At 27.4% G+C, this 114,310-nt stretch overlaps 1 protein-coding gene across 1 annotated transcript; it reads right to left on the reverse strand.

Annotated features, from left to right (window-relative positions):
* Positions 1-1,085: 1,085 nt before the first annotated feature.
* Positions 1,086-90,746, reverse strand: LOC129960455 (gamma-aminobutyric acid receptor subunit beta-like). The gene is made up of 9 exons (XM_056073902.1): positions 90,665-90,746; positions 90,447-90,550; positions 75,176-75,243; positions 69,717-69,937; positions 64,210-64,292; positions 59,423-59,554; positions 17,058-17,210; positions 14,278-14,498; positions 1,086-1,656 (listed from the first exon to the last, which is right to left on the reverse strand). The coding sequence occupies exons 1-9, from the start codon at positions 90,718-90,720 to the stop codon at positions 1,291-1,293; spliced, it is 1,404 nt and encodes a 467-aa protein (XP_055929877.1). The 5' UTR covers positions 90,721-90,746; the 3' UTR covers positions 1,086-1,290.
* Between the last annotated feature and the right edge of the window lie 23,564 nt (positions 90,747-114,310).

A 114,310-nucleotide genomic window follows, 5' to 3' on the forward strand; every position in this document is an offset into this window, starting at 1 on the left:
GGTTTTGTTTCAAATTAAAACTCTTCTAGAGAACCTGTTAAGTTTATAAAAGCAATTTGAACTTTTATAGCACTTACAACTTACACATTGAATATATTTATAGACGCTTTCCATTAAGAAATTGAAGTAAGAATAAATAAAGAAATGCCATCTATTTCACTTTCTTTTCTTTATACTGTCGCTTTATTCCACTTTTAAAGAGAACCTCATGAGAGCATTTACGGAATTCTTTTTCTGCTTATCTTTTCCGTCGCAAAAATATTTCATTCTTCATAATTCAGAAAGAAGTTTAAATAAGATATCCTTCTAAGCAGGTTCAGAGATTTGCGGAACTTCTTAGAACAAATTCCATTCCTCCATAGCACTAATGTTCCTTTTCTTAAAAAAAGATCAATCCGCTCTCGAACTTTTTTTTTCATTTTTAAGTTGAAATTAATTGGTTAGTTCAGATCAGCCTTAAGTGAAAGCAAGCATATTTTAAAGAACATTTCATAAAAACATTAATTAACTGTCTATTTCAAATCTTTATAAGATTTAGTTTATTAAAATTTAGGAAAATATTTTTTCTATATAAAATTTTTATAAGAGAAATGTTATAAACTATCCAGATATAAAAAACTAATGTATAGCCTATTCGATGCAACAAACTTTATCTAATGATGATGCATTTGTAGCTCCAAAAGATCAATTCATTTTTAAATTTAAAAGTGATATGATATTATCATAATGATTTGGAGTTAAATTCATAATGAAATATTACTTAGCTGTCTGAAAGAAATTATGGTATTATGAAATGGAAGAAGGTGAATCAACTTATAAATTAAAAAATGTATATATTTAAGATTTAAATATGTCTTGAAAAGCAACTAAAAGAAGCATTGCCACAAGTTTTAAAAATTGGGAAGCATTACAAAATAATTTATGATAAATGCAATGCCGTTACATTCATTAATTTAGATCTCCGAAAGAAGTAAAAAAACAGGCAAATCTACTTATAAATTAAAAAAATAAATTTTTTTAGGATTTAAATATGTCTTGAAAAGTGACTGAAAGAAGCATTGTCTTGAATTTTAAAACTTGGGAAACATTACAAAATAATTTATGAAAAATACAATGTTGTTACATTCATTAATTTAGGCCTCCAAAAAAAGTAAAAAACAGGGTAAAATAATAATTAAAAAAATCCGCATTTTAATACTCAAATTCACTCAATCTGTTCTGCGATCAAAAACCAAATTCCCACACTTTTTTTGGTCATAAATTAAATAATCTTCATTAAATGATTCAACTTTAGAACAAATAAAAGCACCAATAGATGGCGTTGAAGATTAAGTAGGAGACTGGGAATATAACCCGAGAATATTTGTCTATTTTATTGACATCTTTGATTCGAGGAACGGATGCCTTGAGTGCATTGGCTCTTTTCTTCAAGGCTTGGATAACCTTTGGCCTGCGGCTGTATTCCATCCTGGTACGCCGCACCATCCCGGTCGGAATTCTGGGGCTGTAGGGAGCTCGTAAAGACAAGTTACTCATGCGCAAAGATGGCGGAAATATGGCCTCCGTTTCACTGGTGGCGTTGCTCAGAGACTTCCTCTTCCGCAAACAAGGAATGGGGGACATCCTTACATCTTGTAGCTCGATGATTTCTTCATTCTGAAAAGAAAATGCACATTCCTATGAAAGCTAGACTTAGAGAGCATCCATAAATCCCCTTTTTTTTGGAATGCCATTATTTTTGTCATCGTAAAAATCCCAGCTATCAATTTGAAATGCATTTGAATAGCGAATATTTTACTATGCAAAGGGCTTATAAAATCGATGCGATTTTAAGTTACATAAATTAGACAAAAAAATTAATAAACAGTAGTCATGAGATAATAATGGATTAGGAGTGATAATCATAATACCCTTTCCCCCTATTTCCGACTCAATTTTTTAATAGGTTGCAGATAAGAAGAACTTATTCATATTAATTTTGGGAAAAGATAATGAAGTAATTAGTTTCTATCTAAGATAGACTGTATTTTAAGAATTTGTATTAAATAAAAATAATTCAATTTTTAGGGTTTATTAATTTTTTTTGTGAAAATCACATTAAATTTCACAAAAAAACATCATACATCACAGCCATTACATCATACCCATTTATTAGTGAACACTTTAGTGCTGATAATTAAATTAATTTCTGCCCTTGTATTAGCAATCAAAATTTTTATTGCATAAAAATCGTTGCAGACGATTGATTCATGAAGAAAATAAGTAAAGTCTTATGCCTGTTTCAGTTAATTAAGAGAATAAAAATGATAAACGGAAAGCATTCTTTGAAAGACATTAAAATTAGGTTCAATTGTTTATGCCTATTTTCTAAATATACACTGTTATATGTGATTTTATAAAACTGTTGTCGCGCAATCTTTTATAAACTAATTCGAAATTGATTTCATATTTTTTATGCTTCTAAGTAATTTTTATAATTAGTTACCTTTGAATTTCTTTAATTATTTTATGCAGTCTGCAAAACTAATTGTCCGCTATTCAAACAAAATTAGAAGTTTAGATTCAATTCAACTTTTTTCAGTCTTCCGAACAGAAATAAAATGTTTTTGTCAGTGAATGCTGAACTAAATAACACTATTCAGATTATTCCTATGTCTATTTAAATTAAAAGTTTTCCGCCTTTAAGAAAATGTTAAACTGTTCTCATGTTTTTTTAAACAATAAGATTCATTTTCTTACAAAATAATTTTTCTAATTCTTAGTTTATATCTTTCAATCCAAAATAAGTCGGTGATTTTTTTAAATCACTCTATAATTACTATATATATTTTAAAGGTATCTTTTAAATGCTGCTGTAACAAAAATTAATTTTTCCTGTAACAATATGTTCAAATGGAAAAAAAAATCATGATTTGGATATATTTCTCTTTCCAAAACTCCTTCTTCAAATTATTTAAAATTTAAAAGATTTTGAATTCTAAATGTCATCTTACAATTAACTATGGAAGTTGCATTAAATAACTCTTCAATTTAATTGAACAAATTGTAATTTTAAATGTTGGATTAAATGTAATTTTTTTCAAAATCGTCTTAAAATAATTATTCAAGGATATTCATTCCATTATTCGAGGATATTCTTTTTAAAACAAAAAATCGCGATTATTTCTGGAATGAATAGTACTTGAAATCTAAGATTAAATTCTTCATCTCGAGAGTAATTATTCTTTAAGATACATCATGAAACATTTTTTACGAATCCTTAATGCGAATGTGAAACATAAAACATAATATAGTTTCCGAATCGCTAGAAATCGTTTTATTTTTATCATTATTTTTATTTCATAGCTTTCTTACAAAACATGCATTACTTAATGAACAAACTCAGAAAAATCGTTTATTATTGTTTTCTTTATTTAAATTTTTTTACTATTTCGAATTTTAATAAATAGTTCTAGAATTGATTCCATGAGCTTTCTGATCTATTCACTGTAATTTCTTAAAGTAGTATGTCATAAACTGTTTATTTCAAGGATAATATATCTTTAAGTATAATATGAAAAATTCATTTGTATATTAATGAACGACGAGAAATTATTGGCACATTTAATTTTATTTAAAACTCTATTTTTAGACTGATTAAAAATGCAGCAAATTAATTGGAACAAAAATGATAAGAGCCGAGAGAGCAACATTCAAGCAACATTTTTCACATTATATTCCAAACAAACAATATGATAAATGTGACAAGGACCTGGTAGCCTTCTAAATATTTTCAATAGAGTGTGTAAAGAGGTCAATTGTATAATTTTTGTCTTTTTATTTTTGCTACCACAACAATTTTGCTATTGACACTTACAACATTTACAACTTTTAGTTCGTTTACTTGTCTGTTCTAAATTTTTTTAATTGAAAAATATCCAATTTTAATTCTGATGATACGTCAATTTAAAATTATCTTAAATTTAATTTGTTAGCTCTAAAATCAACACATCTTTATAGTTAGTTTAGCCCTTTTACTACTGACTCCACCCAACCGCTTGTGCAAATTCTATACAGGCGGACCAATTTCTTTTTCAAGGCAGGGATGCAAGATGTAAAGCGAGGATATCTCTGATGGTAACTCGTTTTACATCCTACGCCTCATGTTTGAAACCGAAACCATCCTTCCAGGAATAAATTATACAATTAGCACAGTATGATATAATTTGCACAGCCTGTTAGACCGGGTTAGTAGTAAAAAGTAACAAGGATAATAATAATTGGTAGAACAGATTGAAGTAATGATTAAGTTTAGTTTAGTTATATTAAAGTCCCACTTTAAAACATTATTTGGTCTTTTTCGGGGAAAATCTCCTAAATTTCGAACCATGGTCAGATGGCAAGGATGGCACCTGAGTTGGCAGCCCCTTACCAAAATTTCGCCCCACACCAGCGGGAGAACATGTGGGCCAGAAATATTTCAGATGCATTAGACAGATTTACATGGCGGTCCTTCGATGGAATCTGGTCTCGAACCTACAGCCCAACGGTCCCGAAGCCGAGACCACCAGGCCACTGAGGCCTATAATGGACACGAAGGTATTGAAAATAAAATTTTTCTGGAAAAATGTTTTACAAATATGCTACCTTAAAATGGTAGACATTTATTTTTGACGATGTTTCTTAGCTGAGAAAAGAATTTCATTACTTGAAAGTATTCAAATATGAAGAAACACGTCAGCATATATCATTAGCCAGATTCTTTTTTTTTTTAATCCACAATTTGTAACATTATAAATATGAGAAGAAGTACTTTTATTCTGATCAAATAATATGAACAATTGTGCTATCTTATTGCGATAAAATACGAATTTTAATTTCAAAATTAAAATCCCATTATAAAATATTCTTAAAACTCATAAAAAGAAAAATAACTATTATTTGGGTATTTACAACATATGTTTCCTCATAGCTAATAAGTAAAATTTTCTTGTATCAAGATATAACAAGGAAAATCTATTTTTATCAAACTACTACATATAGCTCTCGCATATATGTTTGGGCCGCTGTGGACTGGTGGTAAGGTCTCGGCTTCGGAACGGGAGGGTTTAGGCTCGTAACCCGATTCCACTGAAAATCCGTCATGTAAGGGGTCCTGGTGCACGTTAAATCCATGTGTAGAGGGGGATGCTCAGGTGTCGTCCTCGTTATCTCACTGTGGTTTAAAATAATGAGGTCCCTCCCAAAATAGCCCTAGTGTTGCTTTAAAAAGGGACGTTAATATAACGAAACTAAACTTAACTCGCATATATGTTATGCAAAGTTTGCTTCTTGAAATATACAGGTGGTCATCTTAGCCATCTCCTTTGATTTATTAGCAACGATTGATTGCTGTAAATCAAATTTTTTTTTTCTTATTTTAGCGTTTCAATCGGTCTTTTTCTTTTACTTTTGTGTGGAACGATCTGTGTAGATGCCAATTCCGTAGTGTCATCGTTATGACTAAATTACAAATTTGCACAAATATATACAAGGGTGTACATCAACAAACACTTTTTAAATTCAATAACAAAAAATGGCCACTATTTTCATATATTTAACAAAAAAAAGCTGCAATGAAATTGAAAAATATTTAGATTCCCTGGAATTCAGCTTTGAATTTTTGGCGTAGAAACGTAGATTTTCAATTTTAAAGAAACCAGAAATCAATTTTTTTCAAGTATAAAAATGAAAAGTTTATAATATTAACTAAAGGTATTCATAAAAATTATTGATTTTTTGTGGAATGAAAGTCAGGTGTTGAAGGTTTGATTTGCTTCTAGTTTACTTTTTAGTTAACAAATTTCTGATACTCCTGCAAATAAAAACTATCTAAGAATTGAAATATGTTCATTAGACCATCTTATTTTTTATATATATATATTTTATGGAATTATGCCTATTTCGGGTGTAAAAATTGAAAAGTATTTTATGCAAATGAAATTTTATAGCTGAATCATGTTTAATGAAAATTACATAATGAAAGAGAAATCGAAGTTTTTCTGCAGCACAAAAATGTAAATTTTATAATACTAATTTTTACTTAAAAAACTTAATCCGTTACATAAATTTAATAATTCTTTCAGAATCTGTAAGAAAACCTTAATTTTTTTTACCAATACGCCGGTTTTTAAGTTTTAAACACAATCTTTAATTTAATTTCGTATCTTTTATTTATTGCCTATATTGCAGTGCAGCATTTTGAAATAGAGAAAAATTTATTTTGTAAAATTTCGAATAAGTCACATCGATTCCACTCTATCCTGAAGGACGGTGCCAAAGATACCCACTTTTTCTTGAGAATGTGACCGTAGAGTCATTTCCAATATAGCAGAAATCCATCTAGAAAGTGCTTTTTTGCAGGATTTAAATTTTGTAACGCAAGAAAATCACTCAGCCGTAATTAAAAAACCATTTTTTGTAAATGAAGAAATTATTGCATTCTATTTTGATTGTCAAAAAGATGGAACAATAAATTAAGAAATCGTAAATGGAAATTCCTGGCTGAATGGCTATAGGGGGAGGGGGCGGTAACCTGATAGTAGAGTCCCGGCTTCGATACAAAAGATTTCCAGGTTCGAGACTTGATTTCCCCGAAGAACTAGCGTCTAAGCAGGCCTGATAGTCAACCCTATTAAAAAATCATTTGACAACTGATAGTTTAAAGTTAGTAAAAATGAAGCATTATACGATAGACCTGTCGGGACCATATGCCCTCCAGCTGTTGGGTTGGATGACGAAAATTTGAAGAGGGCATGCCAGCTCAGGTGCCATCTTCAACATCTGACCTCCTTTCAAAATTACGAGGTCTGTCGGAAATCTAATGTTGTGTTAACCCTCTGGCTGCGTAATTCTTTAAAATCACTATTTAGATGCTATGTTTGCAAAGAATTTCAATTATTTTTCAAAGAAAGTGAACTGATACTATATATCACACGATAATAATATAATATAATAAAGATCTGTAATCGTTAAAATAAACACTCTAAAATGTGAAAAACGTAGGACGCAACAGAAAATGGGCTGATTGCCAACCAGCGGAAATCGCGGGATACGCAGCTGGAGGGTAAAAACGAGATATTAATATAGCTAAACTAAACTAAACTGGATAACTATGAAAGAAGAACGTATAAATTTGATTGAAGAACAAGGTTCAACATATTTTGAACACGCAACTCGAGAAAGTTGCTCTTGAAAGAAGTAATATGATCAATACTAAAATTTATGAAAGAAAATTGCAATTTTGAGAAAAGTACTAAAGCTCTTGGTTTCATGGCATTGCAATAAATACTGGAGCCTCTAATGGTTCAATTTCATTACTCAAAGATGCTTAAGTCCCTACAATTCAAGCAGCATTATTTTTTTAATTTTATTTCTTTCTTTCTTTCTTTTTTTTTTTTTTTTTTTTTTTTTGTTTAAGTGAATTTCCTCTCGTGAAACTTATGATCACCTTCGGTAGTCCAACATCTGGACCTACTTCCTTTAGCGGTAAAATAAAATAATGTTTATGGAAACAAGATTTACCATTTGTTGAGTACGATGAAATAGATAGTACTTTTCAAGGGTGGGAGGGAAGCGCAGTGCCCTAGTCGAAATATTTCGTCTTCGGATCCCAAGGATTTCAGGTGCGAAACTAGATTCCATCGAAATACCGTCGTGTAACTGGGCCTGGTGCTCGTTAATTCCGTCGGGGCCAGATATCCTCCTGCTGGTGTGATGTGGAAGCTTGGAGAGGGGAGATGTTATTTCAGGTATTGTCCTCGACATCTAGCCGCCTATCAAAATTACGATGTTCACCCCATAATAGCCCTAGTGTTGCTTTTAAACGGGACATTAATGTAACTAAAAACAAAAACTTTTACAGACGTTGACTACAAGGAACTGAATGCAGATAATAAAATATCTTTAAGATATATTTCATGCTTTATTAACAAGCGAATGCCGCCAAGAATTAGCAAGCAGTAACTCAAAAACATCTACCTTGGATGATGGCTAGTCAAATTTTATGTTTATACATTGCAACACTTATTAAAATCTCACAGTTGAAAAAAACTATATAAATTTGACTGAAATTTTATGCTCCCTCATGTGTTGTTATGCAATTTTATTTAAGATTTATTTATATATCTCAACACGTTTTTAAGACAATTCAACTATTTTAAGTCAAATATTCAGTCAACTCTACAGAAAATGCTCTTTGGTACATCAAGAAAATTTTATTTGTGCATTTTATTTCATTCTCGAAAAACTCTCAAATGTCTAATAAGCAAAATGATACAAACTTTTCTGCAATCAGGCTTAACAGCCAAGAGGGCCATCAAACCCCCGTAAGTTAATTTTGAGGCAGAAAACTATGTGAATCTTACTAATTCTTAGTCTGCAATGGTAGCATAATCATCTCTAATAGCTAACTAAAGTAAAGAAATAGTTAGAGCTGATCGTTGTTATAGGGTCTAACAATATTAATAAGTTAAAAATTCTCCCGCTCTCACAAGAAAATAGTAGTAAATAGATTACAGAAACTTCAAGACACATTCAGGATTTCAAGCGGAGAGACGGGTTCTTCGATCAAAAATACCAGACCAAAATACCTTCCACGAAACGTTTGAAAAGAAACATTATTCAATTATGACAGTCTAAGAATAAAGGTGACAAAAAATGCTTTATTTTCTATATGAATAAAATATGCAATATTTTTAAATATTGATTAATGTTTGTAATCTTTCCTAATAAAGTTCGCTTTTATTTACAATTTTATTCAGTTTTATTTTTCTTACTCCAAAAATAAGCTTAATTTCATCAAATAAAATAGAGCCGATGAACATATTTGAAGTTTGAATAGTTTTTATTTGTTTGATTACAAGAAATTTGTCAATTAAAGAGTAGACTAGAAACAAATGAAACTGTCGACAATAGACCTTTATTTTGTGACAAATCGATAATGATACAACTAATAAGTGGTGTCTAAATTGTAAATAGCACACATATAATATCTTTAATGTTAATTGACATTTTAAATTTTGCATATTTATACTTTTAAAAAATGCTGTTTATTTATCATATAACTTTTAACGAGCAATACTTGTGTGTATATATAGATTTTTTTTTTATCTCGGAAACGGCTCTAACGATTTAGATAAAATTTTATATTTAGATAAGGTTTTGCTTTTTAAATTTATTTATATAGGTGTCTTTCATGAAAAAACGCGATTTTACACACATAAAAAAAACATTTTTTTTTCAATTCCTACTATTAATTCACACTCTCCTTATATATATTTACATATCTTGTTCAAATTTTCAATCGTTAATAAAAAACTTTTTATTCATCCACTCAACTCAAATACATTTTTTTAAAACTTGTAGTGGATGACACTTGATGTTAATACAGTTTTTCCAGATATTAATTCATTAATTAAATTTAATTAATTTTTAATACTTTAAATAGAGTTTTAGCAGTTTGTAATGAAAATTGAAATCAACAGGCAGTAGCTCAATCGGTAAAATGCAAGGATTTCAGTATTTTTCACGTGGAGGTGAAGAATGAGAGTTCAATTCTTTCGCAAAACAATATTTTTTTGATACTTAATAATTTTTTTGATGATTATTTAATAAAAAGTAACTAAAATAATTTTTTCTTTGTTGACCTAAGTAGGAATTGGATTTTTTTTTTATATTACTTGTTATAACTAACTATTAGAGCCTTTTTCTATCTGCTCTCATGTTAACAATGTCGTATAGCGCCATCTCGTAAATTTTTGTGGTATTTTCATTGTTGCTATAGGAAGATTGAAAAATATTCATATGTAATCAGTATGTGATTCGTATCTAAATATTTTCCCCGAAAAAAAACCCCGATTTTATAGGGAAAAAAAAACTGACGATCGAATCTTGATTTTCCAAACACTGTTCTTTTTAATTGAAAATTTGTTTTTGTATACAATATTCAAACGTTATGTCTATTTCAGGGGACTTTTATTGAATTCAAATTTTGAATTTAACATAAAAGGATTTTCATGATACACCTTACTGTATATACACTTGTTTGTTTTATCGTAAACTAAACATTAGCTTTTTATTGATCCAAATTATATATATATATATATATATATATATATATATATATATATATATATATATTCTGAAGATAATTTAAATGTGAAATTCACCTAAATAGTTTCTGATACAAAATCTGATCTGACTACAATACTTTTGTTTATTTGAAAAATTTAAATTATAATAAAAACGAAATTTGAAATGATATAAATCTAAATTCAATGTGACTTATATCATCATTTGGAGCATTTAGAGCAAGATTGTGATAAAAATAGATATAAAATTATGTGAACTTTTTCATATAATTGCAATATGCAATTATATGAAAAAATTTCTCATGCTTCGAAAGCCTTAAAATATTTGAAGTTGATCTTACGAATTTATAATATTGCTTCACTGCACAGTAAGTTCTTTGGCAAGGAAAATAGTTTTATTGATATTTCTAATGGATGCTGAATGGATGCAGGATTTTTGACTTTTGGTCATAGCGACCATTTAGCGAAGATTTTGAAGATTTCCGTGTTAAAATAAATGATCCCATAAATTTGAGAATATTAACGGTATCTTCATTAGGACTTCTGAGTTTGCGAGTTCTGAGTTTGTTGTCGAATATATGATTTCCTGTTATGGAAACAATAAAAAAGCGGAGGCGCCTAGACAAGAATGAATCAGTAGTAATAGTCAAGTAGTGAGAAATCTCCCTTTTTTTTTTCTAAGCACTCTGTGCTCTTGTTTTGTGTGTGTGCTTGTGTTTCGTTTTACTAGTGATTTACTACTTGTGCGGTGCTGATTTCTGAAAGCGCTTTTCATTTGTTACCTGTGTTTCGAATTTTCGTATAGCAACCGTTATTCAGCAAGTTGGACTTTTTTCATAGTACAGTCATTTCCAGTAATAGAACTTTGTAAAACGCATATTTTCATTTTTTTTCAGGGAGCTTCGAATAAATTGCTTAGGAGAGAACATGCTTAAGTTGATCCAAATAGGATTTGAATTCCTAACGCTTTGAAGGTCTTAAAGGTCAGGCCAAAGGTTATGAAATTTTTTTTATTCATTGGAATTCTTATTGCTCATGGAATGGATTAAAAATGCGCTATAAGTTTATGATTGCAACTTCCGAAATTATTTCTAAGCGTTTATCAATTAAAAAAAATATTTATAATTCTTTAAATTTCCTATGAAACAACGATAAGCTGATATGGAAAAGTAATACAATAAAGAAATGTATCAATATTTATTTATTTAAACTGGAAAAAATTCTGAAATATTTCTTAAGCTTGCAATAGGATTCCTGTATCGTTTTGAAGATTCCTTTGACTATTACTAGCTCGCAGAAAATCCATTCAATTAGAGGAAAGAAGATATAAGAGAAATCATGATAATAGATATGGGCGTCAAACAGAAGCTATAATTGAGCACGGAAATAGGCTTAACATGTTGAATATCGCATTACTCACTTATGGTAAACTACTATCGAATTGTATCGAATCATCTATCTAATTAGATTATCCCTTCTCAGAGAAGGGGTTATCTAATTAGATAGGTGGTTCGAATATCAGGCATGAGTCGTGGCAGTGAAGGTGTTTACAAGACAAGTGCCAGACAAGTAATCATTGCGGCAAACCTATGGAAATTGATTTTCTTATCTTCCAAAATTATAATATCACAAAAAGAATTTTTACATTTTCTTCAAACTCAAAAAAAAAAAAAGTCTTTTTTAACACTTTCAACGAAAATTTTTAAATGTGAGTAAAAGTAGCAATGTCATATTTTTGGCTTATGGATTATAGAGACTTTCTTTCGATATATTTTCAGAGTAATACGATAGTTGGTGTGGCAATTAAAATATTTTTTCATTTACAAGTATAGCAGCCATTTGTATTTATGATACAATTAAGCTTCCTAAATGCAAATTGCGGTTGTATCCGTACTGTTCATGAATGTGCTATTCATTTTGGTTTAATTTTCGGACGATTTCTCTCTTCATATTCATTAATTAATGTTTAATTTAATATGATACGCAATTTCTTACAAAGTTTTTGATGTTATGACAAAATTCCAACTCATCCATACAAACATTCAATCCCATACTTTTGTCAACGTTAAAATTAAGATAAAAGAAAGAATTACTTTCTTCGGACATTAACTCAACGCAAGCAAGATTGCAATTTTAGCATTTATTTTGTAATATATATACTTTTTAATTTGAACATACAGTGATTTGCAATAGATTGATTAAATTAAATTCACGTGCTTCAATCTTAATTTAATTATCTTTCATATTAAAACTTTATTCTGTAATACTTATTATTACTTATCCATCCCCCCTGCAGTGACATCTCAAACAGAATGATAAACAGATTTTCGGTGGCAAAATTTCAATGGTGTGGATAGTTAACCACCCAACGCTGATGACGCTATGTTTTCTTGTTAGAGCTCCATGAATGACATTCTGATTTTGTTATTTACTATGCATAGTTTTTAGACCGTATATGTCATTTTCTGGAGTTCAATCACATTTAACAACTCATGCCTAGACGGCTTTCTAAAATTTCAGTATTTTGATGTAACTTTTTATCATATCATCTTCCACCAGGAGGCACCACTAGTACTTGGTTGAGAGGCTGGCATACAATCAAGCAGCTCCTCGATCCCCCTTTGGGTAATGTAATGCAGAGGGGTCGAATTATTTACACTTTAATAACACGGCGTTTTCTTATGGAAGGGGTTCAGACGTCACAATAAGTACTGTTTCTGCTGTGGCCCTTAGGATTCTAGCCCGAGTATTCCACTTCCTGTTGCGACAGAGTTGGAATGCCGAGGTTGAGATCCGGATGGATCCCAGCCTCAGCAGGGCTAGGATAATTACTTTGTAACTGCGATTATAATTTGATCCTAAATCCATTCTTCCTTGATTAAAAAATCAGGATCATTTCATCGATATGCGAAAAAATTGTCACGTTTTTAATTATTAATAAGTAACACTAAAAAATGTACTTAGGATAAATCTACAAATATTTTTAACCTGTTTAAATAGATCTCTTAAATTTCAGCAGATACTTTCAGATAGTAAGTTTAAATTATCCAGCAAATTAGCATAGAATTCGGGTAAAAAGGAACTTTGAAAAGTTCACTTTGTTAATTAAAACTTATTCATGAATAAATTAGATAGAATTTTATAAAATAAATCAATACCTTCACGACTTTTCTTCACCGTATATAAGTATTTTTAAGGTCTCCAATAAAAATATCAGTATTACTGATAATCCCTAGACAAGATAAATAATATCCAAAGAAGATGAAGATTTGAATAAAGAAACAATTGTCTTGTTTCTGCGTAACTGGAAGAACTGTCTTCTCATTCGACAGTTTATAGGATTCTTCTTTTTTCTCATTAGCAATTTATTAAATAATCTTACTAAAGGTAATACGATAAAGTAAGAGGATAAAATTATTTGCATATTGAAATTTCATAGTTTAACTGCAGGATAGAAATGAAACGAATAGGGTGGTGACACAGCAATCAGAAGTGGGGGAGATAAAGTAAATAAGCGGTATGCGTGCATGTGGTGGTGTTTACAAACTTTAAATGTTGATTAGACATGCGGAAACAAGATATTTCTGTAACAGAATATGTGATGGAAACGCAAAGGCATGGGCTGATGAAATGAATTTGTCTTTAAAGAATTGAATAAAAGGAAAAGATGTACTAGATAAAATGTGCAATAGAGATTTAAGGGAATGTAAAATAACCCAATAATTAAGTTGTATGGATAATAAATGGGAAGCGTGTATCACTTCAGATGACAAATGCTTTGAACATTTACTTTAAAGACTCCAATATTTTGTTGTTGAAATTGAATCCTGCTTACTAGTGTTAAGATGTTGAATACGATTTATAACGTTGTTATTCACGCAACTATGTAATCGTGCTATTTTAATTTTACATTCCGTTAAACCTGTAGTATAAATTTCATTTAGTGTTTTTATTTCATTTTTATATTATTATTATTTCTTTTACTTTATTCACTGGCGAAGAACCCCTTGTAACGACTTTTCTTGCAGTACCGAACATACTCTGTTGTAAAAATAGCTTATCTATGTTACACTGTACCACTCGCATGTGAATGGCCTTTCAGAATAGCCTGCATAATGTTAGATACACTTGAAGAAAAGAATTAAAAAAAATTAACGCTTCTACGTACTGGGCATACTGTATCATTTGCTTTGTTTTCCTTCTTTGTCTTCTTCTTAGCTCTGGCTCCCCAGTAAGTGTAGTTGACGGCAGCATACTCCAGCAGGGCTGCGAATACGAACACGAAGCACATCACCAAGTAAATGTCGATAGCTTTGACATAAGAAATACGAGGCAGCGACGAACGGACTCCTGTGCTAATGGTGGTCATGGTCAACACCGTGGTAATACCTGGAAGAGAAAGAAGGTCTCCGTATTTTACGGCTTCACAAATTTCATGATTCTATTTTATGAGCTTATTTCGCTATAAAACCATGAACGTATTAAATTTAAGCTTTTTTTACGGCGTGATTAGAATAAGAACGGCTCTTTTGAAAAATACAGTGGATAAAGTGATGCGTTCTGTTTACTTTAGCTCAACTCAGATATGTCTCGGTTGGGTTTAGAGACGGTTATAAACTGAATATCCCGCATACACCTAAAATGATAATTCTGACTAGATGCTCTGTTTTATGCATTCTTTGCAGATTTTGAGTAATTTTTCGAGCTTTTATCCAGATGAGAAAACCATTTTATAAAAGAAATAAATCAATTGCTCTATAGTACTTTGGATGATCGAATCGATTATTTATGATGCATTTGCTAAGAAAGTATTAACTTATTACAATTGTGGTTGCGTTAAAAAAAATCTTTTTAACTTTCTTATTTTACTGGACTGTAGTTTTTGTTTCACAAAGGTTACTTCGAAAAGAGTGATATTAGAAGGCCTTTTCTTCGAAATCATAAATAATAACTGAATAATTCAGTAATGATAGAACTCAAATTTAACTCATTCCATGTTTTATTTTCGTACTTAACTTTTTGATAACGTTTACTAACTAAAAATAAATAAAATAGATTTTTACTTCTATTTAATTTAAATTAGGAAGAAAATTGGCTATAATTATAACGATGATCTAAAAAGTAAAGAAAGGATTGCATCTAAAAGTGAGGATTTTCCAAATTTCTTTCCAAAAAAATTATTTAAAATAATTTTAAAATGTCTTTTTTATTAATAAAGAAATCATATTGTTTTATTTTAGAATGTTGAGTTATCACATTATCAGATTATCACATTTTGAGATATCATTTTTTTTTATTCCTGAGATCTTTTGCTTTTCAAGTTTACAACTAGGTGACGCCAAAGTATAGAAATAAAATCTAATTACTGAATTAAAATAATTAAGTTATGAAACTATTTCCATTAAGAATACAAAAGGACGAAATTTCAAACTTTTAGCATACTGGGAGATGAGAGGAAAAATGAATACAAAATTCTAATTTTACTAATAGGAAACAACTGAAATTATACAAAAGTGTTCAATATTTTTTTATGCGTTCTTTTTCGATTAAACTGTAATGTTGTGAATATGCACTAAAAATCTAGATTTTGATAAAATACAGAAATTTTTAAGTTTATATTTAAAAAAAAAATTCTGAAAGCACTAGTTGTGTCTATCGCATGAAAGAGTTAACTATGTAAGACTAACAACAGTGATTTAGATACAGCATTTTATTTTAAATGTAATTAGATTCATATATTCAAATTGTGCGATGGACTGAAAAATCTCAGTTTCTATTTTGTAGTGAAGATTTCTTAGCATTAAAAATTACGATTAGATGAATCTGTCACATATTTGAGATGTTATCAGATAACATTTGACTCAAACTGCTTCACGAATTTGACTCAAACTGCTCATCTTCCTAACATTGTAGATGCAGGTACCGTAATATCCTGCGTATAATCCGAGGATTATCTGTTAACAAATGAAAATTATCACTTTAATCTTCTGTAATAATCTGCCACCGTGGATAATCCACCGCATAATTAGTTGTTTATACGGCGGGTCAAATTATCTGCTGAAATTTTTTTGGCAGGACTGAAAGTAGCACTTACGGAGTATACGCAACCTCGGTTAATACGCAGGAAATTACGGTAATAAAAATAAATATAGATTTTTTAAAAAAATGCATAGTTTTTAAACAGGAATTCTTTATCTATTCAATATGAGTTACAAGTACTATGTCTTAAAAATACCAATGTGGGAATGAAGAAAAATTGACATTTTTCTTTTGAAATATTTCGGTGAATATTGATGGCCTTCTGCGTTTTATTGAATGTACTTACTACCTGATATTCACTCAAATGCCTGGTGGCTGTTTTCCTCAAATTTTATTAAATAAATTAATTTTCCTCAAATTTTGTTAAATAAATTTCAAAACCTAATTCGCGAAATAAACCAACCGTTAATACATACCGATTTAGAGGAGTAGGATTTATAAAACATACTGGCGTTATAAACGTAAGTTCATTATAAAATATATTACTTCTTTTAAAGAAATAAAATCATTGGCAAAACCTTCTCTAAAAAGAAAATATTAAGAATATTTTTTTATGAAATCTTTAAATCATGGCATTTATGTCACAGCCGAAAAGAAAGATATATTTGAACAAATATATTTATGTACTTGTCCTCCTTTTCAAGTTTTAATTCGTTTTTTATCAGTTTCATTTTTCTTATAACGTTTCTATTTTCTTCAAAGGTTTAAAAGTTCATCTTTACATTTTTTACATAAAATATTTTTCTTCCATAATACGTTTTAGAAAATGAAATTTCAATATTGAAAACCTAAACTAAAATTTTTCAGTAGAATCCATTTAAGTTTAATTCTTCTTTATGGAGAAAATGATAATATTGTAAATCAAGACATTAGCTATTCATGCAGAGGATAATTCAGATATTTTCTTACCAAGTGCTACTCGAGCTGATGTCGCTTCGTGATTAATCCAGAACGATACCCATGACAGCATGACAATGAGTATGGACGGTAAATATGTTTGAAAGATGAAATATCCAATATTTCTCTTCAGTTCGAAGCTCAGTGATAATCTCTGGTATGTCCCTGAAAAGAAAAAAAAAAGAAAAAGTATTAGAAAACATTCTTTCAAACTGAATTAAATGCTGAAACTTGCCATATAAGAAAGTTCGGATACTTTCTTAACGAACTGTACCTAATAAGAAAGTTCGGATACTTTCTTAACGAACTGTACCTAATTTCGTAGTCAATGTTTGATTAAGGTTTTTAATAAACTTTAAAAAAATTCCAAAGAATAAAAATTAAACAATTATAATTTTTCTAGTGTGCAAAACGAGTCTAAAATATTAAAGGTAATTATAATAAATGCGCAAAGCCTTTAAAATATTTACTTAATCCGAAAGGAAATAAAAAGTGGACGATATCATCTGCATGTTCAACAATGACATTCTTATGTTCATATTTCCTTTTTGTCATTTATTATTGCTTTTTTCATTTTTTTTATATTTCTTTATCCGCACACTTTTTATATAGCATTTATATTTACTAGATAGCAATTTTCATTATATTTGTGATAGTACACTAACCAACTGTTTTAAAGGAAAATTTCAAACCACTGTTCAGGTCAATTTGTACAGGACATGAGATGAAGGACAATATAATAATTTCTATTCAGGAAAGTATGTTGGATACAGAACAGACACTGAGATAGAATACTTATTAAGGATAATATAACTTTTATGCATTTCCACATTTCTCCACTTATTAACATTATAAGCGCATATGGTAAATCTTTTTCTATCGTGCAGTGTTTCATAGATTAATTTAGATTAGATTTATAAGATTTAGATTAAATTAGTTTTATTTTCTTACTTTTTTGCCCAAGTGATTCTAAGTTCTTAGTCCCATGTATTTCTAATATATATATGATGAGTTTTTATGAACTAATAAAATAGCATGCATTGTGGATATTATTATCGGAAAATCCCCCCGTGGTCTTCTTAGTTATGGGGATGAGAAACTTCTGCCATAGTGGTTGGTTCTCGCTGATAGGTGCAGAAATAATGTGGAAACAACAACCTCTTATTGATGACGGCACGCACCTCCTAGATACGGGATTGTACCGTGGTCGATTATGGCTCTTAGGACTCAACCATAGTTCCCGCCTATGCTGTTGCAGAGTTATAATCATTCAAAATTTCCGTGTGCATTCGGGTGGGTTGAAGTAGTCATTTATTGAAAAAGTTTGCCTAAAATGCTTAAGAATGTTTAAGAATAATAATGTGTCGCAAACGTTTCAATGCATTCATATAAAACAGAAAGTTTAATTCATTTCTGAGTACTTCAATAAAATATAACAAAATGTAACTTCTTTTGTTACATAATGCATCCTCTTTTGAAATTTATGGGATTGTAGTTGTTTCCATAAAGCGCACTTTTGAGAAATTCTCATTATAAAGCAAATGCAATTAAAAACTAATTTTAGCATCTTTCAAAAAAACATTACATATTCAACACTTATTATTATTTTCTATTTAATAACCTCAATCGCAAGAATATAACCATGCAAAATTTAAAGCCTTCCGAATGAATTCCAACAAGGTCTTCAAAAATTAAACCTCGATCTCTGGCTGTCATTTCATATATCATCATTTAATAGCACCCTTTTATTCTTCAAATTCTGGAGAACGAAACGTTAGAAATAAATTCGAGTCAAGAATTAAAATATATCTTTTGCTATTTGAATGAAACGTTAAAGAACATGCATATTTGAAAAGAGAACAAGATTAATTTCGCTATGAGACACGGAAGAAATATAGAATAAAAGAAAGGAAAAAAGAATGAAAAAGTAGAATAAAAAAATCATGATTCCCTCCTTCAAATCACTCCGCCATAGATTTTTTTTTTCTTCCATTTTTCTCTTTCTTTACAAGTCGGAAGACATGACAACGCAAATTACTCTGAAAGAGCGAAGGTTCTTGTTTAATAAAGTTCAAAACCAGGGGCTTTGTGACGACTGTGGTAGAAAAAAAAAAGAAGGTCCAACACTAAACAAAATGAAAGAGCGAATAATAATAAAAGGGGAAGAAAAGAAAAGCAGTTTGGAGTGTCATAGGAAGGAGATAACATTCTCATCTTTTCTGGATCTTGGATACTTAGAGATGCCATTCTCTTTCCTTTTGTTTTCCCTCTTTCCTAACCAGTAAAGGAAGACGCGGAACTTATGGCGGCACATTATTGAGTTGGAGTGCCACCATGTGCCTTTCATATCTCTAACTATTGACTGATTGACAAAAATAGACGATTACATTTTATATTACAACGTCCCAGAGACCGTTTCTGATTAGAACCAATGGAAAAGGGACGAAATACTTCGAGGAAAATCACGTAATAGAAAGGGTATTAAAGAACCAATAGAAAATAAGGCCCTTTCGCAAAAGTCTGTCAATCAGTTTTCTTGTGAAATAATCGGCTCTTTCGATCGCTTATTGCTTCAGAATTGATTCCGGCTGCAGTTGCGAAAGAGTTCTCGGTAAAAGGAGATATTATAGCGAAAACGATGTAAACGTTTTCTTCGCAGATGACATTTTATTTGAAAAGGGAGACTTTAATTCTTTTTCGAGAAGTATGTGACGTCATTTATTAATTAAAATGCCAGTGTGAGAAATAAAGAAAATTCAAGAATTTGATTATTAAAGGAAGCCTGATTCTTCAGAGTTGGAAATCTAAAATGAAATTCCCTTTTCATGAAGAGAAATAAGACTGCTAATAATAAGACTAAGATAGGATAATAAGAAATATGATTGTAAAATTATTTGAAAATATATTCCCAATATTATACTTTCTTTATCTGCATTTTTCAGCAGTGCTTTGAATTGCTTAATTTTTCGTTCAATAAAATTGTATTGAAGAAAAAATATTGTCATAAAGGTGAAAATTATTCAGCAAAAATATTTTATTCCTGACAATAAATTAAAACGTTAATGATTAATTTATTTTAAAAAAATCCACATCCATTTTTCTTTTTTATTAATATGGAAGATGCATCATACAAAAATACTTTTGAAACTATTTCATATACATTGTTTTCTCAATGTCATCTGTCTTTTGAAATTCGAATTAGTCGATTTCAAACAATTTTTTTAGAAAAAAAAAGCAGTGAAACTACGTTGATTTATCCTATCTGATAAAGTATAATTCAACACATTACTTGAGCACTGAGAATTTTATTTCGAATTATAACATTCATTTGAACAAATTAAAGTCCCATTTCCAAACAACATGATGATTTGAGAAACGAACCATAATTTTAATCGCAGTCAGATAATTTGGATGGCATCTGAAGGTGAGCCAGCATACATTTTCACATCACCTGAATTCGAGTGAATTTAACCCGCTATGAGTTTGCTCAGATAAACCGAGGATGTTTCATGAAATCAAGAATTGAACCCGTGGTCTTCAGATCCTGAAGCTGGGACATTGCCATCATAAGCATTCCAAAATATAGGAGTAGAACCCGGTACAAAATCCGATTCAAACTCTCGGACCAGAGCAATAAAACATTTGTTACTCCATGAGTTTCAAAAGAAAAATAATTCATTTGGCATTGAATATTAAAAATGTAGCTGGCATTAAAAATAAATGCAAAGAACTGTGTATGCAGAACAGTTTTCGATCTAATCTATCTTTCAATAAAAGGAGAATATTGTTACGAGTGCTTTAAAATAATCATTTTAATTATTATCCATCTTAACGATCGACAATTTGGTATAAAAAATTATTATTTTACGATATCGATTATTTTAATAAAAATTATAAAACTTTGAGCATTACATACCTAATATAGGGTACATTTTTTTTTATGAATCTTACGGTTTTATAGTTTGAATACATTTTATGTTGTTAAAATTTTTCATTATTTAGTAGTAATTTTTGAATAACATTCCAAATGAAAACTGAGCCTTTATATTTGTGGAAACTGTTTTTATTAAAGAATTAGTAACTTGTCCAATAAAGATTATTCTCGGAATTATGAGAATTATTATTATTTGCAAAATTTCTTGGCTATTAGGTGTCTGAATTTTTGATCCAACTCGAAATCTCAGATATAATAAGGAAAAAAAAAGTTGAATTTTACTTCAAAGAAAAATTAAAAAAATTAAAGAAAATTACATTTTACATGAATAGATATCTTCAGCTTTTAAATATTATTTTAAGGTCATAATGAATACATAATTTTTGTAATAAAGAAACATAGCATCATTATCAATGAATTAGTGTATTATTTTATAATGTCTTATCAAAGAAAAGGATGAAAGTCCTATATTGAGATGCTTTGCATTTACTTAAAAGGAATTCTTTTCTGATAGAGTGAAACAAGAAAACATTTGTGGAGAATCATCAATTATTATTTGTAAAAAATCTCTTAAATTTGCCCCCAAAAAATTATTATGTTTTTAGTAACGGCAGAGGTAAAAGTTTCCATATAAATAACAAAAAATGAAATATTTATTTTAAGTAAAATTATTAGTATGCTTTTATAAATAGTTGAAATATTTCTGATAACATAACTAAGCGAAATATATTTCAGCTATAAAAAGGAGAAAAAATTAATATCTTATTTTATTTCAAAGAATTTACTGTAAAATATTAATGTTAATATTCGGATTTTTATAATGACTATCCACCTTACTTTCATCTAATTTTCTTTCCATTACTTCAGCACTTTTCAAAGATAAACAGAATGCATTTACAAGGAATTGCTATTTTTATCTTTCTTGTTAAAAAGTATATTTGGCAATAATTTACGAATAATATATATATTTCAATGTTTTAAATTCCTCTATTATAAATTAAAAGTATTTATAAAATTATGGAAGTTTTATATTTCTACTTAAATCTATTCATGAAATATTTTCTCGAACTTGTTTAGGTACTGACACTAACTAATTTATATCAGAATCAAGGAATTTTCAAATGATTGATTCTTTACTAAAATGCTAATGCTGAATTTTAAAAAAGATTCTGAGAGTATTCATTGAAGTGTAAATATATTCATTGAAGTAATTAATTAAATACTTGATAAGTAAAAAGGATTTGAATATTTGAATTGCAAATATTTTCTGTTACCTTTCAGGAAGCTAATTTTAATTAAAAAAGTTATTTGTTTGAAAGTTAGAATGAATAATTATGTTACAAGAATGCTTCAGTGATGTCTTGTATGTATGCTTCCTTAATAAAATAGAGCGTAATTTTTATCAACTCGCCTCTTTCGGATTTATATCACATAAGAAATGTTTTAATTATTCTTCATTATATTATAAAAACTCGATTTTTTTTAAATAGAAAGTGTTGGAAACAAATTTATTCTATAGCTTTTAAAAACATGTTTTAATAAGTGTTAGAATAAAATGTTACTTATATACACATTTAAATCAATCAGAAATTCATCGAACAAGGGAATCACATAAACAAAATAATTTCACATGATTTGAGATTTTTTTTTTCTGGATTGAAATGGTTTGCTAAGCATTATTTAATAGGATGCATCATTTGATAGGTCAGAAAAAAAGCCATAATTTTGTATGGTTCCAAGAACAGGGCAAATGATTGAAAATTGTAATTACAAATAAGTTTGGACTTTAAATATTCAACTCTAGGTTGGGTTTATAGTCCATGGTAATATTTTATATATACGAAATAATACGTTTTGCACAAACAAGATTTCTTTTCAAAAATAGACGAAAGGATTAATTTATAAAATTACTATATTTGCTGATAAGATAGTATAAAATGGCATTTCATCTAGAAAAATTATCTATATTTAATACCTATATAAAAAATTGCAGTGTAACACAAGGAAAAAAATAAATTGTATATACGAAATGTGGTTTTTAAAAATATATTTAATGATTCGTTTTATTTTTAAATAGTTATTTTGAAAAAAACGTCAAGGAGGATTAAATATCTATAGTTGAATAATCATTAGAAACAAACATATTTCTTTCGTATCATATTTATCGTAAATTTTAAATAGAAGAATGTGGTTTTTAAAAATATATTTACTGCTCCGTTTTATTTTAAAAAACTTTAAGGGGGATTAAATATCTACAGATGAAGAATTACAAGAAACATGCACATTTTTCCCGTATCATATTTATCCTAAATTTTAATAAGAAGAATTTTGTTTATAGTCACGAAAACCAACGAAAAAATCGACTTCGTCCTAGATCCTTATTCAAAGTAAAACTCTAAGAATTGTCTGGAGTCTATAAATGTCTATATCTAAAATAAAAGGCTAATGAATAGTTATGTGGAGCAGTTGCTTAAACTTGATAATCAAAAAACTCCACTATTTTATTAATCATAAATTTCCACCAATCAGCTTCTATGGAAAATTTATTTTACATATTCCCTTTTTTGCTCAGCTCAGCAGAAGAAGTGCTTCATAATGTAGCATTAATGATCGCCTCATTAGTCTTTACTGTCTGCCAATATAACTGATCATTATATTCATCTTCACTTATTTCCTTATTACAAAATTCAGCACCGTCTCAGGACCGTCTTCTTTATCTCAGAGTAGACTAAAAGTAATAAGGAGGGAGAATGAAACAAAATTATAGCTTATGAAATCTTATTAAAAGAAATCTGATAACAGAATATTGAGAAAATACTTTATAAAGATAGAATAGAATTATTCTTTACTGTCTTCAGATTTCTATTTCTCACTTTCAGCTTAGATTCCGAATATAAAATGAGGTTTGAACTATTTATTTTTATTGCAGTTAACATCTTTATAAAGCTTTATATGTGCATAAATTTTATTTACACTATTTTATTTAACCTAACCTGTTTCCTGTTTGAAATGAAAGAATTTTTTAATCGATATTTCATTGATTTATTGATGTTATAAAGTTCTGTATAACTGAATGCTTCCTACGGCAATGCAGCGTTTCAATCATCAAAGAACTGATAGCCGTGTAGTTTCAAAACATACTATTCAGTTCTCGAGTTATTTTTATAAAAAAATTAATTACGCAAAAGAGGCGTTGTCTGGCTGTGAATTTGAGCAAAATTTGATTACAAGATTACGGAATATTTATGATAATAGCTTATAAAGCACTTCATGACTAAAACGTAGTAAAAAAGAAAACTTTAAAAAAACGTCTTAAAATGAGTTTTTTATAAATAAATTGAATACTTGAAAATATTTCAGTATAAATATTTCAGTCAAAATAACATAAAAATAAGTAGTACTAAAAACACATTATGTAATCTAAGTTACATTTAGTATCAAATAAAGGAAAAATCCAACTCATTAATCAAAAGTTAAAAATATATTATCAGTATATAATTAAAGAATCATTTTCTTTGATTATTTATATCACCGCTTCATGCTTGTTTAATTTTCTTCTGATTTCTAAATATTTGATTAAAAATATTTGTAGGTTTTAGTACCGTCATAAAAGCTTATGTAAATAAAAACTGTTTCCATTTTTCTGTTTGAAAGTTTTATTTTATAATTTAATTCTAAATATTTGAAATAATGAAATAAATGTTTTTACTTAAATGTTGTAAAATAAAGCCTCAAGCTTGCTTTAAACCAATACAACAAATCATATAGTTTAAATTAAATTTCCAATATTATCAATATAAGGTATATTTAAGAAATATTATATCTATGTTAGAGGAAATTATTTTGTTTACCTCTTAAATCAGTAATGCATGATATTCTTTCAAACTTGTGTCGATATATTTAATAAAAACCCTGAAAAACTGAAAAAATTTCAAAAGGCTGTTTCCTTACTTTTGTAAAAGTATTATAAAAGCTATTGAAGATATGAAGTAGCTTTAAAAACATTTCTAATAATTATCCAAAGTAGAAATAATAATTTAAAAAAAACTTTAAAATTGAAATGAAATAAAAGACAAATGATGAATCCTGTTTGAAGAGTTTATCAAAAATCACTTTTAGGAAGGGATTCAAACCAGAGATTTTTTTTATCTGTGAGGGGCATGACTTTTGCCCAAAAATTTGCCTTATACCCAGAAAATTCTAAGATTTTGATGTTTTGGGAAGACAAGAATTAGTATAGATAGTGAAGAATGCCAAATTCAATAATTAAGAAAATTATATAGAATTAATAACAAAAGAAATGTTTCAAAAGTTAAATCAAATTCAGTTTAATCAAACATAGAAAAATCCTACCTGGGTATTAAAACAGAAAACTATTGGAAAACTATCGATCTTCAACCAAAAATTAAATGGCAATCTAGTCAAACAAGAAATGAACCCCTAATTGAATGTAAACTTAACTAGGCAAAAAATCAAAAATTTGAAATTTAATATTAATTACAAATTAAACATACATATTGCACTCAAAGAAGTATTAAAAAAACAAAAAGAAAAGACGTAACTCGACCCTGAACATAAGTGCTAATACTAGTTTAAAAAAACCCGCGTTTAACGCTAAAACTCCTACAAAGCTTCGTTAGAGCTCCTCATCATAACACAATTTAATTTGAACAGTCTTAGCGCCATCTATTGAGATAAAATAGAGTTTCAGGAGAAAAAACAAGAAAAATACACCTGGAAGGCTTATTTTCAGATGTAAAATCCTGTATAAATGAGAATAAACCTTCCATTATTAATTATTCTATATTATAATCGGTTTGTTTTGAAAAAATAAGTTTTTAAAAAGATTGCTTGTTGCATCGATATAAGATACTTTGTTACTGCAAATTTTTTAATCCTGTTAAATTAAGAGAAAATTAAATTTTTGAAAATTTTTGAATTTAAATTAGAATGGGAATTATTTAGTTTCGTGCCTTTGAAGAACTGGCATGATTTGCATTTTGAAAATGGTTTTCGGGAATTTTAGATGGAAATTTAATTTTTTTTTTTTTTTCCTTCATGCCACTTAAAATTTAACTACCGTAACTTTTATTCTTTGAAAATAATTCCCCATATTCCCTCAACTTCACATCTCTAAAAAAATCGAATTAAATCTTTCTAGGGCCAATAATTTTAAATACATTAAAACTAGACATGTCTGTGTCATTCTCTCGTTTTGCTTTTGGTCTCTCGACAGAGAGAACGTCACTTTGGATAATGATCAAATTTCGAAGAAATACTTCCAAATTCTTCACTAAATAGAAAATTCATGCTTACTTGTAAAAAAAAGATGTGACTCAACTGAAGATTATCCCCTATATTCACAATAATTTTTATTTGCATGTAAGCGACAAAGGTAAAATTTTAAGACCATATAACGGAGTAAAATAATACAAAATAATTCAAAAATCAAAGCTTAATACAATCTTAAAGTTTTAAGTTCATCTGAACCCTTATTTTATGAAAAAGAATTTCGTGCACTGCATTATTATCGTGAACATATAACTTAAATATGCTCTTTTTGTATGATTATTTAAAATTTAGATTAAATTCTTGAAATGATGAATTCTTGATTCATTTTAAGAAAGTCATGTATTTAAAAACATATCATAAAATTGAAGTTTTTATACAAAGAATTCGATCAAAGCTAAATAAATTACTATTCGAATAATTATCATCCGTCTAGAAATTAAGACTAGCTAAAAAAAATTGAATCAGTGCTGCCATCTATTTGTCGTTTGGTGAAATACTACACCTCTAGGGAAAATTAAAATAGTTCAGCTTAATACCTCTAGATGGCAGCATGTGCTTACACTATACTGTATCCGATTTTTAGTACTCTGCATCCGTTATCTGAAGAAATATTTCTCCTCTATTTAAAATTAAACTAGTTCCACTTAAAATCTATAGATGGTTGCTGTCCTTTCAATATTTGGCACCCGATTTTTGATACTTTTTGAATGCGATCTTAGTTCAATTTGGATAAATTTAAGGGTGATATATTTTAAACTATACGGAAAATCAGAACGAGGAATTTTCTACGATGTTAAAACAGAACTCTAATTCATTTTAACTCTGATAAATATTAAACATCCTTAAATGCAAAAACAATATATATGCTGAAAAATGCCATGAAATTTTTAAATAGTGTGTATATATTATATACTAGCCGCCTTTGGCGACCAGCCAGTTCGCCAATCTTAATGTTCGTTAAAATTTTAATAATTAAATATTTTATGCAATTTCTACTTTAATAGCTTCTTCATCAAAATATTTTAAAACTTCAAATTTTGATTATCATATAATTCATTCATAATATTATAAAGGCCTTCAGTCATAACGTAATATGTATCTCTCTCATTTTCTGTTAGCACCCGTAGAATTTATGCTTTAAATTAAAGTGTAAAGAATTTATCTTCAATTAATATAATAATATTTTTTACTGAAACAAAGCATTTTTTTATAATCTGATTACTGAAAATAGAGTCAATCAGCGTTTAAACTTTATGGGCACTAAAGAATATCTTTTTAAATTTATGTAATATCTCAAGAGTTGGTCAACAAAATTTTCTTAGATTCATTATGAGCAGATCGATTCATTAACAATGTTTAAATTTAAATGCATCAAACACTAAGAAAATAAAACGAATCGTTTAAAATAAACGGTTGAAAACAGGTTTTAAAAAAACTACTTAAAAAACGATGTACTTAAAACTATAAGCATATACAAAAAATATATAACTAACATAAATACAATTTACTTATAAAAGCATGCAACTAACCCAAAAATAATTTAAATCATCCATTGATAACGTTGTCATGGCAACAATCAGAACAGAATGCGCATGCGTGAATTTTCTTCGCCGGTTACGTAACGCAAATACGTGATTTTTTCTACGCCAGTTGGGGTAACGCTATGCGGATTAGAAATTTTTTATTTCCTTTATTCTGTTTTATTTTAATTCAAAAGTACTTCAGAATGAATCTGAAAGATTGATTCATTAACAATGTTTAATTTTAAATGCATCAAACATTAAGAAAATAAACAGAACCGATTGAAATAATCCGCCGAAAAATTTTAACCCTAGCCTCATTACTGTTGGGAGAAAAAAAAAACTGAAGCCTATCTCGTTTGGCGCTGGGGGTAATGGAAGATTTTTTTTGGCGGAAAAGTTGGCGGTGGGGAAAATGGAAGATTTTTTTGGCGGGAAAGTTAGTTTTTAATTAATAATTAAAATTCTAATTAAAAATTCGAAAAAAGAAACCCCAGGTGCACATTCCCAACCTCCAAGGTATACATATTAAATACGTATTAAAAACGTATAAAAAGAATAAGTTAGCATGTTGACAGACATTTGGAAATATATTTGCTGTAGTCTATTTTTGCTGTTAAGGCAGGAAAGAAAATATCTTTTCTTAAAGGAAATGCTTGGAAAATTTTCAAAAAATAACCTGTGAGAAGACAAACGAAACCCGTTATAACAAATAAGAAAAAAAAATATTTATAAAGTTATGACATTGACATATTCTGAATTTTCAGGAAACGATAATTCGTTTCTTCAACACAGAATTCAAGAATATATATAATCTTCTGAATCACTGGAGTGAATTAATTTCCTCAGTGGGAAAACAATGGAGTATTTTCTAAATCGATATCAACATTTGCTTGAGTTTTTTAAACTTCATACAAGAACATACGGAATTTGAAATTGAAATTTTTGGAATATTCTGCGAGATGGTTTGATGCCTGAAATTAATTTCTAAGGAATTTTGACTAATATCGTATTAGTCAAAATTGTTTCAAACAACTTGAATCCATACCTATGACAACCTCAATTCAGACAATTTCAGCAAACTTGAATTCACCTTAAAATTCCTGAAAATTCATTAAAGCTGTAAAAAATATGGTTTTACGGAAGAAATATTTAAAAGATATTTATGATTCCACAAACAGAATAACCATTGAGCATCGATATTTATTGAACTATATATTTTTAATGTCAAATTTGAAATCAATAAATTGACCCAATATTCCAAATATTATAAATATATACATGTTGAAGAAAAATAACAATGCAATTTCACAGTTTTAATGCTAATAATTTACCCTGCAATTTAGAAGATCATTTAATAATAACTCTTCCGAAGAAATTATAGATATTTTGATAAATAAAATAGTCTGAAAGTTTATCTTATGACTTTGTAAATAAAGCAAAAGTAGTGAATTATAACAAGGCAGGAATTAGAGTTTTAATTCACTCTGCAAACAAATTTATTGATGAATCGAATTTTTTAAATTCTGCTTTGTTTTATAAGGCAAAGAATGACTTAAAGATAGAATTATTTTTAGTATCATATGTATGCATTTCAATCATTCCTATAAAGCATTAAAATATATATTCAATTTACATAATAACCATTTATAGTAACTAATCACCGATCTACCAATAAGTATTACTACAAAGTAGATATAAAGGATAGATCTACCAAAAAATTTCTAGAGAATAATTGAAAGACAAATTATGGTATATTATGTAAAAATATAAATATTTCTTTAATTTTGTATTTGATATAAATATACGAAAGAGCATTTATCAATGGAATGCGAAAATGCAACTGACGAATCCTACAGTTTATAAAAAAATTTTAAATTCATTTACATTTCAATCAAACAGTTTCTGAAATTGCTTCTATAAATTTTTTAGTAATATTAGAAAGTATACTAATAATAATGCGTTGTAACAATATTTGAGAAATACATATTTGAGCTTGGGCTCTCAAGATCTCCGCTGTCTTTAGCAATAAAATTTAATAAATTAATATAAGTAGTAATACATTCAAAGTAGTAAATAAAAATATAGTTATTATTCCTTAACTAATCTCAAAAAATTGAAATGAGAAAACATGAAGAAGCTATCACTGACTTACGCATGTTCAGCTGTCGTCATTTTTCAAAAAAGGGTATTATTATTAATGGCAGAATATGGTAAAGGATGACTTAAAGATGATTTCATGTATATCTTAAAAATAATATTATTTTAAAAAAATAGATTAAGATCACTGTGCTGAAGAAAAGAGTCCCATTACGTAATGTAGTGGTTGAGTTAAGCTGCAAATTAAAATGATTGTTAAAAATGATTGCAATCACTTTCATTAATGAATGTGATTACTCTAATTTTTAGTTTAACGAATGTGTTTACTTGTGTGGGAATTATTTTTTAACAAATTTTTATTTCACTTGTAGTCTCATATTTTTAAAAAATTAATTTTGTAATCGTTTTATCCGCCTCCTTATATACTAAAATTTGAAACTTTGCACACTTGCTTGTTCTTGATAACAATATACTGTTTTAATATTTTTCAGAACTATGTTCTCAAATAACGCATTTATGAAATTAAATTTTCTGTTCATATGAGTAACGAAATCTGAAGGTGAATTTAAGAAAAAATAATCGTTTGAAAATTAAATGAAAACGATAGAAATAACTTAAAAATAACAATTAAATATAAAAAAATTAATTAAAAAAATTCTGCATTACGGGCCATTAATAGAAAAGTGTTTTAAATAACTGTGTGTATTAAATGTGTTATTTAATGTAGATTGATTGGTGTTTGAAATATTTCATCTTATTAATGCAATCCATTTAATAAGATTTAGTAAAACGTATTTCTTCCCTTCTAAAATACATCCTTATAATTTAAATTTAGGTTTATTACTAGTCACCAAATTTTCAAAGAAATTCCTTGCGCAATCCTTACAGAATATTATTTCTTAATAAATCCAGGTGATGTTTTAATTTTTTTTCAATTGGCCTTTCACCATAGTTGCCCAATTCATGAAAAATAGGCAATTTATTTTATTTTGAAAAGACACAAGGTCTGTACAAGGGTTAAATAAGAAGTTTATAATGCTTTGAATCATTTCCTAATATAGTGCTTTTTATCCATAATTTTTAAAATTCTCTAACGAGGGCACAATGTGGAAAATTGAGTTCGAAATAATATTTAGTATAATGGTAGTACACATTTAGAATGTTCATTCACTAAAATATTGAAGCGCATTAGCCAGCCAATTTCGAGAAAATGGCCCTCAAACTTCAAGCATAGCTTATATACTAATAATGTGTCGCCAGCGACAAGTACTTGAAAAGTATAGTGGATAAGGCACCGACACAGCATTTACAAGTTTGATCCTAGACTTATATATATATATATATATATATATATATATATATATATATATATATATATATATATTGCTTTTTTTTATTTGTTTTCTTTCTAAATTATTTCACATTAATGTGACAATTTCCAAACTGATTTAATTTATAGGTTTTTCCATTTTTATGCAACAATAATATTTATACTTTTAATTATTGGATTATAATTTAATTCATCGAAGAAAAATTATTATAAATATAAATGCTTTTTTTATTATTCAGAATTACTTAAATTAACAATTTAAAGATTGTTTCAATTAATATGATTTTCATTTTTTACAAAAAAAATGTCCTTTTAATATATAAATTATGACTTATTTTTTTAAAAGAAAAATAATTATGTTCATTTATATAGTTCTTGAATTATAATTATAATTTAATTCTTAAGTGTTAAAATAATTATAAATATAATTTTAATTATAAAACTATATAATTAACTATAGCTATTTTCATCTTAAAATCATCAAAAGTTTCAAATTTTTGGATTTTAACAATGCTAAATTATTTTTTATAACTCAAACAAACTGTATTTATATCGGTAATTAAAGATAACACATGACATTTATAAAATTATATCAGCAAACATTTTTAATATTAATAATCGAAAAAAACAGAAAACAGGTTTTAATTATGGAATAAATAAATAGATGGTTCAAATTTTTTAGTAATATTATGCGGTATGCTTTGTACGCTTAACGATTTTCTGAATAAAAACAAATATTTTTTCAAGGTAATTGAAATTTGTTTTTTAATCGATTCCTTTAAGGTTTCTCTTGTGGATAATCTTTATTTATCAATGCTGCAAGATGTCAAAATATGTCTGTATTGTTTCAAATGTTTTTACGATATTTACCATTTTGGTTTTTGTATGTAATAAAAGTAAATGAAAACTTTTTATGATGTCAGTAATTTAATTAACTTTTTTCATCATTTAAGTTATGCCTGTAATTATATTTCCTGCTTAAAAATAAAATTATGATTCAAATATTAAATGAATAAATATTTATTTTTGAGAGAGATTTATTTTCAGAGCATTTGTTTTTGATTAATGAAAGAGTTACATATTAATTAAAACAGACTGTAATTTTTTTTAAATATTTATTTTTAAAAAAAGACGCGGTTATATCTTTTAATTTTTTTAAATTTATGCTTCAGGTATTAAGAAAAAAAATACATTTATTTTTGCTTATAAAAATAATTAGCATATTTATTGAAACCTTAAAATTGTTAATTTAATTTAAGTAATTCTGAATATTCACAAAATGCATTTATATTTATAATTATTTTTCATCCAAAAATTTTAATCGAAGAATTAGGAGAATAAATATTTATATTTATATAAAAAATAAAAAACATATAAAATAAAGATGTTTTTAAATGTTTAAATTAATTTGAAATAATTTAAAGAGAAAATAAATTGAAAAAAGTTCAAAATATTTATCTTGAACTGAACTCATGAATGCTATGCCAGCGCCTTATCCACTACAATATTCGGTAATCGGTAACGGCGAGAAATTATTAGTGTATAAGTTATACTGAACGGAGACCATTGGATCATTGGAGGATTGGGACTATTCACTAAGAATTGACAGGTATATCTCTTTAATATTTTAAAGAATGAACATCCTAAAAGCAAACTACTATTATACTAAATCTCATCCCGAACTCAATTTTCCACCTCATGCCGCAAATAATATACTTTCAAAATAGATTGTCCTTGATAAGTGAATGATGATTTCGAGTACACTTTGATTTGTCTTCCAAGTAAAAGACACAAAAATGAAGAGTGTTTCCTGTGAGATATTTGTCCGATAATATTGAACTCAAATTGATGAATGCTGTGTTCAAACATAGAACAGAACGCCGTCTCATACCTCCATATCAGTAATACTCTGGTCACTGAACACGTGTTCAAATATATTCAAAGAACTTATTATTGTGCGGGAAAAAAGTAGAAATAATTTACCTAGAATTATTAGTTTTATATTAGATCTCAGATACAGTGTAAAGTATGGTATATTCAAAATTCCTAATAAAATGAAAAGATTCTAAATGAAGGAATAATTGCATACTAAGGTGGGTTAATAGATTAATAGACATCTTAAAATTCCATGTATTATTTTATATAACTCATTAACATTATAGTATTGCATATATATATATATATATATAAACAAGAAATACAAAAGACAAAAACAGGCACGTATGAAGAAATGTCAAATTTAAAAATAATAAACGGAATGTAATGCAACGAAAATATGCTTGGGTTTAATAAAGATACTGTGTTGAAATAAGTAAACATTTTAAAAGTACTATTTGTAAAAGCCGGTGTTCTTTTAAATTTTGTGCCAAACTGTTTCAGATCTTGAATTTCATTGTAGGCATTTTTTCTTTTCTTTTCTACTGTCGTTAAACTACAAACACTTTACAATATTAAACTTATCAAGGCGGCTTAATTGTCCTTTTTTTTGTTTAGAACCAAGATCGTTTCTCCCGTTAGTTTCCCTTCTGTTTAAAGCAACCTAAGAAGTTTACTATTTTGACTTATTCTATCGTTTCTGTCAGGTATGTCAAATTTTGCATATAACATTGTATATACTGCATTCTGCATTTCTTTATCTTAATTTTGGAGAGTTTAATTTCTGGAGATAATGCGTTTACAGAGTTAATAATATTTATTTTACGTTAATTCGTTAACAATGAAAATTTATTAAAACGGCTTATTTAACCCTGGTCCCCTTCTTTTTTTAACACTTTCCTCTCTTCAGTCTCTCTTCCGCTTAAAGCAATCCAAGCAGTTTTTTGCCTTATCACCATTCATCATATCTATCAAGCACGTTAAATTTTGTATTTGAATTTGTACACACTTCTGTACGCACTTCTTTATCTTAACCAAGAATAGTTTCATTTCTTGCGATTTTATTTTTAATTACCTTTATTTAAAGTTAACTCGTTGGAAAACAAGCATGATAAACACAAATTGTTTGAATTTCATTTGCTCACAAATGACATTCCATGATATTCTTCTCAAAAAATTTTCTTCACCTTTGTTTAAGTTTTATTACATTTCTTACTCCGTTCTTCTCAATTTGTAAGATTTTTTATGGGCTTTTCTTTAAATTCTTTTTTTTTTGTCTGTGTATTATTATTTCGCTTTTCCATGTTAGTGCAACTTCTGAGCAAAGCAGAAATGATCTTATCTGTTTGACTCTTTTATGTTTCCATATTATGTGATCGAATATTTGCGTCATAATCATCAGAGTGCAGCATATTTTGCCAAAATTATTTCTGTTTTGGGAACTAGAGAACATTTAAAGAAATGCGTTGGTAGAGTTATAAGTATTATTGCTAATTTGGAAGCAGACTACAGTGACATAGTAAGATTGTAATTTTTGAAGGACGATACCAGTTTTGAATCTCATTTATACAAAGGATTCAAAGTAAATATGTATTTTATGCCATCGATGAAATCGATTGCATAAACCATATCGACCATAGAACTCCTACAGAGCCCTTGTAAATGTTGAATGAAAGATTGAAGAAATAGTGATGGCTCAGGTATCGTATTTTCATCTAATTACGCCTCAAAATTACCAAGTATGTAAATAATTTTTGTATTCCATCTAAACGGGAGGATAACATAAGAAAACTAATACAAAACAGGCTACAAATCATTACAATAGATATACCGGTAAAATAAATATTTTTGGTGTCAACCTTTTGCCGAAAACAAATTTAACGTTATAACTAAACAAGATTGCCCATGAACCATCATTCTATTCTTTAGTAACAGAATAACAATTTAGTTCATTTAAATAAATGTTTTTGGTTTTGCATTTAAATAAACAGTTTTAATAAATATTTTTGGTTTTACATTTAAATAAATATTTTTAGTGATATATTTGGATAAAATAAATATTTTTAGTGATATATTTGGATAAAATAAATATTTTTAGTGATATATTTGGATAAAATAAATATTTTTAGTGATATATTTGGATAAAATAAATATTTTTGATGTCAATATTTTGCTGAAAAGGAAATTTAACGTTATAACTAAACAATACTGTCCATCAACCATGTTTCTACTTTTAGAAATAGAATAACAATCTAATCCATTAAAACTATAACTATAGTTTCAATTCTTTTTTCACTAATGTAAGTTTTCTTTGTTTTATTTTTAAGATTTTTATTCTTTACTAAATTGTGGAAAACTGTAAGAAAAAAAATCCAATAATATTATTTTATAAATTAGTGCCTGCTAAGAATCTATAGCTGTAAAGCCTTCTTTTCGCAAATTCATTCAAGGACATTTCTGATTTTCGACTTCTATCTTTTTTCCAAAAGTGAATCAAGCGTCGTAATTATTCCAATTTATTTCAAATAAAATTTCTGCATTTCTATTTATGATGAAAAGAAGCAATGTCACCAACTTTAAGGAAACTTTGTCGATAAACCATTGTCTTTTAATTTGTCTTCTTTCTGTCTTTCTAAAATATTAATTGTTTCTAATGAAAATTAATGATAAATTATTAGATCCTATTGGCAAAGAAGATTTCTTTGCCTTTTTTCACTACAATCTATTTATTTATGTAAAATTTTCAAAACTTTTGGGAAAAAAAAATACCCTATTGAATTACGTGACAATTCACTTATTTCTTCTCTAAGTAGTTCAATAATTTCTTACTTTTCTAAACTGTCTTCATTTCCCTGTTGTGAATTACGTCGAAATTAGAAAAAGTGAAAATAGTAGCCAACAATCCCTAAATTTGTTTTGGAGGGTTTTTTTTTTTTTTTTTTTTTAAGATTTTGTTAAAAAAGACTTATTTATGAAATATATCTAGATGCAAATCTCTTTCTAATTTCATTTAATTTTCATTGATGAATTGAAAGGCAAAAAGAAGGTAGATTAAATAAAGAGATTCGGAAAAAGTCTTTTAAAATAGTACAAAAAAAGTATATGCGTGAGATAAGTGCCATATTTTTTGTCTTATTTTTTACAAGTAATCTACCTCTTTCTAAAATAATTTTTTTAATTCATATAACTATTTAATGATCCTAGTTTTAAGCTGCTAATATTTTTTTTTCATATTTCTGAAATTTACATTGAAAGTACATTAATCATTCATTTCATGCTTTTAGACAAAGGACAAATATAAAAAAAAACTTTAAAATATCATCGTAAAATTCGATTTAAAGCAAATTGTGATAATTCAGAACAATTTTGAAGAAAAATGCGAGAAAAGTTACATAACTGTTTATTTATTGTTTGTTTAAAAAGCGTAAATCGGTCTGTAAATGTGTTCAATTTACATAATTACTCGCCAATGAGTCATAGGTTAGTTGAAAACATATTGGGAGTGAAGGTTAATCTTAAGTTAGTTGGAGGAGAATTATACGTGAAAACTGCGAATTTCGACACAAAGATAGGTCTAATCTTAGAGTTAAAAAAGTTTGTATATGTACATAGTAGATTCTTCATTTTTATAAACTAAAAATAATTCTAAAATCTTTTGAAACCGAAATTAATTTCTTCGAAATTTTTCATATCACAATGTTTATCTAAATGTATGCATACTTTTTATAATCAACCGTTGTGTGAACCATATTCCCAAATCTAAACGCATTCCTTGTGGCATCGAGAACTTTCACTTGGATATGTGGTGTCCCAAACTGAAAACGCTTAAGAATTTCTGTATTAAATAGAACATAATCATACCACAAGTAGTTTCAAAACAATATTTTACTGGCTTTGTTATAATCAATATCTCCGAGGAGTAGGCGATGACTGAGGATGGTTCATTTCGCTAATTCGATTAATTTAATCTATTCATTTTCATTTTCTTTTCGTTCGATTATTTACAAAATATGTGATGGTTAATTGAAGTAATTGCCTCGAATCTTAAGATATCTAATGAGGTATCATTCATTAAACACTTTAATTCCATGGATTGGCTTGGTTTGTCTTTTCCTAAGGATAATATCAGTTCTTACCGAATTTATCAAAATAGTTTCTAAATATTTTTGTTCCTAATTTTTACTATATCTGCATACCGAAATTTCCAATATAACAAACCCATTTGAGAATAGGATAAAAAAAAATATCACCTTTATTTATTTATTTGCTTTAACTCTTGATCAGAACTAAGCTTTTTCATTAAATTTTCTAGAAGCACAAGTGTATATATAGAGAATCAATAACTTAAAACGAACAATTCTTGTATATCTTTATAAATTTATTTCGGGTATCTCGGAAACGGCTCTAACGAATTGGATCAAATTTTATATTTATATAAGGTTTTTCTTATTATTTATATAAGTGTCTTTTCTGAAAAAATACGATTTTACACACTAAAAAAATTTTTTTTATAACTAACTATTAGAATAAGTACATTATTCAACTTCTGCTTCGAAGCGTAGGAAATGCAGTATAGTGGCTAGAACAACATGAATGACGTGTGTGTTGCGGATCTGTTCAGTCGCGCTTTATGTTTTATTTATTTATTTTTTTACGTATGCATTTATATTTAATATTTTAGCGTTTTAAATTTATATATGTAGGTGTCTTTCCTTAAAGAAAAAATGCAATTTTGCACAAGAAAACATTTTTTATAACTAACTCTTAAAGGTATTTTTCTATCTGCTTTCACGCTGATTATGTCAAATAGCGCCATCTCAGACCTGATTTCACCTTGGTAAAACTGAGTGTAAGCTCAAAAATATAAGTAATGATAAGTAAACTCTACAGTTAATATTGTAATATAGCAGATTGCATCGAATAGTATGTTAAACTAACTGCATTCATGATTTTTTTTTATTTATTTAAATAACCAGTGCATATATAGGCATGATTGAAAAATTGTCATATGTAATCAGTATGTGATTCGTATCTAAATATTTTCTCCAAAAAAAACACAATTTTAGAAAAAAACTACGAAGCAAAGCTCGGTCTTCCAAATATTAGAGCATAAATTGTGTCGATAATCTTAATTGCTTAAGAAAAATCGTGACCTAAAAAATCGTTTTAAGTCAATCATAACATTTGCTTTGATTTATTTTTTATGGTGCAACGTGAGGTGAAATGGATATACAAACTCTTTCAATGGAAATATCTCCTGTATATTGTTAAGCATTTCTTTGCTTTCGGAGATAAAGGATGTTGACAGCAATATCCATCATTTCTCCAACAAGTCCTAATACAAATACTACGGGGGGAATTCTGTATGATTGATGTTACTTCGATCAAAAATCAATATGCCATTCGATAGAATGCACGATGATTAATGATTCTCTGACTGCCCATGAATTCACTATAAAACCGGTACAAAAGTTATAAGATTTTTAATATGTTGGTTATTTAATTAATCTTTTAAATTGTGATTTCCATAGTTATTACGCAAGGAGTACATAATTGAAATGAACTAATTCAGATCTGTCAATAGCGACACTATTAATAAAAATGTAACGGCATTTTTAAGTTGAGATGTATATAATATATCTAAGGAAGGGATGTTTTAGGTATGGATCTCATGATATTGAGCCGCATTTGGATGACAAGAATGGTGCATGAGCCTGCTTCTTCAGCAACAAATTTCCAAACCATGCCGAAAAGAGAACATCAAAATTTCAGTTAGATTTAACCTGCAAGATTACAGATAAAGAAATCTTTAGAAGGATCAGATATTAAATTAGGTATACTCAGATATGGCAAACCCTCGAAAACAGGCAAAGTTCAATAAATTTTTCCCTAAGTAGGAGAAAGTTTAGGGACATTAAAAAGGTTATACATTGGTTACAAAATGAGCTTACAAAAAAGAAAGAGTTTCACGCAATCTATTTTCAATTTAATAACCAAAGCTGGTCTAGCGCATATTAATATGCAGTTGAGAATCAAATATTACCATCTTCTTCATCTGAGACCTGTTCAAACTTACATGATCCATCCAAAAATATCATTCTCGTATCTTCGAAAAGGGAGTACTATCTTTTTTTATAATCTAACTTAACCCTTGTATCCTTAATCTGACATTGTGGCATGTTGCAAATAAATGTAGCTTGTAAAACATATTGCTGATTTGTATACTTAATTTACAAATTTCAAATTTTTAGATTACCCTTGATTAAGATTTTCAAGGTTTTACCATGGATTGATACTGGGAATAACATTTAGCTAAATTTCATTGCTCAAGAATTTCAATTAAAAATTAAGTGCTAAAAAAACTAATAATTCCTTCGAAAAGCTTTATTTAGAGTGTAAAAGTTTTATGACTCTTATTCATTTTTTAGAAAAATTTTATATAAAAGATTTTAAATAATTCTTAAATAATATTTTAATTATGCGTGATTTCTAAGATTTTATTGTTGAAAAGATGCAAATCAACTGATACAAGATGCATTTATCAATTTAAAAAAGTACTGAGTAAATTTATAGGATACTGTTATTAAATTTCAAACTTATTGCCTTATTCATAAGAATTGTGTTAAAAATTTTCACATCACTAGCGGCCTAGTGGTTTTTGTCCGTGACCTCGGTATTATTTAGGTAGTGTATTCATTTACTTAAGGTCTCATGGAAAATGAGATGAGGGTTTTTAAAAACATCATCCAGAACTAAATAAATAAAAATGAATGTAATAAATTCACTAACTAATTGTAGAATCAATGAGTTAAATTAAATAAGACGATCAAAAAATCAAGAATACTTTTTAGAAATTTATACAGAGCCATTTCAAGTGTTTTTAATATCACAGGGCAAAAGTAACTAGATATGGCATCGTACTCTTATAGTAAAATGCTTTCCCTCTTCCAAGATACATAATGGTTATAAAAATAAAGCTGGATTCTTAAATGAGGCTTTAGAATAAATTAATTTCAGAAACAAACTACAATTTTTTGGAGAAAAAAATATTTGACTAAAAATACTTTTTCTTCTGATTAAAATCTTCTCGTCTTTAAATTTTAGGTTAAATATCCAATGTATGGGGAATTTTATATTGTAAGTAACTGGAAGTTAAGAAAATATTAAATCCAGATTCTTGAAATTTGTAGCATATGGTGTTGAATGTAAATTGATTAATATCTTGTCAAATGGCCGAAGCCATAAACTCAATTTTAAAATATGTAAAATTCATCTTAATAAATATACAAGTGTTTAGAGTTCAATTACGAAGAAGGTATTGTGCCAAACACAACATTATATCTTACACATTTTACTTACATCAATTGGGCCAATTTTTATAGCAAAAAAAATAATCTATATTTTTAACACCAAAGGCTAAAGTGACTCAGTGTGCTTAACGAGGAAAAGTAAATAGGCATAAAAATTAAATAAAAGAATATTTTATGACATTGGCTAAAATTTAATAGATATTTTAAGGCAGAAATAGATTTTGATCAGCTATAATTCAACATTTTAATTGATATTCAACACGTTTGATATTCAAATGTTACAATCAGTGTTTTTTTTTTTTTTTCATTTTCATTTAATACATTTTACAATTTAGTTTACAAAATATGTCATGATGTTTTTTGAACTTTTATAATGAGTATTCGGAAAACGAATGATAGATTGAAACTCTTCATGCTTCTATCAATTTATTTGATGCACAGTACGTTTGTCTAAACTAAGATAATCTATCTACATCTATAGAGTACAAAGACAGTTTTAAATGATTCCACAACAAAACCTCACAGAGATTGAGATAAGCATACAAAAACTTAATTAAAAATCACATAGCTTTTGATACAAAAGATAAATTATTGATGTTTCAAAAAGCAATAATAACTGGTAAAATATATTTGTGAGTCAAAATGTTTATTGATTATTAATTAATCTTGTAAAGAGTTCTCCATTTTTTTAAGAAGAATTTTTCCATTTCCCCATCTTCTTGCCTGTTTTACTTACTATATTTAGCCTAATTGATATTCAACACGTTTGATATTCAAATGTTACAATCAGTGTTTTTTTTTTTCATTTTCATTTAATACATTTTACAATTTAGTTTACAAAATATGCCATAATGTTTTTTGAACTTTTATAATGAGTATTCGGAAAACGAATGATAGATTGAAACTCTTCATGCTTCTATCAATTTATTTGATGCACAGTATTGTACGTTTGTCTAAACTAAGATAATCTATCTACATCTATAGAGTACAAAGACAGTTTTAAATGATTCCACAACAAAACCTCACAGAGATTGAGATAAGCATACAAAAACTTAATTAAAAATCACATAGCTTTTGATACAAAAGATAAATTATTGATGTTTCAAAAAGCAATAATAACTGGTAAAATATATTTGTGAGTCAAAATGTTTATTGATTATTAATTAATCTTGTAAAGAGTTCTCCATTTTTTTAAGAAGAATTTTTCCATTTCCCCATCTTCTTGCCTGTTTTACTTACTATATTTAGCCTAATTGATATTCAACACGTTTGATATTCAAATGTTACAATCAGTGTTTTTTTTTTCATTTTCATTTAATACATTTTACAATTTAGTTTACAAAATATGCCATAATGTTTTTTGAACTTTTATAATGAGTATTCGGAAAACGAATGATAGATTGAAACTCTTCATGCTTCTATCAATTTATTTGATGCACAGTATTGTACGTTTGTCTAAACTAAGATAATCTATCTACATCTATAGAGTACAAAGACAGTTTTAAATGATTCCACAACAAAACCTCACAGAGATTGAGATAAGCATACAAAAACTTAATTAAAAATCACATAGCTTTTGATACAAAAGATAAATTATTGATGTTTCAAAAAGCAATAATAACTGGTAAAATATATTTGTGAGTCAAAATGTTTATTGATTATTAATTAATCTTGTAAAGAGTTCTCCATTTTTTTAAGAAGAATTTTTCCATTTCCCCATCTTCTTGCCTGTTTTACTTACTATATTTAGCCTAATTGATATTCAACACGTTTGATATTCAAATGTTACAATCAGTGTTTTTTTTTTCATTTTCATTTAATACATTTTACAATTTAGTTTACAAAATATGCCATAATGTTTTTTGAACTTTTATAATGAGTATTCGGAAAACGAATGATAGATTGAAACTCTTCATGCTTCCATCAATTTATTTGATGCACAGTATTGTACGTTTGTCTAAACTAAGATAATCTATCTACATCTATAGAGTACAAAGACAGTTTTAAATGATTCCACAACAAAACCTCACAGAGATTGAGATAAGCATACAAAAACTTAATTAAAAATCACATAGCTTTTGATACAAAAGATAAATTATTGATGTTTCAAAAAGCAATAATAACTGGTAAAATATATTTGTGAGTCAAAATGTTTATTGATTATTAATTAACCCTGTAAAGAGTTCTCCATTTTTTTAAGAAGAATTTTTCCATTTCCCCATCTTCTTGCCTGTTTTACTTACTATATTTAGCCTATGCAGAATTCTTTTCCTTGGTGTAGAATATGTGAATTATTTTTTAGTAATAAAATGTTTTGCCATGGTCTAAACATTATGCATATGAAATGGAGTAATGTGCATAATTGAACTTGAAGCATCTACACTCTAATATTTGTTGCCATGGATACAAATACAAATACAACGTAATAATGGCATTAAATCTGTACAGTGTGGTTTCTCATTACCAAAAGATGAAAAAAGTCTAGAGAACCATATCTTCGCAATCTCTAGTTTTCGAGAAATTTATAATAAAAAAACAGGAACGTAACATCTGGCCGCAATGAAATTTTATCTGAAACATGAAAAACAACGGTACACGCATGAGCCATAATCCTTAGAGGCATATCTGCTCAAAAGGCCCATTTTGATTATCAAGGCATGATAGTACAGCCATGCAATTACCGAGCCTGGTACGATTTTCACAAATGTGCAAGTAGCGTGACGACGAGCAACTAACTTTTTTTTCGTTGTTATTTGGATTCTATACATGGATTGTTTCAACTAGACCCCCTAAAAATTGAAAATTACACCACATTTGATATACCATCATACGTCCATGATACAAGATTCATGAAGCCATTGTCGGCCAAATGTTTTGCTGAATGGAATGTGCATGCTATGAGGTAATCCTATGACGTATATACGTCCTATAGGATGAACCTTTCCTATATATTACAGTAAATCATACGATTTGCAAAGGATGCTGGTGGCTGGTTGGACAGGGAAGTGTACTCACTCGCCGTTATTAGCGTAACTACAATACATGCGTTAAACATCAGGTATATATAACAATAATTATTCACGAATTACACCATCAATACAGCTTAGCTCTTACATAACTGCTCTATAATGTCACCTTTTTCTATGTGCTAATCAGCTGCTGCATATTTGTATAAACAATATTTCTCAACATGTTCTTGATGTCTTGTAATACCATTCTGGAATATCGGAAATTTCCTTTAAGTAAGCAATTTGTATTTCGTTACTTGCCATGTTACTTTCCGCTTTTTAAATGATCTCTTCTTTTAAGTAATCATGTGACTTCATCGATTTCTGCCACTTATTTTCTAAGAAATTAGAGAGTGCCGTTACATGATACTTTGGACCTATATGATATTTCTGGAGGCGAGATTTCGCTTTTTGCGAAGTTTATGTGATTCTCACTGAGTATCCTTACATTAATTTTCAGCAACGATTTTGAAAAAAAAATTAAAACAGTTTGGAAAATTCAAGCGTACTTGGTGAAATAAAACATTTAAATTTGAGGGGGTTTTCAAATTTATAACTAAACCCGAGAAATTGCTATTTTTGAAGTATAATAGTTATTTTCAGAATAATTACATTCACTTGCCTTTTATTTAAGAATAATAATTCGACTTATAAATCTGAGTCGCATTTAAAAAATTACGAATTCATTTAATAGTAAATATTAAAATGAAAATTAAAAGCGGTAAAGAAATTAGGGCAAACAGTAGAAATGTTGGGAAATGCACACAAAATTACTCTATTAATTCATTAGAATGTCAAACTAGTGACCTTTTAATACTCTACATTAACCTACTTAGAAGATTACCAGACATGTTTCGCATCTACCATATTGTAATGGTTGCTCATTATAGGATTTAATGTGAAAATCTGTATTTGCAACTTATTTGCGTATACATCATTTACCTTTAAAATTCTTGAATTTTTCTCAATGTAAAATTAATGTAATTTAATGTAAAAAACAACACAACTCAATTAGAAATGACTGTTCAAACAATTTAAGCAAATCACATAATAATAGTTTCTATTAGTAACAGAAAATAGAATAAAAACGAAATACTTAAACTGCAGAATTTAATATGCTCAAAGGATCCCTTACAATTAGATGAATAGGATGAATATTATGAAAACAGGGAAAGAATACCATGAAATATATTCCGCCGATGCACAAAATTCTGCTTATTTCACAAAAGTAAGAAGTGTCAGACGGAGGAACAATTTTCCTTATGACGCATTAAATATGATGTAAACGACGCAAAATTCGTTCATTAATGATTCATTACAAACGACAAAATTTGCTCTCAAATAATATTTCGAATGAAAAGCTAGATTAATTGTCAAAACCTTTAACTGATGAAACATTTGATTAATGTTTAATTTTAACTTGTGTAAAGAATACCATTTTGTAAAACTTCCAGGAGCGTTTCAAAAATTTGAAATTACAAAAATAGTTATTTAGCTGTTAAATCAAGTATAAATTACAAATTAAATTCAAAACAATATACTTTAATATCGAAATTGCTAACTATCTACTACTTTTGAAAAGATTGAAAAGATTAAAATTTGTTTTTCTTCAAACGGAATAAAACAAAACAATTTTTGGTCTAAAATATAACGATTCCTTTCTTATTCTCATAGAGAATATCTACTTTGAATACTTTGTTCATTATTTACACAATAAAAGATTATACTATTTCATTCTAAAATTCATCTAAGAAAAGGAAAAACGTTCCTAATGTTTAACTATGCTGATTAAAAGCAATATTTGCATAAAATACAATTTTGTTGAATTTCATTTTTCCATCTTCTGAGATTTATTGGCATGAATAAATGTATATATCTCCACAGAGTTATATTTTTAAAAATGAATTAGTATTTTTCTTGAGGTCATGTTATTAAACTTTTAAATTTTAAACTCTTTTTAAGAAACTTCAATGCCTATAAATTACATTTTATCCAAAGCTAATGAAACTGTGGATGACATTATCCAAATATAAACGCTTCTGCATATTATAGTTTTTAAAGATGGATTAAAAGTGCAAATTTAATATTTCTGAAAGCAATAAGAACGGTTTGAAGTCCAATAAGTAAACATATTTTTGACAGTTATATTTTAAAATCTAGTTTTGATAATTATTAAAATTAGAAAATAAAATCACTGCAGTTTCTTAATTTTTTCTTGAACTGCAATAAATTTTTTTCCGTAAGAACTGTATCTGTTGCAACTAATCTTTCTGATCGAATGCAAATAACGATATTAGTGAATCAAGAACTTTGAAAGAAGACCATCACCAAAGTAATGCTCCTAAGCAGTCACCTTCTAAAATATAGTCTTTTTCTCATACTATTAAATGTGGTGATTTGAAGAAAACCGGCCGTTGGAACATTGCATCTAAAATAACAATTTATTCCTAAGCATGGCATCTGCAAACAACATTTTATCTGCAGTTACTCTAACCTGCAAACAACATTTTATCTGCAGTTACTCTAACCTGCAAATAATATTTCATCCTCATTTAATGTACCCGCAAATAACATTTTATCTACATTTACTGTACCTACAAGTACCATTATCCTATCAAAAATGGATTTCAAATCTAATATTCATCAAATTTAACTATCAGTATTTTATTAATTACTTTTATTTTATTCATTTTTATTCAATATTTTCTATTGTTTTATTGATATTTTCTTGCATTAATTTTAAGGATTTTCTAACTTATGCATACATGAGCATGCGCAATAAACATAAGCGTGATAATTATTTTAGCTTAGGGCTGATAATAAACCTAAAAATTAAATTTTTGTACGTATTATTTTTTAATGCAACACAAATTAATTAGTTTTAATATTCTAAATTCAAGAGATATACTAGATCTACAAAATGCATATTAATCACATAATTCGCTTAGTCTAACCTCTGAAATACAGCCTAAAATATAAATGTTGTATTGATTAAAATAGTGTGCTGATTTTTATTTTCTCGTATTCGAAATATAGAAAAAGTATTGTAATTGTAAAAATATTCAAATTCGAGATTTTGATGAAACTTGAAGTTTCAGATCTCTGTGAGCTCAAAAAACACATTTTTAGAATGTCTGTCTGTCTATGAATACAATAACTTCAAAACGCATTGAACATGAGATATGAAATTTAGCATGTCATAATACCAAATTTGCAGGTCTCTATAAAATTTTGGACTAAATGCATCGAAATGATGTCTGGATTGGAATGGAAATCGTTTGCGACAGACTGTTTGACTCTGCTTCAAATCGCGATAGCATACACAAATTACCATCTTTCTTATTTTCTGAATAAATGATCTTAGATAAGTTCCTTTGAAAAATTCCTTATTAAAATGATCCTTATTCCTCTAAATAAAGAGTATTGTGCAGTCGTCAACAACAACTATAGTAAAAAAAAATAAACATCTCTATAAATTTGTTATAGAGATGCTCCTTTATTTACTACCGTGTATTATGTTAACGTATATGATATCGTATGTTACTTTGTCTTTTGTTACTTTATCATCGTTTCTTCACAAAATCAGTGTTGATGGAAATGGCTTAAAGGAACAGGTTTGTTTAGATTGGCAAATTGATAAACCGAGTTAATTAAGATAGCTAATTAACAAGTATCTCAAAATTTTTCTAACACTGGTATTTAGATTTTTTTAATAATTTGATCCATCAGACATTTTTATTTATGTGTATCAAATTCCGTACCTAAATTCACAGTAATTGTAGAGATATAATTAATTTTATTTAATGAAAACTCCTGTCCAAAAAGCACCAGTCTACAGGGGACCATCTTAGCTTATTAATAACAAAAACAAGAAGACAATTTTTCGTTTTTAGTCGCAGGAATTTCAGAAAAATGAATAATAAGATTCAGATTTATCCAATATATATTTAATGATTTTTCAATTTATAAATAGCTTTTCTTTTTAGTTATTACTTTTACAATTAATTACTTACAAGTATTTCCATAAATTTAAAAAAAAAATCAACGTTCACACTTTTTAGCTGATACCGTCCTACACAATTAGCAGCCAGTTTAATTTTTATGGCGAAAGAAATAGATTGTTTAACCCATTTTTTTTAAATCGGTGATTGGTGAGTTGCTAATACCAAAAAGATACTTTAAACCAATGAGATTGTTGGTGTTTATAAAAGGGGGGAATTTTATTTTCAAGCGGAAATGAATTAAATACGGATGTATAAAGTTTCATAAGATTATTGCGTTATAATACCATTATCACATATTAGGTTTTTATATAGAGTTCAACAATATTTTAATTTTTTCAAAGCTCTAAGCAAATCTATACTTATAATAAAGCTCAATGTGTGTGTGTGTGTGTGTTGGCGCTCTACAGGCCAGGTCATTTGACATACAGCTATCAAATTTGGTACATGTATACCTTAGAGGTCGGGAATGTGCACCTGGGGTCCCTTTTTTTGAATTTTTAATTAGAATATTAATTATTAATTAAAAACTAACTTTCCCGCCAAAAAAATCTTCCATTTTCTCCATCGCCAAAGGAGTAAGGCTTCAGTTTTTTTTTCTCCCAACAGTAATGAGGCTAGGGTTAATATTTTTCGGCGGATTATTTCAAACGATTCTGTTTATTTTCTTAATGTTGGATGCATTTAAAATTAAACATTGTTAATTAATCCATGTTTCAGATTCATTCTGTAGTACTTTTGAATTAAAATAACACAGAATAAAGGAAATTAAAAATGTATAATCTGCATAGCGTTACCCCAACTGGCGTAGAAAAATTCACGCATTTGCGTTACCCAACTGGCGAAGAAAATTCACGCATGCGCATTGTTCTAATTGTTGTCATGACAACCATATCAACGGATGATTTAAATTATTTTTAGGTTAGTTGCATGCCTTTCTAAGTAAATCGTATTTATGTTAGTTATATATTTTTTGTATATGCTTATAGTTTTAAGTACATCGTTTTTTAAGTAGTTTTTTTTAACCTGTTTTCAGTGATTTAAATTATTTTTAGGTTAGTTGCATGCTTTTGTAATTAAATTGTATTTATGTTAGTTATATATCTTTTTGTATATGCTTATAGTTTTAACTACATCGTTTTTTAAGAAGTTTTTTTAAACCTGTTTTCGACCGATTATTTTAAACGATTCATTTTATTTTCTTAGTGTTTGATGCATTTAAAATGAAACATTGTTAATGAATCGATCTGTTCATGATGAATCTGAGAAAATTTTGTTGACAAATTCTTGAGATATTACATAAATTAAGAAAGATATTCTTTAGTGCCCATAAAGTTTAAACGCTCAGTGACTCTATTATCAGTAATCATATTATTAAAAAAATGCTTTGTTTCAGTAAAAAATATTATTATATTAATTGCAGATTAATCCTTTGCACTTTAATTTAAAGCATAAATTCTACGAGGGGTAACAGAAAATTAGACAGATACATATCACGTTATGAATGAAGACCTTTATAATATTATGAGTGAATTATATGACTATCAAAATTTGAAGTTTTAAAATATTTTGCTGAAGAATCTATTAAAGTTGGAATTGCATAAAATATTTAATTATTAAAATTTTAACGAACATTAAGATTAGCGAACCGGCTGGTCGCCAAAGGCGGCTAGTGTTAAATATTTAAAGGTTTTTCTAATAACACTTTAATAACAAAACTTTTAAATTCGGAAATACTTTGGAGATAAAAGTTGATTAGAGGGTTGAAATCCCACTTATCTGGTTAAAGAACTGCCTGAGAGGATTATTTAGAATAAACATTTTATACTTATTCATATACGAATAATACAGAGCAAAGAGCTGTAGTATTCAAATAAATTGATTTCTAGATTGCAGCAAATCTTCGCATTTCAGGCCATTCTGAGCCCGAAAAAAAAAGCATATTTGAAATTATATCCGTCTGTCTACGGGTACGCTAATTCAAAAATAGAGTGAGTTAAATAATAGAGGCTAATTAAACAATAAGATTCAGATTTATGCGTAAAGTGAATATAATTTTTAAATTAAATTAATTTCCTTATTTTAGCGTTTATTAACTTACTGAATTATAAGAAATGTTGCTTTTCATTAGATTTCTATTTCATTTACTTGCAAATGTTATGGTACAGAATACAAAATTCATTATATATCCCGACAGTCAATCGTACTGTAATCAGATTTTATTTCGTTTGGGTGGAAAAAAGATATTTTTTAAAAGAAAGCGAAATTTATGTTAAATTGAAATTGTCTGATAAGAAAATAAATTTAATATTCAGTAAGGTCAGATATTATAATGGCTTGTGTTTCATGGACAATAGATAAATGAATACAGATTAATTTAATATACCGCACCTCAAAATGTGGGCATTGCAATCACACTTTAGGAATTTTTCAATTTTTTGGCGGATATTTCAAATTCTATTAAAAGTATGCTCACAACCTCTTAGATTTGGACATTTTAGCATCGGTTTTGTTCCCATACAATTCACTTTTTTTCACGCTTTTGTTTTAAAATTCATAAAAAATATTAACTTTGCATTATTTATGGGTTTCTTTATTATTATATTAAATTTCATTATTATTTGTATTATTTATTTCACAATTTAATAAATATGACGATTTTCTTTTAGTGAGTAAAAAAATAGAGAAATATATAATAGTTTCCAGGATATCGCCGAAAGCTCATAAGACTCATTTAATATAGGAAGAGTCATTTTTCCAGTCCATAAAATTTTATTGAGATGTTAAGTTCATGGCGATATATCGATTCAGCAAATGAAAAGAAGATAAAGAATAATAGCCATAATGTCAAAATTTCGAGATAAAAATAAATCATTTTGTTGATTGGAAGAAACCTGTCCTCTCGAGTCATTTCCATCGACACAAGTTTTATGAAGATGTAGTAATAAATAAATAAATAAATAAAAAGTTAAAGAGCCGTATTTTTTTGTAGTTGTTGTCGAGTTTTATACATCTGACCGGGTCAAAAGAATAGCATATCATGGTGGTCCAAGGTACAACAGTTACAGTTTCTTATTTAAAATTCTAAAATTTATTTTTGGTTAAGAATAGTGAAAAATGAATTTGCACAAGATAAGATTTAACCTTAATTACCCATCTGTAGTATGTATGCACTAATATAATAATTTAGTGGTGTCGAGAAATGTAAGGAGGCAAAAGAAATTTTTGCTATACTTACTTTCCAGTGGCAAAATCATATAAATACTTGTAGAATACTAAATAGACTATATGCATCACTTTTTATATAAACTTTCGACGAGTGCTGGTTCGTTTTCTGAATGATCAAACTAATTTCTTGTCAACAATATTCAACTAACAATTCCATACTTTTCATTACAGAACGCTCACCATAAAACACCAATCACGAAACGAGACACGAACAAGAATAATAAGGAACAAAAATAAGAATTTATATACAATTCATATATTATCAGATTATCAGATGATAATTGCCACAATTGGTGAATTATCATCTGACATGACGATAACAACAACATTTTTGTTTGATATTTAACATTTCCCCCGCATTGAATAATTATACTATTCAATTAATCATCAAGTAAAATATATAACAAATTAAAATTCAATCAATTTGAAAAACTTAAGTAAACAACATATTTTTCGTATTATTAATCAATGTGAGTTCAAAATATAATTAACATTATTTATACAAGTAATTATAAGTTATATTAATATGTATAATCAAATTATTCAATATGCAGAAATCACAGATATTGGCCTGTAGCAGTGCGAATTATTGCTACACGTACGTTGTTGTCTTTACCTGGAATTACTTCTACAATGGGACATAAAGACCATTTATACAAGGGAGAGTTTTCTTTCAAAATAGCCATGCTGCCTAGGACAATATTGTTACGAACCTGTACTTTTGCTTTCCAGCATGAACAGTGTCATCAGAAGAAAGACCGTTTTAACGATCAGACCTGTGGGTGCTGATCGGGTGACGCGTCAGGGACCTCAGGGCTTGGCGACATTGGAGACAAAATGGATAATGCTGGAAACTTCGAGAATTTTCACGATCCATCCAATAGGAACCGAGATACATCCTGATTGGCCCAGAAGGTTCTCGGCTGGCCTCCCAGGAACTATAAAAGGAAGGCACTCTCAAGCTGCAGGGTGTCGTCGTGAATTGTAGTCGAAGTCGCCGACAAGTAACGAGTCTTCGAGAGAATAGCAAAGCAACAGTGGAGTGTCTGTGTTGTGTGGAGCTACTGATGAATTGCTGTGGCCCGAGTCTTGTTATCTACTGTAAAAGCAGCTTCGTATTTTGTGTCTAGCAGCCAGTTGTGAGAAGTAGCGAATCAGCAGCTAAAGCGAGGAGACAGTAAGAAGTTCAGCCGTTGCCGTTAGAGAGACCGTAGAGCAAAGCAACGAGGATCCCCTCTCCTGCTGGATTCTGTCTGGCCGCTTTGTGTGCTACGGTCGATTACTACTTATGAGCTACTGTCTGTTTTAGTGTGATATCCTGTATTCTTCTCGGCTGTAAATACTTGTCGTCTGTGTACTCGTGTTCTTCGTGTAAATAAACGTCGCTGTTTTGGACTGAGGTCTGCTGATTGTGTTCTCAAACCATACACCCACTACAAAAAGAACCCGGCGGTGGAAATCCATACCAACATTGTTTTTTTAAGTTCCATTTGTATCTCTGGTGGAGTTGATTTAAATAATCACGCTGCCAGTTTTTTCAAATTGTTTGTACACACTTGCTTACCAATTTCCACCTACTTAATCTATTTGAAGGTATGTTAATTTCAGGTTCTGCTATTGAAGTTATAGGGCGACCAATTAAAAAATGGCCTGGAATAAGAACATTAGAAAGTGAAGATCATTGGGGTCGGCCGATAAGGGAGTAATTGGTCTAGAGTTTAAGATGGATTCTATTTGATTGTTAAAGGTTAAGAATTCTTCATATGTTAATTTAGTGGTTCCTACTACTCTTTTATAGAATTTAAAGAACTTAACACCCGTCTCCCAGATACCTCCAAAATTAGGTGCTCTGGGGGGGGGCTAAACTTGCAAATAACATCTTCAGATGAAAAATAATCAGTTATCTTATCCTTATCCTTGATTTTTTTAAGTAAGTTACACAACTTTTTTAGTTCTAAATTAGCACCCACCATATTTGAAGCGTTATCGCTAATCAAAATACTCCTTTTTCTACGACGAGCAAAGAACCTTTTTAGACAAGCTATAAGCGCTTCTGAAGTTAGATCATCAGCCATCTCTAAGCGGACAGCCTTTGTGGCTAAGCAAACAAATATCCCGAGGCAAATTTTATGATAAATTCCTTTGCGTTGGTTTCTATATTTAATTAAAAACGGGCCAGTAAAATCGATACATGTTTTGCTAAACACTGAACCAGGGTTAACTCGATCTGGTGGTAGACTTCCCATTATTTGGTTAGCAATTACAGGTTTTTGTTTACAACAAAATTGTGGAAAATCTTTCTAGATAAGTTCCTAACTTGTAAAGGCCAAAACTTTTATCTTACAAAATTTAATATGGCTTGTGACCCTGCGTGCAAATATTTTACAAGTTAGTGTTGCACAATCAAATTGGTAAACTTATATTTTGCAGGTAAAACAATGGGGAATTTTGAATCATAATTTAAATTCGATTGTTCCAATCGAACATCTACACGAATAACATTTTTATCTAGAAAGGGATTTAAGAACCGTGACTTACTCTTTGGAGATACCGACTGTCTTTTATCAAGCGAATTCATTTCCTCGAAAAACTCACCTTTTTGAATGAAACTAACAATTATTAATTCTGATTCTTTGATTTCAGCAGACGTTAATACACCGATCACTCTCTTGTTAGGATTTCTGCAATTGAAAAGAAACCTGCGAATGAAACTAAAAATTCTAATTAGCTTAAAATACTTTGAACAATTTTCAATTAGATTAGCAATGAAGTTACAAGTATCAGTTATCGCCAATGAAAAAGTGTTCGACTGCAGTTTTAGTTCTGATAAATAGTTACTTGAGTTATTACATATTAATTCTTTGTCCAAAGTTAGTTTTAGTTTATGGTGCAAAAATGATGGATCATTCAACCATCTAACTTCTGATTGAAGCATTTCAGGTTCTAGAATATGTGATACCAGATTGGCTGGATTGTATTCTGAACGCACGTGAATCGACTGAAAGTCACTTGTCAGTTTTTGGACTTCACTAACTCTATTGGCAACGAACACCTTGAGTAGATGTAGTGATTGTTGTATCCAGGATAATACGATGCTCGAGTCTGACCACAAATGAATAGCTGATATATTTAGTTTTAAGAACTTGACGACCTTTGTTATAAATTTAGACAACAGTACAGCAGAAATCAGTTCAAGTTTAAGAATTGAGATTGTCTTTAAAGGGGAAACTCTGAATTTACTACAAAGAAGATTAGTAGTAATTTTCCCATTCGATGCGATACACTTTATATATATGACGGCTCCATATGCTTTTTCACTAGAATTTGAAAATCCATGAAGTTCTACAACTTTAAATTTTCCATAAGAACAAATCTGAAGATGTCCAAATCATTAACCTGTGGGCGGAGAGGAGTTGAGCTATTCTGTGGGCGGTATCACCTTGACAAGGAATGTAGTATGTGAAAACAGGCTCTTCACAGTCGACTACTTCTGACATGTGACCCAAGCTTTGATACTCGTCTATGAAATTTTAATATAGTTCCCACATAATTGTTTCTTTTTTTTCAACTCTTTATATAACCAATTTAATCTCCGAAGACCGATGTCTGTCTTTCGATTCGCCTAATTCAGAATTACTTTTTTCTCTCATTAGCATTTTAACCACATAACGACCGCTCTCCGTTCTATTATGATTGGTAGAGAACTATCACATCTTTAAAATAAAGAAAAAAATGTTTCTTTCGACTTTACTTTAATTTAATAGGCAACGTTTTCGTTAAATTGATGTAAGAGATACAAAAGAAACAAATTTTTAAAAAGGGGATATCACTAAAAGGCTTGCTTTTTTTCATTTGAAGCAAAATAACTGCCATTCGAAGCAAACGCATGAAGAAAAATGGAGTTGATTATGAAAATTGTTTTGTAAAGCTGATTTATTATTTGATGTAATGAAAAAAAATGAATAAAGCACAAATAAATTTACCTTTAAAATTTAACTGTTAAATATACTATAGTGAAAACATAAATAAATAAAATGTAGGTTTTAAGTTTTTTCAAAGTTTCATCTTTAAAAAGGAAATTCAATTCAATCATTTTTTATTTATTTTAATATTTTTTCAGCTAAAGTAATCTAACTATAAATCCATTATAGAAATTGCAACAAATAATTCTTAAGTTTTTTCGTTAGGTAGAATCTCTAGCATGATAATTAACAGTGCAATACTAATATTATTAGCAAAAGTGTTGTAAAAAATAAATACATTTTGGGATGTTATAAAAAATAAATATCTTTTAGTTTTCAGATCCACACGTTTTCTTCTAACTCAGACGTAATGAAACATTTCTTTGAACACTTTTAAAATGAACTGCACATTATTTTCATGTGTAGACATGTAATATCTACCGAAATATTGCTGTAAAATTTTTTTGATCACTTAAAACATATTTTATTTTTATGCAAAATTTTAGCCCTAGTTTCTCGATGTTGTCTTTTTTCATTTTCGACGCTTTTAAAAAGTATAAGTAAATTCTAAAGGTATAAATAAAAAAAGCATACAATAAAACTCATATTAAAATCATTACAATTTTATTTATCTATCTGATATTTTAGGATTTATGAAAATGTTCAAGTGCTTAACAAAATTAAAATTAGTGCTAAAATATTGTCAAATGGACAAATAATATATATCTACAGTATAAGGAAATGCCATTAATAAAAATGTTTTCTTTTTTTTTCAAATTAATATTAGTATAATTGCAAAAATTAATACACGGTGCATTGCATTTTCCCTTTTGTTACTTTCGAATAATAATTAATGCTTCACAATTTAGTGAATGATATAAACTTTCAGTGTTCGATTAGATTATGCGATTATACTCAAATAAATTTTAACCAAAAGATCCTCTTTAACTTGGATATTTCCAAAATGTCATTAAAAATAAATGTATGCTTCTTTATATTTATTATATAAATAAGAAAACCATAATATCACCTAATAAAATTTAGTATTAATATTTTTGATGCATTATTACATTCCTAACATCCATATGATTTCAATTATTCATGAGTTTAATTTTAATTGGTAAGTATTGATAACTCTAGTGATATGTGATAGCTTCACAATTAATAATTATTTAAATAAAATAAATTTTGATATACTAAGTTTTTAAAACAGACTGAAAAGTATAACACAATTTCTCCTGACCTCATTACAGATTGTTCTGAAATTTTATACTTATGAATGAGGAAGGTCTTGCAATCATAAATTTTCAGAGCAATGTACATGGGGTTAGGAATCTGTATAAGGCTAGGAGAAATTATTTTATACTTTTTAGTTCTCTTTAAAAAAGTGATATATTAAGAAAACTTTATTTATTGAACAAATTTCTGCTTTCTAGTCTTGTGTGTGTGAAATTTTGTAATATATATGTAACAGAGAACAAAGCGAGTTAATAAAAACATATTAAAAATTCAACAATTTTTCGTAAATCATTCTTTATCAGTGTTTGATCTTGTCCATTTTCTTAGTTCCTGAAGTTCATAATTAGAATTTTGATTATTTAATTTTTTTTAATATTATATATAAACTTTATCTTCCCCTTCTTTTTAATAAGTAAACTGTCAAGAAAGTAATTATATAATGTAAATAAAAGTATGAAATAAGTAAAATTAAAATATAATGCAAAACAGTCCGTGTGTATTAAAATATAGAAGCAATAAAAAGAATTACAAAGAATTTAAGAATAAGTTAATAATATTGCATTTTCTAATATACAAAAACAAAATATCAAATGATACAGTGATTACTAAAACAATTAACAAGTTACAATAATTCTTTATATATTACAATAAATCTTTAAATTAATAATCATTATCGAAAGCAATACTAACAGTGCTTTAAAGTCATTGCTTGACATTAAATAATAATCAATACAATGATAATGTTATTAAAATGTATAAAAATTTTCTTTATAAAAGAAAATGATTGTATGTTTATTTCTATTTGTAGCTTCATTTGTATATATCAGATATAAAAAATATGTATATAATAAAAGTACAAATTTAAAAAAAAAATAAATACAATCGTGTGCAGTAAAGTAATAACTTTTAAGTGTTGATCATGTAACGTTGATTATGTAATTTTTAACTTAAATATCATTCTGATTTCAGAAAAGTGCCAAGGGAGCTTATAGCGATGAATATTAAAAGAACACCATTTAAATAAATTAAAAAAAACATTGAAATCTCAAAAAATTATACAATCAAATTCTTGTTTTTAATCCATATTAATAAAATCTACTCCAATAAATTTTGGTATATAATTTATTTTTATCTGTTTATCAAGTAATATTTTATATTCATAGATTCAAAATATGATTTCAATCAACTTGACTTTAATTGACATTGACTTGATTAATTGTGTATTCTCAATATCATAATTATCTCTCTTTTTCTCTTATTGTAATATAGACTTTGGGATAAATGTATAAAGTATTTTAAAAGATTTTTTTTCAGTTATAAATACAGTCTTCCAGATTTTTTTGGCTAAAAATTTTTTTGATTTTTGTCATCTTTTAGAAATCGTTCTTCAGAATTAAAAAAACATGTAAAACAATGCTATTTCATATAATTAATTATATATAAATACTGAAATATTATGAACCAAATATTGTGAGCAGATGTATGTATAGACGGGCCAATTGAATAAATGCAAGTATTTCAGTATTTAATTTTTTTTAATGTAAATCAAATTTTCTGTGTTCATTTAATAATTTCTTTAACGTTGGACATATATTTATATTAGTAAATTGTAAATGCAAGAGTATACTTTATAATCCATTTGTACAATATGATATTTGAGCGAATGAATCACAGAAAATAACATAAGTATTATCTTTTATATGCATTACGAAGATAGATCTTAAACACTAATATTGTTTCTTTCTGTATTTTATCACTTCTTTTAAAAATGATAATATTTAAACACTAATAAAAATCAAGAGGATTAAAATCAATCTGCACATTACTTACATTAATGAAATATTGCCCCAAAGAATTCATAAGATTTTATAGTACGTAGGTGAGAAATTATTATGCATATACTTTTATATAAATAAAAGGTATTCTAATGTGTTCGGAGGTATGTTTTTGTAAAATAACATTTTTACTTTCTTTGCTGCTATTTTTTACTGCATGTTTTCAAAATTATGGAAATATTCTAAAATTAAGTTAATTCTATTACCTGTTTTAAAAACTTGAGAAAGTGTACGAAAAATAACTATACAATCAGCCTTACTGTAACAGCCATAGACAAAATTATGTTCTAAATATACATACATCCTTACAGGAGTACATTTTTATAGCAGTTATATGTGTTATGCTCTAAAATATTTCTTGTGATTCAATTTTTTTTTAGATATATCTGAACAAATTCACTAAATTGATAATTTTTCATAACAAATGTTTTTTATTTAAAATGAAACGCTTTAAAATGTTACTTATATTCAATTAAAACAAAACAACTTCAGAGAACAATCTCAAAATATTTCATATTCATTCGTGAATATCTTTTTCAGAAATCATTGTTATAGCTGACCGTTTACTTCAAAAATATATTTTCTCAGGAAAACGTTTTAAACTTTTAATATAACTTAAAATAATGATTTTGACTCTGTGATGAAAAAGCTGTAGTTTCATTTGTAATCCGCATACAAAAAATTAAAACAGCTTTAAGGAGCCCATAAACAGGCTATAAAATTAAATCATAAAAAGTATTAATAATTTCATCGAAAATGACGATTTTCCACCAATTCGATACTTTAAAATGATGGTCTCGATTACAAAAATACTATGACTTTTCATAATTATGCAAAGAATGACAACAATGATACAAAGGTGAAATTTTCACATTGTAAAAGAAGGAAGTTGAACATGAGCTTAACACTGATATTCATTGTGATATGCCTTAGTCACATAGATAAAAATTAATTAGCATTTCATTTTGAGTTTTCCATTTCAACGCATACCTGCAGTCATAGACACCAATTCATTCGTACCATTATTTGTGAAATTTGTTGACTTTGTAGCTCTATTTCCGAAGCTTTGACCTACTTATCAGACGAACAGTTATTTTCTGAACGTTTTTCGACGATACTCTTGAACGATTTTCATGTTTTCCTTTTGCCCATACATTTTCTTTTGCATGACATGCTACACAATGCAACTGCTTTTAAGGTCTCTAAGATTGCATGAAAAATGAAATCAGGTTGTTACAGAGAGACATCTCTCAAACTAACATGTAGAAATGCTTATGAGTAGGCAGTCGCCATTTTTATTTTTGACACTGAGCATGTGCCTGATTTCGATTCATTGCATTTGCTACACTTCTTTCTCCACTCTCTGTCATTTTTTATCTTTACATAATTGTTCATTAAATAATTAGAATTGTCTCTAAACGCGGAAGACATTTACGAAAATTCTGAATGAGTAGAATCTTTAAATGCAAAATAGTTCTTGAATAATATAATTCTTTCAAAGTAAAACTTTTAATGCATCTATTAGGCATTTGTCTAAAATGTGAAATCTTGTTTTTTTATACAGATATATTAAAAATTTTACTTATTAAAATCTAAACAAGGAATTAAGGAAATTCACTGATTTCGTCATGAAATTTGAAAAGAACATATTACCAATTTATAAAGCTTTGTTAATGCAATTTTCATGTTATATGTCGTGTTTTAAAGTGTATTTTGAGTAATTTTTAATAAAATAAAAGGTACCTGTTGCAAGTTTCTCCATTCTGTTTGTAGTTTCATACTTTATGATGGAAAATTGTGGTAGTTCGGCGTCATCCACTCCAACAACTGGAGTGCTAGTCCAATACATAACTACATCAGCAACAGTGTAACCATCTACAAAATGTATATACGTTTTATTAGAATAAGTGAAAGATTCTCAGCAAATGTAAAAAAGATAGATTAAAAATGCAGTTTTAGTTCCTTTTTACCATATATGTGATTAAATTATATATCTGGCTTCTATTCTATTAATTCGTTCTGTATTTTATTTAAAATTTCGAAACTTTTTATTTCCTTTTTTGCATTACTATTTCATCACATTTATTTGAATGGAAAATAACTTGTTCTAAAATATTCTTAATAGAAAAGTCATTAACTACCATTGTATTGCAATATCTCTATTTCTAATTTTTTTTATTGTGTTTTATCTTATTTATAAAACTACAATGTTTTCTGTAGAAGAAGAAACACTTTAAAAATATCATGTAAAAGTGTTCTTTTGTTCCTATTTTTATCGTTATTTTAATGTTATTATTCTGTAGTTAAAAGCTACAGTATTTCTAATTCAAGATTGGAAATGAAACACATAAAATACATTGATAAATAAATTGTATTTTAAGAGAAGTATGCATTTTGTTTTGATACTTTGAATGAACGATTTTTAATAGAGGTTAGAGTAAATGATACACCATGAGGGTTCGTCCTTCTTTTGTTGATTTAAGAATATAGAAATTTACAAAGTTTTCCCCGTGAATTTCTGATTTGTTTAGTAACCAGATATGAAATTTAATTGCACTTATATATAGATGTTGAATTTAAAAAAATACTTTAAAGTTTATTCGATTATGCTTGCCTAAGTTAATAAAGTGTATGCACATGTTTCTCGTATTGTGTAATGTTCGAAATATCTCTGAAAAGCACAATATATAAATTTTTTCTCATGCATTCAACAAAATTAATATTGTATGTGAAATTATCCTAAAATACGCTGAGCTAATATTATGAAAAAAATTATACTAAATTTTTAAATGAAAAGGGTTTATTTCATTTTAGCTAGCCCATGCAACAAAATGGTATAATGTGCTCTTATCTTATTGTAGTTTTATTAATGATAAGACATTTGTTTTCTATGCAAAAACTTTTTTTTAAAAAAAGGTATGAAATCTTGTTGTACCTTTCAATATTTTGATCAATACCATCTTTTATATAATATGTTCTAAGACAGCTGTAAACATATATGGAAATTACAACATGCTTATAAAACGAATTTGAAGTAGATAACTCCTTCTATATGTAAATGACATGAATTTCTTCTAGAAAATTCTAAGAGTATTTTTGAACTGTAGCCAGATTCTCATTCTTCGTTTGATATGCATAAAAATGGAAACATTTAACTCATTTAAAAATCAATGATTAAAATGTTTTATAAATAAGAGTAAGTTGAAATATTTTTGATGAATAAGATTTGATTTTATGCCGGGTAATGTAAATTAATTTTCGCTGGAGTAAATATGGAATAAGCAATAGAACTTTGCAAGAATTTAAGAATACCAAACTCAAGGTTTTACGAAGCCTAGAAATAATGATATTTTTAGTAATCTGCTGTTGGTTTAATTTATTATCATTATTTATATTCAAATGTATATTTCGTTTGAAATTCTGATCTTTTATTTCAAATTAAATTGACTAATATAAATATGTAAATTGACCATACAAACACTTATTTAAAGTGCTTAATTTTCTTTCATAATTAATTATTTCGAATCAGTATTTTGAGAATTCGTTAATGTTCTAATCTTCCACGTTATGGTATTTACATTTCAACTTAAAATTTGTAATATAGTTTCAAATGTCTGTCCTACTGAAATCAGACCAAGATTCTGCATTTGTTTGGTATGTATTATTGATATCAAGATACAATAGTTAAATGTTAAATATGGTACAATTTGTCTTAAATGTTAAATATGGTACAATTTGTCGTAAATGTTAAATGTGGAACACTATTGTTAACTTGCCATCAAAATGTCCACAAAGATGCCAGGATTATAAAATGACAATGGGATTCATTTTTAATAAATTAATTTATTCGAAAAAAATTTTGCTGGCTATTTTATTTCAAGATTCATAATTTGTATTAAGAATATATGTTGAATATAAACTATTTTAACATGAAGCAATTATATATAAAATAAAAAAGACCCCTTTTCTTTAGTTTGAATTTTATTTGGGGATTCTTTTACAAATTTTTATTACACTTAATATATTTCATGTTTACAAAGATGGAATTTTGAAATTTTGTTCCGACTTTTTTGTTAGTAGAAATGATTTAGTAGCCAATATCAGAAAAAACTGATTTAGACATTCCATAATATTTATAATAATGGATTACAAATTCAAGATTTAAAGGAAGAAAATAATTAAAAGAAAATAATTTTTACCTTTCTGTCTACCAATAAAAATACTTTTATTTTTAGGAAAAATTTTTAAATGATGGCTTCTGGAAGGGAATAATAAGTGGCAAAAATGATTGTTTTAAGAAACTGAAATTAAACGTTTACTTTTTCAATATCAAGTCATTTATATATATATTTATTTCCATTTAATAAAGTACTTTAAAAGAGTTGATAATAAAAAACGAATATTGGAATACAATTTAAACTATAATTTAAAAAATAACTCGTTGTTTGATTGTAATGAGGAAAGATTAGTGACATATAAAAATAAATGTATTCTTTAAAAATATGCGTGTTTTTATCAAAGCATTCAAATAAACTTTCTGTTTGTCTAAGAATACTGCTTAATTTTATATGACTGTTAAATGCTTAATTTTATATTCATGTTTGAATATATTTAGAATAAAATATCAAGTATTTCAGGTAAGTGCATAAAGAATCTAGGTTTTTAAAACCCTTTCATTTTTTTAGATTTAAGCTCCATTTAGTTAAAATGGGTTCTTAAAATAAGCAATATATTTACGCATTGAACAATAGATTAATACTGAAATTCAGAATGGGAAGAATTAAATTTTAGTGATGTTTTCAAATTTTATGTATTTTATTCACATTTATGATAAAATACATATATTACATATGAATTAGTAAATACCAATTAAAATTGAGGCTATCAACTGTCAGAAAGCTTTTGAAATTAATTTCCAGAATTCGCATACAGAAGAAATTAGAAAAATATGACTAATTGTACAAAATATTGCATCGACAGTGTTTTACATAATATGTAGAAATGCGAGTTTCTCCGAAATCTACATTTTCAGTTGTAAATATAAAATAGCCAGAAATCATTAAATCATATGAATGGGAGAAATTCACTCGTCAAATTATACGTGAAATATATCATACTGCTTCAAATTCGGAATTAATACCATATATTATATTTGTTTCTGACAGTATTAAATGCGATTATTTTACTATTATAAATACTTATTTTTCTGCATATTTTTGAAATATTATTTTAGTTCTTATATTAGAATTTTAATCAAGTTTTTAAAGAATTTTATTAGTTCTTTTGATTGTGTTATTTAAGTTCTCTGTTTAAGTCTGAGTAATTCATATTCAAAAATATTTTATGATAAATATAAAATGTATGTAACGTCTTAATGTGAATTGTCTTTGAGTTTAAAACTAATTTCATTTGGTTTATATAAATTATTCATTAAATTAATTTTAATTTTTATAACAGTCACAAGATACGTGTTTCAATTTATGTCCTTATTATTTATTTTTATAGTACAAATTTTCTTATTATTTATTTTTATAGTACAATATTTCGAATATATAAAAATATTGTTCGTCATGTTTATGTAACTAGAGTTAATATTTCAACTCCAATATTGAAATATTATTAGAAAGCCTTACTATATAAAAGAAAAAAGAAATATGAATGTAAACTTAACCTTTTAGAATTGTACGCCATTCTTTTGATCATTTGGGATTTTTGAGGGCAAAGTTGGTTGACCCTTTCTAATGGTAATCATTTTTCTCTTTTTGTAATATCAACTATAAACAACTCATTTCTCTGCTCTTCTATTAAAATTGTAGATACAGCGTTATGCAGCAATATAAGATATTCGACGATAGTTGCAAACACATTTTTCATACAGTGTGTTTAAATGCATAACTAGATGTTTGCGTAAATATGTGTATTTAGAGGTGTCATATGAATTGATTTGTACAACTTGGAGTAATTTTACGAATAACTGAAAAATAGTTGAGCAATTCTTACAAGGAAATAGAAAAATGATCTTTTATCCTAAATGAACAAATGTCAATTGTATACGCTTCACAATAGTTAATTTATTTAAAGCATATATTTTGGCAAAAATAAAGTACTCGAATGCTTTAGCTATTTTTAATTTTGTCTCGATTTAACGCTTTTGCAGCTTTATTAAATTATCTTGATAATCGGAAAACAAATATACCATAAAAAATATCCTATAGTAGATTCTAGATTTGGAGAGTTAGCATACAATACCATCTTATATATAGTAATGTTAATTAGTGAATCCTAAAACAACACTTTATGCGAGTTAACATTAATGTGTAAGTTATCAATGCCGCCAGTAATTTGTGAGTAAATATCTTCAGACATTTTGCCTTTATCAGAATTTTCTTTTCTGTGTGAATTACGCATTATAAGTGAATTTTGTATTATTTATGTATTATATGTAGTAACATAATAGATCTGTATGTATTAATATTTAAACAAAAATGTAATCAAGATATGTTCTATTTATATAGTTAAAGCATACTTACAACTTTCGATTTCAACTGTACAATTCTGTGTGTCCAAGGGATAGTAATGAAGATCCATCATGCATGCCAGTGTAGTCGTAAATCTAAAATTCGAAAGAAAATTATTAGCTCAATATATGCATATATATTCAAATCCTCTGTTATATGTAATAATTGCAATGTATAGAACAAAGTGCAATCAATTCATGATCAGTAGCTTAGATAGTTGGGCAACTAATATTTACTTTCAACAAATGTAATGTAACCAATAAACATCAAATTATTTCAATATTATTTTTCTGCTGTTGTACTATGTTTTGTGATAATCTGTTTCTTAAAGATAAAACTGTTTCTTAATTAATTTTCAAATATCTAAAGTCAAGTGAATTTCGAAACTAAGATAAACATTTTTATTCAGAACTTAATATCCATAGTATTATGGGAAGTATTTGTCTCTTGAAAGTAATATTATATATCATGTTACATTATTGGCAAGATATTAGCAAGTCGTAATATTCACAATATAGCAGAATATGATTAAAATATTGTGAAATATTTCGGCTTTACTGAGATATTTCTGATTGCTTTGAATTTTTTTCTTTCTACATTTTTAATTTTTTAATAAGAAATGTATTACAAAAATGTTTTTGTTTTCTACCCCAATTACTTTTGTCTTTAAAGCAAATTATCATTGCAATAATAATAGCAATTAGCCTAGCAAATTCATTTTTGTGGGTAGAATTGTATCGGCTAGCATCTATCTTGCCTTATCTAAATAGAAATATTTTGAAATAGGTGGCTGATGCAGATATTTAGAGAAGATTTCCAATAACGGAAATCTGAATCGTAACTGCATTAAAAATTGACTATCCATTTGGTAAGTAACAGTTTTTACATTATTTTACTATGTATATTGAAAATTTTTCGAATGGATTGAAGTTTAAGACTTTTCACTGATATCATTTGACATGTAAATTACCAAGTAAGAATCACAGTGAAAGTAGGTTAACTGCAATGTTTCAAACCGAGAAATTTAAATTATATAATCGACATTAGAAGGCATTATTAAGAATTGATAGAGAGGTTCTAGACAATTATTATCAGTCTGCAATGCAAACGTCCTGAACTCACATCAGTTGAAAAAGCTACAAAGCAATGGTTTAAAAATCATGAGCAACTCATTTTTTAATATTTTCTTCCTGCTATTCTGCCAGTTTAAAACACTAAAACAAGCTGTATCGAATTAATTATTAGACTTTATTCTTTTTCTTAAAAAATATGTTCGCTTACCCTTATTAATCCTTTCAGCGGTGGTGGTCGCAAAGGAGTACACCAGTTTTAAAATGTTCTGTTAAAAAAAAAACCTATTTGCTCTAAAATCCCAAATATTGCTGAAAAAATAGCATTTAAAAAATAGATGACAGCATGAGCAATTTCCGTTTCTTTTATGGCATTAATTTTATGTTAAAATTAAATTGATTTTTGCCTCAAATTTGAGATTTTTTGACCTCTTAAGAAATGAAATTTTATCAAAATCAATCACTCATATTTCAGCATGATGTTTTCAATCATAATTTTTTAACGACTTAAATTAATTTAAGAACGAAATAAAGGGGCTGATTCACAGGTGTCCTCATTTGAAGACACCCCCCATCTAGGATCACTTCGTATGAAAGGTGTAGTTTGATATTTTGCATAGAGGGATGAGATGCCGATTCTGTGTTCAGGGGGAATTTTATTTATTTATCTTCGGATTCGGGTAAAAGAAAACCCATGTTTGAAGCCAGAAAACATTTCACATTTAATATTTGCCTTTTTTTCTAAATTGTTACTTATATTTCACCATCATGTTCTGCTTTTTTTTATATCACTTTCTGTAAATATTCTGATATATATAACCATAATTTTTTATTTAAGTTTTTTCATAATTATTATTATTGCATTCAGTATGTAAATATTGTGCAGGGAAAGATAAAATGGAAAAAGCTCAACATATGTCCATCAAGTGTCCTCTGTGAAGATATTCGCTGTGTAGAATAAAAGAAAAAAGGTTCACAAAAGACGAACAATGTACAAAAAAGATTTCCTGTTATGTGTTAGACGAAAAGACACTTCCACATGCTCTCATACTGTAAAATAAGTAATTTTTAATTTAATTTTAATTTGATATTTTCACTTCATTAATTAATAAAATTAACACTTAATTAATAAAATTTAATTGTAAATGTTTACTTTTAGCAGTTATACTGAATATTTTTTATTCTTAGTTAAATTAAATTATAATTTGAGTTAAATTGCAATAATTCTTGCTTTTTAATTATTTATATTTAGCAGATTTAATTTAGGAATTTGTAGTAAATATATTATATTTTGCATATTTAATAATTTAGATATTTCAAATTACTTATAACAGGAATAAAAGTGTCTATAAACTTAAATATTTATAATTACTGCTGTTATCGTAAGGAATTTAAGCGATTATTTGAAAGATTTTCTTACAGAGAGATTTCTCTAGATGGGAGGTGTGTTCGTTTGAGGACACAAGCCCCTGCGAAAGGAGGCAGGTTAAAGGAAATTTCGACTGAAAAAATCCATGTGTATAGAACCTATTAATCACAATGATTATGTTTTTTCATTATATTAAAAAAATTCTAATGACCCGCGCCGCAAAGGTATAAGGGATAGTAACAGTTCAGAAAAAAAATCGATATGCATTCTTAAAAATACGAAATGAATATGCTAAAAATGCATTTAAGTTAAAAGTAATAAAGGATCAAAGTGGCAAATCTTTGAAGGGCGGTGGTCGCAAAAGAGGACCCCAATTTTAAAATTTTCTATAAAAAAATCCCATTGGCTTAAAATCAGAAAAACTGCAGGAAAAATAGCCGTTAGTCACCATTTAGAAAAACAGATGGCAGCAAGAACAATTTTCTTTTCTTTTATGGCATTAAATTTATGTTAAATATAACCCAATTTTATCCTCATATTTAGAATTTTTTTTTTTGGCCTCTTAAGAAATGAAATTTTACCAAAATAAATCGCCCATTTTCTTTACAATATCTATGAAGTTTTAAATATAATTTTGTTTAATCTTCAAATTAATTTAAGAACAAACCAAATTGGCTGATTTACAGGTGTCCTCATTTGATGACACCGCTCGTCTACGACGTCCGTTTCTTCATTTGTCTCTTTTCGTGTGAAAGATGATATTTGATATTTTTCAGATAATTATGTGATGCTGATTCTATGTCCACGGGAGAGGTTTATTTATTTATCTTCGGATTCGGGAAAAAGAAACCCAAGTTTGAAGCCAGAAAACATTTCACGTTTAAAATTAACCTTTTTTTTCTGGACTGTTACTTATATTTCCCCATCATGTTCTGCTTTATTTTTTGCTCTCTTTTTCTGTAAATATTTAGATATATATATAACTATAATTTTTTTATTTAAGTTTTTTTTCATAATTATCATTATTTCCTTCAGCATGTAAAGATTGCACAGCGAAAGATAAAAAGAAAAAAGCTCAACATATGCCCATCAAGTGTCCGCCACGAATATATTCGCTGTGCAGCATCAAAAAAAAAAAAGGTTCATAAAAGACGAACAATGTGCAAAAAAATAATTTCATGTTATGTGTTAGATAAAAATACACTTAACATGCTTTCATACCAAATAATAAGTTATTTTTAATTTTGTTTTTTATTTGATATTTTTTGCTTTATTAATTAATAAGATTAAAAATTAATAAAATTTAATTGTAAATATTTATTTTTGGCATTTCAATTGGATAATTTTTATTCTTATTTGAATTAACTTATTATTTGTTACTGTAATTTATATTAAATCGTAATAGTTCTTATTTTTTATTTATTTATATTAATAAGATTTAATTTAGAAGTTTTGTTGTAAATATATTATATTTTGTATATCTAATACTTTAAATGTTTCAAATTGCCTAGAATATGAATAAAAGTGTCTATAAACCGAAAATATTCACTATTACTGCTGTTGTCATAAGGAATTTATGCAATTATTTCGAAAATTTTCTTACACAGAGATTGCTCTAGACGGACGGTGTCACCTTTTGAAGGCACCACCTCCTTTGAAAGGAGGCAAGTTTTAAAAAAAAATTGACTGAAAATTATATGTGTATATAACTTATTAATCACATTGATTGTGTTTTTTCAATATATTTCAAAAAATTTAATGAGCCAAGCTGGAAAGGGTTAAATACCTATAATGAAAATGTTAGGAAATTGCAAAATAACTGCTCATACAAAACATATGATAGCTCATAATAATGACCAATTCACCGGCTCTTTATAACTACTTAGCTGGTACCAGCTTAAAAGCACATTTTAACGTTTACAACTTTTTAATACATGACTTATTTCATTTTTAACGGTAAAAAGAGTTTGGATTCTTTTCGGCATTTACATTGTTTATTCCTTTTATTCTTCCATTTATCCCTGTAATTGAAGAATCTCATTTATAAGAATAGAGTATAACTTTTCATAATCGCAATGATTTTATATGGCTATAGAAGTGATCCTACAGTCACAAACATAAATTTCAGCTGTATCACTTACAGAACGTTTACTATTTTGATAGTAACTTTTGTGTTATGAAAATAATTTCCAATATCTTTATAATTTATTCCATTTGCCATCTTTGTTTCTGGAAGAAATCGAATTTTTTTACCGAAATATTTTTAATTTTTGTCTTTTGGCAAATCACTGTACGATTTACACTAATAATATGAAGATGCTTGAAATATTTTTATGAAAAATTAATTACAATAATTCACCAGAAATTATCAGTGGAAAACTTTCAAAACCATGTAACTGTTGTCAAATTTTTAGGCTTTGTAATTTACCAGAATTCAAGAAGATTAACTCCTAACCATTAAGCTAATTTATTTCGGTGCGTTATTTTTACCATTTTTATGTGGAATCTCATTTTAGTTGCTTCTATGTAGAGCACTGATTTGATTGAAATCGCTCATGGCTGCAAAATGAGCGTCCCCAAAGCACTGATAATAATAGGAAATACAGAGGTGCTTTCCTTTCTTTTACCTGCGTTGCTTTGAAAAATGGATGATGATTATCTTCTGAAAATTTATCAAAAATTAATGTTTTCCGTGATAGATTTTCATCATCAACATTACTTCAATTTAAAAAGGTTTAATTTGATCAAGTAAATTTGCAAAAATTTTATATTCTTCTTAAATATTAAGTACTGTAAGTAGTGTATTTTTTACATATTTACATATTAGTATGCTTTATGCCAAAATTTTATATTAACACTTGAATTTAATTAGTGTGTTTCTAAGTGTTGAAGTGAGAAAACTTTTATAAATAAGTTTGCTCAGAATTTATAGTGCACAAAATTTAAGATGTCAAGCATAAATAAATTACAATTTAATCATTGGCTAGAAAAAATATTTTTAAATAATTGGTATTCTTTAGGTGATCTGATCATAATAACCAACTTGCATTTCATAATAACTAAATCCTACTATTTCTTACCTCATTCCATATGCAATATCTCCACTTGACTTCAGTCGGACCATTTTATTCTTTTCTGTAACTTCATGCAAAAATGAGTTCTTGTCATTTGCAAAAAATGTGTCTGGGACCCATATTTTCTCTGCAAAATCACCAGACAGGGTTAACTCATAGTTTTCCTTGCTGAAGATGAGACGTTCATCAGTCCAGAATTGGTTCAGATAAAGCGTCAACGTATAATCCTGAGTATACATAAAATCATTAGAAAATATAAAAAAATTACCAAATTTTTTGATGAATACTTAAATAAGATTTCACAATTAAACGTAACTAAGTTCAGTTTCCTAAAAGTAGATCCCTGCTGAATCATGAATATTTATTTATTCTTTACTTTCTTAATTGTTACATGACATCGATGATCAAAAATAAAAACCAGGTTATTTAGAACGAACATTTCAATTTAAAATTTATACGACGTTTTCAAATTGCTAAGATTGCGAATACTTCTGATTATGATTAAGAAGAATAAACGAAGACTAGAATGTTTCAATAACTTAGCGCAATTTTGCAATTTAAATTTTTTTAAATGTTTTAAAAATATTAAAACCAATTAATAGATATTGTCAGTTTTGTCATAGTTTAATGTTTATGAAGTAATATTTTGCATTTTCTGAAGACTGCAATTTACAATATTGTTGATAAGAGGGTGAAGCAAATTGGGAGCTGCATTATTTAAGTTGCTTTCATGCAACATAAATAATGCAGCTTAAATAAATTCATTATGAGACAATTACTGGCCACAATAGAAAATCTTGGGAGGATCGCATGATCTCTATATTTCCACTAATGAGGAAGTCGAAATATGAAGAAGACAAAACTCTCTATGTTTCTATTTTCCCCTTTTTTGCGCTTGTATTTACGCATATTCAGATTAGGAGGTGGTTACAAGATTTTGAATCAAATAATTTTAATTAGTTTATAAAATTATATTTTAGGAATAAAAATTTTTTTAATATGACATTGCAGTTCCTTTTTACTTATATGCGTTAAATAAATTTCATAAATGAATCTAATGGGATTTTTAAGCAAATTACAATTAAAAATTATTGAAATAATAGATTGATATAGATAATCTAATTCTTTTATGTTGCTTTCTTTCTTATTGCATTATTTATTTCTTACTTTACTAATTTATTAGCTATTACTTTATTTATGTCATTTCTCTATTTTTCTAAGAGTTTTGTGAGAAATCAAGAAAATATTACCTTTACTTTTTTACATGTGCTCTTTGAATGAAAGTTAATTTAAAGAAAAAAATAAATCTAAAAATAATAATAAGCTTGCTTTAAAAATTGAATTACAATCTTCGAATGAAAACATTTCTCTGGTTTCTTCCATAAATCAGAACACGTGAAGCAGAATGTTCTGATTTATGAAAGCGGAGGAACGTTTTGATTTATGAAAGAGCAGATCTGATAAATGCTTCTCTCCAAATTCCGAGTATTTTGAAAGGAAAAGAATCGATTCATCCTAAATTTTGTAAAATAAATTATTTATGATTCATTGGTTATTTAGTGGTAAAACTACTTATTTACAGTGAAGCAAGGGAAATTTCACTGCTTTAGAATTTAAAAAGTATTAGCCTTAAAAATAATTTATAATTAGTCATAATAATAAATTAGTCATAAAAATAATTTTTTTTTCTTTCATTTTTTCTGAAATAGCTTTCTTTCGCCTTTTTGAAATCTAAAGTACTTACTGTCTGCTCTGTTCCTCACCTCAGGCGTGAGATGCAACAATTTATAATATTTTGCAAATAATGCTAGACCTTAAGTTTATAACACTCTAGTTATGCATTTTTAAATATTTATTGAAAGATAAAATTTTCAGATCTATTACTATTACTAGTATTTGGCTATCTGTACAGTTAAAACATTGTGAACATTTCTAAATAATTAACCAGTGTTATTTCGCTTTATATTTCCTTAATTATGATTGAGAATAAAAACTTAATTATTTTTTGATTTTTAAAATTGGCAAACAAAATTGACAAACACGAGATTGAAAATAGATGCTTTTTTGTCTAATATGTATTACTCTTATACGGGAGCAGGTTGATTTACATTTCTATGGGTGCCTTTTGCATTAGATAATATATAATTATCTATTATTCGTTAATTGTTAATTCAATTTAGAAAAGAATAACATGTTTCTTATATAAATATATATTTCTTTTTCTTTCTTTCATATCTTATTTAATGTTTCCACTTTAATAATCCATTTAGCAATTTCATTAAACCGAGGTGACACCAGAACTGATGGATTTACAACAATACAATATCGCTTTTCAAATTAAAGAGTTTTTGGCATTTTTTTCTCTTTGATAGTGTTTCAAAGACTCATAATGTTGGTAGACAGGTATGCCGGAATCATTTTATGTATATATTTTCTTTTTGCCTGCTTAAGTTACACGTGATTCAAAGAGTTGTTTATTTATTTAATTTATGGCAAGCATTTCTGTTGGAATGGTTTATATATCTTGTGCCAGTTACATTTCAGCACGAGCATATTAGAGCAAAAAACTTTTTACATATAGTTCTATATGTAGAGATATTTTTTAAAATATTGACTTCCTTAATGGAAAAGAGTGATTTTTACTTCTGAATGAAACAATGTCTAGACAAAATTGTTAGTTTGGATATTCGTGACCAAGAATACGAATTGTGCTTCACGAAATAAAAGAATAAATTTCGGATGCGACAAGGCATGAAAGAGAGAACTCGTGACTCATTTTACTAAATAACTGTTACTGGTATATAGTTACCAATAATTGTAGATGGACTTCGTTTACTAAAGTAACAGAAGCCAGAATATATGTCATCTTCGAGATAAATAAACATGATTGATGTAAAATATTGTTTTATTTGAAAATATTCATTTTTTGACTTGATAATATTTATATTTTGATTTTAAATGTTCAATTGATTTTAAAAGTTCACTTTTGTAATTCTCAAATATTAGAAACAATTTTGTATAATAAATATTACAAGCAATTAATTTAGAAACAATTTTATATAATAAATATTAAAAACAATTTTGAAACTTGGGTATTTCCTACTTTATTTTTCTATTTTTCATTCTTCTATATTTTACTAATGGAGAATATAATTAAAGATTAAATATTATATTTTAGATTCATTGTGTTAATTAATAAATAAATCGATGGGCGGAAAAGGAAACAGGGAGGTTTTAGCATATAAAAAAATCTTGAAAATATCACGGTATTATAATTACTACAATTGGCGGAATAGCTTTAATGTAATTGAAATTATTTTCATTTCATCTTCCTTTGTATAACTGCAAAACTCATTTATAGAAATAAAAATATAATACGATAAATAAACATTTTTAATGAAATTTGAAAAAACTTATTGAAGAAAAAACCTTAGAACCGGTACTACAACTAATCGGTTCAATGAATTTAATTTTTTATTATTTGAATTTGACTACATCATTGCATTTGAAATTCACAAAAATAATTGAGCAAAGAAAGAAGAATTCATAGCTGAAGCATAATAATAGCATTTGTATTTTAAGAGTTAAACAATTTAACTTTCTAAATTGCAGCGTTTAATTAATTTGTATAAATGCTACGTTATATTACATTATCTTCGGTTCAAGAGCATTATCACTATAATCTGAATTTCTTTATCATAAACTTACCTAAATACTTTTTACTAAGAAATACTCCTATTGCTTTATTCAAGAATCATAGTGTGTGCTTTGATATTGTTATTATCTCAACAATTTTAAGAAGACTTAAATTATTTCGCTCACAAATGATAAATGAATTAACAAATATGAACAATGGACTAGGATAAGAATTATTTCATGTCGAAATTCTAAAAAAATATTAAGTGATAAAGATGATCAATGTTTACGTTTATTGAATAAAAAATGCATTCATTCTGTTTCAATTAAACATGAAGTTTTTCTTTTCTACTTAGTGAACTTCTTATTTTTAAAATGTTTTTAAAATTGCTAATTTACTTACAACCTTATAATTATCATGTAATTTTCTGATAATTGATATTTCTGTAATTATCCTCAAATCCTTTTTTGAAAATTTTTATGATTTAAAACTCTTTCCTTGAAAAATTTCCTTTTTTTAATGGAAATAAAAATGAACATGATAAGCTTGAATTAATATTGACACATAGATGAATAACTATTACTTTACATGTTAATCACTATTTATTTCAATTTTTAACTAATAAAAATCCTTGATTTTCTTCTTTTAAATATATATACATTGAGATTCATTCACCCATTGTAGGCAACTAAGCATATCTTCAAAATGAGGACTTTTGGGAAGCATTTCTTAATCTAAACTCAAGACTGAAACTATGAATAAATTCTAGAATGACTTCTAATTTGATATTCAACTCAATCCGTTTCCATAATAATTAAAGGGTTTTTGACCAATAATAATTCTTAACAAACGAAACTGATTGAATCTCTTTGAATGAAAAAAATTGTGAAATGTAACTATATTTTTTTCTAAAATAGACTATCTAAAGAACACAGTCAAATGAAAATTGATGTCTTGCCTTTGGCGAGCACTGTTAGAGCTAAATATTAAAAAATGTCACTGCCTCTTTAAAGAAACATGCTCTTCATCTGTTTGACAGTCTTTTTTAGTAGTAAATCTTTTTCCTATTCACACGATTGAGAATAGTTAATACTACATTTACAAAGTCATTGATAACGAGTTATTTATCAATCTATTAATTCTTGTTTCAAAATGATGTACATGCCAAAATGTTGAATATTAAAAAAAAGATTTAGTAAATTTCAAAAGCATTATTATTCTCCATGAGAAAAACTTTTATCCGATAAAAGTATACTATTGTTAGTATCTTAATTATCGTATTATTTCAAATATATTCATTGAAAATTTTCATGAAACAATTTCATGAGCGAGCATTTTACTAGAGTTTCTGTTAGAAACACTGCATAAGTTTATTAAAATATTTAACACTGCATTTAAATTCCCATTATTCCATTTAATATTTCACTTTATTAATTTCACTAGCATTACTAAATAAAAACAATGGACTCATCAGAAATGGATTTTTTTTTTTTTTTTTTTTTTTTGTAAATTGCATTTAAAAAATATAACCGTATTGTCAGAAATTCCTGAATTGCTTGAAATTTTCAGCTCTTTGAATCAAATTAAAAGGAAAATTAAAACTTTTCTAATGCAGCATATATTTACATCTTTACTCATAAAAAAAGTTTAACTAATAAAAATGCTTTGCAGTATTAAATAAAATTTTGGAAAATGCATCATTCCACATCTTACAAATCCTCCCTACGAATGTACTTCCGCATTAAAAATAGTTCAACATTCCAATTCTATTCAGGTAATTAAAAAATACTATTACTATTAAATCTGTAAAGTAATAAAGATAACTTACCATATTAACTTCCGATATACTATCGAAGCTGGCGATGACCATATCCATCCCAATGTAGAGGGGATCGCCTGTAAATACATGCACATGAAAACAATATTAATAAAATAGTTATAAAAATAAAATTATGAATAAAAATATGAGTAAAATTATCCCAGATTAGGTGGGATTCACATTGAGGAAATTTTTATAATCATATCTGTGCAGCTCAGACTAAGAGATAATTATTTAGATCTCTACGAAAAAATGAAAACAACCAAGCCTCGATTTATAAATATAGTTGTGTTCTAAAGATTCAATTCTGAAAATTATTCACACCATAAGAATTTATATTAGATGAACTAATCCATTTCTGAATCTCAAAAGATTGCTTATTTCAGCTTTTTCAACAATAATTTGCAGATTAATCTATTAAAACCATTGAAACTACTAAAAAAGATGGTAAAATTAATTTTTTGAAAAAATCCTTTTTATTTATACTTTCAGATGTATAAATTATTTATTGAAAAATGGAGCTTAGAATAAAATCGCAAAGTATGAGGCGGTGATACAAGTGAATTGGAATTTTAATTATACTTGCTATATGTTTAATTATACTTGTTATATGTTTAATTATACTTGTTATATACAAAAACATGAGAATTTCTTTTCTTATGCTATTAAATATGGATTAATTTCCATATTGCTGCCAGTGCCTCATGGTTTTGACTTTTATATTTTTGACAGCAAAAATAAATTTTAATTTTGTATAGCAGAGCTCTTTTCTAATACTCAGAGCTCTTCTTTACAGCTTTTTAGACTTATTTATGATTTATTGCTTTTTAGTCATTAACATAAATCTTCATTACAAAAATCATGAAATTTTAAACTCACTTTTTTACACTTTTACTGACAGAGAATGAAATCAGAATCAAATTAAGATTAATAGATCATATGATAACCATACTAAAAATTCTTGATATAATATATTTTCACCTTTAAAATCGGAAACTGTTCAAAATATCAGAATTCTAATACAACCTGAAGTTAATGGAAAATCAATTATAAAATTCTTGATGAAAGTAAAATTGAATCTTTACAAATATGAAACAAGGTTACATGAATAAAAGCGTGTAATAAATTTTTAAAAAGCTTTTTTAAAACAATTTTTAGTTTGTTAAAAAAAAGATTTATTTGAATTATTTTTTATCTTTTAGTTTTAAGTTTGTAATTCATGCCTGTAAAATTATGATATTTTAAAATTATTTTTTCCTTAAATTAACTAATAACTAGAGCTGGTAGTATGAAATTAAATTAATCGATTAACTCATATAAATTAACATCCAACCAATGCCAGAAGAAACATGCAAAACTTCAAAGCTCTAGCATATCAAGAAACGAATTTAAAATCTATTACAAAATTCTATATTAAGAAACATAAAACACAAGAAGTAAAATGAAAGGAAACAAAAATTGTATTAAACAAATCGAATATAGATGATGTTGCTATATAATTTTACAGTATCGATATGGAGAAGAATTAAGGAATGTGAAGGGTTTAAAAAATTAATTCATCATAATTTGAAATGTTATACATATAATAGAAAATTCTTAAAACTCAGTTTTGATCATACATAAAAATTATCTTTCATTATCTCTTTTCATTATCACAGCAATCATTTTCTTAGTGACAAGTTAATGAAAATGACTGTCAGCCGCTTGCGTGCTCACAATTTGAAACGCAGTGAATCAATCGAAACGCTTTGTTTGAAAAATCCTTTCGTGACTCGAAGGTGTTTGTAAACCGTGATTTGATAGTACTTTAAGACCGTAAAAGTCAATCTTTAGGATCAAGAACGTAACAAAATGTTTGCAGTTGACTCAATTCAAAAATTCAAAACGTACTTTCAATTACATAAAAATAACGTTTATAAAGTTTTTTTGTGACCAAAATAAATCATAAAAAAGTTTGGTTCTAATAATGAATTCGATAATTTTAAATACAAATGTAGATATTTTTTCACAAAAAATAGGTACTCATAAATTTTAAAATGGAAAATTAATTAATTTATTATAACGGATAATTAATTTGTTATAACGAATAAATATTAACTCGTTGATATTTGTTATAATTAACGAGATTTTAGAAAACGAGGATGGAAACTAGATAAAATGTCGTGCAGATATGCTTTTACGCCCTACTTTATTTACTATAAAAATAATATATTTTTTTCTCGAATATAAAGTATTTAATCTATTGCTTAGAAAATGAAACAACACATTACAAAGCCATAACAATTTCAAATTATGAAATCAAAATAATTTTCAATGAATATTTAATCATATAAACAATATAATCAATGCATATGCTGCATATTAGTAGTTTCTGGAACTGGATTTATTTATTAGGTTTTGTTTTTTGTTTTTTTGTAAACTCAATTTTTTTTATATTTTTATAACAAAAATTATATAACAGTAATTAAAATGATTTTGAATAATAAATGTTTCAAAATTTTTAGAGAATATTAACCCATTTATTGCGTTATGTTATTGGAGAACTGTTCGAACATAATTAGAATATTTCGGAATATCTCAGCAAAAATTATCATAACACAAATTTTCATATATTTAAAATTGCCGGGCAACAGAAACTTGTATATCTCTATGTTCTAATATTGCACATAAAGAGCACATGCATGTAACATAAATTAGACATCACAAACTTATATAGTTTTAAGCATATACGATAGTAAAGAGGATGAAATGCACATCTGTGTTTTTTTCAAATTAATCTCTTAACGAATAACTATGCTTACTGCAATGTAGAATACTGCAAATATCTGACTAAATAAAAACTTAACATTTTATAGGCATGCTTAACACTTATAAGATCATGATTAATAATCGTCTTCAATATTTAAAAAAAGATAAATATCAATAGACTTTCATTAATAGACTCCACATCAGCTTAATATAATCTATTTTTTTACAATGGACAACAAATAGAATCTAAAAATACTCGGGCACAGTCAGTTTTGGAGAATAGAAAATACAATAGCCCCGAGACTTACTGATGAATTTTTTATAGAAACTCGTCTAGGGAGAGAAAAATGTCAATTAAAATATCTCAGGCGTGTAACTAATCAACAAATTGATAAAAGACAAAATCGTTGGCAGAACGAAAGTACTTTATTTCGTCGGTTCATTTTCTAAGTGCAATGCAATATTTTGTTAATCGTGAATTAATGACTTACTGCCAGGAATGAATGCGATACATCAATCTTGCCAAAGCGAATCAACTCATAGTTTTTTTCCTTAATTTCCTAATAGTAGTTATTATCCGATATCATGAAGCTCTGCTAACAGTTACATAGGCTGCTTATGTAGGCTAACTCATGTGTAACGTATGCAAAAGATGATTTTGTTCGTTCAAACTGGGTTGAAGCTCAAAAACATTTAGAAGCTTTAAAATATTTTTTTAAAAAAATTGTATTATTAATGTATATTATGCATTATGTAAATCATAAGCGTAACGTACTAATAGAGTTACAAATTTTGTGGAATTTCTGCGTAAAAGCTACAATAATCCAATTTTTTTCAGACTCTAGGCGAAAATGGCTCGATATTTTTTTTTAAATACCTGCTATAAGATTCGTTGAAAAAAATTAAGAATAGGTACATTTTTTACATCTTCCTCCCATGAACTAATAAGCTATGAAATCGGGGATTTCAAAGACTAATATCATTGGAATGTAATTTCGTAGCTACAGTTTTCTTAAGTTATATGTTAACAAAAATGTCGTATATTCGTCCAATACGAATCACTATACATTAAACCAATTTTAAAAGTAAAAGTATTTGCAATAAAGTATTTGAATAAACTATTTTTAACAGCATATTTTATTAGTGTGTTCTTTACCCATCGATATTTATCCTCAACAAAGTTTATTTTAAAACATCTAGAATATGTCATAAATTTTAAAATCAGATTATAAAACACTTGGTTAAAATGTTTTTAAGTGAATCGTAAAAATGCTGACACTTTTATTAATATAAACACTGTACACCTTCTTTCATGTCGAATCTATGAGTCTATAAAGTAGCAAAAAATTTTAAAAATTAAAAAGAAATTATTAGTTGAAGTAAATTATTATTGATTTGAAAGAAAGTCGAATGCATTTCCAGTCCTTTCATATCTTAACGTCCAGAAAAAATAATCTGTTCTTGACACTTGCATAAGGAACATTATTTTATACTCATTATTGGATTATTTATAAATCAGATTCATATATTATTTTATTGTAAATGTTTACAGCCTTCGTTTGAAACATAGAGATAACTTTAATTTCTCAGCTGAAATTCAGTTCTTTTTACTATTCTTCGCTTTATTCAAAGCAAAATGTAAACATTTTCAGATTTAAAAAAATAAATAAATTATTGAATATTTTTCTCGTATTTCCTAATTTTTTTATATTTTTTCGCATTTTTTATATTCCTCGTTCTGCAGCAAAAGAAATTTAGTATCCGATATAAAAATTTATGAAAGAAATTCCGATCTGACTCACCCAACCCAAGTTCTTTAATATGAAAAAAACTTTGACAAATTTCAATGAAATTTTATGAAATATAACAGGCAACAGTGAAATAAGTAATATTCCTTTTTAATTCAACATTTTTTTCTATCTGGCTTGAACATGTTTTTTATGAAAACATTGTTTTAAAATTAATTAAAGAACAATTCATGTGAATTTCCTTTCGAACTGCGAAGCATTATAACAAATAATTTTGCATAACTCTAGTATTGAGATAGTTCAAATCTACAAATTTAAGTAAAATAGCATTGTTTGCACATAAAAATACATTTTTATGTCAGGAAGCAGAAGCAGCTTTTTTTAAGGAATTCCAAAATTTGTTCCAAAAATATTTTTTTTTCTTTTTTATATAAATTCCCAGGGTCAAAAATCAGTCTTGATTCTAAAGAAAATGACATTTCATTATTTGAATTAAGCTGTATATATTTTATTCATATATTATAAATTATACAAAATATTGATTTTTTATATGAATAATAATTGTAGGTGAACAAGGCACAAAAATATTGATTGAGAGATACGAAACACCCTATTAAGTGAATAGATATAATGTTCTATGAAATTACGAAATCAAATACACATTTTGCTTTTTACATTGTTCCTAGTATATTATATGTATTTATGGAATTCAATTTTTAATTCATAAACTCCATCTTATTTAAAAGGATTTAATGATAACTATATTTAAATCATTGCTTTATATTTCAGAATGTATATAAAATTGCATATTTTGGAATTGTGCTTATGTCTACCGAATCTTTGTACCGAAGGAATTTTATCTAGTTTCATTCTTTATGATTATATTTATTCTAATATGTCATAAATAACAGTTTTTTAATCAATTGATTAATTTTTGCATATTTATGAAAACCATCTCGAATTAGGTTCTTTATGAAAAATCATTCACTGAAATAGAGAATAACTTTATAGATTAATGTCTTTTTACAAAAACCTGTCATAGCAGATACAGTCATTCAGCAGCAACTTACAAATGAGTAAGATATGAACTGATTTTAAAAAAATGCTACGTAAGTTGCGGAATTTTTATCTATCTATCGTTTATTTTCATTTCTTGTTCAAATTTTTCTGTTCATTTATTTAAGCTGAGTTGACAAATCCTTTTGAATTGACAGAGTTAAAATTAATTGGTAGGAAATAAGAGTAAGCATTAATTTCTCTTTTAATTTAACACCTTCCGGCACACAGCTGAGACCAGAATTTCTTATGACAGTGCTTGAATATAAAAAAAGAGTACATCCATTATGTGTGGTTGTATTGATTGCGGCTCTTCCGTTTTTCATCTCTCTTCCCCTTCATGTTTAGCTCCATGGAGACTCAATTTGGGTCTTTGGAGAGGGCGTAATAAAGGAGACTCAGGTTCGACGAGGAGATTTGTTTTGCAATTTTACAAGCAAGTTTGCTGTACTTTTTTGGCAACTTGCTTTGTCTCGCGAATTAATAATGAAAGCGTTGGAGTAAGAATTCCTTTAGTTTTTTTTTTTTTTTAAGGTTCTGTATTTGTTCTTCAGAAGTATTCCAATAAATAATAGAATTTGGATAAATAAATAATATTCTTTTGTTGGGCAGTATTTATTTTAAATTTAAAATTAAACATCAATAATGCAATATAATTTTGAAATGAAAATATTTATATCCACTAATTTTTTATTAGAAGAATAATTTAATAACGTGATAATTTTAGAAGAATTCTCTTTTTTCTTTCACTGAAGATCATACTCATCAGTATTAATAATAACTTTCATCTCTGAAGTAGGAAAAAAAATCAAAATATTTCGAAAGCAAATATGAGATTTAATATTACCTTTTTCACAGAGCAAAGGTTAGAGAAAAGAAGAGTTCTTAAAAAGATATTTTTTTAAACAAAATTGTACTTTTTCTTCTGAGATAATAATAGTTTTTTTTTCAGTTGCAATTTCGAACCAGTCAAGGTGTATTTCAATAAAGTATTTTCGACATTGCTATTACTTCAGAACAAAGCGTTTAAAGAAGTGAAATCACAGAAATTCTAATGCAGTATCGTTTGTTTTCAAAAACGATACATGATAAAATTAAGTATGGAAGCATATCAAATTCTATTTTCATGATAATGCTTTGAATTCACAGCCACGCTCATTTAAAGAATTTAATATCTAGCAACTGAACTTCACTTAAAAATTTTAATTACGTAATTATGAAAAGAGATCTAGTAATTCTTTAGGAATTTTAATTAAACAACATGTAATTAATTTAAAACATAAACAATTGCAGTAAATAGTTAACCATTAGTTAAATATTACATACACATTTATCAAAGTAAATTTTTAATCAACAAAAATATAAAAATTAAAATGAATTTACTTTTAGCATTTATATACGATGTAAGGAATATATTATTAGTGCTCAGAATCTTTTTCTGTATATTTCATTAACAATGAATTCTTTTATTGATTTAGATAGTTTATAATAGATTATTATTACCCAGAAATTAAAACTTCAATAGTAAAATTGGAATATTCTATCTCCTAATATACATACATTGCAAAATAAGGGCATGGATTCACATTATTAATATTTCGAATTAAAAATGTATAATCAGAAATGTGTGTTATAAAATAATTAAATTGGATTTAAAAAATGGTTAATTTAGTTTTCACTTAGCATTTTATTTCAGTTTTAAAAAGTGTTTGTATTGAGTTTGGAAAAAGAGGCAAAATTTTCTCACAGAATTATTTTCCTTGAAGAATGTGATAGTCCTTTAAGAATTTAATTTCTGATTTACATTTTGCAAAATATTTTATTGATTTTCACAACAATCATGGCTTTATATGCATTTAAAATATAGACAAAAGTGTACTTATTTCTCTAAATTAACTAAAAACATTTCAACTAAATTTTTTTATGATGCTTTAAATACGAATAAATCAAATTAAAAAAATGAAATGAATTTTTAAATATATTTAACTTGCATATTTGAATAAATTGCATATTTTCTCTATTTAATGCTGCATAGTAATTTTTTAATGCTTAATTACAAAACTCAACTTGGATGCCGAAAGGCAGTTAAATTTTTTTGTTATAGTTCGTTAAAGAACCAAAACAGAAATGCTTATTTGCTAAAAGATGATTTCAAAAAAATATTGTTAAGAACCGACTAGAACCGTTAAAGAACCAAAACAGAAATGCTTATTTGCTAAAAGATGATTTCAAAAAAATATATAAAAGATATCAATAATATATAAAAGATCTTCTTTTTTGACACTTCTTTATTCAAAATAAAGAAAAAGATTTCTTTCAATTTAGACATTTTTCAAATGGATTACTTACGGTCAGGCAATAACATACATAAATCAATGGGGGTACATCAATTTAAATACTTCTCAAAATTAAATAAGTAGATTTAAGATCTTATAATATTTTGATGGAAAAAAACAGAATACCGAAAATCTGTGTCTGCTCTGCATTTATCTACAAAATTCCTTTAGACATATACATTTTCATATTTAATCATCACTTCATTTTCATAATAATTATTATAGAGAATATAAAAGACATGTCACGCACATATCAGGAAGTGAACACGTCATGAAATTTCGAACTTTTTTATTGGTTTATTTCATATTCCAAGCTGAAATGTACTAAATTTTCAAAATAATGATTGTTGAATCAAACTGAAATTGCAAAATAATAAAACGTTTAGAAGCATTTCGTTGTTGGAAAATCCAAAAGGTGTGTTTGTTAATACATTGCTATTGATGATGAAAATTTTAAAAAGTAAATTAAATTTTTAATGACACTTAAAATTTTTCAAATATTTAAGAGACAATTTAATCAGAGGTTGAAATTTGTTCTCTATTTAAATAGTAAAATTGATTATCGGCATTTAAATTTAGATAATGCAAGAAAATTTTAAGTTTCCAGTTAAAAAATAACTACTTTAGATAACATAAAAGATAACCTCTGTTGTTAGTGAGCACTTAAAAGATAAAGATGTTTTAATAAATGTGTCACAAAAAAGTAAGAGGTTACGAATCAAATCTTTTTGTAAAGTAACACCAGTAATACTGAATTTTATTTTTCCGAATTATTTTTGCTTTAAATCATAATAACGACAATGGCAAAAAACAAAAATATAACGATCCATTTTATTTTAAAAAGTAACATTATTATAATAAAATGGAGCAGATGTAGAGTCAGTAAGCCCTTTATTCTGGTTTCATTTCTTCGAGATTTCATGCCCATGAAGTATTTTAAGAATAATGTATGTGTTTCTATTTAACTGTAAAATATTTTAAAATTACTTTCAACAAATTTAATTGTTTTTTTAGAGATAAATCTTTACTAAAATTCTAGATAATAGCTTTAATATCAAAAATAAAATTGTGATATTTTATATCATTTCAGAAAATAAGTATAGAAATTTTTTTCTGAATTAGGAGGAAAAAATCATATAATCATTAAAATATTTGATTCAATACTAATTGGACAATCCTTAAAGAAAATGTAAAATTTCTAAGCATGAGTAAAAGAAAAAAAATCGTGAGGAAAAGAAAATTTACCAAATTATGCTCTTCATGCTAAGTTTTTAAATTTAAATTGGCATTTAAAACATTTAAAAGAGAATAAGTTTAAAGAATCAGTTGCAAGATAGATCCGCAAGCTGAAAAATTTGTGCAGAAATAAAAATGATGAAAAAAATAAAATTTTGCGAAGATTTGTCTTAAATAAGAGGGTTAAGGAAACAAAAGTGACTCGTAGAACATTATATTTAAAATAAAATATAGGAAGAAATCAGACTATAAATATTAAATTTTGAAACAAACCCATTCATTCATGCAAAAATTGATCTTCAAAAGAAGAAATTATATATTTGCATGTAAAATTTAATGAATGTGGAAAATAGAACTGTCTAATATAAATTAATCCTATAATGCAATTTTAAATATTGATATGAAGAATTATTTCACCATACTTATATTTAGTACATTATCTACAATCAGTGTTCGTGCTAATATAGAACGGAAAAAAGGTATTAAGATTCAAAATAAATCTCGTGATTTCCATTTACCTAACATTTAAATCAATAATTTTGGTATACGGAAATATCAACCAAAAGTAATGATGAACGAATTATTATATATCTGCCAAGGAAATATCTTAAAATCACAAATGCTGTACCCATAGAATGAAATCTTTTATACAAATTATTTTTCCTTAATATCTGAATAATTTTGCACAGGAATAAATAAAAATGTGCATAATATTTAATATTTAAGGAAACTTAAAAAAATAATATTATTTCTTTCCTATTTTCTGAGTATAAATTTGTTTCTTACTAATGAACCAAAAAATGATGCAGGAATTCTTGCGCTTTATCCTCGTATTCCCGGATGGTGTCTAAGTAAATTTTATCACCTTTAATTCCAACTGTTATGACAAGATATAATTCAGAAATTTTTCTATTAATTGGCATAAATAGAAAATAACTACAATGGGCCACATTTACTACCATACAACTCATCAGTCTGGACATTCTTTTGGCACAAGAGCCAAGTTTTGTCATGAGGCGACAGACGTATTTATGAAGAATAAATAAAGTAAATGTATAACCTGCATAACATAATAAAGGGTTAAAAAATTTGAAAACTTAGGTGACATTGATATAAAAGTTGCAAAAAAGCCATAGATATTTAATTTGACATTATTTTTTATTTATTTTGTTTGGAATATGAATTCAGCAATTTTATTTTTCATGAAGCAATTTCAATTCACAATTTTCACAAATTTCTACCTTTTTATAACTTCAAAAATAATCTTGAATTAGGGTGACAATAATTTTTTTGTATTGAATACATAGAATCACAAAGATGTATAATATTTTTATGCTAATTATTCGTTACAACTATAAGTGAAATATCTTGTGTAACTTAATTAAAACTAAATTCAATGCAAAGTTGAAAGAAAAAATCATTGTGTAGATGTTTCAGCTCATATTTTTTGAAGAAACAAATAAAAAACTAATGTCTTAAAACGTGCAAAAAATTACGAAAAATGAATGATTTTATATTGCTTGTTTAGATAAATTTCATGGATTATTTTTTTTAATTCGTTTTCACTGCCATTCAAATTTCTCAACATAAAAAGGAATTTAGATAACATTTGAACTCGTGTAAAAATCATTGTTCCTTTACAGAAAATATGTAAAACTCTCACTTTCCTCCAGTTATTTCTGCTTTTAATTTTGTAACATAGAGAAAAATAAAGTAATTTTTAAGATAAATATCTAAAGATTTGCTTTCATATCATGAATGCGTTTTTAAGCGGCATAAAATCATAATATGCATAAAATCATAATATGGTATTTAACAATCTGAGATTTTAGATTAATTATGGACTAATTTAGATTAATATAAAATTTTTCCAAATATTTCTTGATATTTCATTATTGAAGTAGTTTAAAGTATTTGCATGTAAACAGCAAATTAATGAAATAGAAAATTAATTTTTATACTAAATTTTAAAGCATTTTTACTACAGAAGAAATTGATGCCATATCTACTTCATAAAACAATACCTGTATTTCTATATTATAGCTGAAATGCAAATAAAAATCGAATATATTATAAAGAAATAAAATATTTCTATACAAATCTTGAAAATCCTTGAAAAATCTGTCTTCTTAATCGGTTGTTTAGCAAACATTTAACTGAATTAAAAGCTTTCAGGAAAGAAATGATAAAATCTCTTAGTTTCTTTTTAAGAATTAAGAGAGGCATTGAAAGATAAAGCATCTTTTAGAATAAGCATGGTATTTGTAGCATATTAAAGAACAGATACTTTTCGTCTAGTAATCTGAGGACACAAAAAACATTCAAACATTCTTTTTTTATCTAAAGAGACATGGAATAAAGTATAAAAAAAGTATATTGCTATTTCTTTCGCGCACGACTGTTCATTATGTTCTATACACTCCTTAATTCTTTAAAAGGGTATATAATCTCTTAAGAGATTCTACTGTATGAATCAGAAATATTTGGTTTAAGGATTTAGTAGCTTTGAGATTCTTTCAAAGGAAAGATTGCTTAAGATGTTTATATAGATGGAGTTTTCATGTTCACACGATCAATTGCCCCATCTCAAGAGACAATTTCTATCCTTTTTTTTTTATTTTGCTTTTCTTCGCTTTCCATTTTAGAAGTTTTGTAAGCCTTTTTGAAGGGTTTTTTTTTTTTTTTTTTTTTTTTTTTTTTTTGCTTTTACAATGATTTTCGAAACAATGAAAAACAAAAATAAATAGATGCGTAATCTAAGCTACAATACATTATAAAATTTATAATTTGTTCTGAATTATGCATTAGTAATTAAAGATATATCATTCAATATATATTTGAAAAGATTACACGTGATAAAAGATTAAATATAATAACATGTTATAAAATAATTACAAATTCATTATCACTCGTTTGTCGAGTTGAAAGGTACTAAAGAATTTTCTATATTTTTTTCCTCTAAAACTGGCCAAGTAGTCACTGTGACACTAGAGAGAAAAAAATCTTTAGGTTATGTTTAGGACATTACCTCTTTCCAATGAAATCATCAATTTGACAAAGAAACAGTAGTCTTTCGATATCGTTAGTCTCTTTCCTGAAAACTTCGATCAATTTAATTAATTATAAAATTCGAGTAAAAAAATATTACTCATATAAGCTGGTTAAAGTGCATGCTTTTCATTCAGCCTCGCTAGTACTTTCACAAAACAGATAGGAATCATGATTTAAATAACGTTAAAAGAATCGAAATGGTGCATGAAGAATATAATAGGGCAGACTGGAGCAAGATGACGATGACAACAATTGATCCTTTTTAATAAATTCAATTCTTGAGATAACATCTCTTTCGTTGTATATATTATTATAATGGCTTTTTCTTGCATTAATTTTGCACAAATTTTATTTTAGTATATTGAATAGTACTTTTCTATTTTATTTTAATGTATTGAATAGTATTTTTCTATTTTTTATATAAAATTAACATCTTGCCCAGTACTGGGACAAAAAGACAATCCTGATAAAAGTTGAACAGATTTTTATTCTTAGAAAATGCAAAACAGTACTATAATTAATTAAATAACGTTAAGCACATTTGTGGAAGAATATGTAATGAAAGGGTTGTTGAGTTTAAAATTAATGTAATTCAGTTCTTTTTATATAAATAAAAACTTCACATAAATTCCCATCGTTCAGTTTGAGCATGAATTGTCCCCCTCCCATGTTGAGGTTACAACTTTCCATCCTAATTTTCTGATGGAGGGTCAAAATAGATCTTACAACACACAGTGACAGAACTATATGTTCCCATTAACTTGGCTTGAGTGTCAAGAAGAAAAAAATAAATTTCTTAGAAACAAACTTTTTGAATACCGAGCTTCTTGCTTTTGTTGATTAAAATGTTTTTTATGTGCCTGGATTTATTTTGGGACAATCTTGTCTTCCATACGTGAGATTATTAAAATATTAACTTTAGTACCATTCAACTTACAGAATGCTCTGAAACAGTCTGAGGATCATGCTGCTCTAGAAAAATGCAGAAAATAAATAATAATTGAAAATAAACACCATATATAAACAATAAAAAGCATTTGAGATAAGATGACGAACTCTTTAATTTACTGTGGACATCTTGTCCTGAATGAAAGAGTTATAAAACTTTAATATTTTTTTCGCAGAATAAGCTAGAATAAAACATAAATAGCCATTATAAAAAGCGTATTGTCTGAGATAGCCATATATAACAAATAATAATAAAATATATTTCCTGTTAGTCAGCGCTGTCTTACATTGTAGACCTTGAGAATTACTGTATATATGGGAAAATAAAGATCATCTGAAAAACAACGTTGGCCATAGACTTAAAAATTCGAATAAGTGTTTCACAATACGAATTTTTAAATGCACCGGCTTGGAAAGGTAGCAGTATCCATAAGGAAGTGAAGCAAGAGTAATATGGACATAAACTACGTCATTTTTTGGCTTGCCCCCTCATCAGCAAGCTCCGTTTTTTACTTCATTAAAAACTTTTAATAAATAAAAAATATATGAATAAAATCGAAAAAATTTCCGAACGTAAATTTTCAATTCACAAGCCCTTATTTCGAATATTTCCTATAGAATTTACCTGCGCATTCTTTTTGGTGGGGGGCGGTGTCTTTGTGGGAAAATAGTATAAAAATAAATAAAATATCTATTTCTTAATTGCTAAGAATCCTATATCGAGAATAATATACTGAAAATGAATTAGAATCCAAATCTGAAATAAAATTAATTCAAATTTATTTTAAAATAATAATTTTAAAAAATGAAATTTAAGATATTTAAATACATTATTTTAATAAAATTTAAATATATTTTTTACTTTCAAATAAGTGCAAGATAAAGTTTAAATCAAACAAGCAACCTCATATACATTTTTTAAATACTATGAACACAACACAATATTCATAACTTTTATGATTTTTCTTACATTTTCTGGTTGTTATTATTTCGAATATTAGAATTAAAATAAATATTGTTGTTTTTAATAATTCTAATATTATAAAGGATTGCAAGAAATAAAACCTTCTTTTAATATTTATAAATACATGTCCAAAATATTTTATGAATACACATGCGATATTATTGCAATCATAACTCGAATTCAAAACTTATACAATATATTATTTAAGAGTGATTTTTGAAACTGTTTCAAATTTTACATTATCATTCAAAACGATGAAATCTTTTAAACGCAAAAAAATTCCCTTGTTGAAATTTATTTAAAAAACTGAATTAAATATGAAAAAAGATGATCTGATTTTTTAGTACTATTTATTGATGTGTTGTTTACTTTTGCAGAAATTTGTTATTCTATTAGTTTACTCAAAAATATAATAATCTCTTAGACGTTAAGATATGTACGATTTATAATTATGTATCAGAGGTTTATATGCTTAATATAATGAAACGATTAATGAAATTTATATTTTGCATTCTATCTTTTCTTTGTATAATGCATTTGTAGAAATTTTGGTGAATTTTCTCTATTAACATGTTTATTTGAAAATCTGAAAAATCACTTTTCTTATTTAAAAATTCCAATGTTAGTTATCATATAAAAAGTTGTTACTCATTGCTTTAAATGTATTTAATTTTTGTTTAAATTTTATCAATAATTGTTAAGCAATACATATAATTAATTAAAAACTGTTAACTCCTTTTATTAAAATTTTAATCTATAATAATACAACACACGATGAATAATTTTCTTTTCACTCGGGTTTATTAATTTCCAGTTATCAAAAATTAACTTTAATTTATCTGTAATACAATTTGAAAATTAATAAAAGAGACCACATATTAAATTTCACACGATTTGTACAGAGATTCAATTGCATGATTGGCTGATTTTACCTACGCTTAATTAGAACATTTTACCATCTCTCAATTCCTTTTTAATTATAATTTATCTAGTACATATATACATATTTAACTTTATGCTTTTCTTTAATAGTGCAGTGACAAATATACATCACGAAATTATCTTTTTTTTATTTATACAATCAATGCTCTAAGGTTCAGAAAGAAAAATGAAATAAAAAATTTAAATAGAAAACGTTTGAAATATAATTATCTTATTTTTGCATTAAAATGAATAAAAAAACTACGTATTACCTCCAAAATTAGGTCTGAGACGTATGTCATATCCTTCCAAAATAGTTTTGAGTATATCGGTAACGTTGTCCAACTGTGCTGGGGTTTCAACTTGCCGACAACACCTGGCAAAACAAACAATGCGATGAATGAATTTGTGTACTTTCCGTTAACATGTCAGAATGATAAAATAACAGATTTTGCGATGAAATAAGAGTTAAAAGAAACAACATTCTTACCCTGAACTAAGAAACATTAACGTGACCAAAAGCGGAAGTACAGATCGACGACACATTGCAAGGTGCACGTGCGGAGGCTGCAAACAGCATCCTTTTGAGAAGCACTGCTTTCTCTGTGCCCGACTCCCTTTGGAGCCCGTTTGTTGGTTTCCCGGCGATGCGCCTGCGCGTTGCAGCCCAGACGACAGGGAGGACTTGCGGGTTGCTCTTCAGCTTCCTACAATCCCTTGGGAAGTGGGAGTGGAAGATGCTGTGGGAGAGGTCACCCCTAGTAAGGGTTCGCTGGATTTGCATATTGCGAGCAGACTGCAGGAAAGGTATTTAGAGAAACAAGCGCGCCGAGTCATTTCCTTTTCCCTTTCACCTATATATGTAAAGGCATTTTGGAAAGACCAATATGCATTGGTTTTAAAATGCAAAAGGGATTTTTTTTTTCAGCAAAAGGAGGGGGGGGGGGTATTTTCTTTTTCTCTCGTTTGCACTTAAATGCATATTTGCAAGAAAAATAAAAACATTAATCCTGGAATATAGGGCTATTATTCTTATTAAACTGAATGATGCCATGCATAGTTCTGCAGATATATAATTTTATATATAAAATAGTTTTGTTCTTTGTAACGAAACTTTGACAGGAAGGTGAAAAAAATCTATTTAAGCGGTTTTAAAAGTTTATGGAAGATTTTTTACATTGTAGAATGCCTGCCATTTATTTCGTCTTACATTTGCCCAATGTAAGACGAAATGTATGGTGATATATATGATTTGTTATTCAAAAGAAAAAAATACCCCAACAAACTTTCGTTTCTTATTGAAAGATGCATTTCTTCTTATTATAAATTTACATATTAATATTTAAAACAGTTTGGCACAATAATTTCATAAATGGCAAAGCAAATAATGAAAATCTTAGTCGAATCGAAATGATCATGTGAATTATGCATTCATCAACCCTAAATTAAGAAATGCATCTAAATTTTGAAATATTAGACATCACAAACCTAATTTGAAAAGTTAGCATTGTATACTACGATGTCTGTAAAATTCGCGATTTCTAACAAATAAAGGCCTATTAATATGCTTTAAAATTAAAAGACTGCTTGAATATTATCAAAGTTTGAAATGATTGGTATAAAATCACATGCTTACAATTTTTACTAAAATTTCAATTAATACTTATTATAATTTTAGTACTTTAATTGCATGTCTTCTAGGACATTATGCCTTCAATTCTCTTGACAGATTTGTACATAAATGTGCTTTCTTTTCCTGTGATCTCTATTTCCCGATTATTATTTTTCGCAAGAGATTTACAATAGCTTTGTAAAGGGAAAATTTTAAGCAAACTAGACTTTGAATTTCATATTCTCATTTTCATGCATTTTAGAAGTTCTCAATGGCGAAACAATCCATTTTATCTGACAAAGATTAGGCATGTTTCAAAATATAGATCATATATTTAAATGAAACTGCTTTTTCCCTTCGAACATAGGGAAGAGTATTTCATATTGCTTATGGACCCTGAATTTCAACGTTGATGTTTTTAGTTATACAGGGTGGTTACAATTAAACTTCCCCTATAAACAGCATCATACAACGCAAACGGGTGAACAGATTGCAACGAACTTTGGTATATAGACTATACACGAGATGCGCTCACTGAATTCGAAAAAAAAAGAAAAATAGTTCCAAAATGTCCAACAGAGGGCGTCTTTTCTGGAAAAACATTGTGTTAAAATTAAGCACAATGAACGACCAAAACGGAATGCAGAAACAAAATTAGTATTTATTGACTAGTTTTTGCTCACCTTGTCATCGAACCACATTAAATAACAATACGCTATTTGAGAGATTTCAATTTTGAATACATTTTTTTTGGATACAAAGAAAACTATAACATCATTGTATCAAAATCATGAGTTTCTTGGTTTTATATTTCTCAAAAAAAACCTCTTAAAAATTTCATTTTAATGCATATATTTGAATACGTTTCCACCTCATCTGGCAATGGTAAAAATTGCTTGAATGAAAGAATTTCTGCATCAAAAATACAAACATATGCAATTTTCTTTGCTTACAAAATTAAAGAATACTTTAAATCCTAAATATTTAAAAAATTAATTTTGCTTTTTTTAACTCATACCATAAATCATACATTTTTAAAACATTTACATTTAAAAAAATACATTTTTAAACTATAAATTATATTAATATATCAATGATCATTTGTTTTGAAATATTTCAAAAATTTACTTCAAGAAAGCAAACCCTTGTAAAAATGAATGTTCTGCCTTGTCGAACAAACAGCCCTGCATGAAGTTATTTGCATAGCAATTGGGAAGACGAAATAATATTTTCGAAAACACTATTCATGAGATTTTCCAACATTTCAGTATGCAATGCCCAATTGGCGTACATATCAAACTAAATCTAGTTATTTGTAAGTTTCATTATACTGAATCAAAATAGACCAAACTTAAATAACAGTAGGTAGAATGCATGAAAAATACCCTTTCTTCCAAAGAACTAAGATGTGAATAAAACAATGCAAATAAAGATTAAGTAAGAAAACAACATGTCAGCAGATGCAAAAATGGGAGTAGAATATGTGATTTCACAATTTACTTATCATGTCTGAAATTGTTTCACTGATTCGTATAATGTATCGCCCAAAATCCCATCCGACCTTCTCCTGAAGTGTTCAGAAATTGCATTTTTTTCTCAATCCGAATTTTTCATTCCAATAACTGTGAGGCTAAATTCGGAATTCGGGTTATTTTTCCTGACAGAAAGTCGTTTTATTGATTGGAAGTTTACGAGTGAAGCTTCTTTTTTTTAATGCGGTAAAATATCTTCATGTTATAAATTTTACGGATTTAAATCAGTAACGTAAGTGTTAACAAACGGAATATGCGAAGAAAACTGAAGTAAATACTTTATAAGTTCATTAGAAGATTCTTTATAATAGTAAGGAATATTAGAAATATATCATATTCTTCATAAGTCGATTTAATTCAATTTTCTCGTGTGTTTTTTTTTGATCGGTTTTTTATGTTCCATACATATTATTTACCAAAATTTACTACTTCTTAAATGTACTGTTATACTACTTATCATCAAGTGCGCGTTTGTCATAATATATTTCTTGACATTTGTTCTTGAATGATGTCAAGTAACAGATGCTATTGTCACAATTTCAATGATGTTTCACATATTTTTTTGTGTTAGACAAATAAACCCCGAATGTCTGACAGTTTATCACTTTATCTATACTTTTCATCATTACAATAATGTCAAATTTGATTTTGATGTAAAGACCAGCCAATTTATTTCTCAATTTAATCAAACTAGAAAATCAAGTATACCTTAAAAGAACGAAATATATGGAATTTACGAACAATATAAATAATTTCTTTAAAAATGCAAGAATCAGACTCTTAATGCTGATTTTCTGTTACTATCATATATATTCTGAATTTTAAAACAATACGTTTAAAAGTATGAAAATTTAATTTGTTATGTAATATATCATATATTTAAACAATTTACTTTCATGGAAAGTATGTATTTGAGACTCCATACATTTCCGAATGAGCCATAATTATTAAATATTAAAAAAAAACAAGCAATGAAGTAATATAGAAGCAATCTCTGTTATTAAAATTTTATTTTTAATTTAATTTTTAATAATAATAACATATATGGAATTCTTAAATTGGTTTAATATAGTAAAATGAGGAATCTTTTTGGCGATTTTTTTCTCGCTTAACGTAACATTTAGAAGCCATATAATGTATTTACAAAACGCTTATCTTAATAATATTTATAACAAGTAAACATTTGATTTATTTGTAAACCGAATTAATGAGCATCAATTGCTAAAATAAAAAAAAACGCCATTCAGGAAAAAAAATCCTATGAGCTGGATGCTATGACAAAAATAATGAAATTAATTATAATATTTACAATAAATTACACTTGTATTTATAATAAGCAAACTACATAGTCAAAAAATGTTTCTGATAATTTCCTTATAATAAATCAACTCTTAATTTAAGGAAATGCTCCAATTTCCTGTTTCCCTTGTAAATTCTCTCAAAGCACTATGATAAAACTATTTGCATAAAATACTATTTGTATAAAATGTAATTGCATAAAATACTATTTGCATCAAATGAAATTTGCATAAAATACGATTTGCCTAAAATGTAATTTGCATAAAATACTATTGCATAAAAAATAATTCGATATCAAATGATATATATTGAAACTGATCTGGAATAAACAATGATCCTTCCTACTCCCCCGCTAAAAAATTAGGGACCTTGGACAAGGCCATGAGCATCGCGAGTGCACGAATTTTTATTTTTCTAATTTCACGCATCAGCTTTTGTGCTTCGTAATATAGAAAAGAAAAGAGATTATGTGTTTTTAACTTCTATTTGCAGAATGATTAAAACGAAAATTTCACACAATATTAAAATTTTAATAACAATATTACAAAATAAATTTCATTTATCTACGTTGTTTCAATTTTGAGTTATCACGCTTACATGCATGTAAATGTACAAGTTGACATGTATTTGTAGGATATGGTTCAACATTTGAAGCAAATCTATATTTTGATTCTAACCCTCTTTACTAAATTTTACCGATCTCGTTCTTTTAGTTTTAAATCATCGATTCGATTTGCCACCGAGCCGACAAACTTCCTCTCAAAAGATTTCGTTCAAAAATTGATAGAAATCTACAAAGTAGGTGTCAAGACCACACACCAAATTTCATCAGTCAGTTTCTTATTATATTGACAAAAAGATAGACATAATTCCAAAAAATATCTTTTTGCGAATTTGAAAAAGTGGGAAATTTGTCAAATGCTCAAATGAATTTTGTGACGTTTAGGATGCTTTCTATTTGTATACATCGTACTACTCGAGAAAATAAAAGTAACTAAAAACTATGATTCGTTATCTATTCAGCGCCATGACATGAAGTTTATACAATTAAAAAAAATTGGGAAAAATTGATTGATTTCTATCTCCATTTAATGTTCAAAGAAAGAAGCAAAAAAGCGTAAGCATACTTAGACCATTTATTAAATAATAAGTATCAGATTGTAACTTCAATGCGAAGAGGCAAAATATGTGTTATGGTCAATTATTGCTGCAGCGTTGAGTATTAATTTAGCTAGCTAAACACTCTGCTTTGAAGCCTTCAACGGCTATTTTGAAATGAGTTCTATAATCCGATTAGTGATCAAATAATATGGGCGACAACAGATTGCCCAACTCCTATGCCACATTAACGTAGAAAGTGCATGACTCTCGATGAAAAGTCTGCATGCGAGGCTGATAGTTGCTGGAATCGACTTTTAAAACTTTCGATCTTAGTGGCTAATGCATTTCTGGAATCTCTCCCTGTAAATTGTACCTTTGACAAGGTAAGATTCGCTTTTAATCCTGTGAGTGCTATCGAGACGAAAAGTGAAGCCAGTCGAATCTAATAAACTGAAAATCATACTTTTGATCCCAAAATTTCAAGAATTTCTAAAATGTTGAGGAATATTTAATTTATTATTTAAAGTTTTAATATTTCACAACTCTTTATACCGTTTGTTGGATAATGTTAGATTTAAATGTCTCTTTACATGTTCTTTATTCCGGAGAAAATGCTCACTAAAATTCAAGATTTTAAGTTCAAAAATTCTAGAATTTTCATAATTCATATTTTCGCCTTTCCAACCTCGCGAAGATGTGGAATTGAAAAATTAAGATTCCCTTTGCTAATGAGTTGAAATGATGAATTTCGGCGTTAAATATCAAGATTTCAACCTCTGCTTCAAAGTTTCAACCTTTGTTTCCTGTTTCATTCCCTTTGAAAAGAGTTGTCAATTTTTAATTCATAGATAGTTCTTTGTCTTCTGAAACGTGCGTGTCATATTTGTTTTCAGGGGGTGAATAAGTTTAGGGAATTCAAACAGACTTTCAGTTATAGTTCAGTTCTCATGTCATCTTTTAATGCCAAATTGCACGCTAGGAATATTGGTACTTTATCTCAAATAAGTACCAATTTCTATTATAATGTGCAAGGTGCTTTTATGAACCCCTTAAATGACGTGTTCTTTGATTATAGGAGCATTGAAATATCACTTCTGAATCTTATGAAATATTATATTAATTTAATTGAATCAGTAGGATAGCAAATTTATGGTACTTAAGATAACATGAATTAAGGAAAAACACAAAACATTTACATACTATTATACATCTCTACTTTTTTATGCTTGTAAAGAGGGAATATGTATAGTAATTAATTTTTCACTCTCTTCTTAATGTGTTAAAATTCACAATTTTTCAGTTTATAACTTCTTGTTAATAAAAGAGTATTATGATATTATCAGAACTAGAATTTCAGCTAATTGCTTACTTTAACGTTGATATGATACGTATGACTTAACCAAGTTGTTATTTTATGACAAAAAATATCCAAAGTTCATAGTATTTGTATTAATGAATTAAACACTAAATCGCAGAAAGTTATTTAAAAATTTATAATTGTTTTCTAAATAAAATGTTAGCAAAATTCAGTTAAAAATGACAGGAATAAATGTGATTTTATTACATTTATTTCACTTCAAAATGCATTTGATATGTAACTCGCACTATATCAGGAATTTTATGTCTTTCTTTATGATTAACTGAAATTCCTGATATTTGATATTTACCTCTTAGTTATTAGTTTTTTGTTTGTTTAATTAAATGATGTTTTCTGTTATTAATGCAAAAGCGGATGTAATAAGAATTTTAACTTTTCCAACAACATGATAATCTAGTTGAAGCTTACTCATGATAGAAAATAAAATGGCAAATATAATTACCACGCATCGCAACTGTACATGTATTGACTGTTTTTATCACTATTGTCATAGATTAATTTCCCATTTGTGCACACAAAGATCAATGTTTTTGCAAAAAGAATGGTAGATATTAAATTGTAAGAATATCGATGTAATTTGTACTTCGCAATAATTTCGTCAAAATTATAAAATTGCTATAGTCAGTAAAAGCTCGTTTTTTAATTAATACAAAAATTGAATCAAACTCATTATAACGGACAACTTCTATATTGAAAGATTATTGGTAGCTGAAATTACATAGAGGTTAGGGGATGAAAATTGCCTTTCAATTCTTTTAGATCGTGAAACCTTGTTGGGAAGCTCTCATCAATTACATTTTCTTCCATGTTCTTTCATCTTCAAAACTCCAACGCTTATGAAATTGGCTTTGGAATTAGAGAACGGAATAAAAATTTCTTTTCTTTATAACCCCTTTCGATTTAGTTCAGAAAATTTAAGAATTTATTTTCATATGCAACAAAAAAATCTGCATTTCAACTTGCAGAGAGGAAATGTTTATAAATATAAAATTCCCTTTGAAAATATGTTTTCAAATATAAAATTTATGTTGAAAAAGATTATAAGTTTCATTTTTTTTTTTTATAAAAACTAAGAAGAAATAAATGGTTAAAACTTTAAAACTGGAATTATGACATGAACTATAAGGTAACTTTCAGTTTTAAAGTTGACATATTAATTTTATATATTAAAAACAAATGGTAGGTCAAGACCAAATTTCCAATAACAGACACAGGTGACGGAATACTTTCCAGGCCCTTGAGGAGTGCTTTCCTCAAAGAAAAAGGGGCAAAGAAGGAAATCAGCAGTAAAGCTACACGATATACTAATGAAATCGGAAAGCAGAGGCTTTTCATGCACAATGTTAGGATATGCATTACATCATATGAGAGAGTTTGGTATTCACTGCTCCTTCCAAAGTAAAATGCGTTTCAACCGATGACAAGATGTTCCAAGGCCATGCATTTTGTCAATAGCTATTCTGGCCTAAAATTGGTGAATAAAATCTTTCTAATGTTCCGGGCTTTGAGGGCATAGTATTGTATGAATGCCGCCTTAAAATGATCGCAGAACTTTTTGAACCGTAGACCACGGCAGAGACAAACCACATGGTATCTTTCGAGAACATTTAGGAGAACATTGAGAGTCGGATGCTCTTTCAATCACATCAATAGTGACTTCTTCCATACTTCAGTTAAAATATATGTCCGTTTTCTTCCTGGAAGTACACGCAATTTCTTCAAATTTAGTAATCATGTTTTTCAATCCATTCTTCAACATAAGCATTTTCGCAAGCCTATCAAGCAATCTTCACACTGCAGCTAAACCTATACTATAGTTCTGGTGAAACAATTTGAGCAGTAAAGCTCAATCTTTCTTCTGTAATCGCATGGTGAAGAATGATTTTATGGCATTGACTACTGGCATTTTTAACCATTTTTAATTTGCATAATGACCTTTCTACATTTAATGAAAAACATGATCTAGTGTTCAAAATTTGAATTATTATTATTATTTGCTTTATTAGTTTTTATTTATTAGTTTCTGTTTCAACATAATCTAGTCCCACGGGTCACTTCATAACTGAGGATGAAAAGCTTCCAGAATGGTGGTTGGTTCTCGCCACCCTTGTGGATACAAGAAAGGGTGGGAGTCTGGCTTCTTCCACTGATTACGAGACGTACTTCCTTAGGAAGGAGTAAACCTTGGCTAGTGATGGCGCTTAGGACTCAACCACCGGTCCCGCAAGTGTTATTGTTGCGGTGGTCAATTCATTCAAGTTTTTACGGGTGCATTCGGGCATGTCGGAGTAGTCATTTTGTGATTTCCCCATGATCTATATAAAGCATGAACCAAATTCCAATGATGTAAGTCAACCAAAACGGTTCTACAAAGATCTGAGTAGGGTCACGCCCTGAGTAGGTTAATTATAAACGCCCTAATTTTGCCATGAACCTTTCTTTTCAATAGAAACCATATCTCTTATGCGTCAGTAGGTTTTAATATTAGCTAAAACTATAAAAAAGAAAAAAGAAAATTAAGCTACTTAAACATTTTTTTCTATACTAAATTAGCTTAGTAAAATTCTGAAAATATGAATTAATTACTCTACTCAAGCATGAATTAATTTTACCCAAACATTTTTTAATCACCATAACCCTAAGTACATAATATTTTATCCCATTTTGTTCTTTTCCGGATTGAAAGACAGATCTAAAAAAGATCCTATTAAATATGTATACTCATTAGACTGGGGAAAGATTTTCGACATTCTAATCGGCGGTACTCTCCTCTTGATAAAGATAGATTATTCATGAAGATACTTTTTTCTCTTTGTTGAATCTCAGCACTAAAAAAGATTTCTCCTTTTTTTACATTTGAAGGCTAAATTTCTCCAAAAGATGGTTAATATTTCTCTTGTCAACACTCACTTTGATGAATTATGTGCTCTATTAGAAATGGGTCAGAAAATTATATTTTAATATTAAATTTTCATAAGAAAAGAGAAAGAATTTCATCATTTCAGCCATTAAATCGTCATTTTATTTAAGATTATCGAAATAAAGGTATGTAGATATTGTTGTTTGCCATATATTTTTTAAAAGTTTGGCGCTTGTGATGCATTCTATAAAAGAAATAAATCTATTTTTTTCAAGCATATGAACTGATTTTCAAAAGTAATTGGTATAAGGACAATATATATATATATATATATATATATATATATATATATATATATATATATATATTAGTTCTGCATAAATACATTGGCGTAAAAGCTTGTTTATGAGCTTAAGAGGAGTGAAAACTATTAGACGTATAATTGTAAAAAAGGATGAGAGAATATATAATATTTTTAATATTGTTTCGGTTAAAAAAAATTTTAGATAATAGAATTTTTTTAATATTGAAATTGGGATTCAGATATATTTTGTTTATGTATATAGTAATCTATAACTTACTTAAAATAAATTGTTTCAATTTGATCATAATAATTCCACTTTTTGCTATACGAAGATAAATTATTTTCATAGAAATTATTATAAAATTAATCTTAGTTACTAACATGTTTGTAATTATATTTCCTTTACTATGCAACAATAGTGATTCCCTGTTCTGATTACATAGAAAATTATGAATTTATAATATTTCTTGTGTGTGATTTTAAAACTAAGATACATTAATGCCCAGATTATGTTTCTATAAAAGATGGAAAAATATTAAAAAAAAAACTATTGAATATAACGGCAATGAAATCATTTCCTTTTCTCTCTATCTTTTTTAATGTAAACACAAAGTGCATCCTCATAATTTTTTAAATGCCTTATTACAACACGAAATTAAAATAATGTTGGAGTGAAAAGTGAAAAAAAAGGAAATTGAGTTGAGGAAAAGATAAATTGAATGATTTTTAATGCAATTTCAAAGTAACCAGATAGTAGAATTTTTTAGATTTTAATTTATAATTCCTTATTATAAATATTATGGAGCCTTAAAAACATTTGTTTTGCAAATTCATTACTAGATGATATCGCACTCATGGGTTCAAAATTTAATTTAATTAATTGAATAACTGATAATTAAATGTTGAAAACCATAATATAATGTATAGTCAATGATAATATAGAAAACTGTGTAAAAATTCAAAACTCTATCTCATATGAAAGTGAATACAAATTGATTAGAATCTTCCGTCTTTACAAACTAATTAATTAAAAGCATGAAATTTATAAACATTAAAATGCTTAAAAAGGATCGAAAAAGAAGAAAACGAGACGAGACAGGGTAAATACCAAAAGAAATAAGAAATAAAATATATGATAATAAGCAATGCGTTGAAACAAAACAAAACTTGAAAAAATAATAATGAAGGAATATCAAGAGATATCGTTGGTTAGGTCAGGAAAATAAATTATTCACAAAAATTACGGGATATTTTGAAATGATTATATAGCTATTAAAAAATATTATTTAACCTGTTTTATGCTTGTAAAGATGGAATTTTATTATATATTCTAGACTCGCTTCCTACAGCACTAGAATTTTGATATTTTGTACATTGACATAATTTTGATAGCAATGCACTGTTTTAATATTTTCAGATCTTAATTGTTAATTAAATCGATTAATTTAAGTGAATTTTGATTCCTTAATAATAGAGCCATCTTGCAATGAATTTAGAAAATATTGATTACAAGATTCCATTATAATTATAATAATGAATTATACGTTAAAATGTTTTAAAAATTAAATTAAAAAAATCTAATTTTTGGCATATTAAAAGAAATGTATTTTAACAAATTTTTATTCAATTTTTTTTATCTAACAAGATACCTGAATACTTAATAATTACCGTGAAATATTCATTTCAATACGATGGATTCGTGTATGCATATCTGTAATATAAAGGAAGTAGGAAATTGCCGCTCTTTCTTCTAGTAAGAAGGCTAACCTCAGTCATCTCTTGCTATTGCGGTATGACTCAGCTCTTTTCTGCGATGTATTCAGATGACGGTTTATATTATTCAAGCTGTTGTTAATGATTTTTATATTAGACCAACTTCAAAACATTCTATGAGTTGATGCTTGGCATTCGCGCTAATTAAATTACAGGACTTTCCCTGGTCTCGAAAGAGCAAAGCAATGTATACGGTCATTTTCACTTATTATTGAATTTTTTTAAAATAGTCGAATAACTTTCTTTGAACTACCGTTTGTTTTGTTAATGTTTTTGTTCATCAAAATAAAAGAGCTAAAAATATGGAAATCGCATCAATATATATATATATATATTATTTTCAAATTATAATAAGGTATCCACTAATGTTTGTGAGAGGTTTTTTAAATTACTTTTAACCCCCAAAGTTACGTTTTCTTTACACTAACATTTTAATATTAAACCGAAACAGAAACCTCCTAAATAACGTATAAAGATAACTCAAGCAATTTTTGTGTAAAATAAAAAACACAATAAAAACTTTAAAAAACGGGAACTAAAAGTTAATATATATTTGACAAGACAATGCATCATTTATATTAAAACACAAATATATCATTGAGACCGGATTCTTTTTAAGAGACCATTTTCCTGTGAGTTCGTATATATCCATTCGAACAGTCATCCTCAAGCGCAGCTCAACGAGAAGATTAAAATTGTATTGGATTTTCTGTTTTAAAAAGTGAAAAACTTATCGATAAAATGATGAGAAATATCTAATTTCAAACCAGTAAAATTCCATTCTCGAAGCCATGATCGTACCTCAAGATTACTATTTTAGGAGACAACTTTTTAGGCAAATGCGTGAAAGGTTATCATAGAAAATAAATATATTTTTTTAAAAAGTCTTTTTTTTTTAATATTTTTTTCAAGGAAAAAGTTTATTCTTTTATTTTTTATTGCAATATGTTATAAAATGACTGATCGAACTTAATTTATATACACTCGAAAATTCAAGCAAACGGGCTAGTTTACTGATTAGTTAAAATTTAATATAGTTAGGATTATGTGTAAAAATAAGTCAAAAGGCACTATTATTATGGTATTTCTACACATTTTATGAAAATGTTTAAAGATTAAAATGTTTACATTGTAAAAGGAATGAAAAAGCAACCGAGTTACCTATTTTTCACAGAGGGCGCTTTGGCAGGGAAAGAATGGAGTGCGTCCAATCGTAAAGTGAAGACAGACGAAAGAGGAGGGTGGACGATTTGTCAAAAAAGATTCTGTCTGTTTAAGGGCCTTGCGTGAAAATTCGGGCGAAGTCTATGGATTTTGAAAATCAATATTTTATGTAAGAAGGAATATCATAATAGAGATCGCTATTGCTTATAGGAATTTGTGGTCGTGAAATAAATGAAGTAATATTAACAGAATATTATAGTATGCATATTCTGTTCCAGCAAATAAAAATTACAACACTGTATTTAATTGTATCATTTTAAGTTGATTTGAATTTTTTCTCTGCCTCCAAGATTAATCCGCAAATAATTTTTGTATTTTGATTTTTTTTTTTTTTTTTTCAAATTCAGAAAGTTAACTACCTGTTGAATTTTTTTTATTTATTTATTTTAACGGAGCAAACTTCAGAGAAAGAAATGTGCAACTCTATTATTGAATACATATGTAATTATGATGTCAGAACTTCGCGTTATCTTATAGTGGCATTGAGAAATTAGTTACTTGGGCTAGAATTTTATGCTGTGCGCTCAATAATGAATGTTTGCATCATTTGTATTTTTAGGTTATATAAAATTAATTGAATAATTTAATAATCCATTAATAAAACTATTAAAATTCATTTGAAATTGACAAAATTTTATGAATGAATTGTAATTAACAACAAATAATTAAATTTAATCAATTTGGATCACAAAATGGGAATTTAGATAACAGCAATAATAAAGATTGTATTATTGTTCCCTCATTCATTGTACATATCTGAAAATGTTCATCAAATATATTGTAAGGCTGATAAAAGCCACTTTGTAAGTCATAGATGAATATGCGTTCGTATTTATTTGGGTGAACTATCAAACTAAGAATGAATTAGACTTTTATCTAGTATATTGAGTTTTTATATCAATGAGTCCAGCCAAAACTATGCATTGAGAAAACTGATATTAAAGAATCATTCGTTCAATTTAAAGACTTCACGAAATTTATTTTCGAATAGAAATATCTTTAATGTATTTCAAAATCATTTATTTCTTTATTGATTAATTCCTATTTTACTTATTGCATCATTTAATCGTTTAAGAATTATTCAACAAAGAAGAAACACTGAGCAGTTCATGAATTATTAAAAAAAGTAAAATCACTGAAAAATTAATATAAACAATTTTATATGCTTAATTCCTGTATATATGGATAAAAGAGCTCTGAAATAAATATAAAATTAATATTTTATATGCACTCCCTGGTTACGAAAAATCAGATCTTATGTAACTTTCCGAACGAAGAAATAAAATAAAGTAATTTTACTTTACTTTAATTAAATGTGCTAAAATTTCCTTATATTAATATAAAATGCATATATCTTTATTGAAAATATTGAGTAAAAGCAAGTGAACATACAAAAACGTTCAAATAGTTTAATTATTTTTATAAAGCATCTGTCCTTGAAAAGAATATCTGTTTTGATTTTCATTTCAGGCTTAGTTTCAATTATGTTATGGAATTTTAAATTATTTTTCTAGAATTCAAATTATTTCCTGTCTTTAGCTCATTAATATCATAGTTTATAGAATCCATTTTTAATATAAGGAATATAATAATTCCTTATATTAAAAATATATTTATTCCTTATAATGTTCCTTATAATTTTAATTGTAAGGAACAAATTATTATGAATTATTTTGTCTAATCAACAAACAAACAAAAAACGCATGATATTTATTCATAAGTAACACAAAACTTCGCGAATAATTGAACCAGCAGCTTTCAAGTAAAAATAAAATGACTACAGAAATTAATTTTACATAAGGAAAAGTATACAATTTAATTGATCATGAAAATGATGTTTGTCAGCTTCAAGGGAATTAATTGGTAATACTGATTACTAATTTTTATCATTATTTGCGCTTTCCCGTTTGGACCATTTGGAACTGATGTGTTACAGATTATACATACGACGCTAAAAGTTTTGCCATTTGATGTGAATGCTACAATGCAGATCAGAATATTCGACAACGAAAATCTCACAAATATAAATATCAGTGAGTCATCCGATTTCTTTTTAGCCATTTATTCAACGAATTCCTAATTAGATGGCACATCCTATTTTGAACATTTCTTATTGATTTAATTTCTATAGTATTATAAAGAGGATTGAGATGTTAAAACGTTTTTTTTATCTAAGATAATTTTGCATTTTAATTTATTTAATTCTTTCGCTTAGTTGCAGATTTCAAATTAAAAATTTAGTAATTCTATGTGCGAGTCAGACTCGTCATTGTATGTGAAGGGGTTAAACATTGCTATTAATTTTATTCAAAAAATTTACACGTTTTCAGTTTATTTTAATATTTTCAGTTATGTTCATAAATGGCAACCGAATATACTGGAAAGCTCGATCGTCTAAAGATAAAACAGTGACGATTCAAACATTAAAAATTCCCTTCACAAACATAAACAAAAAAAATTATCAATCATATAACAGTTCCAAGAAATGCGTTTTGAATAATTATATACATTCTTAATTCAGCTAACTAATAAAATTGCTATAAACATAACTCAACAAATAACAATATACTAATCTATAATATAAAAAATGTTTTTTTTTCGATCTTGCGAGTGCTGTGCTGTAAGGTTTTTTAAAAAAGCTAACAATTGCAAGATCGAAGCTTTTTATTCGGGCACGTTATCTAGAAAAAAAGAAAACCAAGCAAATTTTCCGTATCACCTACAGAGAGCAATAAAACTTTTCTTGGTAAATATTAAAATGTAGGGACCTTTGTAAGTGGCTAGAAGACTACAAGAAACTGAACGTGGATCCACTCGCATTTCCCTTCTTGGCCTATTACCCGGTATCTTAACTACGTTACCCGTTGAATAAAATCTCTTTTTACGGCTAACCCCACATTTGCTATTCTACAACAAAAGCCGAGACCTAGTAATCGATTTGCATACCGAGAAACCTGAATGCTAGCATCACAATTCACCTGCGCTATTTTAGATGGACTGCTGTAATTACTAGGATAGTGCGTGCCAGACTCCATAAGCATTTTAGTGTGACTAGTCGTTTCACGTCAATGGCTGCCTACACTTATGTGTCACTTCCCTGTTCTCGTATGTATTTTTCTTCCTATTGCCAAAGTGACGTTTATAGTATTCCAAGCTTTAACGAATAGCCATGACCTAAAGAAACAGTCCGATTCCTCTCAGTCACAAAAAGACCACTCGCTAATTTTAATGCGGATACAGTAGTCATTCTTGATTGCCTTCTTTATTAATAAAAATATGGAAACCTAGTTATGTGTTTTATTATTTATGTGGGGTAATTTATGTCAGTAACAGCTGGGTTCCAGAACTTATTTGTATGGATTTCATGTGTAAAAGGATAAAAGCTTATTGATGACTTCCTTTTTATGGGCTTAGGTATTTTAAGGTAATTTTAAGAGCTTTGATGACTTTATTTTTGTTTTAAAATGATTTATCAAAGGTAAAAAATAAGCATTCATCTGATTGAAAAGTTTTCCATTCATTTCTAAAGAATACTGCAGCAAAAGTAATTATGGGAAATATGATTGATTGGGAAACTATTGATCTACTACTGTAGTAATTTTATCATTTATGTTTTGTTTTCAATAGTAATGCTTTCATAACATTACAAGGCTAAGTATAATTATAAGGCTTATAAAAGAAAATTTAGTGAAATAAAATGTAAAATAGCTAATTTCTGTAAACTTTCACGAATAATATACTTTCATTGACATTTTTTTTTGTCTCTGAACGTTAATTAGTTACATACTTAGAATTTTTGATGAACATATATTTCTTTCCCTACGAGGCAGAAGGTAGGATTGAATATTATTACAGTATTTATTATTAAAATTAGGAGTAGAAAGTTAAATAAAAAAAATAGAATTATTTCAATTGCCTTTTCTTTTGAAAAAATATATAACAATTTATTAATTTGTTTCGGAATAATCAGACGATTAAAATTTGAGCAAATATGAAAACTTCAAAATATTTTCTATAAATGACTCATCCATCGAAGTTTATCCATATTTTTAACTTTATTTTGGATTTCATGCAAAGAGAATGTAAAAAAAAAAATGCATTTCATTTATTATTTTGGATTTGAAGCAAATAAAGAATTTAAAAAAAATGTATTTCATTCATTTTTTACAAATTTGAAATCTATTCAAACATCAATAGCACTGGGATTGCATTCTTTGCATACTGTCAGCCATAATTTTACAGACATTTCTTATAAGACGTTTATGGTTTGTTTTGTAAGAAGCATTGAAAGCTGAAATTTTTTGCTTTCCATCAGCTCACCGGGAGACATTCTGAAACTTCATAAGAAATTATACACATTTACTATTAGATCACAGCGATTACATTTTGAACTAGGCAACAGAAAGGAATAAATAATAATGTTTGTCGTAGGTTTACAAAAAATTCAAATATAAAGAAATTTCTGGGTGATATTTCCTGTAGTGCTAAAACAAAGAATGATCTCATTTTTCCTCCATCATGTACAGTTTTCACAAATTATTGCTCGAATTTTATTAAATAATACCATGATAAATTAAAATATCAATTTTATTTCGATAAAAAATTAACAAACACAAATATTTTAACATTACACTTTATATTATAAGTTCAACTGGTTAGTAACATTCTCTATATTTGGTTATGGAAACTGTTTTATTTTTTAAATGTTTCTTCTAGTATGCTTTCTTGTCTGTATATTTTTACTGATGTTTTAAGCATCTAGCAGTAATCTGTCATTACAGTTTCATCCCATCTTCTTCGGAAACGCCTTTCAGTATCCTTTACATTATAAATGAACCTCTCTCCTGCTTCTTCGTTAAAAATTCTTAAATTATCAGAAGAATATTTGTCATAAGAATGGTAAATGCGAACTTTTATGATGCTCCTCTTGGATCATGAGTGCTGTCAACATCCATTTATTAGGCTTCTTAATTCAAATCTTTCGTATTGTGTTTATAATCTACGTTATATGTTTCTTTTCAGTTTCATTAGTAGTGTTTAAAGGAAGCATAAAGTAAGATTTTTGATTTTTTAAAATATTTCTCAACTTAATTTGGTGTTAGGTAATTTTAGGTACTTAGAACAGAGGTATTTGAAGCATTCTGCATCGTTTGGCAGAACTTTTCCCAACTTTTTTAAGCACTAGCATTTTGTGAGAGAAAACTTCCCTGGTGAAAGAAAACTTTAATAAAAGTAAATAAAAAATAAAAAGTGTTTAGTGTATTATGAGGTTGCAATCAGTTTTCCAGAAAGGAATTATGTTTGAACGCCAATAAGCAAATAAAGCATGGATATTTCATACAGCCTGAATACTGACCATATACAATGAATAAAATTTTGACAAAATCACAAATAATCCAACTTAGTTGATCAAACTTTTTGCAGAATTACTACAAAACCTTTTTAGATTTTTTTTTACGATGTAGTGAACATCTACAGAAATTGAAGCTAAATTAATGCTTTTGAGCAGCTTTAAAGCTATTTTTTGAGAAATTTATAGCAAAATAGTTTAAATAAAAGAAATTTTATTCATTTCTTAAACATCCCATTAGTCCCAAAACATCAATACAACAAATAAGATTAATCGCTTATAGACAAATTGAATAAAATATATCTCTCTATGAGCATACGATTAAATGACTCTTAAAATATTATGAAAACAATAATTAGAAAATGATCAAAATGTTTAAGAAATTTCTGAAATTACAATTTTGCTATAATTTTTGACATAATCTTTCAATTTGCAAAAAAAAAAAAAAAGTTAGACGTGATGGAATTCATTAAATATTTTTTTTCCGCTTCTTGCATGCAAAAATTTTGTAGAATTCAGGCAAATCAATTGGTTGTAGGCCTGTGTAATCAATACTGCATATAAATTAAATTTGAATTAAAAAAAGCTAAGAATACGCATATGAGTTAACTCGTTTTTTCATAATTCACTTTTATGTTCAATACCGAAAACATAGCCTATGCCATGAAATTTCTGCGTCAAACTTCCGATCAACAATCTGCTATTAGCCGTGTGTAAATGTTTGTACATCTGATGGTATCAGTGAATAGTGGGATATTGGATCTGGTGAGACCTATCAGCTGACTGCGATCAGTGGGGTAACTATATAACTAGTTGCAGCAATGTTCGAACTCCTGCTACTGTTAGTCGTCCTAAAGCATGATAAGGCATTCTACTTAACGTAATCTATTCACCGAGGACAACTAGTGACACCACTGAACGTCGAATGCAGTTGCTCTAGCATAACAAACATCGATTGTGCACCTGCTCACAATACGGTATTTCTGTTTTGCTGTTTAGTAATTTTTTTAATGAAAATTTAATTTCAGCAGAAAGTGAAAGGTATAATACGACTATTTGAAAGTAGGATCAAATATGGAGATTTAATTTTTGTTAAAAAAAATGTTGATATTTGGTAGTCGAAGATTGAAACCTATTCGGACATAACTAAAAAACAAAATTCTTGGAACAACGAAATTTATTCTGAAGGTATTTTATTCTAAATTATAAAAAAGTTACTTTTCCAGCTTCCATTTATCTTTAATTACATACAAGAGGGAGAATTATAATTTATATAAAAATATTAGAAACAAAAAAATAACATCTTACCATCTAATAATAGGTAACAGTGTATGTTCAAGAGAGTGATGCCACTTTATGAAAAATATTGGGTAAATAACTTCACATTCAGGAACAATATTTTTCAACTTCTGGTTGACAAGATATGTCATTCTAAGCATTTCTATAAAATTTTGAATTGAAATTTTGTAACTGTTTTAATCCAATAATTTAAAAATTCATACTTTTCAACGATAATAGTTATTACATTTATTATTTATCACTTTTATAATTATTCAACTGTTTAAAAATTAAATTTCCAGTATATTCATTTATCATATCAATTAAAAGTTATTTTATGAATAAAAATGATTAATATTGTAATAAAACTATCTGTAAAAGATTTTAATTGAAAATCATTTAAAAATAAAACATATATAGTATGGAACACTGATCACCTGGTTGATAGACTACTAAAATACCATATATGCGAATGAATCAGTCATTAATATTGAAGAATTGCTAGTATATAAGCTATTTTGAAAAATTGACGGTTGTGTATTCAGAATTGTTTAGATATTAAACTTTAATATTTTATTGAATGACGTTTTAAAAATATGCAATTAATATACCAAGCCTTCTTCAAGAAATGTATTTCCCAACCCATAATTTTCGCCTGTCAATCAAAATTGGGGAAATGAAAAATGAGAACTTTAATTCAGTAAGGTAAAAACGTTATGAGCATTGTGCTGACGGATAACTTTTATTTATTTCAGTCATTTCTCATCCAGTATAATTTAAAACTCAAAAATGTAACTTTATGAAATTCATATTTTGAAAGATGGCATTTGGGTTAGAAAAAGAAGTGATGATATTGTTTATCTGAATACTTTCTGAAATTTGGTTTCAGATCCTAAAAATTCTATTTGCCTCCATTTACCTCTTCCATAATTCCATTAGTCAAGAAAATATGCTACCACGAAAAGCCACTAACTCTATTTATTCTAATACGGTGCTGTACAGCAATAACAAATTCGATCAAACATAATTAAACATGATTCAATGCCGATAAGACTTAGAAATTTAAAAATTTATAAGTAATTCAAATTCATAATAAAATTTTAATGCCTTAACATGCAAGAATTATTCTCTATGTTCTATTATTATTGTTATTATTCTCTGTTATTAAAAAATTAAACTTACTATATAATAGCATTTAGATAAGAAAAAAAATTCAATTTCTAGAAGTTTTCCTATAAAAATGAAAAGAAGTTTAGAAGTTATTGTAATTCACGTTTTTACAAATTCGGATGACTTGAATTATGAGTTTAATATGTTTAAATTCGAAAAAGCTCTTCTCTAAAATTTCCTTTTAACATGATGTCATGATGTTAACGTGATGTACATTTACCTTTATATCTAGTTGCCTCAAGCGACCAGATGATTCACCGGGAATATTGGTTATATTTGATTTCAAATAAATCGTTTAGATATAACTTCATGTTAATGATTCCGACTAATTGTTTAACATTAAAGACGTGTTATTTTAATTGTCTTACTTGAGTTTCTCTTTATTGTGTACATGAGCCTTTCTAACCTAGACAGTCCCATAACATCTTAGCGCTATTAAAAAACATAACAATATGTCCCATCTATCTTCTAAATTTTGCGATATAATAACTTAACTTTTTCATTTGTCTTATAAGCTTTTTAGATATTTAAGATAATCTTTCTTACTTATCTTTAAACAATGGAAGAAGTCAAGTGGTTGATGTGATGAAACAATAAAAATGATCTAAATTTCACTGTAACAATGCAATTTATAGTTGGAAATAAAGAAAAAATTGTATATAGAAAATTACCAAAATTTGCAATTCTATCAAATTAATATTATTAAATTGAGTCTTTTAAATTTTAAAGGTGACTGTGTAAATGGCGTAAAATTTATTTCTTTGCAATAATATTTTTGGAAGTTATCACGTAAAAAAGAAAAAGCTTGATTTTTAATTAATTAATTTCAAAAAACTCTCTCTAAAATGCATATTTTCATATTCTATTCATGCCAAATTTCTGACATATCAAACGGTCTGGTCTGTAGAGCGATAATAACACACATTTTCTACTTTATTATTGATAAAGATAAGAATTTCAGCTTTCGAAATTACTCGAAATATTCAAAATTGCACAGATAAAATTCACATCTCCAGAGTGATTATTCCAGTTGAAAGAGAAAATATCTGTTATAGGGTGGAAATTGGTTTTTTTTTTTTTTGCTTTATATTGTTATTTTTTGAACAATATTCTATTCAGAGATAAATTTTAATTTTACATCATCAATTATCCAAAATACCTTCTGCTGCGTGTCTAAGATTTTAAAATGTTTTCAGCTTTGTTACAATAACGTCCCGTTTTCAAGGAACAACAGGGCTATATCGGAATGGACCTCGTCATTTCAAGTCCCTGTTTGATGACGAAAACTGCGCGTGGGTTTACATTCCAAGCTTCCACAACGTACCGGTGGGAGAGCAATTTACCCCGACGGATTTATTGTCTATTCCGAGTTAAGTTTAGTTATATTAATGTCCTGTTTTTAAGGCAACACTAGGGCTATGTTGGGACGGACCTCGTATTTTTGAATCTTGGTCAGATGACGAGGACAACACCTGAGTTGGCATCCCCTCTCCAAATTTCCACACTACCCCAACGGGAGCGCATTTGATCTCGACGGATTTAACGTGCACCAAGCCCGCTTACACGAAGGTTGTTCGGTGAAATCGGGTTTCAAACCTGAAGCCCTCCGGTTTCGCAGCTGAGACCTTACCACTAGGCCACCACGGCCCTGAAATACTTTGAATATGCATTTATTTAACATGAACTTCAACAATCTTAAAACCCGGATTTTTTTTCGGATTGGAGGGCTAAAATAATGTTTGTCGATGTTATGCTTTCATTTTGAAACTGAATGCAATAAATTACCCAGAGAATTACGAAAATGGCTCACATCTCTGAAATAAACTTTATCTAAAATATACAAAGCATTAGTGTGTTTTCATCAAGACTGTGCATCTACCTGTGATGAGTCACAAAGAGCATTTAGCCGAATTAAACAAAATATGAGTAGGCCTCATTTTTTATTTAACCCATTTTTTTCTAAAAGAATCAGAACTTATCCTGAAACACTTTGTTTAAGATCTCATTAATATCAGCGCTTCCAGACAGAGATTGATGTTAATTTAGTTACATCCAATATAAAGAGTAGTCATTTTCTGGTCAACTATAAATTTTGTCACTTCAGCTGACACACAGACTAAAACAATTTGTCTCTTCAGTGCCATCATTTATCAAGAAGAGAGCAACCTTCTCACAACAAAAGCGTTTGACATTTACAGACTTGACTCGCTAAAGCCTATGTGCACTCTACTCTCCTGCCATCGTTCAATAGCGTCTCTGTCCCTAAAAATGTCTTCTTGTCATGTATCATTTTATGTATGATATCATCTATGGTACATCAATACAATCGCCTGCAATCAGATATATTAACGTCCTTATCAAAAGTCACTACACTCGCCCATAATACTAGGGGAGGGTGTAATAGAGAACAGCTGGGTACGCCCTCTTCGTGTACCCTGCCGCTTTCATGATCACTCCTCTTTTTTAATCTCACGCTTTCCGCTTTCCACTGTTCTCGCCTCTTCTTATATTATGTATGCTTTCCATTTGGGAAATGCGGTGCTCTCTATGGAATATTCCTCTGACCTCTAACCATATGGTTGCTGAGAGTTAGATACATAGCTCATAAACCGAGACTGTCAGATAAATTCCCTCTGATGAACTGATATGTATATCAGGAAGGCTTTTTGTTGCATGCTGTATTTCGAAACGTGTTATTTATGGAAAGTGTTTCTGATTTATCCGATGAATGATAGTACAGAAATAGGGGAGTGCCAAAATAAGATTGATTAAAAATTAGCTGTGTAACATATAAAGTGAAACTGTTTTTTAACAGATGCCCTAATACGTAATTCACTAATGATTTTGTTAGCTGCTGTACTTTGTAATGCATTATTTACAGGAAAATATTACTTAATGTTATTTGCTACTTGAGGTGTAAATAGCAAAAATAGATGCAAGAAGGAGTTAGCTTCGTTATGCATTTACTAATCACATTAAAAATTAATTAATGCTCAATAAAAACAATTTTTTACGCATTTAAAGTACACGAAACATTTTTTTACTAAATTCTAGCCAATCAGATGCTAATTCAATTCCATTTGTTTTTGCACTTTGTACTTTTTGAGATGTTTATCAATATTTTTGTTAAACTAAGCTTAACAAAAAAGTTATTATCAGATGAATTTTGTCATTATGATTTGTATTTAAATAAGAAGTTATAATTTTTTATAACATTATTTTCAAATTTTCATTTGCGAAAAATTACTTTAGTTT

The sequence above is a fragment of the Argiope bruennichi genome, chromosome X2, assembly GCF_947563725.1.
Source record: "Argiope bruennichi chromosome X2, qqArgBrue1.1, whole genome shotgun sequence".
NCBI lineage: Eukaryota > Metazoa > Arthropoda > Arachnida > Araneae > Araneidae > Argiope > Argiope bruennichi.

Excerpts from the sequence above, each read along its gene's own strand:
- LOC129960455 (XM_056073902.1), bottom strand. The coding sequence starts at position 90,720 with ATGTGTCGTCGATCTGTACTTCCGCTTTTGGTCACGTTAATGTTTCTT. Across the intron at positions 90,551-90,664 it reads TTAATGTTTCTTAGTTCAGG|GTGTTGTCGGCAAGTTGAAA; the intron begins GTAAGAATGTTG and ends TTGTTTTGCCAG. Across the intron at positions 59,555-64,209 it reads TACAGTTGAAATCGAAAGTT|ATGGTTACACTGTTGCTGAT; the intron begins GTAAGTATGCTT and ends TACATTTTGTAG.